Source organism: Molothrus ater, chromosome 25 (assembly GCF_012460135.2).
Source record: "Molothrus ater isolate BHLD 08-10-18 breed brown headed cowbird chromosome 25, BPBGC_Mater_1.1, whole genome shotgun sequence".
Lineage (NCBI taxonomy): Eukaryota > Metazoa > Chordata > Aves > Passeriformes > Icteridae > Molothrus > Molothrus ater.
Window position 1 is genome coordinate 6,868,923 of NC_050502.2, and position 138,704 is coordinate 7,007,626.

General features: G+C 50.2%; 7 protein-coding genes across 8 annotated transcripts in view; 4 read left to right on the top strand and 3 right to left on the bottom strand.

The window, feature by feature from the left end:
- The window catches only part of WNT2B (Wnt family member 2B), a 15,995-nt gene extending 1,337 nt beyond the window's left edge, over positions 1–14,658 (top strand). Inside the window, exons 2-5 of the mRNA XM_036398383.1 lie at positions 10,046–10,266; positions 11,776–12,053; positions 12,402–12,666; positions 13,617–14,658. Coding sequence (XP_036254276.1) covers positions 10,046–10,266; positions 11,776–12,053; positions 12,402–12,666; positions 13,617–13,846 — 994 coding nt within the window. The 3' untranslated portion in view covers positions 13,847–14,658. The remainder of the gene's footprint in view (positions 1–10,045; positions 10,267–11,775; positions 12,054–12,401; positions 12,667–13,616) is intronic.
- Positions 14,659–21,267: 6,609 nt separating this feature from the next.
- ST7L (suppression of tumorigenicity 7 like) lies at positions 21,268–40,463 on the bottom strand. Its single transcript, XM_036398185.2, has 14 exons — positions 39,805–40,463; positions 39,263–39,317; positions 38,622–38,737; positions 36,683–36,761; positions 36,074–36,228; positions 35,854–35,951; positions 35,331–35,445; positions 33,523–33,595; positions 32,711–32,813; positions 29,448–29,598; positions 29,216–29,308; positions 26,493–26,632; positions 22,071–22,140; positions 21,268–21,838 (listed from the first exon to the last, which is right to left on the bottom strand). Exons 1-13 carry the CDS (start codon positions 39,809–39,811, stop codon positions 22,087–22,089), a joined length of 1,239 nt encoding a protein of 412 aa, XP_036254078.1. The 5' UTR covers positions 39,812–40,463; the 3' UTR covers positions 21,268–21,838; positions 22,071–22,086.
- Positions 40,464–42,986: 2,523 nt separating this feature from the next.
- Positions 42,987–53,464, top strand: CAPZA1 (capping actin protein of muscle Z-line subunit alpha 1). The gene is made up of 10 exons (XM_036398186.2): positions 42,987–43,058; positions 46,367–46,430; positions 46,686–46,737; positions 47,559–47,622; positions 49,002–49,208; positions 49,596–49,675; positions 50,102–50,180; positions 50,651–50,722; positions 51,312–51,374; positions 51,965–53,464. Exons 1-10 carry the CDS (start codon positions 43,020–43,022, stop codon positions 52,103–52,105), a joined length of 861 nt encoding a protein of 286 aa, XP_036254079.1. The 5' UTR covers positions 42,987–43,019; the 3' UTR covers positions 52,106–53,464.
- A 1,027-nt stretch (positions 53,465–54,491) lies between these two features.
- On the top strand, positions 54,492–61,024 carry MOV10 (Mov10 RISC complex RNA helicase). The gene is made up of 22 exons (XM_036398503.2): positions 54,492–54,625; positions 55,336–55,429; positions 55,519–55,652; positions 55,734–55,972; positions 56,053–56,293; positions 56,479–56,601; positions 56,690–56,843; positions 56,932–57,086; positions 57,207–57,383; positions 57,473–57,620; positions 57,706–57,867; positions 57,962–58,065; positions 58,298–58,395; positions 58,487–58,606; positions 58,695–58,797; positions 58,999–59,122; positions 59,202–59,393; positions 59,537–59,611; positions 59,723–59,848; positions 60,027–60,115; positions 60,266–60,387; positions 60,544–61,024. Exons 1-21 carry the CDS (start codon positions 54,492–54,494, stop codon positions 60,378–60,380), a joined length of 2,907 nt encoding a protein of 968 aa, XP_036254396.1. The 3' UTR covers positions 60,381–60,387; positions 60,544–61,024.
- A 377-nt stretch (positions 61,025–61,401) lies between these two features.
- On the bottom strand, positions 61,402–69,540 carry RHOC (ras homolog family member C). Of its 2 annotated transcripts, none has more exons than XM_036398585.2 (6): positions 69,464–69,540; positions 67,945–68,169; positions 63,113–63,270; positions 62,745–62,865; positions 62,323–62,453; positions 61,402–62,183 (listed from the first exon to the last, which is right to left on the bottom strand). In XM_036398585.2, the coding sequence occupies exons 3-6, from the start codon at positions 63,266–63,268 to the stop codon at positions 62,010–62,012; spliced, it is 582 nt and encodes a 193-aa protein (XP_036254478.1). In that variant the 5' UTR covers positions 63,269–63,270; positions 67,945–68,169; positions 69,464–69,540; the 3' UTR covers positions 61,402–62,009. The 2 variants fall into 2 exon arrangements, with proteins under 2 accessions (XP_036254478.1, XP_036254477.1); XM_036398584.2 differs by having other exon boundaries at positions 67,905–68,169.
- A 1,589-nt stretch (positions 69,541–71,129) lies between these two features.
- On the bottom strand, positions 71,130–79,853 carry PPM1J (protein phosphatase, Mg2+/Mn2+ dependent 1J). Its single transcript, XM_036398576.1, has 10 exons — positions 79,594–79,853; positions 78,223–78,349; positions 77,447–77,770; positions 76,903–77,015; positions 75,234–75,318; positions 73,793–73,911; positions 73,555–73,618; positions 73,280–73,387; positions 72,982–73,133; positions 71,130–72,718 (listed from the first exon to the last, which is right to left on the bottom strand). The coding sequence occupies exons 1-10, from the start codon at positions 79,851–79,853 to the stop codon at positions 72,571–72,573; spliced, it is 1,500 nt and encodes a 499-aa protein (XP_036254469.1). The 3' UTR covers positions 71,130–72,570.
- A 5,652-nt stretch (positions 79,854–85,505) lies between these two features.
- On the top strand, positions 85,506–100,716 carry TAFA3 (TAFA chemokine like family member 3). The gene is made up of 6 exons (XM_036398492.2): positions 85,506–85,614; positions 89,732–89,816; positions 90,084–90,202; positions 96,837–96,986; positions 97,952–98,076; positions 99,416–100,716. Exons 3-6 carry the CDS (start codon positions 90,085–90,087, stop codon positions 99,425–99,427), a joined length of 405 nt encoding a protein of 134 aa, XP_036254385.1. The 5' UTR covers positions 85,506–85,614; positions 89,732–89,816; position 90,084; the 3' UTR covers positions 99,428–100,716.
- Positions 100,717–138,704: the final 37,988 nt, after the last annotated feature.

The following is a 138,704-nucleotide window of genomic DNA, read 5'->3' on the forward strand; positions in this document are numbered from 1 at the left end:
TAAGGGGCCGGGAGCACTTAATAGTCATGCAGATAGCACAAGTATTCCCGGTGTTTGAGAGCACGTCTGGGCGTGTGGCGGCCCTGGCCGGGCTGGCATCCCTGGGAGAGCGATTCCAGGGTGAGAGGGGCTGGTGGGAAAGCTGTGGGGCTAGGAGGGAGCGGGAGCTCAGGGGACAGGCTGCTCGGGCACCTGGTGGTAACCAAGCACAAAAGCAACTTCTTCAAGAGACCAGAAAATGCTCTGGGGGACAAATGGAAAGTGGAAAGAGCAAGGCTGTTCACAGCCATGCCTAGAGGAACTTTCCCGAAACCTGGTCAGCTGAGGGGAACTGGAATCACTGGGAGAGAAAATGAGTCACTGTTGGGGAGTCTCAGGTTGATACAAGCACTGACCTGGCTTCCAGAGCCAGCTCTGCCCCAACCCAGCAGGGCAGGTGAAGGCAGGATTGCTTCTGTGGGCAAGGTGAGGCTGCTAAAATGTGAAAAGCTGAGGAAGGAAGGAAGGGACAGTGGAGAAGTTGGATTATTTCCATTATCACAGAGGCTGGAGAAAGAGAGGTTCGTTAGAGCTGAGGAGTGGGTGCGTGGGATAACATGGCTGGGAAAAAAGGAGGAGCGGAGCAGCCGCAGCATCGTCTGCCCAGGGATGGGCAGTTCTGGTAACACACGTGGATGCTGCCTGAAGGGTGAAAATTCCCTCTTCAGGAGGAGCATTAAAGCCACCTATTTCCCGTGCTGCGCCCCGCTGCTCCCAGCGCGGCTCGCCGCGGGCTGCCCTCATTCCAGGCGCGTGTCCCTTCCCAGCAAGCGGGAGGAAAACCAGCCACGTTTAAAGCTCGGTAGCTGTGGCTTGTTTGGAGGAAGCTAGATTTAGCTCCCACAGCAGTTTGTGTTCTCAGCTTGCAGGCTGATCCCGGCTGGCAGCTCGAGGGGACAGGAGAGCCCAGGGAGCTGCGCTGGGAGCTGGGCAGCCCCAGGGCCCCAGTGCAGCCAGGCTCCACCACGCCTTTGGGCATTGTTACCAAGCAGTGCTGGTCCCAAGCACCTCAAATACATGACTTTTGAAACAAAAACGATTAGAAATGGAATATATAAAACTCTTAAAGGTTCACACTTTCAATTGAGCTTTCTCTTCTGGAAAGCAGAGCATTCCTAAGAAAAGCCTAAATTGAACCGAGCGCTGTTGTGCTGGACGTGTCAGTCCTGATAAAATAGCGTGTTTAGATGAAATTGTGTTTTACTGAAAATGGTTTCAGCCAGCTGTGGTTTGGGAAAAAAACTTATTCAGTGATTTGCATAGCTTTCCAAGCACATCTTTAGCACCGCTGATATTACAGTAAATGCATTTGGTGGTGCATCATCCTTCCTTATTTTAATTATTATTGCCAAATTCTTCTAGGGATTCACACACAATAAACTTGGGGAACTAGAGGAAATGTTTCTCATTTTCAGAGTCAACTTTTTAAGTAGTTTTATAGGAAAAATTGGGTCTCCTCTGATCACAGTACATGGAAAGGAAATATCAACCAAATGTTTCTTCTAAACAACTGCAAATTATTAATTTTCAGTGACGTCAGGCATGGCCCAACCGCTGCACATAAACGCCAGGAATTGGTGAACTTTGGCATCCAAAAGAGTGGCTCTGTGTGTGTGTGTGCACGTGCTCAGAGCACAGCAGAGGGGACAGGTTGGGGACAGTGTGGTTTTGGCCTGTGTGGTTGTGGCCGGGCTCTGTGACTAACGGTGACAGTGGGGTGGCTGTGGCTGTGGCGAGCAGCACCCTTGCACAAATGCTTCCAAACTCCAAAGTGTTACTTAGCAACAAAATACCAGCTGAAACACAGACAGAAATTAGGAAGGAATGCAACGGGAAAATCCCTAAATCCCGTTTACACTTGCATGCACTGGCAGGGAGAGCAGCATCGTCTGGGGGATGGCGCTGGCTGGGCTGTGCCCTGCGCCGCCAGAGCCCGCCAGGCCCCGAAAGCGGCCCCCGAAATTCCTTGGGAGAGATTTGGGAGATTAGACAAATGTTGCTTATAAACATAAACTGTGCAATAAACAAACTTGTTGTAAATAACTAAGTAGAGTTTACTCGTTATTGAGAGCCCGACGAGCCATTCTGGTGTGGAAAGCCATTCTAAAATTAAAGGTTTGGTTAAAGAAAAATGTACACAAAGCCCTGCATGCCCCCCTGCATCCCACCCTCACACACACCCACTCTCCTGCAACCCATACAGGACCCCCCCAGCTCCCCCAGCACACCAAATCCTTGTTAGCTAACTTGTTTATTGCTAACCACAGCCCTTGGAAACTACAAATATTTAATTTCATTTGGCATTGGAACAGATGGGAGGCATCAGGCTCCCAAAGAGATAAAACAAATCTGTGGAAGGAAGAGGATTGCAAGTTTGGGTGTGGGTTGGAGAGCGTGTGGGAACCTGGCAACCACATGGGACTACCCATGGTGCTGTCAGGATACGGGGGCTCCAAGAGAGCTGCTGCGTCCCGGGCTGTGATGCACATATGGGGATTTTGAGGGATGACCAGTCCGGAGCCAGGCAGCCCTCATGGTCCAGCTCCCTTCCTTGGCCAGGGAAGGAGGAGTGTGTTTATGGGCATGGAAAACACACCACGGGCAGATCATGAAGCAGGAGTGCCCGTTGCTCCCTCTGTGCCAGAGCAAGCCCTGGACGTGGCTCTGGCCAAGTGTTTGGCAAGGAGATCCCCCAGTGCAGATGGAGGAGACATTCCCACCAGGATGGGCTGCTGGCTGTGCTCCCACTGGTGCTCTCCTCCAGGATTTGCCTGCATTCCCACTGAGACACCAGTGCTCCAGCTGCAGGATGGGCACGAGGAGTGATGGAAAAATGGAGCCACACGTATGTGTGGATACAGGATACAGGAGAGAGAGGCTCATTCAAGCAGGCATCATACTAAGGTGTGTGGGAGGGGAAATAGCATCAACAGGAATGTTTGAAATCAAGCCAAGGGAAAGACAGCTGCATGGATGGAGGAGCTGCACAGCCCGCGTGTGACCCTCTGGGGGCTGCTGCTCCTCCCCTCCGTGCCAGCCTCAGCTGGGCAGACCCACAGCAGCCCGGGGGCTTTGCTCACACAGGGTCTGGCAGGCTCTGGGGGGGCTCCGAGGGCTGTAGCTGTGATCCCATCCTGTGCCCTGCGGGAGCCTCTGCCACCAGTGCCGAGCAGCTCATCACCCTTTCAGTCTCGGCACTGCTGCAGGCACGATACAGAACCACAGAATCACAGAATGGTTGGAAGGGACCCTCAAGCGTCCAATTCCAGCCCCTTTGCCACGGGCAGGGACAGGGACAAAGCTCCAGGAGCTGAACTTGCCACCTCCAAGGGGAGAGGACGTGCAGCCCTCGGGACACGGAGATCTGCGGTGCTGCCGGTTTGTTGTTGCAGAGCTCTCTGCATGGCAATAAAAGCAGGAGGTCAGTGACCAGGAAGTCTTTATCCTGAGGCGCTCCACAGCTCCGGCTGTCCAGACAGCCATGCTGTGAAAAATAAGTTTTAAAGTAATGTCAGGCTGATGGAGAATGAACCCCATGGCCTTTGCAGCAGCCCTGGTGTTCTTGGTTAGGGTGGATGGAACAGATGGGTTCTCTCAGTCACTCTGAACAGTTATAATAATCCTAACTGTGCTGCTCAGTCCATTTTTCATTAGGGTCACTTTCACCTATGGGAAATCGTTCTCAGAAAAAAATGCAGAAAGAAAAAAATCCTTCTGCTCTTCCAAACTCATTAGCTTTTGCTATTACCAAAAGTGATTTCAGCAGTGCCATGAGGAGATCTGTGCTGGGCCAGAGCCTATGGAATCCCAGCTTCTTCTTGGAGCAGCTCACACCTAACACACAGGATATGCCACGGAAAAGAGAATTGTACATCCAGCTTTATCACCTGAGGCTGTCTTACCTCCCCACCTTTTAGCAAAGGACTTTGAGATTTGGGGAGAAAAAAAATTGGTTCTTAAGGGTAAAGCATATTTTTAATGAGCAAATTATTTTGTATTCATGCGCCAGCAACAACGTCCCTGAGGAACAGCTTTAACCTAGTGCTGACCAAAGTTTTCAAACCTCACTTTTCAGGTTACTGTTATGCAAGATGCCAACAGCAAAATCTCCCACATCTGCCCAGGGGACAAGAGACTGCAGCACCCATTTGCTCCATCTCCCCAGGAGCACAGTGCTTCAGTCCTCCTCACAGAAACTACATCCCAAAGATTGCACGGGGTGCAGGAAAGCCACAGAGAGGGGACTCTGAGCAGGATCTGAAGGCAGACAACTTTAAAAGAGGGATGCACAAGAAAGAGAAAGATGGTGCAGAAAATAAAAAATGTCCCCCGAGTGGCACTGCTAGTGGCTCAGCATTATGATATTAAAAATTATTGAAGTGAGACTAAGGCTCTCAACATGCAGAGTAGTGGCTGTAAGTGAGGAAATTAGGACTATTAATCACTCAAAGGCATTAACACTTCCAGCAGGCCAGGATGGCCCTGTTCCCAGTGGGGCTTAATAAAATACTCAGGGTTTGTAATACTAAAATAATATCTCAGATGTTTATAGCACCTTGCAGCCCAAAGTGCTTGGCAGTCGGCTGTAAATTGTCTGCCACGGCAGGGGGAGCAGAGGAAGGAAGGTGCAGCATCCTTGGGAAGTATGCAAAGAACTCGAGGAGGTGAGATGCTGCCAGGCGTGATGGAATTTGCTCTTTAGCAGGCAAAGAGGGATGTTGGATTTGATCCTATCTGCACAAGCTGTCTCCAATAGCTGCCATGGGCTTTCCAGCCTCCCTCCAAAATACAGATTTCATGAGGATCCAGTGGGATGGGAAGACACCAGAAGCCAGGGTAGTTACAGAGCAATGGGGAACTGAATCACTCTTCCCAGAGGATGGACTCCAACAGCCTCTGATGCCACAAAGAAGCCAAACCATGTTCTCTTCTCAGCCTCAGACCTCTCAGCAGACCTCAGAGACTGTCCAGAACCCCTGGGAGCAGCTGGGGGTAAAGCCGTGACAGTGGTTTTAATTAAGCTTAGCTTCTATTAATCTAATTTAAAACTGCGCCTTTAATGGTATTGGTGCAACCCGCAATAGGAATTTATGACATTTCAAGCAGCTGTTTTAATTCAGAGCACTAAAATGTAGATTTGTCTGAGAATGGCAATTCCAAAGATTTCCCTATTAAAATCAAGTCTTGTTCAAATAGATTTTCCAATGCCTTATGAAATGGCGAAAAATCAAGTCTTAGCTAAAGCAGTGTCTAGTATAAATTTCATTGGAAACTGAATTAGGGCACTCACTTTGCAGGAATATCTTCGTATTACAGAAGAGCAACAGGACAGTTTCCGATTCCATGTAATTTTCTGAATTCCCATTAAATTGATTTCTTTATTTCAAAACCTCGTTTTCCAAGAGACACTTCCCAGCTGATCTCTTGGGAGGAGCTGTTCAGACTGTCAGCAGAGCAGAGGGCAGAGGTGCCACGAGGGCCACAGGAGCTGAGGGTTGGTGTGGGAAGCGCAGGAGCTGGACTCGGAGCCCAGCCGTGGAGGGGCTAGCGCAGCCTGCACGCCACCAGCTAAAGAGATGCGTCTGCCTCTGATTTGCATGTTTATCTTAGAAGCAATTTAGGTTTCTCCTTGTTTACAAGAGCCAAAGCCAGCAGACTCTGCACAAGAACAACAGCTTGGAGGCAGCGCGTGACGGGAGTCTCCTGTTCCACTCGTGGATCTGGGATGGGCTCTGCATGCAGCTGCACCTCTGCATGCAGCCCTGCAGCTCGCAGGGAGGGACAGGAGGCCTTCACCTCGCAGGCTGCAGAAGCACCTGCCCTTGGAAGATAAGGTCTCCATCCTCAGCTGTCTGTGCTGCCTTGTGAGCAGCAGGGAAGGGAGGGAGGGAGGGAGAGGCGGCGCAGTTCCCACAGCACGGCCCCGCACACCAGCTCAGGGGAAAAGGGGAAATGCAACTCGGAAAAGCTCAGAATTGCACACTGATGGGCAGGGGGTGACCCTGCAGCACCCCCAATTGCACACTGATGGGCAGGGGGTGACCCTGCAGCACCCCCAGTTGCACAGTGATGGGCAGGGGGTGACCCTGCAGCACTCCCAGTTGCACACTGATGGGCAGGGGGTGACCCTGCAGCACCCCCAGTTGCACAGTGATGGGCAGGAGGTGACCCTGCAGCACCCCCAATTGCACACCAATGGGCAGGGGGTGACCCTGCAGCACCCCCAATTGCACACCAATGGGCAGGGGGTGACCCTGCAGCACCCCCAATTGCACAGTGATGGGCAGGGGGTGACCCTGCAGCACCCCCAATTTCACACCAATGGGCAGGGGGTGACCCTGCAGCACCCCCAGTTGCACAGTGATGGGCAGGAGGTGACCCTGCAGCACTCCCAATTGCACACTGATGGGCAGGGGGTGACCCTGCAGCACCCCCAGTTGCACAGTGATGGGCAGGAGGTGACCCTGCAGCACCCCCAATTGCACACCAATGGGCAGGGGGTGACCCTGTATCACTCCCAATTGCACACTGATGGGCAGGAGGTGACCCTGCAGCACCCCCAGTTGCACACCAATGGGCAGGGGGTGACCCTGCAGCACCCCCAATTGCACAGTGATGGGCAGGAGGTGACCCTGCAGCACCCCCAATTGCACAGTGATGGGCAGGGGGTGACCCTGCAGCACCCCCAGTTGCACAGTGATGGGCAGGGGGTCACACTGCAGCACCCCCAGTTGCACAGTGATGGGCAGGGGGTGACCCTGCAGCACCCCCAATTGCACAGTGATGGGCAGGGGGTGACCCTGCAGCACCCCCAGTTGCACACCAATGGGCAGGGGGTGACCCTGCAGCACCACGCAGCCCGGGATGGTCAGAGGGATTGTGCCAGCCCCTCACCCAAGCTGGGCAAAGAGCTCTGCACTTGGCAAGGGACGATGCCAGGGCTTCACACACCCTCAGGAGGCAGCAGCGCATGGAATCCTGTTGGACAGGGTGGGGGATTGTTATCCCGACGTGCACTTAATTATCCACTCCCTTCTTCCCTGCCTCCCAGCTCCTCCTCACTGCAGGCTGTCCAGCTCCTGCCTCTCTCCTCCCAGCCCTGAAGTCCAGGCCTGAGTAGCCTCCAGCATCAGGAGAAGTTATCTCTCACAGACTTTTCTGAACTCAGGGCTTGGGTTTTGTGGGTTTTTCAGCTACAAAAAGGCAGATTACCCCAGAGTACAACACTGCAGCAGTGTGCCACTTCCAGCACAGCTTCATTTGATTGAAAAGGAAGTTCTGATAAGGCAGCTGGGGACTTCTCGGAACATCCATTGTCTTTCTCGCTGCAGTATTTTTAAAATGTCACAGATTTTGAGAAATAAAATTGGAAGGGATGCTTTCATCTATCCAAAACAAATGTTTGGGTTTTTTCCCTCCCAAAACTCTGCTTGGCAGAATTTTCTGCTGTTCCTCGTCTTGCTCCATTTCAGAGTAACTGAACTCTACTGGAGCATTTCTCACCAAGTGGAAGCTTTCGTCTTTGCCGAGACAACCGCAGCCTTTCCAGGTCATGGGAGGAATTTTCCCTTTAGTTGTGTGTTAGATTTTAGTACATAAACTCTGATGGAATCCTGTAGGTGCTGTGGTAAATGTGCTGCCACCGGCAAAGGGAGATGCAGCCACTGGCCCTTGTGGGATGCTCATGGTGAGCTGCTACAGCAGCAGTTGGTGCCCTGCGCTCTGCTCTCCCTCCACTTTCTCCTGCTGATAATGTTTGCTCTGATCTGGGTATTTGGCAGGAGAATTAAGGAGAAGTAATTAGCTTCCAGTGTGAAAAAGGGAGTGCCTGGTGTTTATCTTGTCTGGAGGGTTTCCCTTGATCTCGGTCTCCCAGGGGATGGTGTTAGAGCTTTATCCATCACTCTCAATTCTGGGAGGCAGCTCTGCTGCCAGCTGCTGTGTCCCAGCCCGCTCTCAGCTGGGACTGGAGTGCTCCAGCCCCACAAGGTCCCTGGTGAGGTGGCCTGTCACAGAACATTTTACCTTTCCTAGCATCACTTTTCTCCAGCAAAGAGGAGCTTTGGCTACTTCTGAACTTCCATCGTGCAACGTGCTGCCTCGCAGCATCTCATCACTGCCTTGCAGCACAGGCAGGGGTAAGCCAGCCACCCCCATCCTTGCTGGGCAGAATGAATTCAGGGCTGGGGAGCTGACCATGCCTCTGGGGAGGAATTCTGCAGTCCCACTCCATGTCACAGTGCCACCATCCCACCACAGTGGGATGCTCCCCTGCCCTGTCCCCATGGGAAGGAAGGGGCTGCTCTCAGCCTGGCACGAGCAAGGCACTGAAACATCCCCAGTCAGCAGTGCTCGAGGAGCTCCTGTTGGCTTTTCCTTCCCAAACAGCTTCTGCCACTCCCCCGTTCCTCTGCTTCAGGATGAAAGGCTGGTGAGCATGCTTGTGACAATAAAGCTCACTGCCCCTTGGAGTCTGGGTTTGCAAAGCCGTGGGGAGCTGGGTTTATTATCCTCAGCTCCAGCCTGGGATGACCTTGTGCTTCTGCCAGCATTTAAACAAAATATTTTAAAAGAGGGAGCAGATCCCATTGCTTGCAGGGCTTTCCTGAGCCTGGGAGCTCTCTCTGGGGTGGATAGAACTGAGAGAACATGTCCAGAGACAGACAATGAAATATTGTCCAAGCTTATTGCTTTTTATTATTATTGAAGGAAGGTTTATGCTTCCAGTCTGGGTGGGGGTTAGAAAAAATCTGAATATCACCCAAACCTCATCCCTTCCAGCCAGAATCGCAGCTCTGTGCTCTGCAGCAAAAATCATCCTCAAGCACAAGCAGCCAGAGGGGTGAGCGGGTGGTGCAGGCAGGAGCCGACTGGGATGGAAAATTCCACGTTGCTGCCATTGTCCGGGATGGGGAGAGAGCGGGGCAGAGCTCAGGTCCCTCCCCCGTGGCTGTGGAAAGCTGCCCATGGGCTCAGCCAGGCTCTGGCAGGCTGCTCTTTGTGTCTTGTCTGTCCGCTCCGAGTTCTGCTCTCTCCCCACGGCTGCGGGGAGGGGAGCAGGGTACAGGTGGGATGCAGGGAAGACAGGAGCCACAGCAGAGTTCTGCCAGTTGTGGAGATTCAGGACACGAGAGTAAATGTCCAGGAGATGCACAGAGAGAAAGCGACAGCTGGGGGATGACAGTGTGTGTGAGGAGGGCAGCACCAACTGCTGCAGCCCGCTCCTCTTCCTCCCTCACCTGCGCATCCACAGGTGTCTGTGCCATGGACATTGCTGACAAATGCAGGCAGGAGAAAGGGCAGAGGCTGCAGGAGCCACCCTGGGCTCAGCTGGGCTCCATCCTGCTGTGCTCAGCAGGGCTGGGTGACAGCACGGGGCGGGCATGTTGGGAAGAGGCTGGGAGGGAGGTTTTGCACATCAGCAAGTTTCTCTGCTGCTGCCCCAGGAGCTGACACAGGCCAGGCTTATGGGAGACATCCCATGACTCACAGCACCCAGAGCTGGCTGTCTGCTGGGGGAGATGGGCTCCACAGACTCCCTGCCCCTTCCTGCAGTGATGCACACACTGAGAAAAGCTCTGCTTGCTCCTGGCTCATGCACCTTGGGATTACTTTATTAAACAAAAAGACTCATTGGGGTCTGCAACTTTCTCCTGAGGGGTAGTGGAGGGGCAGCTCTGATCTCTGCTCTTGGTGACCAGGGACAGGAACCAAGGCAATGCCTGGAGCTGTGTCAGGGGAGGTTTGGGCTGGATATCAGGAAAAGGTTTTTCCAGAAGGTGGTGGGGCACTGAACAGGCTCCCCAGTGCAGTGGTCGTGGCCCTAAGGCTGCCAGAGCTCAAGAAGTGTTTAGCCAATGCTCCCAGTCCCAGGGTGGGATTTTGGGGGTGTCCTGTGCAAGGCCAGGAGTTGGACTGGATGATCCTTGTGGATCCCATCCCCTCAGTGAGGCTGTGACTCCCCTGTGCAGGCAGGGCAGTAACGCGGCACCGTTCTCTCCCGCAGGTACATCGGGGCACTGGGCGCGAGGGTGATCTGTGACAACATCCCCGGGCTGGTGAACAAGCAGCGGCAGCTCTGCCAGAGGTACCCTGACATCATGCAGTCGGTTGGGGAGGGAGCCAAGGAGTGGATCCGGGAGTGCCAGCACCAATTCCGGCACCACCGCTGGAACTGCAGCACCCTGGACCGCGACCACACCGTCTTCGGCCGGGTCATGCTGAGAAGTAGGTCCTGCCCTGTCCCCTTGCCACCACCCTGAGACTTCTCTTCCTGGGAGAGTCTCTCCTCCCACTGGGCTGCCATGCCCGGTGGCTTGGATTACTCCCTGAGGAGAGCTTTGCCTTTCCTTGTAAATTAATCAAGTAGTAATGGGAGCAGAGCAGTGCGTTTGGAATAGCTGCACCAGATGAGATGGAGCAGGGGGAGCACTGGGGGAGAAGGGGGAAGGAGGAGACACCTCCGGAGAACAGGCGCATATGTAAACAGTAATGGGATATATAAATATTTGGAGAGCGGGGTTGGCCAGGACTCAGCAATTCACGTGGGAACTGGCTGTTCCCTCGCATGGCAAGGGAGGCAAGGCACAGATGCAGCTCCAGTCCCTGCTTCAGGCTCGGAGGTGTAGGAGGACCATGGCTGCGGGGCAGGTGCCAGCCCCGCACAAAGGACTGGGCACGGCCCTGATGGGAGAGACCTTCCCCCTCCAGGTGAGAGACGGATACAACACAAGGAGGGACACACCCAGGAAAGGCACCCAAGGAACAAAGAGGAAAGGCACGATGGGGACGGGGGTGAGGTGGTTCCAGAGCAGGAGCAGCATCACGGGCTCCAGCTGCCCAGGGAGTGCTCTGGGAGCAAACAGGCCCTGGGAGCCAGCACAAGGCAGCAGCACTGCAGGACAGATGCTGCTGCATCCCACGACGTGCTGGGAGCATCCAGCCATGTGGCCTCCGAATCAAAAGCGGCTGGGAGAGTCTTTCCACTCACAGCTCGTATGGAGGACACGTGAGTGCCACAGAAGGAGCCGGTGAGTGGGGGGCTTGCTCCTCGCTGGCGGGGGGATGGAGCAGCTGCCCGTGGGGTGGACAAGCAGCAGAGCCACAAGCCAGATGCCTGACCAAACTGGAGGAAGGGGCCTGGAATGCTGAATGAAGCTTTCACCCCGCCATGCTGCAGCCTGCTGCTCAGCCTCTCTGTTCCCATCACAGCACCTTTTCTCCTGCTCGCATCCTCTCCTGGCAAAGGATGGGGAATGATGAAAGCTCCTCGCCACAGCCCCATCCTGCGAGGCCCAAAGAGAGCTCTGCTGCCTTTGAAGTTGCTTTCAAAGGCTCTCGAAATGAAGACTAACATGGTTTTGATTTGCAGCTTCTTTTACAGCATTATAAAACCAGCTGCGAACTTGAACCAGAGACACAGAATAGCAGCAGCAAGCTGTGCTGTGCAGGGGGAGCCGCGCCCGGCCCGAGGGAGGCAGGGAGGGAGGGCAGCCGCCCTGGCCCGAGGGTGCTGGCTGCTCTCACCACCCGTGGGCATCTACCCTGAGCACTGCAGTCAGCCTGAAGGGCTCCCGGGCAGCCGAGGCCGGACGCTGTGGTCAGCAGAGATGGTTGGGCTTGGCTTATCCACACGCAGGATGGTGTCGCTCCCCAAGGCCCGGTTCTTCATGGGCTGCAGGCACTTGGCACAGCCTGGCACGCTCACTCCCCGTCCCTGTCTCTCTCCCGTGGCAGGCAGCAGGGAGGCCGCCTTCGTCTACGCCATCTCCTCGGCCGGGGTGGTCTATGCCATCACGCGGGCGTGCAGCCAGGGGGACCTCAAGGTCTGCAGCTGTGACCCGCTCAAGAGGGGCCGCTCCAAGGACGAGCGCGGGGAGTTCGACTGGGGCGGCTGCAGCGACAACATCAACTACGGCATCCGCTTTGCCAAAGCCTTCGTGGATGCCAAGGAGAAAAAGGTGAAGGATGCCCGGGCGCTGATGAACCTGCACAACAACCGCTGCGGGAGGATGGTGAGTGCAGCCCTGGGAGCTCTGGGACCTTCCCGAGGGACTGGGCAGCCAGAACAGCTTGGCCAGAGAAATGGGACCTTGGGCATCTTTGGAGGGCAGCTCCTGCTGTGGATAAGGCTGGATGCTGCCCTGCCTTGCCCTAGGGAATGGCAGGACCTCGCTCACCTTTGCCTCCTGTGTCCTTGCTGCTGCTGGCATTGGTGACCTCCATACACAGCCCTGTCTCCCATTAGGAGCCCCATCCCACATAGCCAGGGGCTGGTAAGCTGCACCAGCAATGAGTAGACACTGCTGCAGTATCTGATGCCCAGGGTGACCACTGGTCCTTACCCATCTCTCTTCCCACAGGCTGTGAAGCGCTTCCTGAAGCTGGAGTGCAAATGCCACGGGGTCAGTGGCTCCTGCACACTAAGGACTTGTTGGCTGGCAATGTCAGATTTTCGAAAAACAGGGGATTACCTAAGGAAGAAATACAATGGGGCCATCCAGGTGACGATGAATCAGGATGGCACTGGCTTCACCGTGGCCAACAAGAACTTCAGGAAGCCCACAAAAACAGATCTGGTGTATTTTGAGAACTCACCTGATTACTGCGTGATGGACAAGTCAGCAGGTAAAACCTGGAGCTCCAGTCATTACCCAAAAGCATCTCTTCCTCCCCAACAGGCCAGCAGCTCCCAGCTAGCCCAGCCTGGGGGCTCAGCTCCTCCACTCAACCCCACTCTTTGGAGAGGGGGCTACCCAGACCCAAGACTCCCCACAGCACTCCACACCTGCACAGGCAGGACTGCATTGGTCCAAGATCCCCAGGCTTTACACCAAGGCCCCAAACCCCTCAGGCTTCTGATCATCACAGAAGTGGAGTGTATCCTCAGAGCCCATCTTCTGCAGAGCAAAGCTCCCTTGAACAGGCAACAAAGAGCCTGTTCCAGGCACAGGCTGCTCCTCTGAACGCAGCCCGAGGTTGGGATGAGAGCAGGGCAGAGGCATCAGGGCTGCTGGACTCCAGCAGAGATGATCAAGGGTTTCTCAGCCTGGAGCATTCCCAGTTTAGTTCACAGCAGCCATGGGAGTTCAGTGGGGAGCACATGGTCCTGCCATGCTCAGCCTAAGCAGAGAGGGCATTTTGAGCTTTGCCAGCTGCAAAACCTGGCTCGGTGGGCACACAGTGCTCCAGGGGTTCCCCAAGGCACAGAGGGGCTACAGATCCCCATCCCTGTCCCCTACTGCTCTTATGCTCTGGCAGCAGCAAACACAGGCTCTAGCAGTGGGCATGGGAAGGGGGCCATGCAGATTGCCATGGAAACCCAGAAGGTTTTGGGTTGAAAGGGATGTGAAAGATCGTCTCATTCCAACCGTCCATCATAGGGGACATGAGAGACACCAAAGCTGCATCCCTGGCCAGGCTTGTGGCATCCCACGTCCATAAAGCAGTCGCACCCAAGGTCCCCCCTGCAAATGGAGATGCCCAGGGTCCCCAGTAAGCCCTGGGGTGGGTGGGCGGGCAGGGAAGGGCTGGGACCCGGGGAGAAGGGCAGCCTGACACGCTCTGTTCCCCCGCAGGCTCCCTGGGCACGGCGGGCCGGGTGTGCAGCAAGGCGTCGCGCGGCACGGACGGCTGCGAGGTGATGTGCTGCGGCCGCGGCTACGACACCACGCGCGTCACCCGCGTCACCAAGTGCGAGTGCAAGTTCCACTGGTGCTGCGCTGTGCGCTGCAAGGAGTGCGAGGACACTGTGGACGTGCACACGTGTAAAGCCCCCAAACGGGCCGAGTGGCTGGACCAGACCTGATGAGACGGGAGCACTGAGGGCAGAAGCCACTGCCACCCCCCCTTGCAATTTTTTTTTAAACCCCTGTGCCCTGAGGGCCACGATGTTCTGGGAGCTGTAGTTCAACTGCATGGCTTTTATTTAATTAATTCTACAAAGCACTAAGGAAAGGACTGCAGTTTCCAGGAGGTACTGTGGGCCCTTCGATGTGCTCAGCAAAACTAATCCCTGACCTAGCAGGAGGCTGCGATCCTTGCTTAAACTGTGAACCTGCAAAGGTTCTCTTGGCAAAGGGATGGTGCGACCAACAGAGACTCAGAGGACTGACTGTCAGGACGTGATGGCTGAGGAATCCTGCACCTCCCCAGAGAATCTGTTACAGTAAAGCTTCACCAGCGAAAAACCCTAGTTCAGAATAATCCACTCTTGCAAAAGCATTCTTGCTTTTTCTTTTTTGCAAGGCCAGAGGAAGGGTGTTGTGAATCCGTAAGACAGTTCCATGATACCTGTGTTTCCCTCGAGCAGACCTGATACATCACTAACCCCACTGAGCAAGAGTCACCTCTGCACAAAGCTTGTCCCTGTGTCCCCAGCACAGGGAACAAGTGGAGCTGTAACCTGGAACTGAACTCTGAAGGACTGCACAGAGACAAAGGCCACCTCTAGACGCTGGTGGACACACGGGGCTTGAGAGAGCAAATGAAACCTGTGAACTTACTGGTAGGTTCTGAAGTCAACCATACAACAGCATCTCTGTACAACTCACGTGTATGTTGTGTATACTGCTTATTATTTTAAGTCAAAATTAATTATAAACCTGTACCAGAAAATTATGTCCTTTGCTTTTTGAATTCCTACTCACTCAGCTGAGCACGTCCCCAGAGCAGGAACCAGCCCACAGCGTTTCTCTTCCCCGCTGTCTGCAGCTCCTGCTGTCCCAAAGCTTCCTACAGAGTCAAGCATCCAAAGCCCCAGGGAATCCTTTCTCAGCAGGATCACACTTCAGGATGCCCCATCCCCAAAAGTGTTCAAGGCCAGGCTGGACAGGGCTTGGACCAACCTGGTCAAGTGGAAGGTGTCCCTGCCCATGGCAGGGGGTGGAACAAGAAAGGTTTTACAGTCCTGCACCACTCAAACCATTCCATGGTTCTATAGCACGGGGTCAAGCAGGAGATGCTAGATAAACTCACAACTCTTTCCCATTAAAAACCTCCAAACACTCAAAACATAAGCAGCTAAAATTGAAGCTGATGAGAGGAGGGAAAGGCAGCTACAGAGCTGCTGGTAGGTAAGTTACAGGGATCCACACATAACCTCTACAAATTTCCTCTTTTCTCCACCAATTTGAGCAAGCAGACATTACAAAAATGCTTTACTTAGTGTACAAAAATTTTATAGAGTCTGGTCAAAAGGTCCCAATCCACACAAACAAATGCAATGTGTAACAGTTGAACCTGGAAACTAAACTGACCCAGGTAAAAAAGAAAAATTATCCTAATCATTGCAATTCCTGAGGCTGAGTGCTCCTCAGTTCCCCCACCAGAGCCAGGCTGCACATTGCCCCAGGCACGCTGTGCCCCCTCCCTTAGCCAGAAAAATGGGGTTAACTTTCCTAATACTGCTCAGCATTGTGCTGATGGGCAAGGATGTTCCACACAGGGGAAGTTTTCATGGAAGTTCCAAACTTGTAACAATAAGAGAGGCCAAGTCAGCAGGGACATTCACCTGCTTTTTGCTGGGGTCTGCTTTATGGCAGCCAGAGGCCACGCCAGAGGTCTCTGAGGAGCTGGGGTTTTCTCGGGAAGCAGTGAGATGTGTGGGCAAGGGAGCTGAGCAGGCTACAAGAGCAAAGTCTGAAGGAAGGTCAAAGGAACAGGATGGGATTAAGGCAAAGAAGATTATTCTGGTCCTAAGCCACCCATCGGCTACTGCACCAAAAGCATCTCTGAACAGGGATCTTACTCAATGGCCCTAGGAAATAATAGTTTAAGTGGGGAGAGAAATCCACTTTAAAACCAGTTTTGATGGGGGAACTGCTCAAAGAATTAAAAGAGCCTGCCACGGGCTGGATTAAGCACCTTCCTCCATGCCAAACCCCTGAGAGTGCTCATGCAGAAAAAGGACCTTCAGCAGAGCTGCCGCAAAGCCACAGCCAAGCCAAAAGGTGACATTTTATTGGAGATCTTGAGAGAATTACAGGAATCCCACCTCCCCACTGCCTAAACTGTTTCTTACAGAATTAAACCAATTTCCTGACAGCACAAGAGGGTTGTGCAGCACCTTCCCTGCTCTTGCACTGGAGCTGGTGTTTACCCAGGAGACTTCTGGTCTTCCCCCAGGCCCTTCCGAGACCCTCCGAATTTCAGGGAGACAATTTTCCCATCCTGGCTGTACTGAGGAATGCTGGCAGGTGAGCAGGAGGTCTGAGGCAGGCCCAAGGCATCCCGAGCCAGTGCAGCATCCGTCAGCACAGGCTCATCAACCGGGAAGAGCCTCTCATTTATCTTCATTACTGCTCCACCTCCTCTCAATTTACGACAGACTTGAAAAAAACGCTGCCCCCTCAGCCATCAATCCAAGCCTCCCTCCCACAGCAGGACACACTCCCTGGGCTGGGAGGGACCCAGTGCCTGGGGACCCGGGGTCAGCCGTCAACAAACACTTCTTCTTTTGCAGAGGACCCTGGGGGGTGTCTGTAGGAGATCTGTGGGCCAGCTTGATGAATGACACCTTAATCAATGGCTGCTGCCTAAATATATCCTCCTCTTGAATGCAGAGGTTCATATTTTAAAACAAAGAGGGAAACTCCTGAGGATAGGTTGTCTTTGGTTTATTGGCTTCCCCTCTTCCTGGCTTCATCACGGAGATGCTGAAATTGGATGCCTCCAGTGCTCTGTAGAGTAACCACAGCTGAGACAGGAAACCTCCCTAGTTCTGCCAGGTCCACCTGTGCAGCTGCATTCCTCTGTCACAGCAGTAAATAAGAGGAGTAAAAATACTTGGATCAAGTGCAAGTGCTACAGCAGTACCTGGAGCAGTCCTGGGACAGCCCACCGAGCTCAAGTCCACCTGACAGAAGAAGTGACAGTTTCTTCTGCTAAGGACTACGCAAGGCTACACTCATTTATCAACAAGCAATTAGCAGAAAACCACAGAACTGGAACAGAAATACACCAGTCAGCCAGAGCAAACTCCCAGTGCTTGCACAAGGTCCCTCTGCGGGCTAAAGGAAATTCAGACTGGTCAGTGCCCTACTGCAGATGAGCCCCATGGAAGTCCCCCTGAGCACCCTCATCCTTGGCAAGCAGCTGCTTTCCATCTCTCATTTCTGAAGGTTACAGTCTCATCAGGGAACACTCAGTCCCTCTCACAAACCCCTCTGAAGTAATCTGCCTAAAATGTGAGGGAGCCTTTCATGCAAGTTCATCTTCAAATTATCTTCCAGTCAAAAGCATGGCTGCACTCAAGGACAAGGTGCAGAATTAATTCCTTATGAGCTTCTGAATATATTACCTTCTCTGAAGCAGCTGGACAGGATACACAGGAGGAGGCAGAAGGCATTGGAAACATGGAATCATGTGCAGGGCCAGGAATTGGACTTGACATCCAAATGTTCCTTCTGGGTCTCTTCCACTGTCCAGGAGATTCTGATTCTGATTTTCTCCACGTGGGTGAGAACAGGCCTTAGCCCAGGTGATACCACCATTTTTTGGGATGGAGGTAACAGCAAGATCTGTAAATTCTTGAGCTCAGCAATGCAGGTGAACACATTGCCAAGCTACATCCCAATCCCAACACGCCCTTGTCTCCCCACGGGCCTTTTCTGCTCTCCATTGGGTTCCTAAAGGCACAGAAGGCTTTGCTCAGGTAGGTACCTGTGACCAGTGTAATCCATGGGGGATTACAAACCTGCCATAACAGACCCAGCCCTCAGGGGCAGATTTATTGTGGCATTTGGACTAACATTCACACAGCCTGTCTGTGCAAGCTTTCACATCCCATACTCCCGAAGCCGAGTCACGGAGGGCTGCTCCAGCTAGCAGCAGGGGGGTCACTGCTCTGGAATCACAGCCAGTGAGTCAAGGCAGGAGAATGCAATAGTCACATACTGTGTCACCCTGTTTTATAACTGATGAAAGCCCACAGCCAAATTAGCAAAGAAATCAAGAGGCTGTTAAGAGAAGGGTCCAGCCGATGAGGCCGCACTGCGATTGCACAACCCAAAGCATCCAGAGAAAAAGGAAAATGCTGCTGGCCAGAAAGAACCAATAGGGGAAGATCCCAGCGGAGGAACACGCTCATCGTGGTGGATGCACCCTGAGTGATGCCGTCAGCAAGGGTGTGTTATCTCGCTCTCCCCGATGACCAGACTCACTGAAGATCCCACCAAAGAGCACAACAGAGCAGTCGAGGCTGGCAATGAGGAGAATTCCAAGCACATGAGCAGCATCCCTGATCACGGCCTTGTCCCTCCAGTAAGGGCTGGGGCGTGCAGAGCACACCCTGCCAAGGAGGCTCCAGACAGGGAGGAGGCAGCCAGGAGACAGAGCTGGAAACGAAGCTGCCTTTACTCTTTATCCACCTTTACTGTAAGATGGGTGAATTCAGAGCACAGGACACTGAACACAGAAGCCCACTGTGATTGCTACTGTCATCCTGACTGATCTGTAGATATTTTTCCCCAAAGCAGGTGACAACAGCTCATCATCACCTCTGCAGCCATCCTAATGAAATGCAGACAAGAGGAGTCTGTCCCTCTTAACAGCAAAACAGGGCAAGCTGGGCACTGCTCAGAATCTGGTAGAGTAGGAATGCTGGACAAGAGGTTCAGGCTGGCTATCAGGAAAAGGTTCTTTCCCCAGAGGGTGGTCAGGCACTGAACAGGCTCCCCAGGGAATGGTCACGGCCCCTTGGCTGCCAGAGCACCAGGAGCCTTTGGACAGTGCTCCTCAGGCACAGGGGGGATCACAGGGGTGTCCTGAGCACGGCCAGCAGCTGGACTTGAACTCTGCAGGTGCCTTCAGCTATTCCATGATTCCATGAACCCCACAGTGCCCTGTGCCAAGAGCACAGCCCAGCTCACACGTGCTCCTGGCCTGCACAGCTGGGCCCATTCTGACACCTCAGCACAGCCTCACTGGCTCCCAAACACACACCCAAACATTAGTGCTTGGGAGGTGCTGCTCCCCTCACTGTCTCCCCTCTGAGCAGGGGGAAGGGCAACAGTAATTTATGTCTGGCCGAGCCCCATACATACATCTCCTTCCCCTAAGGGAGTCTGCTCTCATATTTAACCTCTTCATTCTGCTGGCACTGGAGGTGGATGATGCAGCTTGTGGAGAGGTGCAGGCACTTCCCTCTCCCCCTCCTCCTGGAATCTTCCTCTCACTTGTGGTCCTTGGGATTCACCCAACGTTTCTCAGGAAAAAGAAAAAAAAAAGAGGACCTCTAGACAAGTATGCATTTAATAAGCAGTGAGACAAATAAGCTCCAGTTATCCCAGCAGAATTACAACACCAGAGAACAATTTTCTGCATTCCTCTGAAGGCCTGAAGGAACCCAATTGCATGCTCTCAGGCTAAATAGGTACCAGACACCAAGCGCTCCATAAGCAAACAGAGCCCCCAAAGTGCAAAAATGAAATAAGTAAAAAGCTTCACATTACATATAAACCAGCCGTTTGCACCTTGTTATTAATGGTCTCAACTATGACCTTTACACCCTGCCTTGCTCAGAGTCATGGATCTATGAGGCTTGGCACCCTCACAACAATTCCAGGATGAGGAGCAGGGAATAAACTTGCCTAGCCAGTGCTGGAGAGATGCAGGAAGGGAACTGGCCTGTGACAAATCTGGATGGAGAACCACTCCAGGGCCATCTCCATATGAATTTGTCCCCATAACCTCAGGGACCAAGGTGTCTGACAGCATGAAAAGTCCTTCTGCCACAGACATACATGCATAAAAGCTACTAACAGGCATCTATTCCAATTTTCAAAAATGAAGGGCTCCCAGTATGGTAAATACCTGTCAGAGATTACTCCCCAGAATTCTGATGTGATTTATAGCCCACATGAACTAGGGCTGCAATGAACAGACCTTGTTACCCTGAAATATTTATTAGTCTGAACTGCCTCACCTCTGCCACATAAAGCCTTGTGGAAAAGCTATTGCCATCCCAATGGCTGTAAAGTCACCACAGCCCTTGTTTCAAAGAAGTTACATCAATATTCATCTTGTCCTGAGTAATAATTGTAATTTTGAATGCATATATACATACAGATGTATATGTGTATATACACACACAATTGATATGGTATTGCTAAGGTATGGGTCACGTGTCTGCTCCTAAGTGGCAAAGGAACACTTCCCAAAAACATGGACAATCCTGCATAGACAGCACTCCTTCCTAGGATTGCTGGCACTTCTAGAGACAGGAAGATTTTCATTACACAGCCTGCTGCCAGCTCTCCTTTCAGAACAAGCCCATCCCCTTTCTGTTACTGTTATGTCAAGGGAGGACAGTGAGAGAAAGCAGCTCTTGGGATGATACATGGGAGGCAGAGCTTCATTTATAACCCCACACAACTGCTGGAAAAGGTTCAACTTTAAAAAGCATTAGGCTGGTTACCTTATGGGCCTCTGCAGACCACGAAGTGAAATCACATGAACACAACAGGCCTATTAATCACCACAGTGATTCCAAGGTGAGAAACAGCCCCAGTGACCAACTGGAAAAAAAGTTGAGAAAATTACATTCTAGTAGTTAGGTAAGTCTAAAAAGACTGGTAGTATCTTTCTGTAGGGCTTCCCTTTTGATTCCTTGATGAATTCAAGTTAACCTGGATTTAAGTCCAGTCAACAGAAATATACAGTGGAGAGCAAACAATGGCATTTCTACCCAAGCAAGTATGTTTCCCTTCAGAGTTATAAATAAACTACATTTACATGAGATGCAGAGGTGACTTTCTGCTTCACAGAACTTGGTTTACAAAGTAAAGAAGGATTTGAAAACAAGCAAAAAGAAAAGTAATTAATTCTTCTTTTGCTCTAATGGGAGAGTAGAAATGGAAGTCACACCAATTACCTCAAACCACGTGGCTGCCACAGCCATCTTTTCACCTCTGCAGTAAGCAAACCCTCAGGGCTGCTCTGTATGTGAAGCAAATCCTTTGAAGAGTTTTCCACATCTCCATTCTCTTCAAGTCTTCATAACAACACTGAAACTACTTTGGACTAACACTTGAAGGTTCAGCTCTCCCAACAGACTCCCCTGCAGATACCACAACACTTTGGGCAGTTTCAGAAGCCATCCTGTCTTTCAAAATGCCTTGTCTTAAAGAATAAAAGATGCACAATTAAATCTAAAGAAGTAGTGTGAAACAGAGGAGTTTACCATCTCCTTGAGTAATGCAAGCTCATAAGATAGAGAAGAAACAAATCTTTGTTTGCACATTGTAATCTATATTTAACAGACACTTAAGAAGTCAACAAATTCAATGCTTTAAGTAGCAACCTTTTAATAAAGAAAGCAGAACCATACTTTGCTGTTAACAAATATTTTGAAAAAGGCTTATGAAATTAAATCTAAGCCAAGTATCTGGTGCATCTGCAGCTGAGAAGGAAGCATCAGTACTCCCAACACCTGCTCAGTTTGTGTATTCTCCTTTCTTACAGAGGAAGTATGAGCTTCCAGTTGTCCAAGTGATTTAGAGAGCAATAAACTATTGTTCAACAAGAACTATTTTCTTAGATGATTACAGATTAAGGCCAAAGGAGAAATTCATATGTTAAGCACCATCAGCATGGAAGCCAGTCAAGGATATCAGTTTGAAGAGCCCAGATTTCTTCCTTGGCTCCCACAACTGGGAGGGAGGCTCATAAGAATAAAATCAAACTATCATGGAAAATACACGCCAGTCACACCAGTCAGCTGATGCCAGGGGCTGGACAGCAGCAGGTCCTCAATGTGTTCCAGAGTGAAGATGAAGGGTGAAAGAAGAGTCCCAAAGCACTGGAAGAAACAGAACACAACCATAAATCAGTTCAGTTTCCAAACCAACTTCCTTCTGCAGACTCAAGGTATGAGCAAAAACCACCCTGTGTCTTGCCCTCAGGGCAACAGAATTCCAACCCCTTCACTGCTGATGCCATGAAACAGGCTTGTTGTAAACATTAGGGATGAATGAAGACACACAGAAGGAGAAGCAGCCTCTGGAAGGCCCAGCTCCAGGCCATGCACTCACCCCTGGCGCAGTCCCTTCAGCTGGAGGCCAGAACACTGGGAGCACTCACTGGCCACAGCACGCGCAGCACCTGGGCAGAAGCACAAGGGTTAGCACGGCATTCCTCCACACCAGCACTCTGCCAGCTGCTCAGCACTGTGCCTTCAGGGCTCAGCAGACCAGGGAGCAGCGGACAGTGGATTTTCAGAGAATCACAGGAAGGCACCTTAAAGATCACCCAATTTTTTCAATATTCAGGCATAGATTATTTAGAGGTCACTGACCCAAATGGAACAGCCCATGCGCCAAGACCAGTCTGTGCTTCCAGACGGGATCCATATTCTAGATGCCATCTAAACAGTTCCAGAAGTAAGATTAGGCTAAAACAAATCGTGCAAACTCCCCTGCACCTTCTCAAACCATCCCCCAGATATTCTGCTGGCACTCAGGTTATCCTTGTGCAAATGCTCATTTCATGAGTTAGCAACAACAGGACTCATTTACTTTGAAAGTTTTACTTTGGCCCTCCTGGCTTCTATCATAACCTCAAATATTACATTAAAAAGGCTTTTAAAACATAACATTCACAGCAGTGTAGGTGCTTTTCCTTGCAGTGGGCTTCTTCCCTGCCTGTTAGCATGTGGCACCTTCACATTAAGTGCATGAGTTAAGATGTAGATTAGCAAGGCAAGAAACCTTTGCCCTTGGCATCGACACTCAGCTCTGACAGGAAACTTCAGGCTCTTTTTTCCCTACCAAGTGTAGAACCACTCATTACACATTGGCAGGGAAGTGCACATCTCCAAACTATACACATTTTCTCTTAGATAAGCAAAAGACTCAAGTGTTTATAAATATGAAAAGTTCAGCAGCTGGCTAAAAAGTTAATTCTCCAGTCTCACTTAATGAGCTTTGGGGAAAGTGGTAGGGGGATTTGTTCTTAAAGTAAAGCAGAGTGTCACATAAAGCAGGACTTGCCAGACACGGCTCTGCTTTGCCCTATTTTCTGTCCCTAGACGGCTGCCACAGACCAAATGGCAAGGAATCCTCCAACAGGGAGCTAGGGAACAGCCAGAATGAAGAATGTTTTCTCCTAATCTTGCAATCATAAAAATTAGCCAATTTTTAATTTAAATCCCATGACTTCTTTCTTTGTTGTGAAAGTATCAAGCGATCCATATAAAACCACTTTGGAACAGGGACTGTCTTAGGATTTTGTCCAATTCCCTGAAAAATAAAGTTGTTTTCAGTAGGATACAGCAGGAACATTGCTGCACTATTTTTTCAGTACTTTAATAATAATTTACACTGGTCTATTCCAGTAACATAAAGTTCTGATGTAAAAAATGGGATTGACCTGCTTGGAATTGTCCAGAGCAGCTGTGGCTGCCCCATGCTTGGAAGCGCCCAAGGGCCAGGCTGGATGGAGCTTGGAGCACCCTGGGCTAGTGGAAGGTGTCCCTGGCCCTGGGCAGGAGGTGGAACTGGATGGGCTTTAAGGTCCCCTCCCACCAAACCATTCTGTGACTCTATGCAGGCATGTTCATTGTTTTCAGGAGCTTTTGAGATCTGTTTACAGTGCCTGCTATCACTCTGTGTCACTGGTGTTCTTGGTGTCTTTGTATTACAGAAGGAACTGTGCAACCTCACTTTTGCAAGATGATATACGTCCACCCAGTCCTCCATCTATGTAATTTTTAAAAAATAAAAATTCATACTGAATACAAAAACAATCAGACCCTTTTGTCTGCAATTTCGACAGAAGTTGTTTTATCTAGCAGCATTTTTCAGCTTGTTCAGACAGTTCAGATTATTGTCATTTGCATACCTTCCTACCTTCTGTCACTTACTGCAGCTACTTCAGAAACAGCTGTCTGATGATCAAGAACAGTGATTCTCCAAGAGATCAGAAATCTGAGTGAAACCAATAGTGAGGCCCAGGGAGCACCTGCTGGTACTGCAGCCCCTGTGGATCTTCCGCCATGGCCTGGCCTCACCAGCACCAACTCACACAGTTATCACAGAATGACAGAATACTTTGGGTTGAAAGGGACCTTAAAGATCACCTAATTTCAACACCTTGTCAAGGGCAGGGACACCTTCCACCATCTGAGGTTGCTCCAAGCCCCATCCAAACTGGCCTTGGATTTGGCAGCCACAGCTGCTCTGAGCACCCTCACGGGCTCTCAGTGCATCAGCAAATGCTCCAGGTTCTGCCAGCAGCAGCCCCCAGCACCTGCAGAGCCCCGGGGCTGCAGGACAGCAGAAATCCCCGTGGCGCCGGCTCGCAGGGCCGGGGCGGCCGCGCTCCCGCTGCCAGCGCTCCGGCCGCGGCTGGATCGCGCTGTGTACATTGGAACCACTAAACGCTTCCTTGTGATTTTTGGCCACTTGGAATATTTTTAGCAATTTGCCAAGGTTTACCCTGTGATTTATTATGGAGGAAACAAACTCAAGCACTAACAAATGAAAATATGTAAACTCAGACTTTTCAAGTCCATAGAAAGGTATTCAACTTCTTAAATCCCTTCTGAGGCATTCAGCTGGCTGTGGATTCAACTGCTGGAAAAAGAGTTTGATTAAGAAGTAACTGAAATGTAATCTAAGGAGTCACTGCTTGGAGATTTACAGTGAAAAATTCCATATACACACAATACTTTCCAATTGCCATTCCTAAAACAGTGTTCTAGGTTTCTTGGAAATTCAAGAGTTGGAAATACATTTTGCATTGCTTTTATCTACAGCCAAAGCACTCCAGATATACCAGCTAGAACTTTATTATCTCAAATTACTATATTTAATAAGTTAAAGAACAGTAAGATGAAAAATACTTGAAGTAATGAAATACACAGGAAAAATAATTTTAAAAGTCGAAGTACTGGAATTACTTGAAGATATAATGCTCAATATAACAAATAATAATTGCTTTATTAGAGTACACTTGAGTGGAAAGGTTGGTATCATTAAATAGAAGATAATCTTCCATTTTTGGTATGAAAATTCAAGTAAATGCTACTACTACAGACCTCCAGAAGACAAGAAAGTATGTATAAAGTGTTAGCAGCCATCAAAGCATTATCTGTAGTAAAGCTATTGAAGATATCTACTAACGGAAATAGAATCACAGAATGGTTTGGGTTGGAAGGGACCTTTAAAGTCATCTAGTTGTAGGACCCCTGTTTGTGAGCAATAAAAACAGAAATGTTATTTTGATGTTGAGTACCATTGTTTCTTACAAGTTCAAGAAACCCAGCAGAGAGAACTTCACCAAGCAATTCTTTGTTAGCATAACATTTGACCTTGTATCTCTCTGGAAATCATACAGCTTTGCTAATGCAGCCCTTACAGAATTAATCAAACAAATAGTTAGCCCCTAGTTACTATGAACCCAGCCAATTATGAGCAGCACTGAAATTTGTCACTGGCATGTCCAACTATGTTTTCCAGCATAAAGATCAACACCACTGTGTGGAAATGAGGCCCCACTCTCCCACCTGCATGGCTTGGACACTAGACTGGGCTCACCAGTAAAGCCAACATTTCTTACAACAAAGTATTCTCAAAAAAGAAAGGCTTTCCTCCTGGGTCTCCATTACGTGTTGCATTAAACCAGCCAGGATGCAAATGTCTTTTGCCCTCTATTTTGACTAGCAAAGCCAGAATAAATGATTCCCTTAAGAGTTCAGAGCTCTTGATTTGCTACTCTGCTCTACTGCACAAGATCCACAGTTCAGTAAAGGCCAAACTTACTGCCTGGAGTAGTTTGAGAAGCTGGAGCTGGAAGCTGCCTATGCACTTTGTTTCTCAGCTTCCAGAATCCAGGGAAAGATGACGAGGTTACAGACAGCAGATGCTAACAAATAAGTAAGGCAAAGAAACCCTAAAAATAGATATACAACCACTGGCTGAGCTCCTGAAAGGTTAAGTGACAGCTAAACTCAGTTCTGAATTTGGTTTGAAGTCATCAGCTCCTTTACCTGTTCTCATCCATTCCACTTACATCATGCTGTGGGTTTTCAATGCTCACAGAGACCTATTTCCTGCAGTTGAGTCTCTCTTTTACTCATTTTGCTCATAATCTCCAGTCAACAAATTTATTTTTGAGGCTCTCCCACTGCAGTTGTGCACTTCCACGAGGATAAAATCCATACTCACCACAGTGCTCGGTGGAAAAATTTCTCTGGCGCTGAAATGCTGCTCTCTAACCATGACAGAGCAAGTCAAAGCCATGGTATGTAACAGTAATAGTTGATCTCTTGTCAAAGTAGACATTTTGCCCAAATTTCAACATGTGTTTGTCACTACCAAGATTCTTATAAAAGCAGATAAAATAAATTATGCTCCACAAGCATGAGATTGACTAGAGGCTACTTGGCCCTGGACCTCAAAATTCCCAAAAACCCACAAGATACCTTAGCAAGCCCCGTGACACACAGTACTTACAGCTTTTGCAAAAATGACCATCAGCTCAGGAAACTGGTGGGTAAGGAGGGCCAGCATGGCAGAAAAGGAACACAGGCCTGCTGTGAAATGGATGAAAAAGGGAAGTTCCTTCTGGGGGTAAACGGAGACTTCGTGAAATGCTGAAAGGAAGAAATGAAGAATGTTGACGTTTGATAATCAAGAACTGCTTTCTGAATTATTTATGGCCTTGTAACTAATTTCTGAACTTTCAGAAGGAAAGACTCCTGCTGCACATCTAGAAGTTCCAGCACTTTAACTTCTTAAAAATTTTTCCACTACATCACATGCTTGTTTTCATTATGAAGAGTCTTCACATATTTGTTCTCATTATTAATATCCTCTTCCCAGGCTTCTTTTTCACTTGCGTGGGCTTTATTTTTGAAGTATTTAATCAGGCTCAGTTTTTGGTACCTACTTTTCTAACAGGACAGAGGAAACACCTGTAAAGTTCACAAGCTGTCAAAATTACCTGAACCAACTAAACAGTTCAGGTGTTTTCAACTCTCTAGAGCTCTAATCCTGTTACCTAAAAGAACAACACATCTCCACACCCCATAAGAAGCTGAGCAAGTACAAAACAACCAGCATGCTGCATACACATATATTTCCTAGTACTTCTTGAAGACTTCTGGTTGTAGACTACAGTAAATCTGTTCAGAGCAGCTGACAGAGCAGACCTCAAAGAAAACAGTGCCAGGACAGGGTTATAAATTCTGTACATAGCAGTTCCTTGCAATTTCCAATCTCTGGTAACAAAATCCAAAGCAGGTGATTAGCCAGGCTAAGGGTGGCATGTGGAGCTTTCAGCACTCACAACACTACTACTGGTCACTGGCCGAGGACCTGCTGGCTGAATTTGCAATTACTGCCTCTGGATAGCCCCAGCTCTGATTTCTATCTAATGATTTCAGAAAATTTTAAAAGAAGAAAAAATAGTTTCTATAGACATAAGTAATCATAAAAGGACTGCCCTTCTTGACAAGCTGTTTTTAAAATCTAACACAAACCCAAAATTATAAATGAGCCTTTTTTTGTAAAATGAGAAAATACAATTGTATTCTTTCTTAAACTGAAGTCTGTGGAGGAAAAAGACACTTTACCCTCCCAGTTACTGCTTCTGAATTCTAACACATTAAAGCACCATTAGAAGAGTAAACCCAGCAAAAGTGTCTTGTACTCTTGCAATTCATTAATGGCAAAGTACTCAGGGTTTGTTTTGGTTTTAATCATATGATTTTGGAGCACAATTACACAGACTATTTGGAGATCCATGTCTAACATCCATCAGAGATGTTAATGGTACCCAGAGATTTATATTATATAGAAACTCACCTCATTTCTAAAACATGGAGCAATAAAATTTAGTAAAGTGCTTAAAAAATAGCAATTAATTCTTTTTGCAGTAGCTTTTCCTACACTGGGAAATTAAAACCAAATTCAAGATAGGTAAAGACAACTAAAGCTAATTCTATACGTTCACAGACATTTGAGAAGTGTTACTTATCAGACCAATCCAGGTTTTTTGAATCAACGGTTTGGTCAACATTATTTTAAATAGATAATTTTTTTAAAAATTAGGTGTCAAGATTTCTCGAAGAAGTACGGCAATAAAAGTGTTAAGATGATTTTATTTATAGGTAGTTCTATATTTAAAACAAAACAGGAATGCGTGAGTGATCCTGTTGAAATATCTGCATGTGTTGGTGTTTAATTATGCTGGGAAGTCTACAATTTAGGGTTAGTTGCTAACCAAGGAATTCCTTGTGCAATATCCTGCATAAGTGAGAAATGAGTAATTTAAAGCAGTCTGGGGGCAAATTTAAATTACACATTTTAAATATAACTTCAGGCTTTTAAATAGAAACAGGTCTGTGCAGTTTTCCTTCCACAGCTGTGGTCTCTGTAGGGCTGCTGGTGCTTTTGCAGTAGCCCTTTCCAGTCCCAGGGGAACTGTGTTTCTTCAAGATATAGAAGTTCAACCCCAAAGGAATTCAATTAAGATGTATAATTAGCAGCCTCAATTCTAATCTAAATTAATGTTATTTTCCTAAATATCATGAGTACAGGCAGTAATGATATAGTCTATTTGTAGAAAAAAACCATGTAGGCCTATCACTGCATAAAGTAACGTTGAAGCAAAGAGCAGCTGGAAAAGACTTACTTTTCAGTATCAAATGTTAGTATAAACCCATAGAAATACATGTAGAAAAAGTTCCAGGAGGCAGCCAGCAGATCAATACAGACCACTGAATTAATGACAGAAAGCAACACATCTTCTATGAACCTACAGGTTACCCAAAGATTCTCTGCAAGGTCACAGGCAGCTTTTACTGGATACCCAATGCCGGACTGGAACCATGGATTGACTCCTCGCTACAACCAAATCCATGAATTCTTTTAAAAGCAATTTTTAACAAATGGTCAACTTTGTTGTTCTCAAGGTTGGCCAGACTCAGTCTGAATGTACCACACACAGATTTAATCTCTGAAGGACTTAGGTTATTACTGCATCAAGCTGACATTTACCACACACACAAGTCAAGTGCTTCAGGATCTGCTGGGAGGGACATCAACAAATAGCTGAATCCCCTTCGCAGGAAGCTCAAACTAAAAAAATCACAGTAAGGTAAATACAAAATACCACAAACTGAACATGTCCTTAGCCTGTGTTTTATTACCATTACTGCTTAGAAACCACTTACTTGGCAACAGTTCTCTGTCTGCTGTTTCTGTGCAGCTCGGGTAGGGATAGAAAAGATGTCCTTTCTCTAATGGGTATGGGATCATCCTAAATGCTGCAAAAAGGGTGAGTGATATTAGATCTGAATCTAACCAGGCAACCAGCTTCTCACAAAGAGAACCAACCATGTCTGAGGGGGGTAAAGGCAGAGAGACTAGTCTACTGTACAGAAAAGAATAAAAGGAGATACTTACTGCCTTCCCATGTGCAGTGCAGTAGATTGAGAGCCCCTTCTATCCTCTTCCAGTGCTGGAGGTGAAAAAAAGCATATGCTACTGCCTCACTATCCCCCCGCTTCAGAATGTGCTCTGGAGGCAGCACTAGGCTCTTCATTTCTAGTAAATACTGAAAGGAAAAATGGAAAGTACACCTGGTTACACAGAATGTTCCAAAACCTTTGATTGTGAAACATAATTGATCATTTTAGGCGTAACTGAGTGCACAAGGGGCCAGGGCCAGCTTCTGTCACACAGCAGCCAGGCTGCACTAAGTGAGAAATGAAAAGCAGCAAAACACACTCCCTGTGTATATGACTCTTAAATTAGGCTTTCACACACACCAAAAAAAAAAAAATCAAGAAAAACATACAGCTTCAGTAAGACAAATAAAAATACATTCTTGTGGAACAGACATTAAGTAAAATGCTGCAGGTGCAACACCAATGAGGGACAAATTTAGGCTGATAAAAAACCCCAAACCAGCAGTATTTTTGCTCATTACTTCATCTCTGAAAGTTTCAATGTAGGTGGTTGAGGACTTGTTAGCTCTGAAGTATGAGCAGCAAACCTGAAAGTGTCAGCGTGCTAACCAAAAGAAGAATAATAAACCAAACCCAGGAAAATCTTTCATGTGGTCTTACTGGGCTACCACAAAGTATCTTTGATTTCAGATTTTTTCAATTTCAGCCCTCTTCCTCCATCAGCAGAAAATATGATGCTCAGAGGGGTCAAAGAACACAAGGATTAATCATTTCCTATTTCTTTGCAACACAGAACATGCAATTTTTTTAATGTACCATGTTTTCTCATGGCACATTAAAAAAGTCAGGTATTCATTTGAACTTAGCTTTTAAAAACAGATGACTACTTTTTACAAGAATGAAATGACAGTTTCTGCTCTAGTATTTACCTGTGAGCTGTCCTCTCCTACCATGTAGTGTCTCATTCAATAACAGCCAAAGTTAATCCACATCTTTGATCAACGTAGCTGGCAATTCCTTGGAGTGTCCCCCAAAGTGTAAGAATGCAGCTAACTCACCGATTTATTTCAGCAGATGCCACAAACTATGAGATTATTTACTAATCCAGTTTGAGGGCTTAACTTTTCCCATTCAGACTCTTCAAGGAATGTAGGAGGGGTTGTGCCCCAGCCAAATAAAGCACATTTGCTGCCTGGCTAGGTTCTTCTCTCAGTGCCTTGGGCCTGCACTCCGGAGGGTAATATTCTTGCTAATCCTCTCTAATCCTCTTCATTTTATTTTTTTTTAACACAGTAAAGGATCACTCACACAGCACTGCTGTGGGAAAATGGTCTCAAATATCTGACCCCTGACCCAATCCTCATGCTCTCCACAGTGCCCACTTTTCCATTATGCTAACTGGGAATATAAACCCAGCAGTGGTGGTGAAGCTCCTCTGGAAGTATTGCCACAACACACCAATGCTCAACTCCAGGCTTTGGCTCTCCCGGAGCCCACGTTACCACATAAACAGAAAAATTCCAGTCTGGCAGGTTTTCACATCCATGTTTATGCATAAATCAGGGAAGGTGTCAGTACTGAAGGTGTCTCAGTACTGAACTGAAGGTTTTGAAGTCTTTATACACAATAAAAATCTCTAAGATATTCAGAAGATGACTGCAAAAGACTGTTTCATAAAGTACCACAATGCAGTTACAGATTTCTAATTTGTAATGGCTTAAGAGGACCACTTTTCTAGCTGGTTCTAACTTTCCAAACAAACCCCAATCTTGTAAAAGCAGGACAAAGAGAAACAAATTTATTTTCCTTATGCAAAATGTTCTGAACAAAGACAATCACTTTCATCCAATGTGCGAACAGAGGGATTTCCTGCTTTACACACTCCTTTTTAGTCTGTGGGATAGAATAGAGTAGAAATTCAAAGATCAGATTTTCTTCTCCCTCTGTGATCCACTAGGCAAGCTGCTTCGCTTCTCTGCCCTTATTCACTTGTTTGCTCTGACCATAAACATTTCAGAGTTCTAAACAGCCTGCACCAGTAAAATTCTGCTCTGTCATCTCACCAATTGGTGCCTCAAGGCAATGTTGTAATAAAAAACCCATGAAGAATGGATAGATGTACAATTAGAAGAGAAAATCAAGTTACTGAAACCTGGAATCAGTTTCTGCATGTGTCTGCAGAACTACAGACCATATTTTAACAACAGCCTGTTTGAAACCATCTCTGACTTCTTTAAAAGGTATATGAGGTTCCAGAAGCAACTGGAGGATACCCAAAACAAAAGAACTTTTAGATAATGATAATGCATTATAATCTTCTGCCCCTAAAGGCAGGGGCTAAAGAAAAATCTGTCTGAGACTGTCTGAAATGAACTTGCTACGCTCTTGATCAGTCATGCAAAGAAGCAGCAATTTCTCCCAGCAATTAGCTTCCTCAGTGCACATTCTATTGGATTGGACAGGCAGACAGAACGGAGCGGCTGGATCATTCCAGCCTCCCCAGCAGCAGCCACTGGGGCTCCAGCATCATTTGCAGAGGATTAGACCCTGCACTGAGCCAGCCTCCTGCTTCGAGGTTCATACTGCAAGCATCCCCAGTACAGTAAAAACCAATGCAAGACTTTATTTTCACCCAATGTTCTGTGCAATCTGCGTTTTGATGCCAGACATTAAATTACAGCCTGTGGTGATACAGACTCCTAATCTTGTTTACACGTGGATGAAGAAAATAAGTGACTGCAGATCTTTCAATAACCATGGAGCCATGGTTGGAAGCCCAGCAGAATAAAGGGGTTTGGAATACTAGAGTGATTATTGTTTGGAGAACTTAATTTGGCTTTAGGGACTTGGAAGCAGGGTCCTGGAATGAGATATCTTTAAGGTCCCTTCCAACACAAACCATTCTGTGATTATTTTATGACTTTAAGTATCTACATTTATATTTATTAATGTCCACCCTTATTGAGAGTAAAGGGCCTTTGGTAATACATTATTGGAATTTCCAATGAGTTAGGAAATTTGAAGTTTAAATTTTTGTGCAAAAAACCCTGTTTGAACATCAGCTATTATTTTAAAAAAATCTGGCCACAAAATATTTATTATATAAATACTAATGTTTTTAACAACTCCATAGCGGGAGTTATAACCAAATTCAAGAAAATATGGGGCTAGAAAGGCTCCAATAACAAAACTACATTATAATACGGTATTTTTCAGAATACATTACAAGTGGTCCAGTAGGAAATAAAATACTCTTACCTTTGGAACATGAGGGTTAAATTCCACAGCTCTGTGAATTGCTTCCACAGCATTAATTTCTGCTGTACTAAGTCCTCTCCTGGAGGCAGTTTCTGGGGAGAACCTGAAGGGAAAAAACCCACCTTGAACAAAAGTAATAAATAACAAATGCTAACCAGGCGTTTATTTGCACTGCAAGCTTAGAGTTCATTAAAAATTGGCTGATTTATCAAGAAAGATAAACAAACCCCTCTAGGAGAAAAATGTTCATGTTAAGTCAGGTATCTTGACTGCTACCCATGACATATGACACATGAAAATTCACGTTGATCCTGACTTGCAGCTCCCTGTTACAGCATCACCTGCTGGGAGGTGGGGCTGGGATCAGACCATGGTGAAATGCCAGCATCAACTACCACAATTATCCAAAACACAAATCCCAAGCAAAACACTGGAAACAGAATTTACACAAAAATGGCCAATACACGGGCTTGTGAAAAACATCCTCCCCTGTACCAACTTCATGGATGCTTAAAGTAGTTTTAAATTGTATTTCATTACACACACAAATATATGTATATATATATAAATACACTCAACTTGCTCTTAGAAATGTAATTGCTACATAATTAGGCATAACCAGGGATGCAAAAAAAGACTAAAAATTTTAAATAATCCTAAAGACTAAATAATTTAAATAATCAAAGCAAAGATTTCTTTACAGATTAGAAGTAATTTTAAAACATCAAGGATTTAGACCTTTTTCCTTCATATTTTACATCAAACCCAAGATATAGGAACAAACCATTGTTTTCACACATGTCCTTGCTTACCTTTCTGAAACAGCTCTGGCTTTTAGCAGAGCTGCTGTGTAACATATTGCTGCTGATTTGGGAAGACTGATATCTGTGATAAAATAAAATAAGCAAGCTGTAAGATTCTAAGGCAATACAAACATTTTAAACCCACATCCTTTGAGTTAAAGATTTTTCCTTGGGTATGGGAGACAATGAATTTGACATCTGGAACATTTCAGCTGTGATTAGAAACTTTGAATTTCTTTTTTCTGACAGTCACCAGTCAGTCTCAGATTGAAAACTCAAAGTTGTATTTAGGTGATAGTCACCTTTTGTTTCTAAATGTACCAACACACTGAAACAGAATCCAAAGAGAAATGTGCATTTAAATACACTCAAGAACAGAATGCACTTCCTGCATTAACCCACAAAGATCTAAAGTCAGCTTCTGATCTTTACTTGATTTTGCAACTGTACATTAACACAGTTTTGTACAATACTGAGAGACTGACCAGAAGCTGACTGCAAAAAATTGCATTACAGACAGGTAGATGAATTTTAACAAAAACGCCATTTCCGTTCTCCTGCAGTTCCATGGGGGAAAATTCTGTTAGTTGTAGTTTTGTAGCATATCTGAAGCCAAGTTTGAGCTGACAATTACAGATTAGAAGGTTAGCACTCCACAGTGCAAGTTTACTTTAAAAGCAGACAAAGTCTGGGGTCTAATTCCCAAGTACCATGTTGTGTATAGTCAGAACGTTCTTGCTTTTTTTGTAAATCCCATCCTGGGCCTGTCCATCACTTACTACAAGTCTGGCTGTTGTGTCAAGCCAAACACAGGGGTGCTGCAGGGAGTTTGAAGCTTGTACTCATTTTTCCAGATGCTCAGAAAAAAATCAGCAATGCTTTCTTAAGAAAGTGTCACAATTCCTGGTGTTAACAGAAAGAAGCACTGGGCAAAGGGCAAATGGTTTTCATAAGCTAAAAAGAATCCACCCAGAAGAGGATCAAGGAATGGGAGCAGGGTGCTAGGCTGGCCATGTACAAGTGGCACAGGATTTGGGCAAAAATATGATACTTTTGATTCCCTGAGGTGATAAAGAATTGACATAAGAGAGAACTCAACAACTTCTGACAATAACTGTCATAAAATACTGCTACGTCCCCTCCATTCCAAAGGTGATTTAAGGCCCTGCTTGACAGCAGCCTTTTGTACACTCATGAAGTGAGCACTATCCAGGTGGCAAAACTGAGGGTAATAAAAAATAAGCATATACTTTATCAACCTCTATTTAGACTTACACAATATCCGAAATCAAGACAGAAAGTGAAAGCAAGCAACACCATTTGATGCACACCAGTGATCTCTGGCAGCAGCATGTTTGCACACTGCTAATCCCTGACAAGCAACCTCAGTATTACAGAAGCACAAGGCCAAGCCTGGAAGATGACAAAAAGGAAAATGACCTTTTCCAGCTTATTTACATCAATTACTTACAGGGCTATGTGCTGGCTGAAAAAGGCTGATGAATTTAGGCATATCCAGGGATGTAGAAGAGATTAATTAAAATAATCCTTGAATTGAAGCAAGGATTTCTTTACAGATTAGCAGTAACTTAAAAACACAGAAAGTAATTCATATGCAATTTAGTTTGCCTAAATTTGACCTCAGCAGTCAAAAGGAGAACTTGACCTGCACTCCACAAGCACCCATTTGTTACTGAAGGGAGTCTGCTCACCTTGCTGAGGTCATGGTCACTCTTGCCTGTGGACAGACAGCCCCTGCCCATCTCACTTATTCTCTTATTCAAAAACACCCACATTTTCCAACAGGCATCACTTACCATCATACTTGGCTAAAACTGCCTGGACATCTGCATAAGCCTGTAACTCTAGAAGGGCCTCCAGGAGGTTTTCATGGATATTCAGCATACTGAGAAGTGGAAACTCTTTCATCAACTGCAAATCAGTAAAGAGAAATAAACTACATGTAGAATTGCAGTTGAATAATTGAAATACTTAATAGAAATCAGTACAATAATCTAGGGCTTTTTAATGTCCTTTTGTCTCAGAGCGTTAGAGGCTGGCACGGAAGCAGCGTGAAAAGAACTGCATTATTTCATAAAATCACAGAATGCTTTGGGTCGGAAGCAATCAAAGCTCATCTCATTCCAGCCCCATAGCTGAAGGACAGGGACATCTCCTACAAGACCAGGATACAGAATGCCCCATTCAATCATGTGTGAACTCATGGGAAAATAATTCAATGAGATTAATTATGATGCCTAGAAATGAACTTAAACCCATCAATTAGAACAATGTGATTGAAAACAATTGTTAACTCAGGTTTTTTTTACTTTTACTTACATCTCTCATCATTTTTACTGCTTCTCGTATTCTCCCAAGTTTCCTGGCACACATAGCTAGTCTCCTTTTCACATACACCAATACATTGGTGTCTCTTCCTGATTACAAAGACAAAAAGTATTAGTCTATCAGTTTCAAACCTTACCTCTCCTAATTATAACTTTATTTTTACATTTCTGCTCACACAAACCCAGGAGTTCATGTGATTCAAAGTCCTTACTCAGCTGTGCTTCATGCTGGGGGCTCTGGGAATGGCAGTTCTGAGATTTTTTGTAAATCATTTCTCCTGCTTTCAGAGCCTGCTTGAAATATTTCTCAGCATCCACAATAGTTGTTGCTTCTTCCTCAGCCAGGAGGACATATGCAGTAGCACAACTGAAATAAGAGAAATAACAAGACAACATAGCAAAGCATATCACAGTTATGGGTGAAATTCTTTGGTTTATGCTACAGAGTATTTTTAATTCCTTTACAGGAGTGGCATCTGTGAATTCCAAATACAGTTCTACCATGATACCACCCCTGAAATACATGATCTTATATCCAACTAGGACTGCTCCATAGCTGAATATGATTTCTCATTTGTTATTGCCACTAACACAGCGATTTAAGAAAAAAAAGCTGCACAAAAGATGTTTTTAGTAGAAGAGTTCAATATTCCAGGGCAATTTACAGCCCCATGTGCAATTCCCAGTCTGAAGAGTCCCCGTTAAGCATTCAGAACTTTGCTGTAAGTGAATTATTAGATGAAGAAACTGATAGTGTGCTCGGTATCCTTCCACTTAACCCTTCACAACAGGAAATACAGCAACTGAATGTGCAAACTTACTCATTGTTCAACTCCAGAGCTTGATACGCTGCTTTAATCCGGGCCTGCGGGTTCCTCTCTCGCCACGCTTTCTGCATAACTGCGGAAAACACATGGAAAAGCTGTTAGGGACACAGACACCTGTGAAAGACCTGGGAGCCAGCAGAGGCAACACTGGCTGCTTGGAGCCAGCCCTAATTAACATTCCCTTCCAGTCTGAAAATTCCTGTTTGCTGTATGATTGTTATAAGGAAGAACAAACATGTGTTTGAATTTCAGCCTGTTCCTACCATAAGCATCAAATTCTTGCAACAGCTCATTACAGCCCAAATTTAGTTTGAGAAAGCAACACCACCAGGAAGATTCCTCCCTGACCATTTCAGAACTCCTACACGGAGCACAGACACACCTTACATAACCAGGCAGATGTACAATTTCTAAATTGCTACAGATTTTTGGAAATGTTTCCCAAGACTTGTTGAAAGCTTGGCAGGAGCAATTGTTAAACACAGGTTCTTGCATAGACCTGCAAGGAACTTTAATTTAAGCTTTCAAACAGAACTTCAAAGGAAACAGTGATGGAGTAAGTGGTGTCTTGCACAGGTAGAGTTTTATACTTAAATTAAGCAGCTGTGGCTGCCCCTGGATCCCTGGAAGTGTCCAAGGCCAGACTGGACAATGGGGCTTAGAGCACCTGGGCTAGTGGAAGGTGTCCCTGCCAAGGCAGGGGGTGGAGCTGGATGAGCTTTAAGGTCTCTTCCAGCCCAAAATATTCTGGGATTCTGTTTCATGATTATTTTCCAACAACTGTCAGATCATGAAGGGTTAACAATTTATTTTTAAATTTACAAAGCACATTTGAGTGGCATCACAAGGCAAAGCCAATTCAAGATATACATTTATCAGTTTATTTGGTTTGGGAACAAGTAAAAAGGGTGAAATCTATTCAGAAGTGTCCTTTGAACTACAACTTGAATTCAAGATTATTTCAATGCAATGACTCTAAACCCCTCCTACCATGGTTCCATTTGGTAAAACTGGAAAACACAAACTGAAAACCAGCTTCAAGGAAAACAACACATTCAGAGCTACCACTTTCTATGCAGGATTATTAACTTTCACACTAAAAACCAGTCCTGAAAGAACTCCAAAACCTTACATTCATTGAGTTCTATATCTGGCCTATCTCAGGGACGATAAGAAAACTGAAGAATCTATACATGTTTCTTTTGGAACAAAACCTCCTGCTGTCCAGCAAGAATAACGTGGAAAAATATTTGAGTTTTCTTTCGGAAACAAAATATTAGTCTTGGCTCAGCAAGCGAGACAATTCACTCCCTTTTGTGAAATAAAAACACATCTTTCATATCAAACATGTCACAGCCAGCTGACAAGGAACACCTCTGGAATGTGACAAACTGACAATAATTCACACCCACTCTGACAATAACCAGGTAAAGAACACTTTCTGCACTGAACATGTGGAACACAAGGAAAAAAATCTGGAGACTGCACTATTCATTACTAAGGTTTAAATGAGACCACATTTTGGCTGTTGAGAATATAATCCAGGTTTGCAATATTGTGTTAATTATTTGAAATGCGTGCGATCTTAAAAAATATCAGGACTGTGACAGCACTAAAGCTGTAGAGAATGCACAACGTAAAACAACATCTTCCCACTAAGTTTCACTAAACACTAAATTTCAAGGGGCTTGGAGCAGCCTGGTCTAGTGGAAGGTGTCCTTGCCCATGGCAGGGGGTGGAACTGGATGGGCCTTAAGACCCCTCCCAACCCAAACCACTCTATGATCCTCTACATCTATTAAACCTCTTGAGTAGCTGAGAAAGGCTGTAGTTTCAGGAAATATTTGACAACAACTTGCGCTACTTTCAAGTTCACTAAAAGCACACCCTTGACCCTGTCCAAGACTTCCACACCTTACACACACATCAGTACCTGTGTCTGAAGGCCGGAGGGCATCCGTGTCACATGTGAAAAAGGTCTGATGATCTTGAGCAGACAAATTCATGTCATAGTAAGTTAGAGGCTCCTTCCCAGTCACCCACATGTACCTAAAAGAACACATTGCAGTAAGAGGCATTCACAGCAATTAGCAATGCTGATATCAAGGTGATATCTGATGTGCCTAGTACAGAAAATCTATAATAAAAGACTAAAGCTTCCAACACAAAGTTTCAAGTACTACTGTTCAATAACCTGTAAAGTTCTAAACAACTTGGGAACTGGCTTCCTAGAAAGCAGCTTCTCCCATGAAGTAACACTAGGAAACTTTCAATATAGTTTAATAAAAGACAATTTAGATTGATAATCACTGTCTCAACCTCTGAATAAAGGGTTTTTTCCCTACTTTACGCTCAAAAAGCCCTGATGTTGCAGTAATATTTTTGTTCTTAACATTGAAACTGCCAAAGCTTGGCTTGGTGCCTTTAAAATACAGAATTGGTATCAATCACCCCTATAATCTTGCAGGTCTCCAGCTGTCTCCTGACATTACCAGTGCAAGCTCTGTGAAGAAGTCATGTGCATGCCTCTGATTAAATTTAAAAATATGCAGTGGAAAGCAAGAAAATTAATACCTGCTATACTCTGCCCCTCTGAAAAGATTGAGAGGATTTCGCCACACTTTGCACTCTGAGGAATAACAAAATAAAGTATTTTTTAAATTAAAAGCACAGGAAATACTACCTTGACATTAAAATGCAGTAATGCAAATCAGTTGTGTTTTCAAAACCTGCTTTAATTTTATTATTATGCAATCATCATCTTCATAAACTTCTGCTATTCCATAAATATTTTTGCTCCCCAACATTGCTGGGGTACAAAAGCACAGAGCAAGAAGATTAAGCAATGCATGTACACTCATGCAATATTTATCTTTAGAACAGTAAATAACTAATGTTACTGAAACAGTTTTAGCTAAATGTATAACATTTTCTAAATCATATCTTTAACAATGAATGGTTTAGAGTGAAAAACCATTATTATTTAGTTTATTTTTAGCACTACTAACAAAACACTTTGTAAGATGTAGGTTTTGTCCATTTTGTACAAGCACTTGAAAGGCATTAAAAGCCAACTCAAAGCTTAAGGAAAGCTCCTGGGACACATCAGGAATCACCTGGCATGTTCTGCCTGCTGCTCTCACTCTCCCCGGCCGAGAAAGCTGCTGGGGCTGGGGGGCTGCTCTCTGCACCCCCAATGAGAGGCCTCAAGTGGCTCACAGAAACCTGCTCGATGAAAGATGTGCCATATTTTCGGAAGTGCCACCACTCAAACACCTGTCACAGGAGAAAAAAGCACCACAAAGTTCCTTAGGTGACGCCTTCCCAGCAGAGATGAGGGACGAAGAGCGATCGCACCGAGTCCATCCCCTTGCCAATGACCCGGGGTGGAACTTATCTGCACACAGAGGAACACCAATGATCTAGTTTGGCCTGCCTTGTCGTGCAGGATCACTCACATAAACATGAAAGAGATTGGAAAAAACCAGCAATATTTTAGTCAAACGTTCTGTTCCTCCCTCCCAAAGTCATTAGGATAACTCCAAAACCCTTTCAGAAGTACCTGTATAGGGAAACTGTGAACAGAGGCAAAAAACCATTATACCCTCTTTTCTGGTGAGGATATTTCAAGCTGCAGCCCTACCTGCAGTACCAAATTTGTAGTATTCAACAGTAGTGTATTTTTTTCATTTCACAAAAATAATCTCAAAGAATAAAGGATAAAATGGCCCATTAAACTGAGATGTTCTGCTAACCAGAAAGAGAGAGGCTAACAAAGAAACAAGGCTAAGTTAACAGCAATGACAGTCACTTAGCAGAAATTCTGGGCCAAAAATATTACCATCTCTTTTTGAGGCTATTAAAATACCAGCATACCACAAGCCCTCAAGGACTACAGCAAACTGTCAGCCCTGGACCAGCCTGGATCCTGTGCCTGTCTGCTCTCTCTGGTGAGCAGTGACAGGCCCCAGGGAGCAGCTGGAGCTGTGCAGGGCAGGTAAATCATTCCAGTATTCCACACAAGTCACCTTCTCAGACTCATACAGTCCCAACACACAACGCACACAGCAAAAGAGCTGCAACAGTACATCAGAGAAGTTCCTTCCCAGCACAAAGGCACCCTCTAGAGTCTGATATTCACTCCCTTTACCCCTCATAAAGTCATCTGAGAGGTGGTAAAGTTGTTTAAAAACAAAGAAGTGGCTACTTACAAATATCAGTCCAGATATAAAAGATGAAGTTACTGTCAGGGCAAAGTAGAATTTTGGAGTCAAAGTGCTTAAGAACACGGTCACTGTTAAGAGAAACAAAACCAAAGACTTAATAAGTAGAATTGAAAAAGATAAATAGCTTGTCTATTAAAGAACGCCAAATATCATGCAAATACATAATACACTATAGCCCTAGCAGCTTTATAATGCTACACTTTTAGGGGAACCCTCACCATGTATTATTTTGTTTGTATCTACCTGTGATAGCCAATTTTTATATCCCACCAAAAAAAAAAAAAAACTGTACATTTCTAGATAGAGCATCTTACAGTTTCACCCATACAGTGGCTGGTGAACCACAAGAAGCCAATTTAATATATTATTTCATTTTAAGACAAAATCATCCTGTTCTAATACCAGTTTATATTCAGTGCTAACAAACATTTTGCACAGACCTCTCCCTCCTGCTATCGAGAGCACAGTGCAGAGAATGCAATTATCCAGTGGTGCTCTGACCATGGTTTGGACTCAAACTGCCCATCAGCCTTGTCACCTGCCACCAGCGCAGGCTGGACAGGGACAGGGCAGGGCTCCAGCCTGACAGAGCCCCGGTGGGAGCACGCAGCAGCACCGGGGCAGTGCCTTGGCTGCTTTCAGCTGCCCCAGGACTGCCCAGTCCTCGGCCGTGTCCCTAATCCTGGGGTTAGGTGCAAGCTCAGTGCGCCACCGAGGGAAGGTGGGATGCACGACCTGCCTGTAGGCACGGCTGGGACAGACCCACAGAACCAGAATATCAATTAGTTTGGAAACGACCTTATCGAGTCCAACCTGTGACCAATTTCCACCTTGCCAACAAGACCAGAGCACTGAGTGCCAGGTCCAGTTCTTCCCTGGGTACCACGATGGGTGGGGACTCCACCACCTCCCTGGGCAGCCGATTCCAAAGCCTGACCAATCTTTTCATGAAGAAATTCCCCCTGATGTCCAACCTGAACTTCCCCTGGCACAGCTGGAGGTCCTGTCCTGCTCCCTGGAGCACAGCCCGACCTGGCGCTGTGCAGAGCCACAAGGTCCCCCCTGAGCCTCCTTTTCTCCAGGCTGAGCCCCTTCCCAGCTCCCTCAGCCGCTCCTGCGGCTCCAGACCCGTTTCCTTCTCTGGGCAGACTCCAGCCCCGCAACGTTCCTTCTGAACGGGTCCCAGACGCGGGCACGGCAGGTGCGGAGCCGCCCGCCGATGCGCGGCACAGCGGGACAGTCCCTGCCCGGTGCCGCTGGACCGCCGACATAGCCCGGACACAGCTGGGGGCCCCACGGGCAGGGTCTGCCTCCCCCCGGCGCGCCGTTCCCCCCTGCCGCCCTCACCGGCCGCCAGGCCGTCCCGGAGCCGCACCGGCACCCGCAGCACCGCGTACAGGAGCCCGAGCCCGGCGGCCGCGGCCAGGAGCCCGCGGGCCCAGGGCGTCGCAGCCCGCCGCCGCAGCTGCTCCCAGCGCCGGAACGCCGAAGCCGCCCCGGGGCACGGCGGCCCCCGGCCGCTCGCACCGCCACCGCTGCCCTCCGCCATCACCGCCGGCGGGGCACGCCGGGACAGGGGCGGGACAGCACCGGGGCGGGGCTCCGCCAGCGCGGGCAGCCCGCTCACCGACCCCGTCGCTGCTGCTCCAGGGCGAAGCGCGGACCGATCGTCCCCCACACCACAGCTGGGAGTCCCGGAGGCTCCGGGGGTGCGGCAGGTCCGCTACCGCCGTGCTCCCAGGAGCGAGAAACCTGCCCGTTCCTGTGATGGTGCCAGCACGGCGTCTGCCCGCAGCTAATATGGCGGCGGCCGCGCTTCCGGGCTACGGCTCCCGGCCGTCTCAGCCCGCGGGGCTCGCGTGGGCAGCCTGTTCGTCCAGTCCATCACCGCTGCTTCTCCCGAGCATATCCCACAGGATGACCGGGAGCCCCAAGGGCTCCGGGAGGCGGCGGTTCTGTCAGCCGGTACCGCGAGAACCCACCCGTTTCTACGATGGCGGCCACTTGGCGTCTGCCCGCAGTTAAGATGGCGCTGCCAGCGCGTTCGGTCCGCCGCCCAGCGCTCCCGGCAGGCACTGCGCGGGGCCGGGCACACAGCTGCCAAGATGGCGGACCTGGAGGAGCCGGTGTCGGACGAGGAGAAGGTAAAGGAAGGGGGTGGCCGCCTCTCCGCCGTGGGCCTGCGCCGCTGCCCCCGGGAGGGCACTGGGTGGGGAGCGGCGGGCAAGCTCGCCTGGTGCCGGTGTGCCGGCCTGCGGGTGCTCTGGGGTGGGCGGGCTCCCGAGACCACCGGGCCGCCCCCGCCCGGCTGAAGGACCGGCTGTTCCTTACCAGCACTTTGCCTTCCGAATTCCTCATTGCTTTCCGAATTCCTCATTGCCTTCCCATTTCCTCATTGCCTTTCGATTTCCTTATTGCATCGGTGCAGCTGATGGGTCTCGGCCAGTCGTTTTGCATGAAAATGGACATAGTCTCAACCTAAACCTGGGGAGGTGTCGGTTGGACATCAGGAGGAGCTTCTTAACAGAAAGGACAATTAGATATTGGAAGGGGTTGCTCAGGGAGGTGGTGGAGTCCCTATCCCTGATCAAGGAAGGACCGGACGTGGCACCCAGTGCTCTGATCTTGCTGACAACGTGGGAGACAGTCACAGGTGGATTGCTTGGTGATCTTGAAGGTCTTTCCCAACCAAAATAATTTTGTGAAAATTTATTTTCTGCGTTGCTTTTCCCAAATCAGCCAAGTAACCAGCGTGTCTGTAAGGTGCTTTGCAATCTCTTCACTTCCTAAACACTCTCTGAGTGTGCTGTTGCACTTTCTGCTCACCCCAGCTGCTGACAGGAACTGCGATGTAGATCCTGAGAATTACGCTGGATGGAAAGGACTAAGTCAGAGCAAACAGAGCCATAATTATTTTAGGAAAGGGGGAAATGAGAAGTTTGTTCTTCTTGTGTAGGAATGCGGAGAAAGTTACATACTGCAAGTTCTCTGCTTGGTAATACGCTGTTGTCTGCACGCGGTAGTTTAAAAATGCACTGTTACTCTTGCTTACATCATAGAAGTGTTACACTTATTGCTTCCTTCATTTCTTAACATTCTGTAGGAGTTGTTCCGGCTCATGGATCTTCAAGGATCCTACAAGTCGGGCTGTTGCTTTCATTTTTCCTTTAAACTGCAATTTCAGCTTCATTTCAGTGACATCATTTGTGAAACAAGCAGGGCTTTAGAGGTGCAGTTCATCTGTTTGTCAGTATTTTAGGTGATGTTCTTTGAAATAAGTATTCCAGAGCAGAATTGATACAGGCCTTTAGAACATTCAATTTCAACTAACTCCAGGCCTCACACAGGCAGAGAAGGATAACCTCCAGGGAGGATCTGAAAGAGAAGCATGCAGCAAGGATTTTCTGTAGCATGTGACTATTCAGATGAGACGAGAACTTTATATATGTTAATTTTTTAAGTTTGAGCTTAGCGGTACTTTAAAGTAAAGGAAAAACCCAAAAACGTCAGTTGAGCAACAAAATTAATTCCTTCCATCCTCCAAGTTTCACTCCTTTATTCTCTTTGGGCGTATTTTAGGTAAGAGATCAATTTCTCAGACAGGCTGGGAGAGCTGGGGGTGTCAAGTCCAGAGAAAAGAACGCTCCAGGGAGACTTGAGATCCCCTTCCAGCACCTAAAGGGGCTCCAAGAGAGCTGGGGAGGGACTTGGGACAAGGCCTGGGGTGACTGGGGGGACAGGACAGGGGGGAATGGCTTGCCACTGCCAGAGGGCAGGGATGGATGGGAGATTGGGAATTAGGAATTGTTCCCTGGCAGGGTGGGCAGCCCTGGATCCCTGGCAGTGCCCAAGGCCAGGCTGGACATTGGGGCTGGAGCAGCCTGGGACAGTGGGAGGTGTCCCTGCCATGGCAGGGGGGACACTGGAGGAGCTTTAAGGTCCTTTCCAACCCAACCACTCTGTGATTCTGTGATTTTCTTGTAAGTTCCTCTGAAATCTCCCATTTTGCTCAAGTTCATTCTGCTGCTGTTTTGCCAGTTCAAACTAACGGCTGAGCAGCTTCCCTTCCCCTCAGACACTTTCCCCATTTTAGAAGCAGGAAGTTGATGCTGCAGAGCTGAAATGACACCTGAAATGGCCCCGGGGGCCAGGAAATGGGGCAGATTGCAGAAAGTCCTATTTTGGTGTTTCTGCAGAGGAGCATCCTGACACCGCCCTCCAATCAACGGGCTCCGAAAACCAACAACCATTCAAGTGCTTGACATTTCAAACTAATCACTCCCCAGCCTGTTTCCTGCACTCCTGATTTCAATAGTTTGACTGAAATGTTTTCTATTTTATTGATCAATTATGCAAGATGCTGTCTTTTTAATGTTTTCTTTGTATTGCTTAATTTCTTCAGGCACCAGTAATATATATCTATTTTTCAAAATCATTGCTAATTTGGAAGACAGTCTGTTTTTATCTGAAGCTCAGTCCAGTTAAGGCACAGTTGTTACTTGGTCCTGTTGGAATAAGGCAATTACCTTTTGTTTGGAAAGGTATTTATTTCTTTTCGTGGCTTGCTTAAAATAATTATGTGACAAACAATACAAACAATTTCTAATTAAAACAGGGAAGACTGTTGAGAGAAGTGAGTTATTTCCAGCTCTGGTGATAACTCAGGTGAAGCAGTTACATATATATACACAATTCTTTGTTTTGCTGCTCAGAATGAAAAGTAGAAAGTAATCAGAGTTCTAATGAACAATTCTTTAGTCACTTTCAATAAATGTCTTGTTAGACCAGAGAGGCTCATTGGTCAGCTTTGTTAGCTGGAAATGTTAGCTGTCAGAGGAAATGGGTCGTTTTTATTATTCTAAGGGAGAGTGGCATTTTGTGGCATTTCCTTTTTCATTTCTTCCAAGATCTTTCTATTCCCTTTGGTCCTGCAAAAGCTATAAAAGATTTTATAATGAAAACCATAAACTCTTACCAATTCCAACAGAACCAATACTTGAACCAGCTAAATTCTAACTGTGCAAGACATGTATATTGGATTTCGGAACACATTGCAGTTTTATTACACTTTTAGAAGAGACAGAGTTTTTCTTTTCCAGATTCAGAGTTTCTGGACATTGAAATTTGGCTTTCTCAGTTATTAATGCCTTCCTTCATCATCACATGCCTTCATAGAAACCCAGAATGGTTTGGGTTGAAAGGGACCTTGAAGATCATCCAGTTCCACCCCTTGCCATGGGCAAGGGCACTTTCCACTAGGTTGTTCCAAGCCCTGTCCAGCCTTGCTTTGATCAGTCTTACAAGACTATTTCTACCTTGGCAATGCAATAGATTTCTCCTAAATCTGCCACCTTCTGTCACTTCAGAGGTGGTTTTGTTGGTGAATTGCTTCAATATGTGCGAACTCAGTAAGTTATATTTTGTCTTTAATTACTTTTCTACTTCACTGTAGGTGCGTATAGCTGCAAAATTCATCACTCATGCTCCCCCTGGAGAGTTCAATGAAGTATTCAATGGTAAGCAATTAAGGAAAAAAATGATCTGTGGTGTTTTCTTCATGTTTTATTTATTATAAGAATCTAAGGCTGTGTCACACCATACTGCTTTTAAGGTTAAGTGGCCTGGGAAAGCATGCAGTTCTTCTGGACTATTTCTGCCTAATGAAATTATTTCATCTTTTAATGTTTGCATGTATACAGTTGAAAATAAAGTGCATAAAGAGAAACATTTGATAAAAATGCAGTAACACACCTGGACCCTTTCTTCTCCAGATGTCCGGTTATTGCTTAACAATGACAATCTTCTCAGGGAAGGAGCAGCACAGTAAGTACTGAGATTTCAAACACAAGTCACATTACCATCAGAGATCCTTCTGTTTTCTTATACCCATCATTCTGTGACAAAGAAAACCATTTGCTGCATTCAGCGCAATCTTATGTAATTCCTTAGCCCACCTAACAAAATACATAATGAAAGGTGTGGATGATTCTTTTTAAAAGCCCTAAATGGGAATTTGTGATGTATAAAACTGACAGGAAGGCATTCTGCCAAAAAGTTTGACTCTGCAGCAGCAGCAATGTCTGATCATGTTGAATCATCTGATTTATAAAGTTAGTGAAGCCTGAAATACTGATTAATCCATAGCCTCAGTTTAGAAAAAGAGCTGTCCTCAGTAAAAACTTCTCAAAATTTGTTGTTTATTTCCACAGCTTCATCAGAAGGTGCTTAAAGATTACACATACACAAGCTTTTTGATGCTAAGATGTATTTCAAGCTAGGTGACATGTCAGTCAGCAAGTCTTTGCATAAGAAAATTGTTGTAAATGTTCGTCTACTCATTTATTTACCTTGCTGCTGTCTAAATTGTAGCTTGGGTGTTCCTGTTTAGCCTTGGCTTGCTCACATTTCCCCGGGCTATCTCCTGTTCTACTTTTGAACTCTGTATTTTCCTGGCCATCACTAAACAAACATGCTTTTAGACCTGGGGTTTATAGCTATCTACAGCGAAAGGTATTGGAAAATCTTTTAACAGTGCTTGTGTGTATTGTTTGCCCAATTAAGTTGTTGTTTGCTGCAATATAATCCTTGAGTCAGAATAAATGTGCGCATGCAGCTGAAGTTCATGTTCCTTTGGTGCTCCACAGTGCATTTGCACAGTACAACATGGATCAGTTCACCCCGGTGAAGATAGAAGGGTACGAGGATCAGGTAAGAGGAAACTTTGTACACTCCAGTGGTATTACTGCACTGTGAAAAAGCAATAAAAATGGTTTTCCATCAGGATGTTGGCTCACAAGCCAACATCACCATCAGCTGACTCACTCATTCTGCTCACAAGGTACCACTCCTCCTCCTTCCCCCACATATCACTATGACAAACTTTCTTTGATAAGAACAAAGCATAACCAGGACATTCTCTTTAAGTTCTGTGGTGTACTACTTAGCAAATCCAATTCATTGTTCCTTAAAGCTCCATGCTGAAGTCACTGGAATTTTACTTAAGAGTATGAGTGATTAAAGATTACTGTGTATTTAAAGCTCACTTAAAAATCCTTATGTTGATACTTGCTTACAGTTCCTACTGACAATTGATAATAGATTCTTAATAGTTTGTTTGGTTTATTTTCTGCAATTTTAATCCATTCCCAGCTACCCTAAAAAACAAACTTATCTTTATTTATACCAAATCATTGATTTGGTGTAGTGATTATACCTAATACTATCCAGTCTATGCTAGCAAAACAAGTTATTTCAGGGGTTTTTTTAATTCTTTTTTTTTTTTAGAACAAACAGCAAGTCGTAGAGAAGCCAGAAAGCTTCCTGACCATCTGCTCTGTTCTCTGAGCCAAGCTCTGACCCAGCTTTTCTAGTGTCCCAGATATGTTTATGGGAGTATGGGAGGCATATATTAAGGGGGCTGTTCATAGAAATAGCTTTGATGAGAAAGTTACAGTACAACCTGCAAAAAAACCAAACAAACAAAAAAAAAAAAAAAAAACCAAAAACCCACCCCAATAAAGTCAATATTTGGGAAGCCAGAGAAGTAAGGTGAAAAAGGAAAAAAGAGAATGTGCAATGCTGCTTTGTGGTCTGCTTTAGTTGGTGTATTTTAGAAGTAGTCACATCTATGTATCCTTCTTGCCCAGAAGTAGAGCTATTGCAAAACATGGAGCATGGCAATAAATGGTAGATTTCAGAGTAAAAGTCTCTGTTTCCTTTAGAACCGAAGAAGGAATACAGCTAAAATAACTTTAAAGGAAAAGCAACCGGCTTCTATTGTAAGGATACCCAATTTTAGGCCAAATATATACATTATATAAAATATAAATATAAAATATATACATTATTATAGTTCAGTCTTTTCTGGGACAGAAATCTAAGTGCAGTACTGTGGAGAGCAGAGAGTTACCTTCAGCCTCACAACAACTACTAATTTAAATTATTAATATCGAAAACTCTTGATTTTCTTTGTGACTTTATAGCTCAATGACAGAACCTATTGTAACACTGATATGCAAGGAGGGCAAAATGCAAAATGACACATCTATATCAGCCTAAATGTATCATCATTTCAACTTCTATTCCAGGTCTTAATCACAGAACATGGTGATCTGGGCAATGGCAGATTCTTAGACCCAAGAAACAAGCTTTCTTTTAAGTTTGATCACTTAAGGAAAGAAGCAAGTGATCCCCAGCCCGAGGACACAGAATCGGCTTTAAAACAATGGAGAGATGCCTGTGACAGTGCATTGAGAGCCTACGTCAAAGATCATTACCCCAATGGCTTCTGCACTGTTGAGTATCCATCTTGTTTCCCTGAAAGTGTATTGCTCTGAGTCCCTCAGTCCCAGAGCAGACTGTGCTGGGCAGAGCTGTTGGAATTCTCCATTCTCTAGCATTTTGGCTAACTTTGGAATGACATTTCCAAAGAGGGTGCAACTATCTTGGCATGCACACAGAGGTAACGATGAATTAGACCTTTTTCATAGGCATGACTGCCAAGCACCTTCACACCTACCCATAGTAAGATGCCTGCCAGGGGAGGTGTTGGACAGTGTAACTCATGGTGCATGTTCCCAGTGAGGTACCACCACAGCAGCCTGCACCCTGCTGCCAAGAACACAGATTAAAAATGGCTTTCCTTAGCTCTTGGGCCTTTTTAACTCTTTTTCTAAATACAGGTTTATGGTAAATCTATAGATGGACAGCAGACAATTATTGCCTGTATTGAGAGCCACCAGTTTCAGCCCAAAAACTTCTGGTAAGACTATTTCAACATAGTGTGTTTTCTTCCTTTGCCTGGTTCCTCAAACCAACCCATCCTCTAGCTCTGACACAGTCTGAAGGACAGGGAGTTTTGGGCTTCCCAAGAAGTTCTTTTCCTTCTGTAGTGTGTTTTCCTTGCAGCCCCCTTGGGGGGGAAAACTCTTCCTGTGACCTCTCCAGAGGAAAAGGCCTTATCAGAGCTGGATAGATACTCCTTTACATCTCTGGAGCTTCTTTGTACTGAAGCTGCATTGTATTCAGCTTCAGGGCTGCAGAAATTTAACTCTATGCCATCTAAAGCACTAAATCCCCTGTGGTATTGGTGATAAGACAACATCAGAAACAACTTGGTCATTAATTTCATTCTTTTTGCTGTTAGAGCTTTTTGGAAATAGTTTTTTCATGCTTTGATTGCTTCTAGGAACGGGCGTTGGAGATCAGAATGGAAGTTTACTATCACACCACCAACAGCTCAAGTGGCTGCAGTGCTCAAAATCCAGGTGAGTTATTTTTCCTGGCAGTAACAGGAGGAGCTGCACTGTGCTTGTTTTACACAAATGCATTTGGCTCAGAGTGAGATGTCCTTCTCAAGTTATTAAACTAAACTAAACAATTCAAGAAAGTAATTCTTAAATCTAGCATTCTAGTAATAGTCTCAGATCTGGCCTGTGGTTTATTATGTAGCATTACCCTATAGACCTCCACTTTGCTTCACTTTATAGGGCTAAAACCTCTACCTTGAATCTTTTATAATTGCTCTTATCTCGGCTCTAGGCATTTACTGATTAACATAATCTTGAACAGTCTTGACAAAAATGAAACCTTTTAGAAAATCCATCCTGCTTTTAGTCTCATGTAAGCAAAGAAGATGGGCATGATGCTCTGTTGTGCCATTTTAGTAGCATTTGGGGGCTCAGGAATTCTGGAGGGAGTGGTCATAATAAAACCTGTATTCTGTCTTTTTGTCCAGGTCCATTACTATGAAGATGGCAATGTCCAGCTGGTTAGTCACAAAGACATTCAGGACTCTGTACAGGTGTCAGTAAGTATGCTAAAAGATCTTTATGATAAGCAACTGTTTTCATTCCTTTAACAGCTCACAAAGCATGCTGCTATGACTGCATTCTCTTGACTTCAAAGTAATTTTAGGGTGAGCAGTCAGTGTGGTGTTTAGAGTCACGTAGGAATCCCATATTCCCAACTGCTTAAAATTCAGTCTTGTTAGAAAGTCTCTATTGGAAAGCTTCTCTTGGTAGTTAGGGTTAAAAAGGACAGAATATGCTTTTCTATCTCTGTCCAAGGGAAAGAAACAGTAAGAGACATATGCTAAGGCAAATTAAGAAATCCTCTAGTTTGGTAGAGGGAGCAACAGCTGCAAAGTGACTCATTTTACCATGAAGGTTCACTTCCTTTTTGCTCACTAGGGTGCAGCTCTGTTCCAGTTCGGAGCAAGGTCTCTACCCAGAGTGTAGTAAGTGAAAGGAGCCCAGCTACAACCAGAAGGCACAAGCTGATGATGTTACCTACTTTATCTATACTCAGCCTATCATTTGAGAAGAAATCTATTGTGTAGCTTATGTAAGTTATGTAAGTTGCTCTTAAACATGCAAACTTTTTTTTTTCCTTTGCAGAGTGATGTTCAAACTGCTAAGGAATTTATTAAGATCATAGAAAATGCAGAAAACGAGTACCAGGTAAGATCAGTGGTAGTTAAACAAAACATAGAATCATATCAGTCTCCATTTGCAGTTAATAGAAACATGGAAAACTGACCTCTCGTTCTGTTCCTAGCTGAATCTGGTATTGTCTGTAAGAATTACTTAGAAAAGGGTAGCAGTATTTGTTTAAAAAATGTAGTTATAAATCTGTAAAGTTACAAAGCTGTGTTGTAATTAACTATCAGCTTTGCTGTACGGTTTTTTTAAAGGATTATAAATGATACCTGGAACAAACATGGGAGGGGAGTGGGTGAGTCAATGTATTTTCCTCTGTGACAGTTAAAAATTCTGAGGAGGAAACTTGTGCAACAACTTTTGCATTGTCCCAGCCTCTGTGCAAGGAGACTGGAAAGAGATAAGTCAGTGAAAGACCTAAGGGGATGCTGCTACATTACAGGGAAGGTGAATAAAAAGCCTTTGACTTGCACAACACTGATGACTGCTTTATTAATTTAGTTAATAGTGGGCCTTACACCTTACAGAAAGGAGTTTGTGGCTTTAACACTAAGTTGAGCTTTCTCATAGTGTTTTATGTGTGCCCTAACCAAATGTGCTTGCCCTTGCAGACAGCAATCAGTGAAAACTACCAGACGATGTCAGACACCACTTTCAAAGCCTTACGCCGGCAGCTGCCCGTCACCCGCACCAAGATTGACTGGAACAAAATCCTCAGCTACAAGATTGGCAAAGAAATGCAGAATGCTTAATGCAGAAACGAGGAGGTGTATGAAACAGTCGTGTGCAAAAAAAACAAATATGGTCCTATGCCAAGTAGATGGTTTTTAAACCGGAGCAGCATTTTTTAGGGCTTTCAAAGTTAACAGGTTTTCTAGCCTGAGAGGGAACCGTGGAACAAATAGTTGTCTTTGTGTTTTGTGTTTCCTGCCACATAAACTTCCTGTTGTAGCTGCATTTAATAGGTCATTTAAATTCAGCCATTCATGGCTCAGAAGTATAGCTGTTTTCAGTCACTGGCTGGAAAACTTCCTAGCTGGAAAAGCCCTATTATTACCCCAGGAGAGGGTGCAGAGCGTTCCCTTCACCTGTATCCAGCACTCCAGGTATGCAGTAAGTTTGTCAAACCTGCCAAGAGCTCACGGCGCTGCAAGACACAGTAAGTGCAAGACAGTGAGTCCTCGTGTATCCTTATTCCTAACCTCCACAAAGCAGATGCCTGCAGGCTTAGATTTTGCTGTAGAAAATGAGTTTACAGGATCCTTTACAGAATTCCTTACTGACCCAGCTCTTCTGGGGACATAACTTTTTTTTAATCTGAAGATTTGAGCCATGTTCCCTAAAAGTGAACATTTTTCTTCTCCCTTCCCTCGTGTACGTACGGTTACCAGACATGTGCATTTTTACAGAACTACAAGATGAGTCACTGCTGATCCGCAAGGGCTGGATGGTGATTAAAAATGCAAATGTCTACAAAATAATAGGTATGTTGTGCTTTAATGCTTTGTGGCAGGTTCATAGATTTGTATCGCAGGTGTATGGATGGATAGTGTACAAAATAAATAAACTTGCACCAAAGTGAAAGAAAAAATCCGTTTGTCTCAGTTGTGGACAGTTTATTGTCATGCTCAGAGGGGATTTTGGAATTAATCTCTTCTACATGCTTGCTCTGCATTACTATTTTCCCCCCTCTAACATCAAACCTAGCAGTCATAACAGTTTCTCTGAAGGGGAGGATGAAGAGATAGACATTTGCCTTTCTCAGATCTTGGAACATAGATTCACTACAAAGTGAACCTCCTTTGGTGAACTCCCTTTGTTTTGTTTGCACTTGGTTATCACTGGGCGCCTTGCAAGTTCTGGTTTTTAAACTGGCTCATGTCTTCTTGTTTTTAAATACACAAAGGAAAAAGGGTTGGGAAGAGAGGGGTGGGGTTGCCTGTGCATTACACTTCAGGTGTTGCACAGTAACACCGCAAAATAAGTGTTTATCCTTTGTGAGTTTTAACTAATTAAAATATATTTGTATTTGCTGCTGAGACTGACAATTCATCCCTCAGGCATCCTCTGTATCAACTAGTCTAGTGCAAATACACCAGTCTTTGTTTAAAGCCATTGTGTCTGTTCTTTCGTGGTCTCCTTTTAATTCCTGAAGTCTAGGAAATGGCATCACCATCCCGGAAAGTGTTCAAAAATGTGAATGTGGCACTTGAGGACCTGCTTTAGTGGTGATCACAGTGGTGGTGCTGGGTTGATGGTTGGACTTTAATGATCTCAAAGGTCTCTTCCAATCTTAACAGTTCCATGACTAAGGCAGGGATGGTATCAGTCCAAATGCCCTGGTATACAGACATGGGAACTGGAGGGCTGAGCTTCCCAACTAAAATAGAAACAATCACAGAGCTTTATTGCAGCTCCTCACCCTGGGAAAAAGGCAGCAAGGAGGTCATTCCACTCACTCTCAGTGTCTTACTTTAACCTACGTCAGGCACTCCTGGTTGTATGCTGCACATCCAGTTTGTATCCTGGTTGTATCCTAACAGCCGGGCTTTTCAGAGGGTTCGCACAGCGCTCTCTCTGCAGGAGCTGCTCACGGGCAGTTGAAGAGGCTCCTGCCTGTGCAGCACCCACGGAAGATGAGAGGTTGTGTGAGTCTCAGGTGCTGTGGGCTGCGGCCCTGGACCATCCAGGAAATCGCTGCAGCAATTCCAAGAATGTGAAGCCGAAGCAGGGCGCAAGATAAGGCTCTCCACACAACACAGCTTTTATCTGCCTCAAGGCTAGTCTTCTGCTCCTTGGGCACACTGGGAGCAGTTCACCGCCAGTGCTCCAGCCTTAGGAGCGTTTCTATCTCTGTCCTTCTCCAAATCTTTAGCTAATCATCCTGCGGACTGCCTGGTTCCGTGCCTGCCTCCGGGCCCTTCTCCCCCCGGCTGCGGCCCCGGGCTGTGCCCTGCCAGCCCCGATCCGCCCCAGCCGGGCGGGCCCGCGGCCCCACGGCCTCTTTCGCTTTCGTTTCTCCCTGCGCGACAAGCCCTGGCTCAGCCCAGCCCAGCCCAGCCCAGCCCGGTTTAACCTGGCACTCCTGGACGCGGCACCATTTCGGCACGACACGGCTCGGCTCGGCTCGGCTCGACCATGCCGCGGTTCAGCGTGGCGGAGGCCAGTCTCTGGGGGTGTCAATTCGTGCAGTTCCTGCAGGACACGGGCCGGGAGCAGGCGAGCCTGCGGGAAACGCTGCGGACCATCTACAACCAGGAGTTCCGCGGCAGGTGAGAGCCCTCGGCCAGACCCGGGCGACATCACCTGGGACAGACCCGGGCCAGCATCCCCAGTGCCTGGCCAGCGTCACTGGTCCCCAGCATCATCACTGGGGTCCCCAAGCTCACCTGTCTCACCAAAGCCCTGCTGGGATGATCCCCAGCTCCATGGGCCCCCAGCAACTGCCTGGGGATGGCCTTGGACACCCACTGCCTACCATACTCCCCCACCTCACCCTGCTGACACCAATCACACTGGTCCTTGTGCAATGCCACCGCTGTTAATCATTGGCAAAGCTGGGGCTCGGTGCACCGGTGGGACTGGGAGGAGGTACCTGGGGAATCATCGCTGCTGGCAGCACGGTGGCTGTGCCTTAGCAAAGCCACCACCTGTGCCAGCTCAGCTCCTGAGCACTGGCAAGGGCAGGGGCTGCGTGGCTGTCAGGGCCGGGCAGTGATGCAGTGGGATGGCTGGAATGGCTGTGGCGTAGCTGGGACAGCAACGGCACAGCTGGAGCAGCCAGCAGGGATGTAAGGTTTGCACAGGCCAGTGGGAAGCCCCAGTCCTTCTTCCTCTCCTGGAGCAGAGGGGACCTGCTGAGAACCCCCTCACTGCAGCCTCAGTGTCCTGCTTCATCTTCCCCTTGCCTCACCCCAGCTGCCTGTGCCCCTGGCAGCCAAGCCACACTCTCCCACACAAACCCTCTCCCTTGTGTCCGCAGGACTGAGGCAAAGACGCCCAATTTTTCCTGCATGTTGTTTGCGCTGAGGACAACCCACCAGGTTCAGGTGCGCGGAGAGGTGGTGAAATTCAAGGTGAGTTCATGCTGGGGCAGTGCCCACCAGGACTGGCCCCTCAGGAGCCCCCTGCAGAGTCCCACGCTGATTCTGGCTGCTCCTTGCAGGTGAAGAGACACGTGGTGGTGGCGGACCAGTACTGGCGACCCAGGAGGAATGCACAGACATCCGTGTCCACGTCTGCCTCAGGACAGCAGCTCAGCTCCACTCCACAAATGCCCCAGCGCTATGCCAAGCAGTGGTATGACCAGCAGCACCCACCTTGGCATGTGCCTTGGATCTCCCACCCCGGCTGGGAAAGCCTGACCCTCCCTCCCCACAGGGCTGAGCTCATTCGTGGGAAGCACGGGGTTGAGATCACCTCAGACAATGACCAGGGCAACGGGAATATTCGCTTCCCAGTGGTGCCGGGTGAGCCCCGGACAGTCACTGTCCTGGTGCAGAACCGTGGGACAGAGGTGGTGACACTGCAGCGGTTCCAGGCACAGCAGCAGGCACGGGAGCTCTCCTTCACCGATGAGCAAGGGGCAGTGCAGGGCCAGTCCCTGCTGCTACACCCAGGTAGGGTCTGTCCCATCCCCTGCCCCATGCCCTGCCCTGCACAGAGGATGCAGGACCCAGTCTCACCCTTCACCCCGCAGGTGGGATGTACCCCATCCAGGTGCGGTGCCTCACCACCTGCAATGGGCACTTCAGCGCTGTGGTGTCCTTCGAGTTCACCAAGGAGCCAGACAAGTCCTTCAGCATCTCACGCTACGTTGCTGCCATTGCTGAGAGCCAGCTGGCCAAGGACCTGGGGCCTTCAGCACCTTTCCAGCCCTACGAGGCCAGCCTCCAGCGCCATGTCACAGTCATCACCGAGGATGGCATCCCCCCTGACAGGTATGTGATGAGCTCACCTGCTGCCATCCTGAGCAGAGGGGCCAGCCTGTTCTCCAGCCAGGACAAGGTTCAGCTCCTTGACTGCCTGGCACCACAGGACAGTGCTTCAACCCTGCTCCATGGCTGATGACAGTGGGGTTGGGGACACCACGTAGTCCCTGAAGCACTACTGTCCCTCCACCCAGCTCCCTGAAAAACGAACTGGAGAGGGAAATCCCCCTGGGCACCTACCAGTACCCAAAGAGCCTCAAGGACACAATCCTGCTTGGACCCAACACCAGTGCCAGCTCCAGCTGGGCTGCCATGCGGTGAGTGCCAAGGGCTGCGAGCAATGCTGAGCTGTTCCTTGAGTGCCAAGGTGTCCCTGGGACACAATGACATTGCTGCTGCCCTCAGCTCGCTGCTGGAAGCACCTCTGCAGGCTGACAACTACTACCAGAAATTCCAGCTGCTGCTGCACCTGGAGGAGATTCAGATGGAGGTGGACATCCGTCGCTACGACATGCAGGACGTGACCATGGTGCAGGAGAGGGCACTGCTGGTTCTCGATGTGCGTGGGGGGCTGAGGGACGGGAGGGGTGCTGGCGTAACACTGGCACTCCCAGAGTGCCTGGCATCACACTGGCCCTTTGGCACAGGTGCCTGGCGTGGCCGAGAACCGCCCATCCCTGCTGAGAGGGGACCACCTGTTTGCCCACCTGAGCAGCGAGCGGGACCACTCCCCGCTCGTCCGCTACAAGGGCTACGTGCACAGCGTGGAGCTGGACAGGGTCAGGCTGGGCTTCTCCTCCAAGTGAGTGGTGTCTGGTCCCAGCAGCCTTTCTCAGAGATGCCAAAGGCCAGGAGTGGGTTGGAAAGGGCCAGGAGGGCATGGGAGAGTGCCCCATGCCCTGCTCACACCATTCCTTCCCAGGCTGCAGAAGAAGTTTGTGAAGAACCTGAAGTTCGATGTGACCTTCACCTTCAGCCGGCTGCCACTGCAGGTCCAGCACCGGGCTGCAGTGCTGGCCATGCGCCGGGGCTTGTCCAGCCTCCTCTTTCCCTCCGCCTCCTGCCACAAATCCCTCTTCTCAGGGCCCTTCCAGCCGCGGTGAGTCCCAGTTCTGCAGGGTGGGAGGCTCGGAGGGGTGAGGGAATGGAGGCGATGGGGCTTGGGCAGCGCAGCCTCTGCTCCCACAGGTGGTTTAACCGCAAGCTGGAGACCAACGAGGAGCAGTGCAAAGCTGTGACCCACATCGTGACGGGGGTGTCCCGGCCAGCCCCATACCTCATCTTTGGCCCCCCTGGCACTGGCAAGACGGTCACTATGGTGGAGGCCATCAAGCAGGTGGGTGGCCGGTGCCCAAATCTAGCCCTGAGCATTGCTGCCCATTCTCATCCATGGGGCTCAGTGCTGTCACCTCCTCTTCCAGGTGTGGACATGCTTCAAGGATGCCCATATCTTGGCCTGTGCCCCCTCCAACAGTGCTGCAGACCTGCTGTGCCAGTGCATCATCAAGGACATCGCCCCTCAGAACGTCTACAGGATCATCGCCAGCTCCAGGAGCTATAGGGAGGTGCCCACTGATATCAGGGTAGGTCCCTGCCCCTCCACCCTGAAATCCTGACAGCACATCTGGGCTGGCATCCCCCAGGATAATGGGACCTCACCCAATGCATGTGCTCCAGCCCTGCTGCAACTGGGATGATGAGCAGAGCAGCTACGTGTACCCAAGCAAGGAGAGACTGAGGCACTACCGGATTATCATCACCACACTGGTGACAGCAGGAAGGTCAGAGGAGCTGGGATTGTCCCCAGCATCCGTGGCAGCTGGACCCAGGGCTGCCTTGCATCCAGGCTGTGAAGGCAGACCCTCTGGCACTCAGCAGGGAGGGCTTGGAGGAGGGCCGGCAGCAGGGGAGGAAATCCCTCCTCTGTGGGAGGGTGAGGGTGAAGGGTGGGAGAGGAAGGATGGCCAGGTGGGGCAGGATGCTAAGAACAGCCTCTTTGCATCTCTCCTCCAGGCTGGTGTCAGCCAATTTCCCCCCTGGGTTTTTCTCCCACGTGTTCATCGACGAGTGTGGCCACGCGGTAGAGCCGGAGAGCGTCGTCGCCATCGCGGGTGAGCAGTGCCCGCCTGCTGCCTCAAGGGCCGGCTTGTCTGCATGGCCTGGGGTCCCTCCCGTTCCCCGCTGAGCTCTCCCTGTTCCCAGGACTCCTGGCTCCCATGGATGAGGAGACCAACCCCAATGGGGGGCAGCTGGTGCTGGCAGGAGACCCCAAGCAGCTGGGCCCCGTCCTGACCTCACCGCTGGCAATCCAGTATGGTCTGGGTGAGTAGGGAGAGGAGTGGGAGTGCTGTGGGCATCCCACAGGGGCTGAGTGTCCTTGTGGGGAGCCACAGGATATCACTGGGCACAGGCACCTCGCTGCTGGAGAGGCTGATGCTACACAACCCCTTGTACCAGAAGTCGAGTGGAGGATACGACCCACAGTTCATCACCAAACTGCTCTGGAACTACAGGTGGGAACAGGGATAGTGCAGGAAGGGGTCAAGCCAGGCAGGGATTGGTGAGCATGGCACTCCAGGATCTGTCCCCCAGAGCTTCAGAGTGCCCCAGCTGGTGTGGGAGATGGGAGTGCACCTGCTGTCCCGGGTGCACGGTGCCTGAGACGGCTCTGGACCCACATGGCACCCACCCTGGCATGGTCCTGCCTCTCCTAGGTCCCACGAGGCCATTCTCAGGATCCCCAACGAGCTCTTCTATGACAACGAGCTGAAGGTGTGCAGGAGCGACGGGCTTGACATCCGGAATCTGTTTTGTACCTGGGAGGAGCTTCCCAAAAAAGTGAGAGGCACAGGAGGGACTGACCTAGGGGGTTCCCCGAGGCACAGGCAGAGCAGAGCCAAATGTTCTCCATCCCCAGGGCTTCCCCATCATCTTCCATGGGGTTTGTGGGGAAGACCAGAGAGAGGCCAAGAGTCCCTCATTCTTCAACACGGCTGAAATTGAGGTCCTGGTCCACTACCTCAAGAAGCTGCTGCAGAGCCGGGGCAGGGGAAGCTGCCCCAGTGTGTCCCCCAAGGAGATCGGCATCATCTCTCCCTACAGGAAGCAGGTGAGGGACACAGCTCTGCAGGCAGGGCAGAGGCAGAGCAGAGACCTCCCAAGGGACAGGGAGCACTGGGATGGATGGGCAGCCCCAGGGCTGGCACAACATGGCCCTGTGGAGGCTGGATTTTGCCACATGCCTCCACTCAGGTAGAGAAGATCCGGAAAGCCATCACCTCCCTGGATCCCGATCTGCAGAAGCTGCCGGACATCAGCCAGTTGAAGGTAGGTCCTGGGCATGGAGGAGAGAGGAGCACACCATGCCACAGGAGGAGGGAGCCCTGGCAGCCCCAGCCCAGGGGTGCTCCTGGCCCTCACCTGTTGTCCCTGCCCCAGGTGGGCTCTGTGGAAGAGTTCCAGGGCCAGGAGCGGCAGGTGATCCTCATCTCCACCGTGCGCAGCAGCAGCACGTACCTCCAGTTCGACCAGACCTTCAGGCTGGGCTTCCTCAAGAACCCCAAGGTACCGCCAGCCCCGAGCAGACCCCCCTCCCTTGGCATCCCCCTCTTCCCTGTGGTTCTCACAGGCACGTAGAGCTGCTCTGGGTGCTCATGCCACCAGAGCTGCCTGCACCCAGCTGGGGCTGCAGGACGATGAGAGGTGTTGCAGCAGGTAAAGCCCTCTTGCTTGTCCTCTTCAGAGGCTTAACGTGGCCATCACCAGGGCCAAGGCTCTGTTGATCGTAGTGGGTAATCCTACTGTGCTCAGCAAGGACCACCACTGGCTCAGGTGAGCTGCTCCTGGCCCCTGCCACTGGCAGTGCTCACCAGCACCTGCCCTTTCCTGCTGCCAGCACGTGGTGCCTGGCCGTGCCCATGCCACGGAACGGCCGGGCCGGTGCCACCTCGTGCCCACGCTCCCCTCCCTCTGCACCTGCAGGTTCCTCAGGTACTGCAAGGAACAGGGTGGCTACACCGGATACCCTTACGAGGATGAGGGCACAGCTGAGGACAGACTCGCCAACGACCTCCAGGCACTGCAGCTCAGTGTTTAGCACCCAGGTGAGCAGAGCTGGCAGCATGGCCAGGGCAACAGCTGGGGCACTAGGAGGCTTCTCCTGCCCCAAATGCAGCAGGACTTAAACCAGGTTTTTGCTTAGGCTTGCCTGTCTCCATCTCAAAGTCAGGAGCCAGCTCTACCATGAGGTTTCTCTGCAGGAAATGCACCTGGGAAGGGAGGAGAAGCCCCATGAAGGTACATCCCACTCAGCCTGTCCCAAGCCTGCAGCAGCTCCTGCTTTTTCTGTCTCAGTCCCAGGGTGCTCCATGCATCTCTCTGGAGATGGGGCTGAACTCACAGGACCAGAAGGTGTTGCCAGCCTTTGCTGCCAGCCACGAAGCCCACACCAGCACCAGACTGGGACAACTCTCCATTTTAATAATTTTTTTTACATGGCTGTGGCAAAACTATTCTCTGTGACTGGTCTCACCATTCAGTGAAAGGCTTAAGCCTGGAGGCTCTGGCCTCCAAAGAGCATCACTGGGTGCACAGGGGAGCTCACTGCTGCTGTGATGGGTGACTGGGGAAGGCAGGAACCTGGTCTGGGACAGGTTGGCTCAGCTCTCCACTGGGCAGCTGCCTGGCCTGAGAGCTGGCATGGCTGTGCAGACACTCTATTTCCCTCGAATAAATGTTTAAAGAAAAGCAGTGTACTGTTGAGTCCTAGGTGGGCCTTGCTTACACAGACAGGGCTTCAGAGCAGCATCAGGCTCAGGACAGCAGCCCTGTCCTGACCTGCTTCAGAGGAAGGATGGCTCCAGCAGTGATGGCAGTGCCTATCACCCAGGGACTGGGTGCAGCTGGGAAGCTCCTGCCTGGCCCTTCCCATGTAAACTGCTTCCTGGCTCTTTTGCAAGTACAGGGTAGTGAGCCCTGATCCTCCAGCAGCAGCTAAAGCAACAGGGGCTGGGGGCCAGGCAAGTCCCCACCCTGCAGCACACAGCCCTGAGCCCAGGCAGGAGCCTGGAGCACTGAGAGGCACAAAGGAGAGCCAGAAGAACGCCACACAAGTGAAGTTACAATTACTAAAATACCAGTTTGCATTTATTCTCCCAATTATGCAGTTGGTGTAGTGCTGCCAAGCCCATGGCCGAGGCAGACTCGGAGGCGGCAGTGCCGGCAGAGCTGGGCACAGGTCCCAGGAGAGCTGCTGGCAGCAGCTGAGCCCAGCTCTGCTCAGACAGGGCTGAAACTGCCCGGGCAGGTCTGTAACACTGCTGTGTGCTGCCTGCACGCCCAGGGAGAGCAGGCACAGCACACCAAGGGCCTGGCACACCGCACACGTGAGCTGTGACCGGCACCTCCTGCTTCTGTGGCACCTGCCCAGAGCTGGGCAAAGAGAGGGAATACCCCAGCAATGCCCGTGGGAAAGGCAAAAGCAGGGAGCTCAGTACAAAACGGGGCAACACGGGGAGCAACAGGAGCACCAGCCCACGGAGAGCAGCAGGTGCTGAAGGCACTGGCCCCTCATGGCCCTGGAATGTCACAGGGACACCCTGTGAGCGTGGGTGGCAGTCTGGTGCAAAGGGTTCGGGGCAGGTGGTGGCACCACGAGGCGCTGCTGGGGCTGTGTGCCAGCAGTGCCCCTGGGCAGGGCAGGCAGTGCTGCTGCCAGCAGGGCTGCTCACAGCAGCGGGCAGCCTCTGCGCTTCTTGTTCTTGCGCACCTGCAGCCCAGCTCGGGTGGCCATCTCAAACACCTCCCGCACCCCCTCCTTCGTCTTGGCCGAGCACTCGAGGTAGCCAAAGGCGTTGATCCTGTTGGCCATGTCCCTCCCCTCCTCTGGCTTCACCGGCTCCTAGGAAGCAGTAAAAACAGGGTTTGGAAACATTGCCAGAACACAACAGCAACTGCCCTTGGGGCATGCAGCCCTTCCAGCCAGGATCTGGTGTGGGCAGAAGTGTCTTGCTGGCTGGGGGACCCGGGGCTGTCCCCACCTGCTTCATCTTGGCCAGCTCCCGCCGCGTGTGCTCGTCATTGCGCAGGTCCTTCTTGTTCCCCACCAAGATGATGGGCACGTTGGGGCAGAAGTGCTTCACCTCCGGCGTCCACTTCTCAGGGATGTTCTCTACAACAGGCACACGTGGAATCCTATGAGCTGAGGAGCTGCTGCCCCACAGCCTCCTCACAGAAACCAGTCCCAAGGTTTTCCCGTTGGAGCAGGGAGAGCTCGCCCCACAGAACCCCCCTCTCCCACCACCTCTGCCCAGTCTGCAGGCTGCCAGCGTTTCCCTGCAGGCACACAAGGCTGGGGGATGAAGGGAAGGCTCTGGCATCCTCGAGGGGCAGCTTGGGGGCTTCCCAGACCCCAGGGGGTTCAGTAGCAGCACCGAGTCCTGTGGGACCCCCAGGTCCCTACCGAGGCTATCGGGGCTGTCGATGGAGAAGCACATGAGGATGACATCTGTGTCCGGGTACGAGAGGGGCCGCAGCCTGTCATAGTCCTCCTGCCCCGCCGTGTCCCACAGGGCCAGCTCAACCTACAGGGGACAAGGACATGGCTCAGTGGCTCTGCAGGCCACGAGTGACAGATTTTTCTTCCTCAGGTAGAGCTGTGCTCTTCCTCAAACTGGGCCAGGCTCAGGGCGACCCAGAAATGCCGGAGCCATGGGCTCCTCTGTGCGCTGCAGGTGCATCCGAGCACACAGAGCAATCCCAGCAGCACTGGGCAGTGGCACTGCAGCAGGGGACACGGAGCAAGGGGACAGGAATGACAACGGCCCTTACCTGCTTGCCATCCACCTCTATGTCAGCAATGTAGTTCTCAAACACCGTGGGCACGTAGACCTCGGGGAACTGGTCTTTGCTGAACACGATCAGCAGACACGTCTTCCCGCAGGCACCATCTCCCACGATCACCAGCTTCTTCCTGATGGCTGCCATCGCTGTGGGGACACGAGCAGGTGAGCAGGACAGAGCAGCACAGGCACTTCATGCTCCTGGCCCCCCAAACTCCTGCGCCCAACAGCCTGGGCGATACCAGACACAAGCACCTGGGCACATCCCTCTGTGAGTAGCCAGTGACCGACAGGACAGAAGGTCCCAACGCTCTGCCAGACACCCCTCCAGCTCCCACACGCTTCACTCATGGGCACCACAGGAACTGGCCTGACTGGAACCATTTACACCCAGCACTGCTGCTGTGGCTGGGAGAGCCACCCCAGCCGTGGTCAGGGCTGGTGGCTGCACACAGGGGGAACCTTGTGGGAGGTGACAAACCACTCTGCCTTCCCCAGATATCCAACCCTCCCTGGGTTTGCTGTGCTACCACCCAGGTAACCAGGATTTTAGACAATCTCAGAGTTCCACGCGCATGCTGGGTTTATTTTAAATTATAAATTCTTCAGGGCAGAAACTGTGCTTTGGATTTCCCCCCAGCATGCTCACCAGACCCTAAATAATCTGATCAGCAGCTGGAACACACCAAGCCAAGCTCCTGGAGGTCTGGGCAAGCAGGACCTGTGTGCCTGGCACCCAGCACTGGGCTGGCCCCGTCCCAGCCTGTCTGAAAAAGGAGCCTTTGCCATGGAACCAAGAGAGCCGAACTGGCACTGGCAGGGGGAGAGGCTGCCAGTCATCACTCAGCAAACAGAGCTGAAACCCCACACAAAGCAAGCAACTTTCTGCCCCACGGGAAAAGGACGCAGTTCTGCAAGGAAAACTATGCCTTTGCATCCCTCACTTTCAAAAGGGGATTACAGCTGAGCCTGGGAACCGGCCAGGACAATGCCACAAAATGCCTGGCACAGCATCTGAACGAGGCATGAGAAAATCAGCCATAGTGGGGTCACATCCCTCCCCAACCTTGTGACCAAAATCTCTTTTCCATCCCCAGATTCTCAGTCCAAAGAGCCTGTCCTACTCCTCACATGCCTTCAGCACATCACCAGCTCCCTGTCCCTGCAGAGATCCTAGGAATGACACAGGCTGACATGTCAGGGTTTAATCCCTGAAAATTCACACTGCTCTGGGGGAAATTACAGGTGACCAAGAAACCTCTCCTGAAGGCAGGGATGTTCCATGCTTTCCCCCTCAGCCCTGTCCCTCTCCAAATCCTCTGCCCAGGCAGCAGGGTGGGAAGGAGCCATTCATGCTGGGAGCACACAGCTCCCAGGAAAGGACCCCGTGGGAAGGACACACGCACCCCAATGCTGAGGCATTGGGCTGCAAGCCCTGGGAGTGGATCATGCTGGATCACTCCAGGATCACCTTGGGAAGGCCAGAACATCACAAGCCTGGCCTTTAACCAGGGCTCTCATGCTGAGCCTCACCAAAGGCCAGGAATCTGTCCCTGGCCCAGTGATCCCACCCTCACCCTGTGCCAACAGAAGAGGGAGGAAAAGGGTAAAGCAGGAGTCTGGCTGCATCACAATTAGCTGCAAGTAAAGGATTAGGAAATGAGCCTGAATGGCTGACTGGCATTCCAAAGGCAGGCTGCAGACCTGCTTGTCTCATCCATGTGCCTGGCAGGTCACCCCTGTCACACAAAGCCCAGGGAAACACCCCAGTTTCACAACTCACACTGCCCAATGGTTTGGGCAAAAGAGAATTTTTACCCATCCCAGACCAGACCCTGCTGTAGCCAAGATGAGCTTTAAGGATCTTTGTAGGTTCCAAGCATTCTGGCTCACAAGCTGAGGCAGGAATGGTTCATGGCTGCTGAGTGCTCTGGAGCTGTTAATAAAAATAGAAAGCTGGCACTTGTAAGGTGAGAAGAGTGAGAATCAAGAGCTGCATCCGGGAGAGGGGACATTCCTCAGCTGGGATCCTCGGTGTCAAGCACACATCCCAGTGGAGCAGCATGTCTACAGGAAGGTGAGCACATATGTGCAACACTGAAGTCAGAGAAAAAAAGAAAAAGGAGCTCCAAAGGGTCCCTATAAGGAACCAGGGGCACTTTTAGGGAGGCAAGTGCTGAGAATGGGGGGGAACAGCTCCTGTCCCTATTCCTCATGCCCTGCTGCTCCTGCCTGCCCAGCCTGGCCAGGCAAACCCACAGTCCCACAGAATCATAAAGGCTCCAAGATGTACAAGTCCAACCCTTGTTGCAAGCCATCCTTGTCTGACCAAAGGCTCGTCCTCTCTCCAGCAGCATGTCCACAGCACAGAAAACGGAGAGCTCAGGGAGAAAAAAGCCTGTTTACTTGGACACAAAGCTTCTTTGCCCACAGCAAAACATGATATGCTGCTTTGTGACTCCCTATCTCCAAGAGGAAAGGCAGTTTGGGCCGTGCCGGTATCTAACCCCAGCACAGGCAGCTGACAGCATCTGCAGCGTGAGCAGCAGGAGATGCCCAAGGACACAAACAGCCAGATGGACACCAGGATCTGCCCGTGCCCGGTCTGCAGGCACTGGGTTGGAACCGAAGCCAGCCCGAGTGGCCCTGCTCCTGCTCCTGCCCCAGTGCTGCCCTGAGAGGGGCACAGCAGCTGCCCCAGGCTGAGCACAGTTCCCCACCCAGGGCTCCTTCCCACGGCTCCAGTCCTGACCCGGCGCGGTGCCCAGTGGTGACTCAGAGGGCAGAGGCTGTCCCCACCCAAAATCTCAGCACAATTCATTCCATTACTCAGGAGAGCCATCCAGAAATAGCCCATTACTAATCCAGAGCTGGTGTGCAGAGGCGAGCAGGGCAAGGAGGCTGAAGAGCTGTGAGCCTGAGGGGTCGGCTGGGTGCCCCAGTCCTGCCCTGGACGCAGCAGCTGGCACAGCACCAGTACCAGATGCCAGCAGCTCTCTCTTCCAGGAGAGATGAGCTTCTTTGCCAGGGGATGCTCTTGGTGCTCAGCAGGATGAGGCTAAACCCTGGGATGAGGATTCTGTTTGCACTGTTGCCAGATTATGAGCAGATAAAAAGAGTGGAAAACATGAAGACAATTCCATGAAGACAAACAGGACAATCCCAAGTACAAATGCAGAAGAGTTAAGTGGGAGCAGCCCTGAGAGGAAGGACTTGGTGGTGCTGGTGGATGAGAAGCTCAACATGACACAGCAACGCCCCCGTGTGCAGGGCTGATGCCCCAGCGTGGGCAGCAAGGGAGGGGGGAGCCAAGCACCCCAAAATACAGCCAGCACTGCCCAGCCACGCTGGCAACCCACACTGGCAGCTCCTGGGTGTGAGCAGCACCCGCAGGGCCCCGCTGGAGATGCCTCCTGCTCATCCATGGAGAAAACAAAAGGGAGCAGCAGCTGTGTGCCAGCATTTCCCACTGCCAAGCCCCACAGGGCTCCCGTGCCCATCCCTGCACCTGCTGTGCAGCCGGGCTGGGCCCCCACAGGGAGCTCTGTGGGTTTAATCTGTGCCACCACTGCCAGCACCAGCCAAATCCTGAGCAGGCGTCTCCTTCAGCTCACCAAAAAGCTGCAACGCGACCCCAGATTGCTCTGTTCTACTTTCCAAGCAACTATTCTAAGGCCATCACCATAAAATCAGCCAGGCTGCGGGGCAGCCCTTGTGTTGCTGGTCTCTCACAGCTTTGTGCCTCAAAACGTGCAGTTCCTGCTGAGCAGGATATAGGGAATTCCTCTGGCAGCAGATGTGTCCATCATCCAGTGTCTGCTAAGGGGACTCGGGAATAGCAGAGAAAGATGTGAATGCTTTGAAGGACTCCAACCAGGGACAGAAATCTTTCAATGAACCTCCTTGGCCAGACTCGACTTCCTAGAGGTAACAGAGGGGTTTTGTTCTAAAGCAGAAATTCCCAAGCACTGCTGAGGGCCCCACCCTGGTCAGACCGGTCACACCAGGGATCACAGCCCTGGCCAGAGGCACAGCGCTGAATTCTGGGCAGGGCTGGGGGGAGAGAGCTGTGCTGGGAGCAGCCCCTTGGCAGGGACACCCCCACAGGATACCCCCAGTGCTGTGGGGAAGTTCCACTGCAGAAATGCTTTTAGCAGTTTGGACTCACTGGTACAATGATAAAAGAAGTAAACTTCCAAATTAAAGCCCCACAGGAATGCCCACTGTGGGGAATTTCATTTGCTGAGACACCTAAGCCATGGCCAAGGTAGTACGGGACAAGTGTCTCAGCCACTGCTGCAAGCACCAGAGGGACTCTTACTACAGAATCATGGAATCATTAAGGTTGAAAGGCAGAAAAAATTCCCAAAAAGGGCTGGAAGCAAACAGTCATGCTAAGGGGAAGTGCAATGGGCAGGGCAGAGCGTGGGCTCCTGGATATAGACCTGCTATAGATATAGACCTGCTATATCCAAACAAGTGATTGTCAAAATAGAGCTCAGCCCAGTGCTCAAGTTTAGACCTCACCCATTTTTTTGGACATATTCTTTGGGCACAGCCAAGCAGGCCGGGCTTAACACACACTCCAGTGGCAAAGGGCAACTGTCCAGACCCAGACCCAGAGCAGAGTGACCAGGCTGGCTCATTTTCATTGCTAAATCCCACAAAAAACATCCACAAGCAAAACAGAGAAAGGAACTTGGAACAGCAGAATTTGAAAGCCTAAACAAAGCTCAAACCACAAGTGTTTGAGCACTGAGGGAGAAGCTGCCTGCCCTTACCTCCTTTTCCAAAGGACATCATGCCATGTTCTTATTTTACCTCCTGCAGTAGTGACAGCCTTCCCAGCCTCACGGTAGCCAAGTGTCTTGCTGAAAGCTCCAAATGACACGCCACAATCTCAGCAGATGCCTGTGCTTGGGCAACGCCTGCCTGCCCCAGCGCCGATCAACATTTGCTAATACAACTCCTTCTTTTCATGTCAATGCACCTCTCCCGTGCAAACGGCAAGGTGGGAGCTGAGCCTGGGTAAACACTCCTGAGAACCTGTTGGAAGACAGTGACTTGGCTTATTTTCCACTTACACGTTTCCCCAGAGAAGCTGTAGCTGTCAGGAATCTGGATGCAAGGGAAAATCCACAAAATCTCATGCAGTCTCTACCTGAGCTGAGGAGGAGGAGGAGCTGGACATAAACTGAAACTGCTTGGACACCAAAAGCACTTAGCAAAATAGAAACAAAATGCAACTGGTCCCCATGACACACAGCCAGCCAATCCTGCAGCTCCAGTCTCCAGTTTCCCCTGGAACCCTTTCCCAGGGATGTCAGCCTGGGGGGCTCAGCCCGGCCCCTGCTGCCAGCCCCCAGGTGGATGCAGCCCCAGGATCACACAGGGATCTCACTCCTGTTCTCCTGGGGGCTGCTGAGAGGCTGGGCTGGGTTTAGGTCCCAGTCCCCCATGCAGATGCAGCCCAGGGATGTCACTCCCGTTCTCTGGGGCTGCTGAGAGGCTGGGCTGGGTTTAGGGAGGCTGGCGGCCACTGAGAGACTTGGCTGCCAGACTGCTAGCACTGGAAAAGGCCACGCAGTCATGCTTTTGGAATGCTCCCCTGCTCCTAAGACATTACACAATTATTTCCCCTCCCCACAAACCCCCCTAATATAAATGTTTAAGAATGAGCTCAGCAGTAAGGAAAGGGAACTTTTTTCCCTCTTTCTGAAGAAAACACAGAGTGGCCAGTCCATGGGCAAGGCTGTACATGGGGACACTGCTGGAGCGGGGGTTGTGGGGAGGGATGTGGGATGGGGCAGCAGCCCCCAGGCTCTCACCCCAGGTCAGACCCTGCCTGGGAGACAACTGCAAGTAGGGACCCACAGCCCAAGGCCACCTCAGGGAATGACAACCTGCCCTGACTGAGGCACAGCTGACCCATCCCCACACCCAGGGACCCCCACCCCACCCTAGGCACACCCACCGCACCCTGTCCCGCTGCACCCCACCCAGCAGCCCTGCCGGGCCACCCACCCCTGCACCGACCCCACCTCCGAGCCCACACCTTACCAGAATCGGCAACCCCAGATCCCACTGGCAACCCCAGATCTCAATCCCTCCAAACCCCACGAGTACACCCTGATCCCAGCTCCCCCAAGCCCCACCGGTAACCACAAAGCCCTGTTTCTCCAGACTCCGCCAGTAACTCAGACCCCATCACAACCTGTAATGCAGACCTCAGCTCCGCCAGACCCCCGCTCCGGCCCCGCTCCTTACCAGCGCCCCCCACCCCACCAGTGTCCCCCTCCCCAGCCGCCCCCTCCCCGCTCGGCTCCCCCAGACCCCGCACCTCTCTCCGCCGCTGCCCAGTCCCGCTCCGGCTCCGGCTCCGTCCCCGCGCGGCTCCGGGCACCGCCCCGGCCGGGGCCGCCCGCCGAGGGCGGAGCGGGGCCGTGCCGAGCCGAGCGGGGCCGTGCCGTGATGGGCTGTGCCGTGATGGGCTGTGCCGTGATGGGCTGTGCCGAGCCGAGCGGGGCCGTGCCGTGATGGGCCGTGCCGTGATGGGCTGTGCCGTGATGGGCTCTGCCGAGCGGGGCCGTGCCGTGATGGGCTGTGCTGTGATGGGCTGTGCCGTGATGGGCTGTGCCGTGATGGGCTGTGCCGAGCCGAGCGGGGCCGTGCCGTGATGGGCTGTGCCGTGATGGGCTCTGCCGAGCGGGGCCGTGCCGTGATGGGCTCTGCCGTGATGGGCTCTGCCGTGATGGGCTCTGCCGAGCGGGGCCGTGCCGTGATGGGCTCTGCCGTGATGGGCTCTGCCGAGCGGGGCCGTGCCGAGCCGAGCCGAGCCCTTTCTAGCGCTGCCCCTGCCCGGCTCCGGGACCCGGAGCCCCCCGGTGTTTCCCCCGGCACCCGCGGGCGGTCCCCCCGCCCCGAGGGCGTTTTACCGCTTCAGGTTCCCGAGGCCAAGTGGGGAGAGGGCGATCCCAGCTGCCGGAGGGGCTGAGCTGCTGCCCTCAACCCCCCGTGCCAGGGAAGGCCGGCAGCAAAGCCCGCTGCCCACTGACACAGGCGGCCGAGGGACGCGCCTTGTCCCCAGGGTCCCCTCCCAGGGCACTGGCAGAGCGGGGCTGTGCCCGGCTGTGCCCGCATGAGGGTGACCCCGGTGCCCCTGGTGTGCCCCGGCTCCCCGTGCCCACCGTGGGACCCCAGGCGGCTGCTCCCGCCGGCGTCCAGCTGCAGGGCACAGCTCCCGTCCCTCCGCCGGGGAAAGGCAGCCCCAGGAGCCTGGCCCAGACCCAGGCTCATAAACCGCTGCTATTTTAAGGGCTTGCAGACTATTTTTCTTTATTTATCAAGCCCCAGGCCAGGAGCTGGTTCCAAAGGAAATGTTTCTTTAGTAAAAAAGGGAACCACAGAGGAAGCTTTAAATGCAGCAGCCACTGCCTCCTTGTCTTATCCAACAGCCGGGCAGTGACCTGGAAAAGCAGAGCCAGTTCTCAGCCACCAGCATGAAAAGGAATGTGCCAGGAACAGGGCTGGGCAAGCAAGTGTGAAGAGAGCATCAGGAGTACCAGGGGTACCAGGTGGCCCTCGGAGGGACGTGGGGATGTTTCCAGCCCTCGAGGCAGAAGCAGCTGCTGCTTGAACTGCCGGGGAGGGACAGGCACATTCCTCAGCCTGCCCCGCTGCCTCCCCCGCAGCCAGGAAAACCATTGGCCTTTTCCCATTCCGTGTGTGGTGCTCCTGTTCCCACAGGACTGGCCATTCTGCTGCCTCCCAGCCAGACCCAGGGTCCAGGTCCCCCTGAGCACCGTGCTGACACTGGCAGCACACCAGTGCCTCCCACTGCCTGCTGGACGGGCGCTGCATGGGCTCTGAGCAGTGCCAGGGGCAGATGGACAGCAGCACACATGGCTCTGCCTGTTTGCCTGCCTACATACATTAATCAGAGCTAATTGGCTTTTCGGTAAGCCGTCTTTGCAGGAGCTCTGCGAAGAAAGACTTTGAAGTAGGACTGCGAGTGGCAAAATCTTTATTTAAACACACAGTGCTACAGAAGGACAGGCTCCCGGCCCCAGCACCACTCCCTGCAGCAGGGGTGCCAACAGGTTCAAATCTCGTGTGTAGCTTTCACTTTCCATTGTGTGCACCCAGTTTATTTACATCTCGCTGGTTACAGGACACAAACAACATTCACTAGAGGTGACACTTGACAAGAGCTGGCTGCACCCAGTGACAGGATGGTGCCATGGAGCCTTTCCCAAGCAAGGGACCATGGCCCAGCTCTCCCCATCCCCACACTGCCAGGATGGGACAATCCCTCACAGTTCAGGACTCTGCAGAGGTCTGGGAAATGGATGCTCCAGGTTAGAGACGTGTGTGATGCAAAAATCCGGTGCAGAGATCAAGTGCTCAGCTCCCCTCTGCACCAGTTCTGAGACCATGAAGGAAAACATGGGAGCTGTCTTTCCCTGCCCTGGTCACACCAAGCTGCTTTTACTGTGGGTTCCCAGCCCTGGGCTAAGCAGATCCAGTGCAGTTAAGCTGTTAAGCTCACCTGAATAGGGCTGCTCTGTGTGAGGCTGCTAACCCAGAACCACTCCAAAATATAGACATACATTCATAGGCTCCCCACACCAAGAAAGGATTCAGACATTTTCCAGCTCAGCTCTCCAGTTAATAAATAATTGGCTCCAGAAGCACTGCAGTGAGCCAAGGCATGAGAGGACAGGGGTAGAACCTGTGGCACAGCCAGTGCTGGTGCAATTGCTTATCCCTGCTCAGGGCTCTGGGTGCACAGCAGGGCTTGGTCACTGCTCCACTCCCCCAGCCTGGAGACTGAGGCAAAGTCCATGACAAAATGAAGGTGTGAGGGGCTGAAAATTGGAAGCACAAGGCTGGGATGGCCACTGTGGGGCCACAACTGGACTTGTGCCAGGCTTAGCACTGCCCAGCTGCCTGTGGGGCTTTACTCCCAGTCACATCCCATCTGAGCCCCAGCTCCCTCCTGCAACAGCAGCTTCAGTGTCACTGGCCAGAGCGTCCCAGGGCAGGAGACAGGGGGTGACTGCAGCAGGTATGAGTGCCCCAGCAGCCCCATGGCTGTCACACAGGGCTGCAGCCAGCACAGCCATGGCAAGAGGCAAAGGACATGCTGAGGAGCCAAGGAGCCTTCAGGTTTTTCACAGCATTGAGAAAGTAGCAGCATGAAGACATCCCTCAACCCCAGTGTTCACACTCTATCCAAGGCCTCTCCATCTCCACCTGGGACTGGGATGCAAGCACGTGGAGGGGAAAGCTCTGGACAGGAGCACAGACTGAAGCTCCAGGTTTCTTGCTCTTCTTGCAGCTGGCTCAAAAACAAGTGCTTAGAGGAGATGTGGCCCTGAGGCAGCCTCAGTGTCCCACTGCTCGGTGTCTCCAACCCCTGGTGAGCTGCCCCAGGCTCATTCAGTATCACGTGTAGTTGCCGGGGCCACCCAGGGGGATCACAAAAACAGAGATGTCATCACCAGAGCCCAGCTTGTCATTGGCCAGGCGCCAGCCACGCTCCTTCAGCACCCCCCGTGAGCGCACCACCAGCTCCTGGGCCACCATGGTGTACCTGGAGGCACAGCAGAGCACGGCTCAGCAGTGACCCCAGAGCCCTGATGCAGCATCCTGGCAAGGAGGGAGCAGCTGGAGCAGCTAGAGCTGCAGGAAGGGGTCCCATGGAGAGATGCAGGCTCAGATATGCACATCCAGGGGAGCAATGCACTCTGTGGAGCCCGGAGGGATGTGTGGCCACAGCACTGCTCCGAGGAGCCAGGCCAAGGGGAGGTGGTGGAGTGCACGGCATGCCCGGCCCCCTGCCCACCTGCAGCTCACCTGCACGGGTCGTTGGGCTCATAGTTGGTCAGCACCTCCATCACCACACCAGCCACCTCCTTGTCGTTGGTGACATCCCAGAGCCCATCGGTGCCCAGCACCAGGACATCGTCAGGGCAGTGCTCGTACTGCGTCAGGTCATAAACCCTGACCTGGCAGGCAACAGGGCAAGACACAAGGGTGAGAGGCAGAGGGGCAGAGGAGGCTCCTGCTGCCCTGATCATGGATCTGGGCCTGCTGAGTGGCTCTGGCCATTGCAGGGGCCCCTGGGTGGGAAGCTGCTGGCAGCCAGGCTTACCTCTGGGAAGCAGGACAGGAAAGGCTTGATGTGGATGTTGGAGTTGAACACCTTGAGGTCATGGTCTCCCAGGCCTCTCGTGACCCCGATCGTGGCCATCATCCGAGCCTGGAGAAGAGTGGAATCAAAAGAGAACTTTAGGCAGCTTTATTTCCAGTTACATTCCCAGCGGAGAATTGGGGATGACAGCACTACCAAAAATGGGCTGAAATCCCCCAAAACAGTGAGAGCGGGCATGAAACAAGCCCTGCCAAACTTCTGCCACAGTACTTTACCTTTTTGCCTTCCCCAAAGATAAGTGGAAACTTCAGGTCATCCTCTTCTATCTTTTTGTAAGCCCTGGTTAAAATAAGCCAGAGACAAGGTGTCAGCAGGTGAAGCTTCCAGCACCTCCTCTGACCACCTGGGACCTGGGTGCCCAGTGTAACAGAGCCCCCTGCCCATGGGAGGGGATGCCAGAGACAAGCAGCCACCAGAGCAGGACCCCAGTGCCACTGGTGGGTTGGGGGTTACCAGCCATTCATGTTCTGGTCCCTGTAGAGCATCTTCTTCCCCAGCTCCTTGGGCTGGATCCTGCGGGGGAACTCCAGGTGGGTGAACTCCTTCCCCAGCAGCTCGGGCCTTAGCAGTGCCTGCAGGAAGGAGCGTTGGCTCAGCCACAGGTTGGGAGAGCAGAGCTGTGGATCCAGCCCTGCCCAGAGCAGGATCCACCATCCGCTGGGACTTTGGCTACAACATCCCGTGGTGGGATAACCTCGGCTGCTCTGGAGCCACTTGAATGGGTGCTGGTAAAGCAGCTTCAAACCATCCACCTGTGCTAAGCCAGAGGGGAAACTGGAGCTGAGGACAGCCATGCCAGCACTCAGCAAGAAGGTGAAGCTTTTGCATAGAGAGTTTTGGGAAAGAAAGGTCTCCAAAGGGGATCAAACAATCAAACCCCAGCAAATTCCAGGAGAAGCTGGAATTTGCTCAGAAGGAGTCATAGCTGCAAACCTCCCAGGATCCCGGGGTCCGTGCAGGGCATGGCACTCACCCCAGGAAAAGAGTGATGGGTCTTTTCTGAAACAGAGTCCCAGCTATGACCGTGACAAGGGACAAGCAGCAGCACAGAGCCCTACCCAGGGCAGCCCCAAGCCCTCATGGAGCACAGTGCGGAGGGGACCAGGAACAGGGAGTGCTGGAAAATGCTGGAGGGGAAGAAAAGCAGGAAGAGAAGAGGAGATCCCTTGGGAAGATGGGATGGCAGGGGATGGGGGCAGAGGCATGGAGACCCCCAGCCCACTCTGGGGGAGCCCTGACCACAGCCTCGGCATCACGCGGCAGAGCAGCCTGTGCCTGTCCCCAGGCTGTGCCCTGCCCCTCGCAGCCAGCTGGGGAGGATTCTGATCACAGCAGTTCCCTCCTCTCGGTCATTCAAAAACAGATTCCAGAAAAAAGGCCTCAGTGTTTTTCCAAGTACATTGCAAGCCAGGAAATTTCATCCAGCAAGACCTTCTCCAACACAAACTCCTCCTCCCCTGTGTTGCCCTCAGAGAGGTCTTTAAAACCTTAAAGAGTCTCCCTGGGTGGCACCAGGGGGTTCATCCAGGAGAGGGACAGGGAGCTTTCAGGGCCAAAGACAGAAACCCTTTGGCACACATCAGCTGTGACTATCCAGGGAGCAGCCAGGGAAGAAAGTAGGACTGAGCAGGAGCACTGCAGCTCCTCTGACACAGCAAACCAGGGCTCTGCCAGCCACAAGATGCCCCCATGCCAGCTCCCTGCATCCCAGGGCCTCTTCCCATCCCAGGAGGCAGTCTGGGATGGACAAGTGCCAGCAGCAGGTCCCAGCCATGGGGCTGCCCTCGGGTGCAGACCCCCACCATGGCAGCAGTCCAGCAGGCAGCACAGGGGACTGGGAAGAGGCCAGGAGGTGTTTCAGCAGGAATGAGGTTAGAAGAAAGGTCTTTCTTACTAAAAACTGCAGCCTCTGCCTCTCTGTCTCTGGAGTAAACTCCCTGGACATTGGAATGATTTCCCCATTACGGATGATAATGGCCCTGCAATGAAACATGGAAGGATGAGATTAGAGAGAAGGAGACTTGGTGGAGGAGCTGAGTCTGGCTCTCCAGGGCTGATTCCCAGGAGTGGTGCAACCCCTTCCCCTCTGCTGCCCCCCCTTTCCCAGCCTGAGGTGGGGGCTGCTTCCTGGATTCACTGCTGCCCCTGGGCAGGGCATGGCATCTCTCCCTCCTGGGAAGGAGAGGGGCAGGGAGGAAGGGGAAATGGGAGAGAAACACGGGGCAGAGGGGAATGAACAGACCAAATAAAAGGACAGAATATGGTCAGAAAAGGAGCAGCACAAAGGCTCCCTTCAGAGGGGAGCTGCACACAGCAGGGGCAGAAATTGCCTGCAGCAGGAGACAGGTACACGTGCTCATCCCACACCAGCACTGCCATTTGCTGCTGGGTCTGCTCTTACAGTTTAATGTCTCAAGAAAACATAAAGGTCTGATTATGAGATGTTTCTGGATGTCATGGTAGGCCCAAGGATCTCCAACACTGGTGGCTGCGAGTCTCCTGCAATGATGTAGGGCCAGGCTGGGCTCAGCTCTGGCAGTGTCTGATGCCTGGGAAGGCAGCTCAGGCTGTTCCCCAGAGGCACAGTCACAACCTCAGGACCCTGTGCATGCTGACATCCTGCATGGCTGGTGCCTGGCTGCTGCTGCCATGGAGGGGGACCTGCACCCAGAACGAGGGATCTCCTCCTTCTCTGTCCCAGAGCTGGAAGCACATCCAGCCTCAGAAAATTGACCAGAGCCTGAATTTGCTGGTCTGACATTGCTGAGGACAAGATAACCTGCAGTAAATACCCAGAGCAACTGTAGCTGCCCCGTTCTTGGAAACGTTCAAGGCCAGGTCAGACAGGGCTTGGGACAACCTGGTCTAGTGGAAGGTGTCTGAAATGGCAGGGGGTGGAACAAGATAAGCTTTAAGGTCCTTTCCTACCCAAACCGTTCTTTGATCCAGGGCAGTTCAAACCAGCTTCACCTGCAGTGCCACCTTTAGTGTCAGGTGGACCTTCTGCCATTGCTTGGGGCTGTGGGCACACTCAGGTGCAGTCAGAGTAGCCCAGCCTGGAAATACACATGGCAATTAAAATTGAAGTGCTTGGGCTACAAGTTACCACTGCACACAGATTTGTGTCCTTCTCCTGAAACAGGTCACTGGTATGAAGAGTACTCTAAAATGACTTCTTGCACATTTTGGAAAGATTCACTGAGTGCAATTTTCACTCTCCAACCTGCAGCCCAGGCCAGTGCCAGCAGCAGGGGCCAGGATCTCCAGAGCCATCTGGGTAGCAGAGAAGATGTTGTTAGGAAAGAAGGGAGCACATCCCAGATTTTGGGAGGCAATTCTACAGCCTTATCTGTGTACCTGGCAAACACAGAGATCACAGCAGAGCACATTGTCCCCAGGGCATGGAGCAGGCAGAGGATGACTGCCCAGTTCTGCCACCTCCACCCTCCCCTAGACAGGGGTGGAGCTGGGTGTTCCTCACCAGCATCGCTCTGGCACCACCCCACTCTCCTGGGGTGTCCCCAGTCCCTGAGCAGAGCTGAGGGCTGCCCTGTGGGCTGTACCTGCTGTCACCAGCGTTGGCCACGTAGAACTTGCCCATGAGGTAGATGGCAGCCAGGGCACAGCAGCCCCCTGGCAGGTGCTGGGACGCCCGCTCCCGCCTGATCTGCTCGTCCTGGGGAGACAGAGAGGGTAGGGGGCAGCCCCAGAGAGCACCTGATACCACAGCTCCAGCTGGGAAGCAGTGACCAGCCAGGGCACCTTTCCCCACACTGCCATGGAGTGGCTGTAGGGCTTGTGGGGCTTGTGGGGCAGCCAGGGATGTGGCTTCACTGGGGCAGGGAAGAGCAAGACTGGAGGGGAGCAGCTGGGCCTCCTGGGACAAAGTGTAGGGGAGCCTTCTGCACCACACAGGCCCGGAGCCCAAAGCCTCTGCATTCTGAAAGCTCAAAATGCAGAGCACCACAGAGACCACCATGCTTGGAGCCCTCCCTGCAGTCCCCAGAGCTGCCTTTTACCAGTGGGGTCAAGCTGATGCAGACACAGACAGCAAAGAGGGGCTCTCAGGGGATGCTCTAGATGATCCCACAGGCAGAGGACCCTCACCATGTGCTTGAAGGCATTCTCAATGGCACCAATCACCAGGCTCTCATGGGACACTGCTTTCTCCAGGTGAAACCGTGGCACAGCATCGTTCGGGACCTCCCCACGATCCTCTTCATTGGACATCTGGTTTGGGTCTGCAGAACCCGTCTGTGTGTCGTGTGGGAGGCAGATGGGAGGTGGGGAGGGGTCCTGCAGGATCTCCACGAGCTCCCGGAGCTGCTCACAGATGTGCAGGTGGAGCCTCTCGGATGCCATGACAGCAGCACCGCTGCCTGCATGGCCATCAAACAACGCCCAGTAGTGGAAATAAAAACCTTTCCTGCCCTGCAGGGAGAAGAGGGAAAGCTAAATGAGCCTGCAAGGAAGCAGATGGCACGGGGAATTCAGAGCAGCTGGCTACCAGCTGAGGACAGTGACATGAGTCTCCAGGTCTCAGTGCAGGCAGGAGCAGTGTGGGCAGCTGACCAAGGGTGCCTGGACACAGCTGAGCCCTGGCTGGAGCCCAGCCCTGCGTCAGACACCTCGCGCCCTTGGAGGCACCACAGTGCCAGCACAGCAGCCACCTCTGCTGCCCACCAGGGCACGTGGGGCACGGCTCTGCCTGGGCCAGCCCTGGTGTAGCCACATGGGGATGGACGATGGTGGGAGCAGGCAGAGAGAAGGGCCATGAACCAAGGGAATCCCCAGTGTGCACACATTGCCAAGTGTCCCATCTCACGCCCTGCTGCTGGGCATCGTCCCTGTCATGTCCCTGCTTGTGAACCACCAGCTCTCACCCCATCCAGCTCCCCGCTGCCTTCCCTGGACGACAGGCAGCCCCTCGGGCTGGGCCTCTGCTCCACAAACACCACCTCACAGCATGCCTGGTCCTCATTGTGCTGGCTCTTCCCTGCATTTATCACCCTGCCAGGAGGAAAAAAGGTGTAAAGACCCTTTCTTTCACATCATGTTCCAGAAAATGCCATCCCCCAGCACCTCTTCCCCCCACCCCCACCCCTCCACTCATGCCCCCATGCCCCCAGAGATGCCAGGGATGCCCTGCACAGGTGCTCCTGTCCTGTCCCAGGTGTCTCAGACCAGTTGTGTGGGTTGACCTGGGGCCAGGAGCAGCACTGAGTCCCACCCACAGCTGGGTCCAGGGGGGAGCAGCTGTCCACACACCTACCAGGGAAGGTGACCAGAAATAAACTGGGTTTGCTGAAAGTCCCTAGCACTGCCCCAGGCAGAATAATTGCCCCAAAGCCTGTACCAGCCTCAGATATACACCCCTGGGACACATAGAGAGAATCAGAGCCTCGCCCATGTCCCATCACCTCTTGAGGGAGCAGGGGGCTCAGGGAAGGAGGGGAGAAGGTGATGGTGATGAAACCGACAGAACTTTTGCAAAAAGATTCACAGTGACTTTTCCCAGCCGGTGCTGACACAGCAGATTTCAGGTCTAGATTGCAGAACCTGCTCACAGGAAGAAGCTGTAAACACAGCAGGGTGATTTTTCTTCGGGCAGACTTCCCAAGTGGTTTGCAGAAAGAACTCTTGGGACACCGAAAAAAGGGACTTTTTCACTCTGGGTGCTCCTACCCCACTATCTCCGAGGGAAAATCAATATCCCATAAAGCTCTCTAGGATATTGGGAAGATCAGCTTGAGGAAAGGATTGTGGGAGTGGGCTGACAGCAATAAGCAGCGAAAGCCTTCAAAGTCTGACCTTCCCCCCCCGGTTAGGACTGAAACTCGCAGCTAGTGAAAGAAGAAGACAGTCAGGTCCTTGAAGGGGAAGTCTCAAGTAGTCTCACTCCCAAGAAATCCCCAGCTCCCTGCTCCCCATGAGTCCTGCCAGAGGCGCCGCAGCTTCCTCGCCCTCGGTACCCATCGGTGACAGCGGGTATCGTGCAGAAAGCGAAGAAAACAAAACGGGCAGAAGAACCTAAACCCCTCGGGGATCGGTAAGAGCACAGCCCCGGGCTGACGCTCTCCCATCACGGGCACCCACAGCGCCCGCTCCTCGCTGCTGCTGCTGCTGCTGCTGCTGGAAGAGGGACAGCCGCAGCTCCCCGCCCGCCGCGACCCACTTTCGTGCCCGAGCTTCCGTGCCGAGCGGTGCCACCCCGCCCTCCCCAGGCTGCACACGCCGCTCCCGGCCCCGCTCACTCTGCGTATCCCGTGCTCCAGGGCAGCCGGCGGCGCCCGTCGCGGGGGCTCTGCACCGCCCGCCCGGTGTGGTCGTCGGCGCGGCGCAGCTCCTCGGGAGTCAGCTGCAGGAAGGCCGGCCGGCAGAACGCGGCTGGCGGCGGCGATTCCCGGGCGGCCCCGGCCCCGCCGCCCCGGGGTTCTGCGGGGGGCTGCGCGCCCGGCCCCGCGCCCAGCCCCGCCGCCAGCTGCGCCACGGCAGCGCGCACCCGCAGCAGCATCCCGAGCCGGGCCGAGCGGAGCCCAACCGAGCCGAGCCGAGCCGAGCCGAGCCGAGCCGAGCCGAGCCCGCCGCCCCGCCCCGCCTCCCCCCGCCGCGGTACGGGGGGGGAAGCAGGCGCGGCAGCTCAGCCGCAGCGGGTACGCGCATCTCCCGCAGCCGGCGGGGAACGAGCCCTCCCGGGTCATGAACTCCCCGCCGTTATCCCGCAGCCGGCGGGGAACGAGCCCTCCCGGGTCATGAACTCCCCGCCGTTACCCCGCAGCCCGGTGGAAGTGGAGGTGGAGCTCTCCCGGAGACGGACCCGGCACCCAGCCGGGAGCCCCGGGGACACGAGCCATCCCGGCGCAGGAAATGCCCTGGGAAAGTCTTTTCCCGGCTGGAGGTGGGGCTGCGCGGGGACAGGCTGGCCCTGTCCACGCGTTTTGCCCACAGGTGAGTTTCCTGACTGGATCGTCCCAAGATTCCAGCAGAGCCACCTACTCCGGGACAGCGTCCCCGTCCAGCGCCAGGCGCTCTGTCACCCCTGTCGCGCTCATCAGCCCACGCGCGGCCATCCCCGGGCTATTAATGACCCGCAGCCTGCGGAGCAGCGGGGACGCACCGTGAGAGGGCTGAAAGCTGAACCTCTCCCTCCCTTTCACCCAGGATGCTGCGCTCCAGCGTGAGCAGGATGCGGATTTAGCTGCTGCAGAACAACACATCCTCCCTGGCTGGGAGGGGAAGAGTCGCCAGCTTAAACACCATCGCTTGCACAGCCTGACCTTAGCACCACTCTGCCTCCTGTGACAGCAAAAAAAAAAAAAAAAAAAAGATGAAAAAAAAGAATACTTGCCTACTGTAAAGGAAAATTGAGGCTGTTTCTTAAAATTCCTGTGCCCCAGTGCCTCAGTTTTACAGAGGAACCTCTGATTCCTGTCAACACGGGGCTTTTGCATTGTAAGTTACAAACAGAAGCAGCACTGAGAAGCCCTCCAGGCTTTAGCTATCTTCAGCCAGAAATCTTCAAACTGTACCAGATTATTAGGATCACAGTACAGAAGTGACTCAGTGGTACCTGTATTGCCACCTTCTCATCCCAAGATTTAAGGTCTTCAGTACACTTTAAAGCTCTTTCAGTACCCTTCAGGACCTGGTCTAGTGAGCAGCATCCCTGCCCACGGTGGGGTTTGGAACCAGGTTATCTTTAAGGTCCCTTCTGGGGGGGGTTAAGGACCCTTCTGGATCTTTAAGGTCCCTTCCAAACCAACCCTTCCAGCCCGAGGCCAACACCCCTCCAGTTCCTCTCCAGCATTCATGGCTCCTCTCCTCAGCTCCTGATGCCTTCCCCTCACAGCATCCCTGCCCAGCTGCTGGTCATGCGTGAGGTGCTCTTAGATATTGAGTGCAATATCACCGCGTTATTAAGGCTGAAAATCACTGGATTCTCCAGGGAATGTGTCTCCCTGCTGTGGGACTGCCAATCTGCCCCATACTGCTGAGTCACCAGGATGCTTTCCTTGGAAAGAATGAATTGGCAGTTTCCAGACTGACTTCTGTGACCCTGCTCGGTATTTGTTGTTTCCGTTATGTGGAGCACAGCATGGAAAGAATGGTCTGACAAATAAACACGTTCCTGCAGGAATGCTCCCTGAAACAATGCAGTGTTAAAGACTGTTTTCCAAGAAAGAGGGCTCCATTTCCCCCTATTCATCCTGCCAGACAGATCCATGTAAAGTTTTCTCCTTATCTGCAGGCTGAGATTCCTCTTCACAAGGCTGCCTGGCACAAGGCCTGGGGATGCAGATGTTGTAGACTGAGTCAGACTAATGCCAATAAACAGCCACTTCAGGTGCCAGCAGCTCTGCCCTTCACTCTTCCCATCCCTCTGGGGGTCCTGCCTGGGGTGTTCATGCTTTCCCTGTCTCCCCATCTCACCCAAAGCTACCCCTGAGCAGGGGGGTGTCAGGTCCTCACCTTCCCTGGACACAGCTTCAGGTGGAGCACTCCAGCATGCTGCCATGAAAAACAGTGATTTAAAAATCAGTAACACAGGAATTGGTCTTAAATTATGCTATTTTAGTTAATTTCTCATGCAAGCTTAGCATCAAAAAAGCCTTTCTAAGTTTCATCTTTCATCTATGTTGCTGAGCCCCAGAGGAGGTAGGATGGAGCCAAGGATATTTCTTTGTGAAAGAATGACATGTTGGTTGCATTTAAGCCAGAACAGAAGTAAATTAAACATCTAGATCATAAAAGTACCAGAGGATGTTTTAAAACAGGCTCTTTGCAGCACTGCATTAGTTGACTGTAGAGCCTGACTGTGTAATGAGTAATATATTAATTTATAATTAGCATAGTACAGTGAAGCTCAGCAAATAGCTCTGTGCACTCTGGATAATTCATCAACAGAAGAAGTGGTTCTTAATGGTTTCCAAGGTTTGTATGTCCCCTGTAATTGGGAAGTTCAGCATTTATTGTTATTTCTTTGAAGGGATAATTTGATTGTAACCACACATCTTTATTCCCTGTCTGTTTCTGCGGGAGTGCAGAGAAGCCCTTGGAGCGTTGCTGCTCGGGTATCTCTGTGACCTCTCTGCAGGTGAGTACATCATTGTTTTGCAGTGCAGATGACCTGGATTTGGTGCAGATTCTCAGAGGGTTTTACCCTTTCCCTCCTGCAGAGTGGAGGGGGGAAGGGGGCACATTAACCTCCTTGGGTCACTTGGCTTTTCCCCCTCTGCAGCTTCAAAATCTTCCATACAATTTTCATATCTCTCAAGGGATCTTCATTCACAATTCTGCTCTCAAAGTCTTCAGGAGCCTCCTGGTCTCATTTAATATTACCTGACAGTAGGAATACAGAAGAAGAATAAGAAATGTATAACAGTAACACTTGCTGGAATTTACGGAGCCTTTGGGGAACTTACTTTTAAATTTGGAAGCTCAGACCCACATTCCAGAGGATGCAGGGAGCAGGACCTCCCCCTGATTTTGCAGCAGTGCCCAGAGATCCTCTCCCTGGACTGCTGTTTTGACAGGCTGGGAATCTGCACTGAAATCCCCTGTTGTCAGCAAAACCTTTTGAAAAGGGAACAAAATCCTCAGATGCTGGTACTCGGTGCTGAGACAGCCTGGAGGCACTGGGGCCTCATCAGATGAAGTAAATAAATAAACTTAAACTGAATTAAGATCATAATTCAGTGATCCACTGAAAACAGGGTGTGATAAATCTTCCCCAAGAATAAAATGTCAGGAATTCTGCTTTTTCCAGCTTTAATAAAATAATTTGTACCCTTCTGCCTATTAGTAGCTGCAGATAAGGTGATTGCACTGAGCATTTGAAGTCTTCTGACATGCGCATCTCCCTTTGCATGACCATTTGCCCCTAACCCTTCTTGTAGCCCAAGCCCCAATCCATGTGTTTTCGTCCTGAAAAAGAAAAAAAAGCTGGTTGCTCACCTGGAAGGTACAGAAGGATTCCAGGTATGTGACAATTTTCTTACAGGGGAGCAGGATTTATCACTAAGGATACATCAGGAAATGTTGCTAGGGTTTTCTTGGGCAGTTCCTTTCCTTTCCAGACTTCGCTTGTTATGGATACTGGAAACTTGGGTGCCCTCATCCAGTAAAGTACTGGGCTCCTTGAGGAGTCACAGCCAGGGAAGAGAGCAGGCTGAAGGCTGCTGCTGGACACTCAGGAAGAAGTCAGGATGATGATGAGAAGGAATTTCTGTGTTCACTTCCAGCTGAATTTAAATTAAACCAGTTTTACTGAAGTCTTAATTCCTCCCCTGCATTTTAATGCTGTGATCTGGAAAGCAACAAGTTTATATTTATGTATCATACATCAATAAAGAGCTAGAGTTTTGTATGCTTCCTTATTAAATAATCTGGCCTAATTTAATTGGAATTTGGCTGGTGTGGAAAATAGCTCTGATTTAATTTGCTCTTGATTGTTCCACTAAAACTTTGTGATCTGAAAGTAGTGTGTTTGTATTTACTTATCGCAGCACTAGAGACCTGCATTGGCAGGCTCTCGATCAAATTACCTGATGAATATAAACAGCAGATTTAATTTCGTTTCATATTGATTTTTGTCATTATTATTAAAACCCTCTGATCTGAAGAATGAGATGCTTGTATTTCCTTAATATCTTATTACTGGGGTTTGGGTTAATCTTGTAGAGCTTTTCCTTTTTCTTTTGAGTAACCAAGTCTAACTAATTGGAATTTTAATATATGGCAATTTTGACTCTATAAAGGGGGAAAAGGAGCTCAGTATCCTAGGGCAAAACAGCAAAGTAACCTAATCTTGTCAGGGGCTGGGGTACTCTTCCCTGGATACCTGTGTGCCCTTTGGGGGTTGTGGGTGCCCCAGGAGCTAGTGGGTCATCTCAGGACCTCTGCCTTGCCATCTGTCTGGTGCCCACGTGGCACTGGGCAGGGACCCTTTCCAAGGGCTGGTTTCTGGGGAAGGGAGAGGGCATGCACAAAGGCTTTGGGATCCCATGGAAAGCAAATGGCTGGGAGACTTGCAAACTGCCCACATGTGAGTTGTCTGAAGAGCTGCTGCTCACCTGTAACTCAGCTTGGCCTTGGAAATGATTCCAGGCTTCCAGCTGAGCAGGAGGGTGGAAAGTCCAGGTGTAAGCAGTGAGCTGTCTTCAGAAACCAAAGGCTTTCATCGATGTGAAAATAGCTTTGAGCAAAGCAACAAAAACGAGTGCATGGAACTTCAGCCTCTCATCTCAGGTGTGCTGAGGTTGCAGGTCTAACTCTTGGCAACAACTGAAAATTCAACCTTTGCCCTTGCTGTTTGTTGGTGTTTTAAAGCCTGTTGCTGCCTGTTGCATGAGGAGCCATGCAAGCTCTGCCCTGGGGGCACCAGGAGAGGGATTCTGGACAAGCCTGGAGCTGCCTTGGGAAAGAACTGGCCCAGGCTGTTGTGGTCCCTGGTGTTGGACTCCCCTGTGTCAGGGAGAGTCTCCTGCAGAGCCTGACCCAGGCTGGTGATGCTATTTCAGTTCCAGGAAAGCTGAGTTTTGGTGGTTTGACACCAAAGACAGGCTCGCATTTTGAGGAGAAGAGGGCTGCAGGAGTGGGTCCATCTGTCTGTCTGTCCATCCCCACACCATCCAGCACCCCTCTGTGCTCACGGATCCATCACACCTTTTTTGTCAGGGAAAATTAGTTTTTGGGTAAATTAGCTCTGACCAGGCTCATCCTTTGAGGAGGAGAATGCCAGGGCCAGTTATCAGGCAGGCTGGCTGGCTGTCCGTCCATCTGTCCATCCCTGCACCTTTCCATATCCCTCGGAGCTCACGGGGCCATCACCCCTTCTTTGTTTTTTGGGGGGCGGGAGGGGATGGAAAGGGGTTGTGTGTGTAAAGAATTTTTCCCGTTAATTCTCTCTGCCTGTTCCTCCTCCCCGACAGCCTTGACGGGCACCGGGGCTGACCGGGGCGGGGCAGCGGCGAGCGGCTCGGTGCGCAGCCGGTGCCGGTGCCAGCCCGGGATCGCGGGCCGGTCCCCGGGCGGCAGCAGCAGCAGCAGCAGCAGCAGCAGGCGGCGCTGCGCCCCTTCCCGCCGGCACCGGCTCCGCCGGGCTCCGCTCGGCTCCGCGCCCGCCGCCCCCGCCCAGCCCCGCGCCGCCGCCGCCGCCCGGCGATGCCCGCGGCCCCCGGCGGCTGCGGCCCGCGGAGGCGGCGCTGACCCGGCGGAGCGGAGCGGCCCCGGCCATGGGCGGCGTCGGCCCCCGCCCGCCCCGAGGCCACCGGCAGGTACGTGCGGAAAGTTTGGCGGGGGGGAACGAGAGGGCGGCCCCGGGGCCGCTCCCGCCGCGGTGCCGAGCGCCGGCCCGGCGCCGCTCCGAGGGGACGCTGAGTCCCGCCGGGGAGCCGGGTCGGGAGCCGCCGGGATCGGGGTGCCGCTGGCACCGGGATGCCGGTCCAGGGCTCTGCCGTGGGGTCCGGCGCTCCCGGCTCCGCCCGGCCGCCGTGCGTCGCTTCTCGGTCCCCGCGTGTCCCGGTCCCCCGCCGCCCGCCGGGGCTCCCCGGTGCCGGTGCGGGGCTCGGGAGGGCCCCTGCAGTGAGTTTAACGGGGCCGGCTCTGCCCTGCGCCCCGTTACGGTGACTCCGGCAGCAGCGGCGGCCGCGGTCCCTGCGGGCTGTGGGGGGATTCGGAGCCGGTGGGGCCCGGTCCGGCCCCAGCTCGGGGAGTGGGCTCGTCGCGGATGCTGTTTTGCCAGCGCTGCGAAGCTACCCGCCTCTCTGGGAGGCAAAGCGCTGCTGGAGAGATCCCAGATTCTGCAGCCAAGGATGCTCCGTTGCTCTGGAAGGGCAGTGGCACTGAGAGCCAGCTGCCTCGTGGGGCGGCTCGAGGGGCACAGGATGGGTCAGATGTCCCCATCACCACGAGCAGAGGCTCAGGGGCTCACAGGAGGGCATGAGCTGTACCAGTCCCATTCTGGAGTCATGAGTTTGTCCATGCTGTGTGTGCCAAGGCAGGGAAGCAGCAGTCTCCTGCTCGTCAGCCATCCCTTTTGCTGCAGAGGGCTTGGGGGGCTGCTCATTAGCCTCATTAGCACCAAATGCTGTGGGGCACTGGGCTGTGCTCCAGCAAGCTGTGGACCCTGGCTGGAGGGGCACAGTTCCACATGTGGCGTTAACGGAGGAGGAGGAAAAGGTCCATAGCTCCTGTGACAGGCAGAGTGGTCGTTGTCTGGGAGGGCAGCAGGGAGCTGCTCCTGTAGTGCGTCTGTGCTGAAGAACCTCGATGAAGCTCCCATGTGGATGATGGCCCATGCCCACATGTGCCTACAGGGAGGGACGCGGACCCTCACAGAGAAACCATCATCTCTTGACACTCTGGTTGCAACTGAGATTGATAGTCTGAGTGATTGGGGAATTTGGCAGTTCTTTCAGGTCCCAGCTCAGACCCAAAAGGCAAAAGCAGCTAAAAAATGTTTGTGAAAAAATCCACAAAATTCTGAACAGCACATAACAGAATGGAGAATACCAAGATCTTCAATCAAAATTAAGTGTTGTGACATGCCAGAACACCACTCTTCATTTCACTGACATTCCAGGCTGAAAAATCTCAAGTCAGACCAAACATTTGTAGTCGTAATCTCACGACACTGGAGGTTGATAACTGTCAAAACAGCAATTTCTGTGGAGCTGTGTTTTCTAATGGGAGTTTGGGCACGAGTGGGAGCTCTGAGTGCCTCTGCCAGCATGGAGCACTGGGATGCACTGTGTCCTCCTGCTCCCCTGGACCACATGTGCTCTCCTGGCCACCAGCATGGCTCCTACTCAGCTCAGTGGTTTCCCTTTGGAGTGTGGCATGGACAGTGTGGATTGAATTATTGATAACACTGTAATTTATTTATGCTTCCTTGGCTATAGCAAACAGCTCAGCCTTTCTGAGCTAAATATACCTTGCATTGGGAGCGTGTTGATGTCCTCTGTGGGATGGAGTGGCTTGGTTTTTGGTCCAGCTGAGAGGTTTAGGAAATGTCTCCTAGAAACTCACATGGCCTGGAGGGTCCCATGGGGATGGGCTCCTCCAGAAGGACTCTGGTGTGTGCTGTGGGGCTCAGGCCTGGGAGCTGGGCTGTGCTCCCTGCATGGAGCAGGAGCTGGAAACCAGGGTCTCCTGATGGGGACCTGGCTGCTCTGCTGGAAGGTGCATGGGAGGTTTGTTGGCACTGGGCACTCACTGTTGTAAAAATCGCAGTAGCATTGTGTCGGATGTTCTCACACCTGGGCTGTGCCCCATCATGGGCCAAGTCAGCTGGGACACAGCTCCTGCTGTGTGCAGCATGGCTGGGCAGGGGTGGCCCCGGGTGTGGGGCAGGTGCCCCACTCCCTGCTGGATGCAGTGCTGTGGCACTGGCTGCCTCTGGATTCAGGTGAAGGGCTGAGCAGCTCTGAGAGAGCTGTTTGCTTTGTCATTGAGCAAATAGTGCATGCTTTAAGCTGACATCCGTATTTACACAGTGGGCTGTCACCTCTCCAAAGGGACTCCAGCAGTACCAGCTGTTGTATGATCCCCCTCTGAGAAGCCTCATGCAGAGCATATTGTGCCAGAACATGAGAGATCACCTAAATATGAGTTTACAGGAGAGAGTCTTACAGTCCCACCACATCACCTCGAGGAGCAATGGTTTTCTTGCACATTGAGCCACACTGGATTCTTCCTGGCAATGGAGGGGCTGGAGCAGGGGCAGCCCCTCATCACCCAGCGGGCAGGGATGGAGTCAGGACGGCAAGTGGGATGCTGCCAGACACTTCAGTCTGTTCCTGCCCAAGCTGACCATCCCACAGCATTAATTATAAGTATTTCCTTACCTCTAAATTCTTTTTTAGCATAAAATATGTGGTTTTGTCAATATACCTCTGGTTTCTTCCTGCACAAATGTCAACACTTTTGATGACGTTTTCTGATTTTTGTTTTCCAGATGGGAGAATCAAAGTGCAAAATATCACTTTAAATCACCAATTCGGAATGAAGCCTTTTTCATTTTGAAATGCCAGTTTAAAACAGGAAAATTCATTTTAAAATGCTTCCAAACAAGAAATGTCCTTTTTACCACTTCAAATCACTTCATTTTGATTAAAAATGTCAGCATACTGTGTCCTGGCTCTTCATTAGAGGAGTCTGTGGTTTCACTGTCTCATGGTCCAGAGCAGATAGAACTTTCAAACATGGTTGAAAATTGAAGATTTCTTCTCTGAGAGGTGTGGGTTTGTCCAGTGCACTGCCCGTGGAGGGGACTGTGGGTGCAAGGTTGGCACCGGGCAGGGGCACCCCTGGCACCTGCTGCTGGTCCTGGCAGCACTCCCCAGCCTCAGTGTCATCGCCACTTGTCTTTGTGGTATCTTGTTAGTAAGTTACGATCCAGCACTAAAATTTTATGGGGGACACAGTTGTTTGCTGGGCCTGCTGAGACCCCAGCAGGTGATAATGGAGGCTGGGAGGTCACCATGCCACCTGGCAGCTGCCAAGCAGTGACATGGCTGTTGGTGCTGCTGCCTGCAGAGTGCCAGAGCTGTTCCCATCTGAACACGTTTAAAGAACCCAGCAGTAAAATACAAAACCTTTTGGGATTTACATTTTTCTCTAGGGGCTTCAGATGATGTAAAACTTGGCTTCTTCCCAGCATGTGCTGCATGGAGTGGGAGTGGTGCCAGTGTGGTGCCAAGAGAGATTCTCAGTGTGTCCAGGGGTAGCTGATGCAGTTTTGAGTGTGTGGTTGCATGAATTTGGTGTCTGTGCTGGAAGGAAGAGCAGCCCCAGAGGAAGGTGATGCCTGGGAGAGCAGACTGCAGGTCCTGGCACTGCCATGGGCTCTGTGTATCCGACTGGCAGTCTGCAGCAACTCCTGCTTCCTGTGGGTGCTGGCCTCGGGACATCCAGCGGGATCAGCCCATCCTCCTGTTTGTCAGCAAGTGGTTTACAAGTGCCAAGCCTTGGGCATCACTGCAAGGGACCTCAGTGACACAAGGACAGTAACAGCACATAACCACGCACAGAAAAGGCAGAACCTGAAATGACTCGCTGCTGATCTGCTCTGGCTCTTCCCACACACACTGCCTGTGCATTTAGTGTTTGTCATCTGCTTTAATGACCTACTATAAAGGACCTGATTTTGTGCTCTCAGCAGTAAAAATCCGGAGCAGCGCTGCAGGTCCTGCTGTTCAAAGGGGTGAGCAGGGTTATGGACTGAGCTCCTGGAGAGGTTTCAGTGGTGCGATGGACACATTCTCATGCACCTGAGAGTGTGTCCTGAAGTGGGGCTGGTGAAATTCCCAGGTGTCCCCAGCCACTCCCAGGGACACAGTGGCCCATGCTGATGGCAGGTATCGCTGCCCATGTCCTTCTTTCTCCTTTCAGGTGCGCTGATGTCTGCTCCTTGCAAAGACCTGACCCACCTGAGGTTGGCAGATGCACAGATGTGACCGTGAATCACCAGTAAAAGGTAACCATCACTCACCTGTACTACTGCTGGTGGGATCTCTTTCTGTCCTGCTGAGATGGCCTATGCTGCTGATGAAGTCTGAGGTCATCTGAGGGTGGTGGGTGAATCCCTGCATCTCCCAGGGCCATGTCCCCACAGCCAGACACCCCAGTCCTCACAACGTTCAGGAGTCATACCACTGCGTGCAGGAGCATTGGTGAGTGGATCTGCACCTCCTAGCCCTCCTCAGTCCCTCTTCCTCCACATATCTCTTCTTGTTTTCGGTAGAATGAGTGAGAGAGATATACAGAGCCTGAGCAAATGGGTTTTCGTGCTCAGTCTCTGCCTTACCACGCTGTGGGGACGTCTGACGCTGGCCTCCACGCATCAGCACAGAAGCCATTCAGGTAGGGGAGCAAGACCCTTGCTGCATGTGTCACATGCTTGTGCAGTCATCTGGGTCCCCACGATAATGGCAGTACTTCGGGGTCTTCATGGGGTGCCTGAGGTGGGGGTTACATGGGGACGAGCTGCTTGGTGGAGTTCTGTCTCACATTTCTTGATGGGGGAGTAGGAGTTCCAGGCTGTGGTGCACACCTGCAGCAGGCAGGCATCTCTGGGGACCAAATGCTGACAGCCTCAAGGAGCTCAGTGTCCATCCCTTTTCCTGGGGTCTGGCCACAAGGATGAGCATGCCAAATGTGTGGGGCAGCATCCAGCAAACAGACACCAAGAGGCACAACACAGTGCCACTGTGACAGCTGTTGGTGTTTGGAGTGTCCACTGTGCAGGAAACTCCTGGGACTGCTCCTTCAAGATGGGTGGGAGCATGCAGCCATGGCAGCTGCTGCCTGGAGTTAGAAGTTGTAAATACTCATTATGGGGCATTTAAAACTAGTGGCTTGGTGAGCTGGGGTGGTCTAAGGAGTTAAAGAAGGAATTTCTTCATGTCTGTAGCAAAATCTGAGACACATATGATGATCCATATGTAGATCTGATCCATCTATGTGAACCCATTGTTGCAGTAATTCCTGCTCTGTGGGCAGTGGATGTAAATCTTTCCACCCAAGTTGCTATGAGTATCACAAACCCCACTTGTTATGTGGTGGACACTCTCCACCCCACTCTCCACTTATTAGAAATAAAAATTTGTATCGCCCTGGTTGCAAAGATCATCTAGGAAGATGGAACAAGTGTAAAGTAATGTAGAACTGAAAGTCTTGGTGGAAAACATCGTTGTGGCTCTGAGATGTTTATTTGTTATTCCCAGCTGTGAATTTGAGATTTCCTCTCTGAGCATTGGAGTGCTGCTCTGTGGCATGGATGTGATTTTTTTGGAGGGGTTATGTGAACCCATGGTTGAAGTTTGTGTCTGGAGAAGAGAAGCATCTGAGAAGTTGTGCTCAGCCCTTTGTGCCCATCCTCCCTTGTACAGGAGCCTGATGGTCCAGGGCTGGGGGCTTCTTGGAGCACAGTGGGAGGATGTAGGGGAGGTGGGTGCTGGTGGTGCTGGTGTTACTGGTGTTACTGGTGTTACTGGCGGAGCTGTGCACCTGGCAGCACAGGCAAACACTCGGATCCCAGGACAACCGCTGTCTGCTTCATATGCCTCTGCTTGGAAAGGGCATTTAGGGGTTAATTTGAAACCATTCACACTCTTGATTGACCCCACACCTCACCCTGTCCTATTTCTGTCATTTTTGCCTGACAGTTAAAGCAGTTCTAATCCTGTAATCCCCACCCGCATTGCTTAAAACCAAAACACATCTTCCAGAGTGCCTCCCTCACCCCATCAGGCAGCAGCTACCTGCCCTTCCCTCCTCCTAACCTTGGATACCCCATCCTTGGAAGTGTCCAAGGTCAGGCTGGACAGGGCTCTGAGCAACCTGGTCTAGTGGAAGGTGGCTCTGGTAGTGGCAGGCAGTAGAGCAAGATGAGCTTTAAGCTTCTTTCCAACCTAAACTATTCTGTGATTCTAACCGGGGGAAAACTCTTCACTTTTTTTCTGGGATGACTTTTTTGGCACTGAATCAGGTCTACCAGGGATATGGGCACTGCTGGCAGCTTAAATGCTCACTCGACCTGCCCTATCCCAGTGCCAGAAAGCCCTTCTCCTCCATGGTATTAATTTGTAGGGAGCTGCTTCTTTGAATTGTGTTTATTCACAGGTAAAACCACCTAAAAATTATCAGCAGCAGAGGAAGGTCTTTAATTGTGACCTCAAACTTAAAAATTTCTTGAAGAGAGTCCACATGCAAACCCTCTGTTTGCTGTCCAGGGACACGTCTGACTGTGGCAAGCAGGTCTGATAATAGAATTATAAAATATCTCAAGTTGGAAGAGATCCACAAGGATCATTAAGTCCAACTCTTGTTGCACACAAATCATACCACGTGCCTGAGATCCTTTGTGCCCACCCAGCACATGGAGATGCTGCTTTGTCCAAGCAAAGTGCTGCTTCCTGCAGAATGTGGTTGGATTTAAGGAGCCACATGAATCAAGCACAGTCGTTAGGGAACAGAATAGGAGACTCCTTGGTGAAGAATATTCACCAGCAGTTTAATCCCCTGTGTAACATGGTGAGGTCTTCATGATGAACAAGGCTGGAATGTCTGGATCCAACTCCCACAAAGGCGGCCCCAGCACCTTCTAAAGCTGATAATCAAAGGGCTGTCTTTGCCTTTATGCTCATCACTCAACCTGAAGCAGAAGTAAAAAAGCATTTAAGTCAGCTGGGATTTTTTTCTTTTGGAAAATGAGGTTCTCTTGGCATTGCCTGACACTTACATGCATCCAATTTCTCTTCATTTTGTAGCTCTCCACCAGCAAGCAGTATTTTACACTGAACATGTGGGGTTGTGCCCACGCTCCCTGAGATACTCAAAATGTGTCATTTCGGGTTATGCCATAAAAACCCCACGTTTTGCTGCTCATTTAAAGGTCAATCAGAGTAGGACAGCATTTTCATTTTATTTTTGCATGCAGGATTCAAAAGCTGTTTGCTCTTACAATTCTTCATGGTTCCATGAGATAAGCTGTGTCTTTTAAAAACGGGTTCCAGTGGGGAAATACCAGTTAAATGGGAGGGAGAAGCATGCCAGAAGCTCTGGAACTTATCCCAGGCTCTCGGGAGGTTTCCTGCTGTCGGTGTTAAACACACCATCCATCTGATACGCATTTTGTTCCAAGTTTCCTGCTGCTCAGCAAAAGGAGAAGCAGCTGCAGGGAGCTCTGGAGCCCGCTGCTCGCGCTGCACGTGGGCTCAGCCTCTCTGCTCTCACTTCCCAGGCACGGGACATGAAAACCCCGAGTGGCGGGGGTGGGAAAACAAGCGAATCTGGTGTGTAGGAGCTGAGGTGCATTTTGGCAGCTGGGATGGCCCCTACCTGGCGCCCCATGGGCTCAAATGCATGGCCTGGGCAAGGGATGCAGTGTCTTGCTGCCAGGACTGGGGCTGGCGCCTGGAGGGGGCAAATTTCCAGTGGCATCGTGTCCTAGGGCAGGGCAGGGTGCCAGATGGTCAAAAGAAAATGCAATGTGGAATGGTTTGAACTGGAAGGAGACAGGTTTTGGTTAGATGTTCAGAAGAAATTCTTCCCTGTGAGGGTAGTGAGGCCCTGGCTCAGACTGCCCGTGAACACAGTCCGGGAAGTGTTCAAGGCTGGGCTGGATGGGGCTTGGAGTAACCTGGCCTAGTGGAAGGTGTCTCTGCCCATGGCAGGGCGTGGGATAAGATGATTGTTAAGGTTCTTTCCAGCCCTAGCCAGGCTCTATTCTATAGTTCTAAGAGCTTCAGGCAAATGGGAGTGTTCTGTGTCCTGAGAGCTGGATGAGTCCCGGGGCTGCGTGCTGCTTCTTCGGCTCTGCCATCAGTAGGGCCCTTGCTGTGAGGCTGTGTGTGCCCCAAGGGGGCTGTGGGGCTGTGCCAGGGCAATGGGGTACCTGCCCCACACAGGTAGCTCTTCCTGGGCAAGGACTCTGAGCACTGCAATGCCCCACACTCAGGTGGCTGCCATAAGGCAGAGGGAGTCAAATTTCTCTTTATCTCTGAGCTGCACCTTTCTGAGCAAATTGAAAGGGCTTTGACACGTTAGCAAACTGCTATTGCATGGTTGTAATGACCAATTTCTCAGTTCTGCCTGGCTTTCCCTCGGCTGAACCTTTTAAAATTAGCTGGAAATGAGCAGCCGGAGAGCAGGACTGCAAGGGAGCAGAGGGCTCCTGGGCAGCCCTCCCGGGAAGAGCTCTGCTAATGAAGCTTTTGTGAAAATGAGTCAAAACCGTAACTACGTGTGAACACTGAGACTTGAGGGTGTAAAATTCCCTGGTGAGGTGCACGGGGTGGAAGAGTGACTCCTTGTGGTCCTGAACCGCAGTGTGAGAGGAATGTGGGCTCATAGGCAGCCCAAGCCAAGGATCTCTACTTCCTCCTCAGATTATTTGAAAAATACCATGCAGCATAAAGAAAGGGCAAAACGGTCATGTTTGTTCTGCAAAGAGTTGCTTTCCTTTTCACTTTCACCGAAGTCTACCATTTCTGTATACAAAAAGAATAGAATTCATTATTAAAGCTGAATTACTATGGCATTTCAAAGAGAAGATAAAATTTGTGGCCAGAGATATTATTACAAAATATTCCATATAATAATGGTGTAATTTTTATGGAAGAAATGAAAGTAAGGGTTCATTAAAAGAAAATGACCATGAAATAGCAATAAATGGAGTAAATTAAAGTCATGGTGATTGTGCAGCCCGTTCTGCCCGTGTGCGGTGGTGCCGGGCACAGGGCAGCTCCTCACCTCCTCTGGGGATGCTCTTTGTCTCCCACCCGGCTCTCAGGAGGGCAGGGAGTGCTTTGACTGGAAGCGGGTAGAGCCATGCCCAGCTGCCACAAGCCAGGCGTTCACACCCCGCAGAGCATTTCCGAGCAGGGATGTGAAAAAATGTCTGCAAGGCAAAGGGATTTCCCCCGCGGTGGGGGAGAGATCCCATTCCCCTCAGCTTTCCTTGGAGAGGCGGAGTGGCTGCGTTCCAAAAGCTGGGCAGCGTTTGTTGGTGAGGGTGGGCACCTGCCGAGGGGCACTCGCCATGCACAGGTCAGCTGCCCTGGACCCCCGGCTTTGTGTCACTGGCGGGGATGGCATTGCCAGCAGGATGCTCCAGGGTGAGCTGGGAGCTGTGACAGCATGGGCAGGATGAGGCAAATGCAGGGTGGGCTGGAGCAGCTGCTGGAGCCTCATGAGCTGGGAGAGGGCTTGAGTGGGGGCTTGTGCTGACAGGGTCCTGCAGCAGCAGCACACATCGTTCCACACAGCCCTGCATGTCCTGCTTGCACACACCGTTCCACGCAGCCCTGCATGTCCTGCTTGCACACACCGTTCCACGCAGCCCTGCATGCCCTGCTTGCACACATCGTTCCACACAGCCCTGCATGCCCTGCTTGCACACACCGTTCCACACAGCCCTGCATGCCCTGCTTGCACACACCGTTCCATGCAGCCCTGCATGTCCTGCTTGCACACACCATTCCACACAGCCCTGCTTGCACACACCGTTCCATGCAGCCCTGCATGCCCTGCTTGCACACACCGTTCCACACAGCCCTGCATGCCCTGCTTGCACACACCATTCCACACAGCCCTGCATGCCCTGCTTGCACACACCATTCCACACAGCCCTGCATGTCCTGCTTGCACACACCGTTCCACACAGCCCTGCATGCCCTGCTTGCACACATCGTTCCACGCAGCCCTGCATGTCCTGCTTGCGCACACCATTCCACACAGCCCTGCATGCCCTGCTTGCACACACCGTTCCACACAGCCCTGCATGTCCTGCTTGCACACACCGTTCCACACAGCCCTGCATGTCCTGCTTGCACACACCGTTCCACACAGCCCTGCATGCCCTGCTTGCACACACCGTTCCACACAGCCCTGCATGTCCTGCTTGCACACATCGTTCCACGCAGCCCTGCATGTCCTGCTTGCACCTCTCTCCAAGTCTTTCGTCTGGTGGCAGCTCCTGGGGGCTCTGCGCTCCAGAGTGTGGGAGGCGTCCTGAGCCAATGGCATGGAGCAACCAGGAATGCCCTGATGCCTGCTTACCTGCATACATTTTGGGATGCCACACTGCAGGAATGCAGCTTCCCTGTCCTCTACCCAGCTTGGCTCCTGTTTGCTAGGGAATAAAAGACTGTCCCCAGTGACCCACAGGACCCAAGACATGCCCATGTGTGGCTCTGCACTGCTGCTCCAGTGCTCATTAAGCAGGACCTGCAGGCATCTCTGGGGTCGTGGGAATGAAGTCTCTCAGCCCTTTTTGGCTGATTTGTATTGTGCTTGTGTGGGCCATTACCCAGCCAAAGCACTGATTTGAGATGCTGACCAGCTCTAAACTCTGATCCCAGAGGTGATCAGCCAACACGGCAGTTTTCTATTTTCCTTAATATTTTAATGGCACTGGGAGGAGGAGCAGCAGAGCAGCTTGAATTGCTGATGAGCACCATGACATTTCTCTGCCGCTGCAGGGTGGAAACCTGATCCTCCTCCAGGGAGAGGGTGGGTGATGGCAAGGTGGAGGCACTGACTGTAGCTGTGGTCGGAAGGGATGCTGTTCTGCTTGAAGCCAAAAGCAGCACAATGCACCATCCTCTCTTGTAGGAAAGTGCATCTCATTATCAGCTGCAATTAGCTAATGTGCTCATTAGTTTCAATAAAGCTCTTGGCTTGGCTGTGGCAAGAGGGGATGCATTTTGGAGGGTATGATGGATGTGAGGGCCATTAGGAGCAAGAGCTGAGATATAAGAGGTGTGGGGCAGGAACCACCACTTTTCCTTACACGAGGGCTGGGAAGATGCTGTGCCCAGACACCAGCTGTACATCACCAGCAGCCCCAGGGGTGATTCCAAAGCCGGGACACCACTGCACATACTGGGCTCTCCTGTGCCTTGGTCACAGCTCGCAGCAGCAGCGCTGCCCCAGGCAGTGGGCAGGGGATGGCCTGAGCTCTCTGAGTCTCACGGGGCTGTTTCTCCTGCAGTGCACGTGGAGCCCGGCACGTGCGAGGTCATCGCGGCTCACCGGTGCTGCAACAAGAACAAGATCGAGGAGCGCTCCCAGACGGTGAAGTGCTCCTGCTTCCCAGGGCAGGTGGCAGGGACAACACGGGCAGCTCCCTCCTGCGTGGACGGTGAGTACCCATGGTGCAACCCCTTCCTTTTCAATCCCTGACCTCATCTTCATGGGTTAAACATGTGTGGGGTCTTCATGTCCCTGGCATTAGCAGAGGAGACCTGCCCTGGGATCCTGCAGCAGAGCAATGGGGAAGGGGCACGTTTTGGGGACGCTCCTTCATTGGACACTCACTGAGTTGTGTGGCTGTGATACTCCACTCTGTGCAGCCCTGGGCTATGTGCTGTGGGGGAGTTACTGGGGTTCCAGCTTCACTGTGCTGGGGTCAGGTCTGCAGCACTGATCCCTGCACTTCTCCTCACCCTGCTGCCACAGCTGGAAGCAGGGATATGATTCCAGCCATGCAACACCTTTGCCTGTGAGGAGCACCAAGCATACAACCTGTATGTTTTATTGAATGCCATTATGTGCCATGACCAAGGAGCCATCAGGAGCACAACCAGCCCCTGCCAGCATGGTATTGATTTGCTTGACAACCAGTGGCCTGTGACTGCAGTTCTGTGCAACACCAAGTAATGCCAGAATAAATTGTTAGGGAAGGCTCTTGTTGTCCCCAGCTGCTCAGGACATATTGTTCCCAAATATAAGAGAGCCCACTCTGGTTGACCAGACTGGAGCCATGAATCACCAGAGCCTAATAGAGCAGAGTGGTAGGAGACAATCCCTTTGCTCTGTAAGTGGAGCCTGAAACAGGTTCTTGAACAGCACTGCTCTCCCTGGGAGTGAGGACACTGGGCTTTTTTTCCCTTGGGTAGTGAGAGAAAACAGGGTGTTCTGGAGGCAGGTGGAGCAGCTGGGCCAGGTGAGGCCAGGCAGGTGAGGAGCAGCTCCTTGTCCAGGGCTCCCCAATGTGAGCTGTGCTGGAGAGAGGGGCTGTGTCTCCTGGTGTCACCCAAAGGTGGGCAGAGCTGGTCCTCCATGCCCTGTGCTGCAGCCTGGCTGCTGATCCCCTCCTCTCCCCAGCCTCCATCGTGCTGCAGAAGTGGTGGTGCCAGATGGAGCCGTGTCTGGACGGGGAGGAATGCAAAGTGCTGCCTGACCTGTCGGGATGGAGCTGCAGCAGTGGCAACAAAGTGAAGACGACCAAGGTACGTCCCCGCCAGGTGATGGGGGGAACCCAGGTGTGCCTTCCCCAGCCTGGGGCAAGCAAGCAACACTCAGGAGAGCACCCACAGCTCCGTGGGGAAGGAGAGAGCTCCAGCTCCTTCAGGGCACACACTGATAGGGACTCACCAGAGCAGAGCAGAGGGTCTGGGCTGTGCACTTGCCACTGGTGCTGGAGGGGCTGGCAGGCATGCCACAACCCTGAGTGCATCGCAGAGCTTTTCCAATTGATCATTCTTGCTGGAAGGCTTGGTGTTGGATGGCCCAGCCGCTGAGCAGACATCCTAGGTGTGTCTGTGTAACATCCCAGGGCTCCCAGGGTGTCCAGGTTGCTCCCCAGCACTACCCACTGCTCCGAGGCCACAGGTTGCCCTTCCCAACCCAGTGGTGCAGCCATGAATCTGTCCCTGTTCCCTGTCTGAGGCAATCATTTGTGACAGAGCACTACACGATTATTATTTTCATGGCTTGCTGAATACCCCAAAGAACAAGGTGTAATTAAAATTTTATCAAACTCATTAGTAATTACATATATGCCATGGTTAATCAGTTGCATAATTTTGTAATCATTGTTCATACTGTTGAGTGTAATTATTCCTTATGCTTTCGTTTTCCTCGCCCCACATCCCCCACCACAAAATTATCGTATTAAGCAATGTCAGGATTTTTTTCATTGCTGCTATTATTTTTGTGCACAGAAAGCACTTTCATGCTGAAGTGTTTTTATGGACATCCAAAAAGGTTCCTCCAGCCCTGAGCATCCATCACTGACCAGTACCTACAGCATTACATTGAGCTGGTTGTCTTTTTCCCCTCTTAGTGTTGTTTGGTTGGTTTCCCCCAGCAACTGACTTAGCACAAAGCCTCTGCTCTGGCTTTGCTGTCTTGAATTCTCACTGGGACCATTCCCATCTGGAATGGGAGTAGGACTTGGGAGCTTCTGCTCTCCTGCCTCATCCAGCAGACACCTCCATGGCCAACCTCCTTTTGGGTGCTGTGCCCCTCCTTAGGGAGGCAGCAGTTTGGGAACACAGACCTGTGTTTTTTAAAGGACTTCTGGTAACTTTGGATGACTTTAGTGACTTTGGAATGGTGCCAAAGGGCTGGATTTGCATCTCAGTCCCCTGTGCAGGCACACCTCCATGGGAGCTGCAGCCAGAGCACAAAAGTCACAAACCATCCTTAAGGTGACATTTGGAGTGGCCACTCCATTAAATGAAAGTAAAGAGCCAATCTTATTTGCACCTCTTGAGGCTGTTTGCTGATAATTCATGGATGGGGAATCAGCTGGATGCATTGGATAATTTCTCCTCTCCTCCACAGGTCACTCGATAGCCCCCGTGCAGGGTGGCACAGGCTGAGCAGCCTTGCCGTGGATCCTGGTGCTCCCGTGGGCAGCAGGATGTGGCCCTGCAGAGGGGGATGCTGCAGGGCTGCCAGGCTGCACCCGTCAGCAGGACTGTGACAGCTGCTGGATCAGAGCATCCTCTGCGCCCCGGCTTCCCTGGAGGCTGCAGGCAGGGATCCCAGCGCAGCTGCCAGCATCCCATCACTCCACGGTTTCCTCTTTTTCTGTGGACACGTTCACCAACCAAGAAATGGGCTCGTTTTCTAATCCTCCTAAATAAAATACTCCCACTATGTAAGAGCTGTTGACAATGCAGAGACAGACAGGCACAGGCCCCCAAAATGGGCTTTAATCGGAATAGCTGAAATCATTGCTGTGAGTCACCTTTCCCCCCAAGATGCTGAATCCAGGTTGCATTGGAATTGGGAAATCAGTGCTTATGTGAAACCCTTCCCCATGTGGCTCCTAGCCCCAGGGTTCCTGGGAGCAGCTGCTGAGCTCCATCCTGATCCTGAGTCACTGCAGGCTGCTCTGCCCTCGGAGCCTGGCCTTTCCCTGCCCCACCGCTATGACCACAGGCAGCAGATGTGGCAGCGTGGTCAGAGGGTGTCTGACACCCTGTTGGCTCCCAGGGATGGTGAGATGTCTCCATGGTGCATGCTGCTGGTTTCTCCTTCCTCAGTAATTGCATTATTCAGGTTGCAAATTTAGTATTTTCCACCATGCAAATCCCAGGCACTGAGTTTCTGCTTGTGTTTGCAATTGAATTTCAGACTTGTGTGAGGCGACCTCTCTGTCTGCGGCTCTGGGGTGTCTGGGGCATCAGAAAGGGCCTCTGACCAAGCTAGATTTTGTTGTAGTAATCCAAAATAAAGGAAAAATGTACCACCTTCCGGCCCTGAGCTCATGACCTTCTCCAGGACACACCATTTCCTGTGGTGTGGCAACTCAAGGTGGGGGACAACCTGAGCTCTGTGCCCCCAGTGTCAGAGGTGCTGGGGACCGTGGGGCTGTGGGACCAGCACCTCTAGCCCTGCTCTGTGACTGCTCTGGGACCCTGCAGGGGATGTGCTGGTGCAGGAGGGGCTGGAGATGGTGCGAGGACCAGGGCAGTGAGGGGGTCCCTGCTGTGTTTGCTGCCACCTGCCTCCTGCCCTGGCTCCCACCACAGGACTCATTATTGAGATGTTTTTGTAATGGGGTATGTAATACCCTCTCCAGATGTGATGTAAATACCGGACTGTGAAATAATAAATTCATTTTAATCTCTGCAAAAGATCTTTTCACTTATCAGCAAAGGGAGGCTCTGGGAGTGCTTCTCATGCTGCTGAATCCGAAGTGAAGCGGCTGGGGACTCTGCCCTGGCCATTCCAGTCCCAACCAGCTTGTTCAATGATGGCTTTGGAGGAGAGCTGAAAGCCTGTTGTGGCCAGCAAAGGCTGAGTAGCTCATAGTGATCCTAAAGAAAAGCACATTAATTTCTACAGGATGCTTTGCTTAGAGCTTCTCTTATCCTGCTGCTTCCCTTTTGTGTGGCAGCTCCCACTGCTGCAGCGCTGTGCCCCCAAAGATGCTCCCCCTGCCAAAGGCCAGACTGAGATTTTAAAGGTCCCCACCTGGAGTCCTGTGCCCTCTGAGAACCTAGGCTGTCGGATGCAGAGTGGGAATCTGTTATTTCCAGTAGGAAACACCAGGCTGTAGATGGGAACTTCCCTGCTTGGCTGAGCATTTTCATAGCTGGCTCATAACGTGAAGGATCCACTCTGTGGAAGTGTTGAGCTTGACACCTACATTGATATAAAAACATTTTATTGTCTGCATAATAGGCACCCTTGAAGCTTATTTTTCACTTACTGCAGCCCACAGTTTAGTGAGGAAATAGCCCCTTGGTGTCTCTGCTGAGTGCTGACCTCGCTGCTATCACACCATCCGAGTACACAAATACTGCAAATTGCTGCTCCTCTCCTGGCAGGTAAATGTGTTTCCAAGGAGAACTCTGCAGCCTGCAGGACTGCTGCTGTTACCTCTGACTCCTGAGCAGCCAGGGAAAGATGCTGCTGCCACAGCTTCTGGCCCTCTACCCTTCTTCCACTCACTGTATTTTCAGTGCTTTCCTTTGGCCAAGCAGACAAACAGTCCTAGCAGGAGCAATAAACCAAGGAGGAGGGTGATGGTGATGGGAACATCTCTGGGCTGAGACAAGGACTTTGATGCCCTGTCTCTTCACTGCCTCAGTGGGACAACGCCACCTGCACAGTCCCCAGCAGACACCCTGATCCCTTCTCTCTCTGTGTGACCACACTGCTGGTCCCTGAAGGACAAATCTGTAGGGGGATAGAATATAAGAAAATAAAGATAGTATAGAAAGTAATCTTACCCCTAAGGAGTTGCAGCTGGGCCCATTATCAAAGATTAGGAGCAGGTCTGACTTTAACAGTCCACAGGTATAACCAGGGAGAAGAAGAGTGCTATAAAAGAGTGGATGGCTGGTTAAGATGGGAACTGGAGTCAGTCCCCTTTGTGTGTCTGCTTTGTGAAGAAGAGAGAGTCAGTGCTTGGAGGAGCTGCCCACAAGGAAACGCCAAGAAGGTATGAAACTTTTGTGGTAAGGAAACAACCGTATGGAACCCCTGCAATAAGATAACAACACAAATCAACCCCTGCAGCTGCATCAGCAGCTTGGACATCCCAAGCTCTCATGCCAGGGTCCCAGATCCACCCTGCCCAAGTCCCCGTCTTTGTGGGGAAGTCTTGTGCCAAATTCCGTCGTGGCATGTCTGTGCAATATCTGACTGGGAGCTTGCACAGACAAGATTTGAAGTTGCCCAAGGGGTGATTAGTCAGATGAAACTGTCACAGTTAACGTACTTTCAACATCATCTCGCTGGGTATTATAATTACACCCCATTCAATTAGTCTTCAGGGAAAAAAAGTCTTTTGTATTAAGATTTGGTGGAGAATTATTAAAGAGTGAATTAAAAGACAAGGATTCCATTTTACCTACAAATACTAAAAGCATAATGCATAAAATACCCCCAAATTACAAGCTGACTAAATGTAGAGCTGTGCTAGGAGGTGAAATGAAAGGTAAAATGAAACCCTTTGAGCAGTACAAGGTGCAGTATTATCAAAGAAATAAGATGGAAACATAATTAACCACCCAGCATTATGCTGAAAGATGGCAAATTGAAATGGGAGACAAAATTAGGTGAAATTGCAGAGTAGGCTCATTTATTTCTGCTTTATAAATCAGTGCTACCTGTCAGCAGTGATGCCAGGCTATTCCAGAACAGGAGCTTTCCAAGGGAGGATGTTCACAGGGACCTCACCTTGTCCACGTTGGGGCTGCTGTGCTCTCCTGGATGGTGAACTCTGTGTCACTGTGGGAGCAGGTGATGCCTCCAAGGGTCACATCTTTGGTGCCCTTTCCTTCACCCAGCCATGGTGCATTCAGGCCACACCTGGTCTGTCCTCTTCCCCAAAGGCTGTTTCCCTTTCCCTGATGCTTTGCTGCTCTAACTAGTGCCACCCTTGTGACTTTTGCAAGTGCTGCTCCTATGGCATCCCACAGGGAACCTGCCATCAGTGGCCTCTTGCACTGGTGAGTGCAAGTCCAATTTAGGGCTGGAGGAACGTTTTCTTTAACTGTGCTAAATTTCCTCCTCTCGGCCTTAATTGGCTCCCATTCCCTATAACCCCTGCCCCCTCCACTCTCCTGCCATGGCTCTGCTTGCTCCTCTCTGCCCATTTGCTTTATTGCTGCTTTTCAATGAATTCAAACAAGAAAAGAATTGTCTTTTCCAGAAGTAGAGAGATTTTTGTTAGAATCACCTCAGCTATGCAGAAACATCCCTGTGCTGTGCTCAGGAATGGAGAAACCTGGAACTGGTTTATCAGATGAGAAGCAGAACCTGTCTCATCCAGCTTACAGGGTTCACAGAGGTGGCAGGTGCCCGTGGCTGTTCTGGCACTAGTGTATTTGGACGTGAGCACACGGGTCAGGTTTTTTTCTACTTCGCCAATACCTTTCACTAAGAACACTATTTTTTTGCCCCCTCTGGCTTGTTTGTAAGTAGATATATCCCTGTTTTGGGGATGTGAACCAAGTGGCTTCAGCACCCAGGCATGCTGCCCCATCCCTCCCGCCCTCAGGACAGAAGCCAACAGCAGCCACAGCCCCACCACCAGGACATGGGGACATGTGGCCATAGGGACATGGGGCCGTGGGCACCTTCCCCACTGCCTTGCATGCCATGGGACTCCATTAGAATCACTAAAATAAAAATACAACAGCATAGTCTTTTCTCTGGTTAATACACTGTGATGGGGCTGTTGGAAGCATTAGATGGCTCTTCCAAAAATGCATCCTCATGTTTTATTCAACTGTGCATTTGTGAAGATGTTCTTAAGGGAATGAATAAAATATTCATTTAGATGCTCCTGTGCAATAAAGGCAGTCAGGGCAGAAACCATGCTGCTGGGTCAGGGCAGAGCTGGCCCTGGTGCAGGCAGCCCCAGGAGGATCCCTGGGGATCACAGAATCACAGAATATCCTGAGCTGGAAGGGACCCACAAGGATCATTGTGTCCAGCTGCTGGCCCTGCACAGGACATCCCCTGGAACCCCACCATGAGGGGCTGCACAGACATGGGTTCATCCTGGGCAGACTCTGCTTACTACCTGGATCAGGGATTAGGTAGAGGCTCATTTTTATAAAGGGATTTCTAGCCTTGTTTTCCTGCTGGGGCAGCTGCAGTGGCCACAGCAGAAAAAGAGCCATTGGCTGGGCCAGAGCAGAGAGGGAGGATGCAATTTAATTTGTGCATTTCCCAGTTTGTTAATCTCCTGATTTACTGCTGGTATTTGATTTCCGTAGCATTGCTTCATAATAAAGGGATTAGCCTGGACCCTAGGTCTGCTCTAATGCTCATCTACTAGGGATTAGAGAGAAATTTTGCAGTTAGTTCATGGGTCAAATAGGTAGAAATGAAAATATGTTTATGGTTTTGTTGACATTTGCAGGAGCACTCAGTCTGTGATCTAGCACTGGCTCTCCTGACCCATTCAGCATCCCCTGCTTCCTGATCCTCTTGCTTCCCATTTTACAGGGCTCCCAATACCCTGGTCCCTGCCTCACAGGGATCCCAATCCCCTCCTCCCCATGACAGGACAGTTTCAATCCCCTCTTCTCTGACTCATGGGCATCTCAGTCCCCTGTTCCCAGTCTCACAGGGGTCCCAGTCCTCTGCTGTTTGGCCCAGAGCCCCAGAGTCAGGAGCCTCAGCATCTCTCCCTCGTCAGGGTGATGGATGCTGTGGTGGCAACAGCAGTACCTGCAGCTGCCAGTGCTGGGCATGGTCAGGAAGTGCCTTGGGCAGTGTGTAAAATCCCTGTGAATTGTGGTTTGGTTTTTTTCCTGCGCACGTCTGTGGCACCAGAGGTTAATATATTACCAGGCTGACCTGGATATGAGCAAGTCAGACATCCTAATAAATGCGTGCTAACTGAAAACACAGACAAATTAGCACATGCTCCATTTCCTTCTAATGGTGTGCTTTTCTCTGCTCTCAGCTTCCCCATGTGTGCCAGGAGCCAGCTGCCCCTGGAGTCCTGTGGAGCAGGACTGGCCACCTCCCTTGTGTCACCTTCTCTGCAATGCTCCCAGCCCAGCCTGGTCCTCTGAGCCATCAGGAGTGAGATCTTACAGGCAGAGAGAAGCAAAATTGATTTATTGGTAACATGATATAGTGAACGGAGCCAGGATTAAGTAATGATCCAATTAAACACTCCTGGATGTATTCATATTAGTGAGCTCTACGTCAATCAATTATTTAAATACAATAATACTTAAATACACTGTGAATCCCGTGTTTATTACAGGGGCTGAGACCATGTTCATTAACAGCAATAATAAATATTTTGGATACTCAGTTCTGTAAAGGCTTTTTTCTCTATGAGTTGTGAAAACTGTGCAGGAACTGCTGTGGCCACTTACTCCGGTGTGAGCTGTTTCTGCACCTTCACCTCTCCTGCTAGCACCTATTTCCATTTGAGACCTCATCTGGAAAGCTGATGCCTGGAGCAAAGAATCCAGGACTCTTAAATGCAGCAAGGCTATTAATTAATATTTTAACTGCTTTGCTGGAATAAATTCAACTTTAATGAAATAAAATTAAACCAGTGGCCTGGTGGAAAATGAGCGCAAGGATGGAGCTTATGTCATATTGTAGTGTCCCAGTGGTGAGCTTTTAAAGGGAAGCTGCATTTCAGGCAGAGCTCTGGCTGTCAGATGGTTTTCCCTGTATCACTTCCAAATGCAGTACAGCTGCCTTGGAGCCAGGAGCTGGAGATGTGCCACCAGATGTTGGGAATTAAAGGGAACAAGCAAATCTGTGTCTTAAAAAAGAAGCCTCTGTTATTTGGGATGGAGCCATGGGACTTGACATCAGGTTCCCTCTTCTATTAATCAGTATTTGTGTTGGGTTTAATTAGCTTTGATTGCAGTTTACAGATGTAAATGTGTCTCTCATGGCATCTCCCTCACCCCCTGGGAATATGAAATGAGTGTTTAGTGTAGCAGCATTGGAGCGATGCACAGGAAGGAAAACAAACAGAAGAGCTTCATGTGCAGCCTCAGAGTTTCTGGTGATCTCCACCTCAGTCTGTGATAATAAATAGAAAAGAGAGAAGACCCCCAAAAAGAGAAGGGCAAGGAGAAAGGAGCCCCATCTGGATGCTCCTAGAAAGCAGTGTCTGATGCTCTGAGGAAAGGTCCCTGTGCCAGTGTGGAGTCTGCAGGAGTTATGCACCAAGTTGTGCTCCACAGGAGGAGCCACAGCAGTGAGGAGGAGCTGTGCTATGCACAGCCCAGCTGCGACCCTGAGGACACCTTGCATTAAGCTGCGAGGTCTCTTATGTCTGTCAGATGAAGAAAGAATTCCTCGCCAGGAGGTTATTGTGTTTGATTCACCCCCCACAGCAATATGAGCTTCCTTATTAGTGTTTGCCATTTTATTGTTTAATTAAGGTCACCCAGTGGGCCTGTAAATGACATCTTAATTGATAGCCTGCAATATCTGCCAACACCAGCCAGGCTTACTGTGGGTACCTCGGGAGGAGAGGTACATGAGGCACACCTGGAGCTCTCCCTCTGCAGGAAGAGGTTAGTGCTGATTCCAGAGTGCTGCTGGGTGTGACAGGAGCATCCCTGCTGGTTCCAGAGTGTGACAGGAGCATCCCTGCTGGTTGAAGAGTGTGACAGGAGCATTGGTGCTGATTCCAGAGTGCTCCTGGGTGTGACAGGAGCATCCCTGCTGGTTCCAGAGCGCTGCTGGGTGTGACAGGAGCATCCCTGCTGGTTCCAGTGTGACAGGAGCATTGGTGCTGGTTTCAGAGCGCTGCTGGGTGTGACAAGAGCATTGGTGCTGGTTCCAGAGCGCTGCTGGGTGTGACAGGAGCATCCCTGCTGGTTCCAGAGTGTGACAGGAGCATTGGTGCTGGTTCCAGAGCGCTGCTGGGTGTGACAGGAGCATCCCTGCTGGTTCCAGAGTGTGACAGGAGCATCCCTGCTGGTTCCAGAGCGCTGCTGGGTGTGACAGGAGCATCCCTGCTGGTTCCAGAGTGTGACAGGAGCATCCCTGCTGGTTTCAGAGTGCTGCTGGGTGTGACAGGAGCATCCCTGCTGGTTCCAGAGCGCTGCTGGGTGTGACAAGAGCATTGGTGCTGGTTCCAGAGCGCTGCTGGGTGTGACAGGAGCATCCCTGCTGGTTCCAGAGTGTGACAGGAGCATTGGTGCTGGTTCCAGAGCGCTGCTGGGTGTGACAGGAGCATCCCTGCTGGTTCCAGAGTGTGACAGGAGCATCCCTGCTGGTTCCAGAGTGCTCCTGGGTGTGACAGGAGCATCCCTGCTGATTCCAGAGTGCTCCTGGGTGTGACAGGAGCATCCCTGCTGGTTCCAGAGTGTGACAGGAGCATCCCTGCTGGTTTCAGAGTGCTGCTGGGTGTGACAGGAGCATCCCTGCTGGTTCCAGAGCGCTGCTGGGTGTGACAAGAGCATTGGTGCTGGTTCCAGAGCGCTGCTGGGTGTGACAGGAGCATCCCTGCTGGTTCCAGAGTGTGACAGGAGCATTGGTGCTGGTTCCAGAGCGCTGCTGGGTGTGACAGGAGCATCCCTGCTGGTTCCAGAGTGTGACAGGAGCATCCCTGCTGGTTCCAGAGCGCTGCTGGGTGTGACAGGAGCATCCCTGCTGGTTCCAGAGTGTGACAGGAGCATCCCTGCTGGTTCCAGAGCGCTGCTGGGTGTGACAGGAGCATCCCTGCTGGTTCCAGAGCGCTGCTGGGTGTGACAAGAGCATTGGTGCTGATTCCAGAGTGCTGCTGGGTGTGACAGGAGCATCCCTGCTGGTTCCAGAGTGTGACAGGAGCATCCCTGCTGATTCCAGAGTGCTCCTGGGTGTGACAGGAGCATCCCTGCTGGTTCCAGAGTGTGACAGGAGCATCCCTGCTGGTTCCAGAGTGCTGCTGGGTGTGACAGGAGCATTGCTGCTGGTTTCAGAGCGCTGCTGGGTGCGACAGGAGCATCCCTGCTGGTTCCAGTGTGACAGGAGCATTGCTGCTGGTTTCAGAGCGCTGCTGGGTGTGACAGGAGCATCCCTGCTGGTTCCAGTGTGACAGGAGCATTGGTGCTGGTTCCAGAGTGTGACAGGAGCATTGCTGCTGGTTCCAGAGCGCTGCTGGGTGCGACAGGAGCATCCCTGCTGGTTCCAGTGTGACAGGAGCATTGCTGCTGGTTTCAGAGCGCTGCTGGGCATGACAGGAGCATCGTGGCTGTGCCTGGGAGCTGCGTGTCCCCAAGGAAGGTGCTGTTTGATACTGGCATCCCAGATTTACACTGTGACATTTACTCCCAAACCATGAGACAGAGCAGAGGCCACCTCACCAGCCCGTAAATCGGGATGTGTATGATCTAAAACCTGCTTGTGACTCAGCAATGTACTCAGATCCATCTCTTGTGATTTACAACTCAGCTTGGTGACTTATTTCGAGTCAGTCAAGTTCAGAGGCAACCTATATCTCAGACTCATCACACATTCATCAGTGACACAGGACTTGGATAACTTGAGGATAACTTCAGAATTAATTGTGTTACTTATGATGTTGCTGACATGACTAATCAATTGCCACATGGTGAATAAATCAGCAAGACACCTGAGAAATACATCATCCTTTTTTTTTTTAGTTAGAAACTTCACATGCCTTATAAATCAGATATTGTAATAGTTTGTTTTACATCAAACCCATACTTGGAAAATGGCCTTTTGGGGAGAATATACATTTATGGAATATCGGTCCTGAACTGGTTAAAAGAGTTAAAGAAAATGCGAGGGCAGTGGGTTGAACATTTTATTTTACAACCATTACCTGTGTGCAAGCAATGAACTAAGAACTTGCCACAGTCATGGCTCAGTGGTTTGGACCAGTGCAGGGCGTGGTGCTGTGTCAGGAGCAGAGGTGTGAGCCATCCCCTCTATCCCCACAGTCTCCACCATCCCCATCCAGGGTGAGCTCCTGCTTTACCCCTGGGCTCTCCCTGAACTGGGAAGATGTGCGTGGAGCTGACCTTCAGATCAGACCGGGTTGGCTGAGGCTTGGAGCAACCTGGTCTAGTGGAAAGTGTCCCTGCCCAGGACAGGGGATGGAACCAGATGAGTTTTTAGGCCCCTGTGATGCTTCCCTGGTTGCACACAAAACATCCTTTCTCTGGAGCTCAGCAGTGCTGCTGTCATCCTGTCAGCCTCCTGCTCGCCAAGAGTAGCAGATCTGCTCTTAATGATAATAATCAATACATTCAATGAAGAATCAGATTTTATTTAATGTGCAATTCACTTAGAGTCTGACACCTCTAGATTTATTAAAGCAATTCTTGTACATTGACTCGGTACTGATTGATTCCTTGAAATGCATTTTAGTGGGGATTTAAAATCCCAACAAGATAGACATTTTCTATATCCTGCATTTAAACTGCTACAAATGCAACATGTTCTTATCAGTAGGTGTCCCTTTAGAATACAGAATCACCTCACTTTTGTTCTATATATAAAATACATGGAAGAGATTATTCAGAACATATTTAAAGGATGGGTTTTTTAATGAATCTGTAGGCAACTTACCATAAATTACGGATGGAAATATAAAATCTAATCAAACAAAGCCATATGTGCAAGAGTTCTACTCCTGGGGGGAAAAAAATTGGAGATTATTTGAATATGTAGATTTTTAAAGTATTTCCTTAAGAAACTCAGCCTGCACAAAGTGCTGCTGCTAATAGAATGGGAAAAATTGCCAGTAAATATTTATATTAGCAGCTTTAGATAGAAAACCAAAACTCCAGGCGGAAGATCTAAGGTTTCCTATCAGATGCAGCTCTGAGACTCACTGGTTTCTCGCTTCTCTCCCCAGTGGAGTGGGATTTTTTTGGGTGACTCTGCCTGGCTTTTTGTGGAGGGATCCCCTGGAACCCGGGATCAGCACTTTTTCAGAAGCATTTTTCAAAGACCTTTAGACCCACAAGAACTTGTCACCCTAACTCCAGGCCATAAACTCAATTTCCCTGTGTGAAGGGCTTGGTGTGGTCATTGCCCCTTTTTTCCAAAGCCCCAGCTGAGAAACACTAGGAAGCTGCTGCTGCTGCTGCTGCTGCCCAAGCCCGGTTCAAGCCCTTGGGGGATGCTCTGGAAGTGGTGGGATGCAGAAAGACTTGACTGCCTCAATCTTCCTGCTGATCCAGGAGCTGGCATGCAGCCCATGCCTGCACAGCCATTGGACAGAGTCGTGGAACAGGCAGAGATGGAAGAGCATGTGCAATTTTGCTAGTTTTAGAACCATAGAATGGTTTGGCTTGGAAAGGACCTTAAAGATCTTCATAGCAGATGATTAAAACAGTTTTTAACCTAATGGTAAAGAAACCAATATTAGTGTCAATAGGCCAAAAGACATCCCTAGCTTTACCCTTTCTTGTATCCTCTCTTTCTTGCCTCATCTGCAGCTGGAATTGATTAATGTGATGCAAATATTGACAGCAAACTTCAGCTCCTGAGTTTGCCGGGTGCTGGTCATTGGCTGCTGAGTCCCATTTTCTGCTGGCAGCCGAGGCAGAGTGGCTGTCCCTGGTCACAGTGAACAGCTTGGCTTTCTGAGGGGGGAATGAAGCTCTGATGAGAACTTAAAAAGCCCAGCAGCCTGACTCTGTGGTGATGTGCTACTCAGTTTCTATGGGAACAGGCTGAGCTGGTTGATTGGAAGCCCACATGTAGGCGAGGCAAGAGAAGGAGTGAGTGGGGCTGCGGATGCAGAGATTAATTGGTGTGACTCAGGCTGGGCTTTTATATAATTTGCAGCATCCCAAAAGGTGCCTGGGCACTGGAGTTGGAATGCAGTGAGAAGGTGTTCACAGGAGAACAATCTCATTGCTTGTTGAAATGATTGTAGCACCTACTCAAAAAAAGAAAAAAAAAAAAAGGAAGTGGGTGGTTTCTTTTTGTCCACTGGTTTCTAAATCACCTTTAACTTAGAATTGTGGAATCGTTAAGGTTGGAAAAGTCCTCTAGGGTCATTGAGTCCAGCATTAACCCAGCTCTGCCAGGTACACCACTAAACCGTGTCCCTAAACATCACATCTACATGGTTTTTGAATGGTGATTCCACCACTTCCCTGGTCAGCCTGTTCCAAGGCTTGACCACCCCTCCAGCAAAGAAATTTTCCCTGAGAGCCAATTTAAACCTTACTCATAAAGGTCACTGCTCAGGCCTGAGGAGCACCTGCTGCTGGTGGGAGAGGCTGTTCCTTCCCTTGCCCTTGCTCGGCTTGATCTCACCAATATTCACAGGTTAAAAATTGAATTTTTTTCCATTTGAGAGATTATTGCCAGCTATGGAAAGGAACAAAAGAAGCCATAGGATTGCCAAGCTTCAATCCTGACAGTGTATCACACACCACAAACCACCAATCTCTCCTAAAAATGATCCCTGAGTTAAACACCTCTCTTCTGTCAGCCTGGAGCTTGGACATGCCTCAGCCCCATGTTGGGCAGATGCTGGCACATACCCTTTAGGAAGGCAAAGCTGCTGCCAGACTCCATGTCCATGACTCTCCCACCCCCTTTGGTATGTTTGGACGCATTTTTCAGGATGGTGCATAAGCTGGGAGAGCAGTGGAATAATTGTAGAGCAAGTATAATATGTTCCACTTCAACCATTTAGAAATAACAAGTAGAGCTACATGCTTGCTTGAAAAAAAACCACATTTGTAAACCAAAATTAGATGCAAAGCTGAAAGATAAAGTCTGTTGTAAGCACTTGTAAGAAAGAGTTTAAGAAAAGGATTAAAAGGGATTAGTTGAGCCTCTGAGACAGAGAAGCTCCATCAGTAAATCTGATTATCAGCTCTGCATAGCACTCAGTGATTTAATACACCAAAAGGCTGATGCTGGAAATAAGGCGGATTTGGAGAGACAGGCTCCCATCCCTGCCATGGTGATGGAGGCTGGAGGCCACATGTGGCCAGCACTGAATGGGGTGACAGTCCCAAAATTCTCTCCACGGGATGGGGACTGCCTGGATCAGGGCATGGTGCTCCCCTCCTGCCCACTGAAGGACATGTTATGCCACCAGGTCCTGGGCAAGAGCCTGAACCAGCATAATCATCAAATCATGGAATGGCTTGCAATAGAAGGGCTTTCTTTTAAAGCTCACCCAGCTCTACCCCCCTGCCATGGGCAGAGACACTTCCCACAGCCCAGGTTTCTCCAAGCCCTGTCCAGCCTGGCCTTGGACACTTCCAGAGACGAGGAGTTAGCTGGCAGATAGATGAGGTTTTCATCCTCTTCCTAATGAATGATGCTCAATGCAAATCAGGAGCTGTTACTCATGTGTCAGTGGCTGTTGAATTATTCATCGGTGAGAAAATCACCAGGGACCAGGCAAAGGAAAGTGCAATAAGCAGTTAACTGCTTTCATTGGTGCTGCCTGCCTCCTGTTAATCGACTTCCATATAATCAGTAATTTTTCCAAGGAATGCCTTTGGCTCTGGGAGGGAGCACAGTGCAAAAGCCATGCTATGCACAGGGTACCTTCTGCTGGTGTTCTCTAGAGAGTGCAAGAAGATTTTTGTCGCTGTCTTTCTTTGGCTCCTTGGTTTGTTCCTCCTCAGAGCTGGAGGAGGCCCAGTGAGGCCAGCCCTGTCCTACCATCAGCACTGCTCCCTGCAAGTCTTCGTGGAAACTCATCAAACCTTAGATGGAGGAGAAGTAGAGTGGATTTCTTCCCCACTGTTCTTGGAAGGGTTTTACAGCCTAGACCCAGCCTGCTACATGCTCAGAAACTGTTTTGTTATTTCCAGCCTAAATTTATTCCTCAGCTCATACCTCCTTATGCCCCTGTTAACAGCATTCTCTGCCAGCCCCTCTCGGTGGGGACAGCCTGACAGAGACGTTCAGATGCACAATGGGGACATTTCCAACCCAGACAGACCTCTCCGGGTCCCTCTCTGCCCCCTCCTTGCAGCAGCAGTGCCTGGCCTCGGGAGCATCCCCATCCCCCGGGGTCCCTCCTGCCCAGCCAGTCCTGGGACCCCTCACTCCTGCGAGGTGAAATGGACCCTTGGGCTCAGGCTGATCCACACAGGCTCATCCCATCGGGGCTTCCAGTCACTGCATGTGTTATTATTTTCCTTTCCACAAAGATGAAGTCTTCTAATGAGCTGGTTAAACATTGAAAACAGTCTTTCATTAAATTTACACACAAAAAAATTGGTTGCAATTACAACAATTAGCTTGCCATGGAAATTGGATGTATGGAGAGGATAAAAATCTTCCTGCAAGAAAAGGACCAAAAATTCACATTTATACTTATTTAAATAATCTCCTTTAATTTGTCACTTTGACTTCAGTCCTGTATTTTAATGTGTGCTTTACACGCCAAGGGTTTAGCTCACTTGTTGAATGATGCCACATATGCACATACTTGCTGGACAAAAAATAATTGGTGTTTCAGGAATTGTCTTCAGTCCCCAGAGCAGCCCATCTGTGTTTGAAGCCTCTTGCACTCACACACTGGCCTCAGTGCAGCAAAACTTTACTTAGAAGTTACATTTCATTCAGAACAACTGTAGCCTGAACAAAATTACTCTTACAAAATGCAAATGAGCTGCAGTTCCTTTTCATTTTCCATCTTAAACAGCATTTATTCTGTCACTGGTGGATTTATGGCGTTTGGCTGTAGGTTTTAATTGCTGTTTGCATGCACAGCAGTGCCACAGCCAAGCTCTAAATGTGTATTTCCATTTTACATCCAAATCCAAGCCACTGCACAAAAATTATCAGTGTGTGTGTTTTCATATCATCTCCATCGTAATTTGCCCTTAGAGCTGCTGAGGAGAAGGGATGAAGTATATTTTTTTATTTTGAACTCTTTGTAAAACACCCAATGAAGCAGAAAGGAAACCAATCCCACAGCAGAGACCACACAGGATGAAGGGTCTCGATGTGACTTTGGGACTGGAAAGAAATGTAATAAAATTTGTGTTATTCCAGCTTTGGGATGAGGTGAAGAGCTGGAGTGGTGCAGGGATGTGTCCCTGGTTTGGCTGGTGCCACCAAGCCTTGGGGACAGTGTGGTGGCACTGGGAACCCTGTCACCCCTTCAGTGTGTCGCCCACCCCCAGGTAGAGGTGTCTTTCATTTTCAGGTCACACACCACCCAGGTACCTTTCTTCCCTTTGTTTTTCTTTCTTCCCCCCCCTCCTTTCTTATTCCCTGGTTGATCAATTATTTAAGTGAGTGCAGAGCTCCCTGAAGTGAGTTGTTTTAAATTAAGTACATTTCTCTTTGAATCAACTGGAGTCTCTGAGAAATTTTTAGCTCTGCAAATGAGTTCATTAGAATTTTGGAAGTGTACCTGAATCTCTTCTCTGTGCTTTTTCTTTATTTTTATTATTTCAAATCTCATTCCACTTTGTTCCATGTTCAATCTTTTCCCTACAGCAGTGCCCTATGCACTGACTGATCAGAATAATTTCAAAAGGAGCAAATTAAAGGGCCCAACATGAAATTTCCTTAGAGAATTGATGTGGATTAACTGTCTGTATCTTATTGTGCTGCCTTGTTTGGAAAGCTTCTAGCAACCATCCATTATAGTTATAAGGCTGAGTGATGACTACAGCTATACTGGAAAAAAAAAAAAAAGGAAAGAAAAGTGTTTTCTATGAATAATAGCATCAGGGTATTTAAAACACTTGGCTGCACACTTTTCAGGCAGCAGGTGCTGAAAAATGCATTTCTCCCTTAATAACCTTTAAATCCCTTGTATGATGTAGGTTTTCTCTAATCCTCTAAATATGTTCGGAGGAGACAACAAAAATATGTACATGACAGATTGTGGCTCCCAGGGTGGAAACCACCTCTTCATCTCCCCATAGACACAGAAAAAGCTCTTGTTCCAGCCGCGGTACAGGACCAGCTCTGGACCTCACAGACACAGGTGCACTGTGTGTGGGCAGAGGCTGTGGGAGCGCCTGCGCTTGTCCTGTGCCAGGAGCTGCCCCAGGCAGGCTGGCAGGGCTGCCCAGGGCTCTGGGGTGGGAGCAGGGCTGAGTGCAAGGGCACGGGAGCAGGGGGAGCCAGCCCAGGGGCACTGGGGGACACAGCAGAGCCCAGCTAGGCTTACAGCTCTGTGCACCCCCAGATCAAGAGAGCTGTTTCGCAGCAAAGGCATTAATTTCCAGCCCCAGCTCCACACCATGCACATTCATTTTTTCCCTCTTTTCCACCTAGGGAGAGTCTGCTCCATTGCACGCTGCCCAGGGGAAGAGATGAGGGGTGACTGCAGAGCTGGGTTCGCCCTGCCCTCAGCCTCCTCCTGAGCACACCTGTGAGCCACCCCAAAAGGTAATGGGTATGGACAGGCTCAGTAAAATTATGTAGCTGGGAAATCACCGTGCAAGTCCTGGGATGATGACAGTGAGTTTTCTCTGTCCCTCAAGCAGATGAGGGCAGCACTGGACTTGTACAGGTTTTCAAAAAGGCTGTCAAAAACTGGAAGCTTTCACACAGTCTGTGCCCAGCAGTGCCAGCTGAACTCCATGCAGCAAAGTGCCAGTTCCTACCTTGCAGTGGCTCTTGGCAAGAGATTTTGGTTTTGTTCATACCCCACCAGCTCTGCCATCCCTGCTCTGCCACGGGAGTGAGCCCCTCACAAGGGTGGTACAGGTCTGTTATCACATGAATTAGCTCTTCAAAGGACAATTTTCACTTGCTTAAAACTTCTGTTGAAACAAGATATGTAATTTCCATCTGAATCTGATCCTTTATAATGCAAATGTACAGAACTTCAAACACCAGCTGGCTGCCACTCCACAGGGCTGAACACCCCAACCTTGTTCTGGAAGTGACATGTTTACATGTTTACATAAGGGCAAAAACTTTGGTCCATCAGGATACTTTTAACCACCAGTGCATTATGACCATTCCTATTTCCCTGCTGTGCTGGTTGGAGCAGGGATGCTGCCCCCTTTCCCTGGAGGAAATGCTTATTCTAGACCTCTTCTGAAGAATGTCACTTTCTAAGCCTTCAGCTGCCTCACCCTCCCAGGCTCTTCACCTTTGCTGTTCTGTGTTGCCAGGGGAGGCAGCTGCATTGCCAAGCCATAAAGGATGTGTAACAACCGAGGCAACAATACACATTCCTAAGCCTAAATCAGCAATGAAATAAATTGGTACAAAAGCCCTTTCCTGGGATTTTCTGAGGAGCCTCCAGGCAAGCCTCGGGCAGCCTGCTCAGAACAGCAAGGGAAGAGCAGTTACAGAATCACAAAGTGGATTGGGTTGGAAGGGACCTTAAAGCTCATCTTGTTCCATCCCTGCCATGGGCAGGGACACCTTCCGCTAGACCAGGTTGCTCCAAACTCCATCCAGCCTGGCCTTGAGCACTTCCACGGATGGGGCATAAATGCTGCAAATGCAAATGTGCTCTAAACACATTGGAGAATTCAGGAGAAAATTAACAAAAAGGGGGAAAAATCAGGAAAATAATCCTCAGTAATGTAGTGAGAACAAGAGCTGGTGTGGCAGGAGACTCTAAGGGAACTCTCTCTGAATGGAGCACACACCAACCTGCAGGATCAGGTCCCAAAGCCCTGCCAGGTCGGGGAGGTGTGAGCCCTGTGCCACTAATAGTGCTGAGCTACAGCCCATGAGCCAAGGAGGAGACTGTTTGTTCCACTGCCTGCTTTTGTGTCACATTTCAAGGGAAATTTTTTCCAGGAATTTACTCCTGTTTTTTACAGGACGCCAGAAGCCACACAGTCTGTCTGAAGCTGTTTTTCCTTTTCCCTCACTCAAGGAAAACCAAGGGTTAGGAAAAGCCTAGCCAGGCACATTTACACTGAACGCCCCCCTGCAGATCCCAAACAAAAGCTGCAAAAATGCCATGAATAAATTTCTTCCTGTTTGGCTTTGGTTCCAGTGTTAAATGAACCATTCAGTGCCCTGGTGGCCCAGCAGGGAGGGGGCTCTGGGTCTGCTGAGCAAAGGGAGCTCAGTCTGCCTCTGCTGTGCTGTTATTTCATTTTCACCATGACTAGCCTAAAGACCCAATAATCACAGATAAGCCTGAGTGAGCTCTTGTTAAAGCCACCAGGCAAATAACCAGCCCAGCCCAGGGACCCCACAGAGCCTGGGAATTGCTTCTGACACTCCACTGCCTCCAGCCACCAAGGACAAGCAGCTTTTGATCCACCAACACTCAAAACCACACTGTCCAATTGGAAATTTCCAACAGGCTCATTTATTTTAAACAGAATAATTTGCAGTTTGCTCAGAGTTTTTAAGCCAAGCTCTTTCCCTGCTTATTTTCTGAATTTTCTGTTTAGATGAAAGACCTGCCTCCTCTGCTCAACAGCAGCTCTGGGCTTACTGCTGCAGCTTTCTTGACAGGAAGAATATCCAAAAATCAGAAAAAATATCCTAAATGCCTCCAAGTGGAGTCACACCTCTACCCCTGGTTCTGGTGGATGTGTGACAGCCCCACGAGACCAGAGGAGAATGAAGCTATTGGAATTAAAAGGGAACTGTTTGGGCTGTCTCATCTCTGTCTCATAATGCTACCAAAACAAGAAGGGGATGAGCAAGAGCCTTTTCTCGGTGATCATTTGGTTCATTTTGAGGCCCCAGCAGGTTCTGTGTGTTGGGAAGGTTCACCCATTGCCACGGTAGGCATGAGCCCTGGTTCTCAGACACTGAGGGATGATCCCACCCCACAGGAGCCTCCTGCACCCCTGGGGCCTTTCTCCCTGGAACAGGGCATTCTTATTTTGGAAGTAGCCGTAGGCTCACGGTACAGGATCAGTCCTTTGGGGAAGGGACCAAAAGGAAGTTTAAAAAGGAAGAAGGAAGCATGCTGGAATCACTACAAGGAGCCAGAATTGTCTGGAAAATCCCACCTGGCTGAAGGTGGGATAACCCTAACCCTAACCCTGTGCTGCCTAAGATCTGCCTGTGCAGCCCTGCCTGGGAACAGGGTGTCTCACCCTCCACTTCTGGTGGGAGCAGCTCAGGACAGGGTGCAACCATCCCATGGAGCCAGCTGTGCCTCTGCTTATTTCCAGGTGTGAGACTGGCAAATCGTTTTGATTTGCTCCTTCCTTGAAGGTGAGTTTAATACCATTCATACATTTTCATTTATAAATTTGTCAGTAATAAGAGAGTTGGTACATGGGAGAAAGTAACTGCATAATTGCAGCTTACACGCTTGTCTTACTGAAAAACTGCTGGCTCAGGCACCGGCCGTGCCGGGCATCATGCATGAAATTGCAAATAGAATTTAATTTGCCCTTGTATCCTATAGGATCAGCTTAAAATGATTAATGCAGGAGAAAATGTTGTCAAGATTTTATTCATTACAATCTCCAAGGACTGCAATGCAAAGCCATCATGTATAACATGACAATGTGTAATATGCATCATTCTGAACTTCTTTCCTGTGGCAAACAATCACATTTCTGCTCCTTAATTCCAGTGCTGAGGTAAGCAGGATTCATCCCATGCATGTTGTTGTGATCTCCTAGACAGGTGGAAATGTAATTTGTTTAAATTTAGGACATAGAGAGCTGATGTCTGAAGCAGCTCTGGAGCAGGAGGTAGTGCAGGCTCTGGAGGCTGTTGGACCTGCAGGAGGGTGATGTGGCCTGTTGCATCACAGCTGGGAACAGATCAAGCTCTGAGACAGGGAGAGTCCAAACATTTTGAGTTTAGGTGTCTCAGTCCTCTCTGAGCTCAGCTGTCTCTCACCCTTCCCCTTCCCTCCACTGGTGCAGAAGCAGGAGCTGGCCAAGCCTGGTGTCATCATCAGCATGAAAACATTGCTGAAGGGCAGGAAGGTGAAACAGGAAAAACAGTGGAAAACCTCACAGCTAAATTGAAAAGGATAGCCAAGACAGAACTGAGAGACTGCAGAAATGGCTCAGTCTTAAAAATAGGCCTCTGAAGAGACAGATGTTCTTCCCCTGAAACTTCACTTTCCACTGCTGATGAGTACCCAGTAAGAAAAATCCCTTCTGCTCTGTAGCCACTGACTAATTGGCTTAACACAGAGAGACAAATTATTGGATTGTTCTCTTTTTAGTGGTGGGTTTTTGAGGAGGTTATGGCTTAGAAATTGTTCTCATCAGAATTCTAATTGAGGAATGAAATATGGGTTGTGATTATGTTATTGAAATGGATTGTCTGGTAATTATATTAATACAACAGAATTACCATAGATCCCATGTAAACTGCAGCTGGGAACATTCCTGCCTCAGAGGAGAAGTCCCTCCTGTCTCTGAGTAAATCACTGCTTTGTTAGAATGAGAAATGGCTCTCCCTGTCCCCTGAGTCAGAGACAAACATCCTTTTCCCTTGGCCTGAAATCCATTTTACCTTCTGATTTCTTGTTGGCTGATCCACACTGGCTCTTGAAACAAAAGCAACAGGAGCCCTGCCCTTTCCCCCTGCCTGTGTCATTCCAGGGCTGATCTCAGGTCCCTCCTGAGCCAGGGATGTGCACTGGGCTCCTTGAAGCTGCCAGTTAGGGAATACTCCTGCAGCAGCTGTGCTGCTGTTATTACAGAAGCTGTTTGGCTAATTAGGTATTCAGAGCACGGCACGGACACCTCAGGCTCAGATCTCCAGCCCACACTTTGCTGCCTGTGCTGTGGCAGGGACAGAGCAGGGTTGAGACTGGCAGAGGAGCACCGCTGCTCACACAGACCTCCCCCCTCCCCAGAGCAGGCAGTTCATCCTAAAACCACATTTTTAGTGGAAGAACAGGGTGTGCACCAGGGAGCTGAAATTACGCAATTAGACGGTTGCAGTGAAAGTCAGTATAAGTGTAAGATCATCAGGATGCTGGGCACCCACTGATGGCTCCACACAGCTCTGAGTGTGAGGCCCTGGCCCAGGGTGCCCAGAACAGCTGTGGCTGCCCCTGGATCCCCAGAAGTTTCCAAGGCCAGGTTGGAGGACAGAGCTTGGAGCAACCTGGGATAGTAGAAGGTGTCCCTGCCCGTAATAGGGGAGCTGGAAGGAGATGAGCCTTAAGGTTGTTTCCAACCCAAACTATTCTGGGATTCTATGATGATTTGGCAAAGTGGGTGTCCTTGTCCAGCCTGCACCTGCCAGTGTGAGCACATTTAAAAGACATCTCAGTCTGACAGGTTCCACTTTTGCATTAATTTAGAAAAGTGCTGCAAGTAGTAATTGTGCCTAACCCCCTTTGCAAACCTTATGCCAGATTTTTGTAATTAATTATTAGCAAAGAGAAACACGTTGGGCTTGAAGAAGCCAGCAGAGCCTCCTGGCGGGAGCACGTGGACTAATACCTTATTGGTTTAGCTGCCAGTTAAAATGAGACAAATCAATGTAAATTTCATTGTATTACAACAATATTGATTCCCTATTAAACAGCAGACAAGGCAGGTTATGGCTTTAGGAAAGCTATTAGTTTTTTTCTTGAGAATAAACAGGAAACTAGTGTTTAATACTGGAGAGTCAAAGAAGGAGGAAGGTGTAGGGGAGGTTAAGGGGAGTGAAGGGGCACAGTCAAGCCAAGAAATGGCATGAATGTCTTAGGAGAAACCAGTGCAGTAATGGACACCCGCTGGAAGGGCATGAGGATGCTCCAGTCCCTTCCAGCCCCACAGAGAGGGATCAATGCTCACATCCCAGCAAGGTGCCAGCCACCCTGCCGCTCACCTCAGCCTCCAGTCAGTTATCCAGGCAGAGCACCTGGGTCAGCACAGCAGAAAATCCCTAAGAAATTACATCATGGAGAAAACCTCCCACAGCCTGGAAGCCAGGCAGATGCCTTCATTCATAATATGCCTTCTCCAAAGGGTTAAACCAACAGCAGCCGCAGGCCTGGGATTAAGATTAATTTTTAATTGAATCAATACTGATAACACAACTGAAGCTGGGAGCTTATTGACTCCTGGAGTCACTTTTAATGGTTCTTTACCCAGCAAACTCCACATGATCTCTCACCCATGTGAGTGCCTGGCACAGACAGCAAATTCCCTGATACCACAGAAACTTGTCTGCACCACAGGACAATAAAATGAGGAATTAGAAGCAGTAATTTCCACCCTTAATTACCAATGACAAACTAAAAATCAACTCAAACTCCTGTAAAGGAATATGCAAAGGAAAAACATTTTGATTCCCTCAATCAAATACTTAAGTCTATTTACTGTATACAGTAAATGCAGTATATGCCAACAAAATAACCTTTTGGATACTATCTACTGAGTGACACAGTGGCAGGATGAAGGCTGGGATGTTGACATAGTCCCACCAGGATCAGCCCCAGGATGGGGTTATTGTCAGTGTGGAAAATGGGAGGTGAACTGACACAGCAGAACTAAGAGCAACTCCACTCAGAAAGGTAAAATTAGTTTTAACCTGGTGACATTCTCTTGGCAAGTAAGTTCAGAGTTCGGTTAAGAACATGACTTGGACATGCCCCAGGTCTGCAGCCCCATGGCTGGCTCAAATCCACATGAATTATAAGAGGAAGGAGGGAGATTCCTGTGGGGTGAAGAGGGCAGAGCACCCCGTAGAGCTTTAGCTCAATCTACTCTGCAAGGAAGTGGATGAAGATTTCCCATAACAGGGATCACAGCCAAAAATTCTGTGTTACACTGAGCTGCAGTCCAGCACTATGCCAGAACAGTCTGCAGAAGCCCAAAGGACCTCAGATTGAAATAATCCAATTTAGGGAAACCAAAAGTATGAATCACAAAACACCAGCTACAGCATCCAGGTAGGAATGAATGAGAGCAGTTGGCTGGGTGATAAAACCAGCCTGGCAGGAGCTGGAATAGGATGCTGATAAAGCTGTCATCTTTATCAATTTACAAAAATGTAGTTATAAAAGCTGGGCTTCAAGGCAAACATGGGCACTCTGTGGGAGGCAGTTTGAGCCGAGCCTTCTCTGTGCACAGCCAGAGCTCTGAGGGATCAGAGGATGGTGCTGCTCCCCTCTGTCCCTTGGTCCCTGCTCAGATTCCTGCTGGTCAGCTCAGGTCTCTCTGCTGGTGATGCTTTTGAAGCACCAGGGAACTGGGCTGATTAAGCCTCTTCCTGGGGTGACAACAGAAGATCAGGTAGAAGTTCAGAGCCACCAGCTTCAGGAAGCAGCACTGAACTTCCTCCTTTCCATCAGATGCTCTAGACCTGGCCTTTGGCAAACCATATCTTGGGTACAGCATTTCTCATTCTATTTCCATCTCCTGCTGTAATTTGTTACCAAATTCTTACCCCTCCCTCAACCTCAATCAGTTGTTTTGCATACAGTGCATGGTCCTGCACACAGGTTCTGTAAATGAACATGGTGACACTCCAGTGTAGATGAAAGTGAAAAATTGATATCGCATTCCTGGCTTCATTTCACTGTGGCACAATTCATTGGTGCCATCTATCTTAGTCCTTTTTTAAATGGCAGTTCTTCTTGAGGTGATTGACAAGTGAATAGATTTTCTGCCACAAAGTTTTGAGGTCAATCAATCACTTATGTGTATTAATTACAAAGATCTTGAAGCTGCAGTAGGCAATTTTTTTACTTCAATGAGCTACACACACAGAGTTGCTTAAACTTATTTTTAAACAGCTTATTTTTCACTGTTGGTCAAAACTCTGGGCTGACAGATTCAAAAAAAAAGGGACTTGCAGCTCCTGAAAGCAAACTTTATTATTTCAGCAGACAGCACTGCTGGGCTATATCAGTGATGGCACAGCAGGAGTCTGAGGGCACAGAAAGCCACATCTTCCTCTGGGTAAGGAAAAAACCCAGTTGCTTAGGCAATTAAAGGTTTTATAACTCTTTCTGCAAGAGAAGGAATATATGGAATCCTGGAATGATTTGGAAGGGAAGGGTCTTTAAAACTCATCTCATTCCAACCACTGCCACTAGATCAGGTTGCTCCAAGCCCCCTCCAAGCTGGCCCTGAACACTTCCAGGAATACTGTGGAAGAAATGAAACCTTATCCAATCCCTGCCCAAATTCTGCTGTTTCTTACAGAGAATTAGTAGCATCCTGGCTGACAGGATGCTGCCCAAACTCCATGGGAAATAGCAATGTAATAATGTTGCCTCATGTTGTATGGATTTGTAGTGCTGCTCTGCACAGTTAAACAGATAATGTTTCTCACCCAGAGACACCTGCAGCTTTACAGCCAGAGCAAAGATTCTTTATACACATAATATTTTCCTATACAGAGTTGCTGACACGTGAAATAGGAAATGCAGGAGATAAGGTAGACTGTGTATGTATATTTATACATACATAAATTCTAGTTTGTCTATCAGTTTAACTTTATAAAGGGTTTGAGCTTCTGAGCACATAAAGGGATAACTTAAGCAGGTGTATGTTCCATGAATGTTGAAATTTTCCTGGATTTCATATAGCAAAATTCTGTCAGAATTTCAGGCTACTTCAAATGCAGGTGGTTGGAGGAAAGGAAGTTTTTTTGTAAGAACAGGCTTTAAAAGAAACTGGTTTTATATCCTCTATTATATTAATTGAATCTAACTACAATCTGATGGTGAGAAAACATCTAACAACCTCTGTGTGTTATAACAAGCACTAGAAAAGAAAGGAGCTGGTTATTTTGGGAGGTTCTGCACTGGCTTAGCTAATTGCAGCTCCTGCAAATTCTGAATTGTGTGAAATTTTTACACACGTTTTGGGGAACATTCAGAATGCTCGATTTTCTCCAGAATGAGGTATTCGCATTTTTGTAAAATCCCACAGCTGCAGCAGGGAAAGCATTGTAATACCTACCTTGGAAATGAGCACAGTGTAATTAACACCCGCATCGAGCCTCAGATACAATGGAGGCTCCCAGATAAACAGCTCAGAGAAGAAAGGGAAAAGCTCTGGTAGCAGTTCCAGGGTGATGTGCAGCCCCCCAGCACTGGGGTGAAGGGGTGTCTCTGCAGCACCTGGCTCAGGACACCCTGTCCACAATACGGGGACACAGACACGCCCGGCTGGGGACGGCCGTGTTCGGCCAAAGGCTGGATTTGATATCTTGGAGATCCTCCAGCCTTACTGACAATGATTCTGTGATTCTCCCCTGGGAAATGGAGAGTGGGTCTGGCCTTGCTGGCCCTGAGCCAGCCCCAGATGAGCACTGGAGAGCTTTTCCTCCAAGCTCACCAGGAAGTGTCTCAGCTCTTCTGAGCAAACACTGGCAGCATTTCCTCAGCTCCTGCTTCAGTGCTCAGAGAGAGAAGTGTCCATTCCCCAGGAGCTGTGAGCTGCTGGATGCCATAGCCCTACCTCTGAGCACCATTTTAACCCACATGCAAAGGGAAATCTTGAGGCTTGAGCCCTATGTTGCTGGACACATGAAGGCTTTAGTGCATGAGAGGGACTTGTAAATGATGCAATTGTAATAATTTGTATGTAAAACAGCTTGTCCTTCACCTACCAATTTAATGCAGCCAATTGCAATTTCCAGTCTCTTTCTAGGGGAATAGATCGAAGGAAAACCCGAGGCTGCAGCCCATCTGTGCTTATAAGTTTCTATTTATTGCAAAATAATTTCCCATTGCTGTTTTCTAAACTGCTTTGACAGAAACAAAGCAGTGCATTGGAGTGCTGGCTTCCCTTGGCAGTAGCCGTGTGGAATTGCAGGTTTGACCTCATTTCATCCTCTGAGTATTTAGAGATTGCTTTCATGCCCAGGAACCATAGGAGTAGAATATAGATTCCTTCCAGAGTGCATTGAACTTGGAAGCAGTAAGTGACCTCTGAAGCTGAATTCTATAACCACAAAAATAAAAAATTTCTTTCTTTAGGAGTGAAAGAAACAGGTTTAAGATCAACATCAAGACAACAGCTGCTCAACTAAAAATATCCAATAAAGTGGAAATAGAAAAGCTGTTTCCAAATTATATCTTTTTGAAAAAAATCATTATTTCTGTGATTCCCTCATGCTTTCCATATCTATGTTACTATCTAACAGCAGGGACTGCAGAAGTTAAATTATGTGAGTCTGTCCTGGTGTCCCCTTGCAAACACACAGGCACAGGGAAGCTACACCAGGACTGTTACTAGATTCTATTCCAGGAAAAATGGGCAAATTTCCACTTACATAAGGTGATGCCCAAAGGGCATTTTCACAGAATGGGAGGGAAAGAACAGAGCAACTTCCAGCTGTTGGTCTGCTGGAACAGGTTTTTAGAGGCCCAAGTAGAGACTGCTTCCCCTTAAGGGTGTTGTCACACCTTTCCATGAGGAACAGGAAGCTGTCACAGCAACAGAAGTGCAACAAACACTTTGCCACTTCTGTGGCACTCTCTGCCATCTCCAACCCACTCAGTGGGTTTCAAAGGGCTTCTCAAACACTTTACATCAGGCCATAAATGTGTATCCATTAGTTACCCACCCACAGCATCCAGGGGAGTGGAAGCAATTCCTGAGGCTAACAGGGAAAAAATAAATCTCACCATTTGGAAGGTGATAGCATAGATGTAACAACTGCACATGTCTAGATAAAAATAGATGAATACTGCAGAGGCCAAATTGTCTTTTTGACAGATGATATGAAGATAGGGTCATAAAAACGTTCTCTCCATAACTGCACCCCCCTTGATTTATATTAGGAATAGTGCCAGGAGTCATTATGGATTTAAACACAGCATTTTGCTGCCATGTGCTGTGATGTTTCCAGCCAGATTAGGAGACAGCACATGGATATGGCTCATTATGCTGTCATTTCCCAGGATAGGCGTGAGGAATTTGCACACCTTGGCACCAGCATCATGAGCCTGTGAGAGTGATGGCCTCAGGGACTATCACAGGTCAGGGGCCACTCTCCTCCTTTGGCTGCAGCAGCACCAGGAAGGGACACTGGGAATCCTGAAAAGCTGCATTTTGTTTTGTAGCCATGATCTTACATCCCAGCCTGCAGGAATGGATGGGAACCCCCGTTCCACCTTGTTTTGCAAACACAAACCTTTGGTGCTGCAATGGCTCTTTGCTGCAGGGCAGTCTGGAGTAGTGAGTTAATTAATTTAGGGTGGTGATGTGATATCCAGCATGCACAAGGGGCTCATGCCAAGCTCTCCACAACCCCATTTAGCACCTGACATCCCCATGGCACATCCCAGCATGGTAACCAGTAACTACCACCTACATCCTCAATGCAGCAAACCAGACCCTTCCTGGTTCCGTCTGAGCCATCAGCACATTAAGCAGAAATTGCCTGGAAATACCTAAATGAACATGAAATAAAGCTGAATGAAATCCAGCTGCAAAGCTCTGAGAGCTGACCAGCCTCCCAAAGTTCGGAACAGTTGCTGCTGTATGGGACAGGACCGGGAGTGTCACACCCACTTAGCACCTGACTGAGACACGGGACTCCCATTAAAGGTGATTAACACCTGGTGGTGCTCATGCTCCTCTGCTCCTGGTCAGACCAGTCACTGCTGCAGCTTCAGAGGCGTTTGGCGCAGCAGCAGCTCCCATGGGTCTTAATGAAGGGCTCCCTAATAAAGGCTTTAATTGCCTGGTAAGAGGAAGGGCAATCCCCTGAGGTGGAACATCTCTAAGATTAAAGGCTGCTCTCAGTCTTTCTCCCACTGCCTCTCCTTGTGACTTCAGATTTAACTCTCTTCACACTTTATTTCTTAATTTCTCTTCCCCTTTGGCAGTCATGCAAAATAAATGGGAAGGAGAGAAAGCCCAATATCAAAGAGAAAGAGAAAAATTATTATCTTTAAAAACTTAAATTTCTTTTTTTTTTTTCTTCCTAAATAATACAGGCAAGAAACTTCAGAATAACCCAGCAAGAAAAAATCAGTCTTTAGGTGCCTTGGGAGTTTGGAAAGCAGAGTGGCTGAAAGAAGTTGTTCCCTGTGAGGGTGAGGAGGCACAGGGTGCACAGGGAAGCTGTGGCAGCCCCTGGATCCCTGGCAGTGCCCAAGGCCAGGCTGGACGGGGCTTGGAGCAGCCTGGGACAGTGGAAGGTCCCTGCCATGGCGAGGGGGGAAGGAGGTGAGTTTAATGTACCTCACAGCCCAAACCATTCCAGGATCCTAGGGCAGCTTCCCAGATCCCATCCGGTGGACAGTGAGCCTGGCCCTGCCTGTGCTGGGGTCCCCTCGTCCCAGTCACTCTGCTTTGGTGATGGAGTGTGCAAAAGCACTCCCTGTACAGAGAGGGAATGGTGCTTTAGCTGCCTTTCTCCGTGAGGAACTTTATTCAGTTGTCCCCAGACATGCTAATTTGTTCTGAGTGGAAATAAGTGTTTCTGGACTTCCTTTGTCATTTTCAGTCTCTCTTTAACTCCCATCTGTTTCCTTCATGGTTTGTGAACTAAAAAAGAAAGAGGAAAGAAATGGAAAGGAGTTGATTTGAATTTTCCTTATCAAATGCTGTTACCGAAGTGGGGCCCTAGGGATCCCATGGAAAGGTTGCACATGCCTCTGCTGAAATCTAAACAGCTGTGGGAAATGCCCTTTTGCTGTACATGTTGCATGGAAGTCATTAATAAACTGCAGTTTCACTAGGTATTGCCAGATGCTGACTCTGAGAGCAGCAGGAGGTCAGCAGCCCTGAGGCAGCAGCGCCAGGGGGGGAACGAGCCACATTGAACCTCTGTCTGCAGCAGAGGGCTCCTGAGGAGACAGAGACCCCATCCCTGACAAGCACAGCCTTGGAGCTGTTCCGACCGCTGCCCTGCCCTGTGTGAGCGCTTGGCACAAGCATGGTGCCGGGAAAGGTTGGGAAAGCTTTTTTTCCTTCTCTCTGTGCCCTCCTCCTCCTTCTCCAGTGCACAGCATGGTTCCAGGAACAGCTGCTGCCCCAGACCCCACCCCAATGCATGAGGAATCACCTTGGGAAAAAACCTCCAGGATGGTCAAGACTAAGCTGTGCCCAATCCCCGCCTGCCAACCAGTCCAGAGCACTGGTGCCATGTCCAGTCATTCATTCCTTGGACACCTCCTGTGGTGGGGGCTCCACCACCTCCCTGGGCAACACATTCCAATGCTTAACAGCTCTTTCAGTCAAGAAATTATTCCCAATATCCAACTTGATCCTCCCCAGGCACAGCTTGAGGCCATTTCCCCTCATCCTGTCCCTGTTCCCTGGAGCAGAGCCCAAACCCCCCTGGCTGCCCTCTCGTGTCAGGGAGTTGTGGAGAGCCAGAAGATTCCCCTGAGCCTCCTTTTCTCCAAGCTAAAGAGCCCCAGCCCCCTTGGTTGCTCATCATAAAACCTCCCCTCCATTCTACCCTGTTCTCTTTTCCTTCTCTGGACACACTCAACACCTGAGTGGGAAGGGCAGGGGTCTGGTGGTGGTGTGAGGGTGATCCTGTCACTCCTGGCTGCTGCTGAAACCTGGAGCAGGATCCTCTCCACTTGCAAGCTGCCACAACAGCTCCTTCAGTGCAACAGTAGCATAGTGATGATTATTTTCAAGACCTTGTTACAGAGAGATTAATTCTTGTTTCTGGTTTCTGTCTCAAACTGGGCATTTCAACTGCACGACCAGGAAGCAGGCAGTGATTAGTAGTCTCAGGTATTTGATTTGAAGTAAGCATAAACTCATCAAAGCTAATTTTAAGGTGTGGGAATGCTTTCCCAGCACACAATCAGATACTCCAGAGCCAGCCAGCAGGAGGTCCTAGGAGAAACGTTACCCAGTGGAGGGAGAGTGCTGGGGTTTGTGCCCAGCTCACCCCATCCAGTGCCACCAGGACACACGTGGCGGTGTCACCACCAGGCTGGCACCACCAGGCTCGGTGGTGCTGCTGGATGCTCCGCCCTGGCCCTGTGCCCCTGCCAGAGTGAGCTGTTCCTGGAAGGGAAAACATCCCAGGGATGGTGGCTGAGGCATGGTGGGTACCAGAGACCAGCAAAAGCTGCTGCCACGTCCTGCCTCTGCTCGAAGGCTCTCCCCAAGGCAGTGAGACTCTGGGAAATGCTGACTCCTACACATGGGATCCAGTGAAAGGCAGCCCCATGCTTGGAAAGCCAATTACATGCTTTTGCCCAGGATCCTCTGTTAATGCCCAGGAATAACTGAATCTGCTCAGGTTCTGAAGCTCAAGGTCACCTCTGATGGCTCCATCACCAGCATTGCCCACAAGAGGACACATTTAAGGGGCACAGGGATGGGTGCTCCACTCCCCAGCCCATCCTGGGGATTATCCAGGGTCACCTCAGCTGCAGGTGGGGCCTGCAAGTAGGAGCAGGCATGGGCAGGATGGGCACAACATCTCAGCTCTGCAGAATGAGGCTGTTTTTCCTCCTCTGCAGAGGATAAAGTCAGTTACAAAGGAGCCAAGACAATTCAGCTGGAAGTGAGCAGGTTGTTATACCTGGCAGTTGATTTTCATAGCTTTTTTTATATGGTGCATTAACAGAGTAACAAACCCTGTTACAGTTTCATAAACATGATTTCGGACTGAACACCCTGTTTCAGGGCTGGCTCGTGTTCGAAGAGCAGGACAGCCAGCTGAGCGCTGACTCAAGAAGCTGGGAAGTGGTTTGAAAGTAAAAAGAGAACCATAAATGAAGCAAGAAGCTCTTGCGTAGGTTTGGGCTTTCTCACAGCTCGATGTTCTAGTTCAATGCGCCAGCTGAACACCTTGATTTTGGGACACAGGGGAGGATGGCTGCTCCCGATGTGATCACCTGCTCACCATGACCTTCTGTGTGCTTTTATTGGAAAATGAATTTACCCGCCGTATAATTAGAGAAAGAAAATAGTTTTGACCTCAGCTTCATACTTCTCAGCTTAATGTGTATGATTGCTTTGCCAGCCATTTATTACTGTCAGCATTTCCAGTCAGGGCAGTGGGGAGCAGCGATGGGAGGGCAGGAGGATGGGAGGCTGGGCATGTACAATAATAAAAAGCTGTTTACAATTGCATTTTAATCATAGATACACACCTGGGGTGCAGAAAATCCCACTGGCCTCAGTCACCAAAGGTTCACAGGGGTGCTGGAGGGGAAAAACATTGCTGCATCCCCTGCCTTGCCCTTGGTCTGCCTGCTGCAAGCTTCTCTCCTTCCAGAGGTGCTCCAAGGCAGGTACATCCAAGACTAATGAATTATTGATCAGAAGATAATAGGAGTAGCTTTATTTCTAATGTCTGAATTGTTTATTGATCCGCTTCACACGCAGAGAGTGGGAGGACTGAACATTTACCATGTGTTATTGCCACTGCACCCTTGTCTAATTAACACCCCCCTTGTCTAATTAACACCCCTCTGGGGTGTGTGCTGGAGAGGAGCCTGTGCCCAGGACTAGGACTGGGAGCCTGTAAATCCATCTGGGTTTAAGTAACATTAACAATGAAGGAAAACCCAGCAGCTTTAGGTAGTCATGGACAGGAGAGGAAAAGGGGAACTCCCTGTAATGGACAGGCAAAGCCTGGTAGTTCCCTGACACCACAGCATCTGGCATTCACTGTGAATCCCAACAGGATGAAATGAGAACCAGCCACTGCTTGGAACTCCATGCTATTTGCAAAGTACAAAGGAGTTCTCACTCTTGGATATATGGAAATCAGACAGGTAAAAGAAACAAGGGCTTAATGCTGCCTGATAGTATAAAGTGTTATGTGGAAATGGATTTTTTTTTTCCCAGTTCTTAACTGGCCTTTGTCCTTTAACCTTGTGAGACAGAACAGGTATCTAAACTGGCATTAGAATTTGTATTTCAAAGTAATATGTGCAAAAATACTCAATACAATAATAGTTTTTAGCTTTCCAATTTCAGCAATTTCAGGGTGAAGGAGACATGGCGATAATCCAGCATGTGCCAAACCTGTTGGAGGGCCAAAGCAGGAAAGAAGTTCTTCTGTTCTCATTAGATTAATGTGCCGTGGCATTTTAAATTAGAAAATATTAATGTCGAAATAATAGGAATGTGCTTGGGTAATTCTTCATTCCCTTCAGTAAGGAATGAGAGGGCTAAGGGAGAGCTGCTGCCAGAGGAGTTTCCACTGCCCCATGTTAATCCTCCCCTGAGTAGGCAGGTGCCTGGGCAAGCTGTGCAGAGGCAGAGACACATTCTTGCCTCAGGCGCGCTCTAGATGGGACTTCTGAAAATGAGGAGCCTTCCTGACAGCCCCACGGAGCCCTCCCTGCTCCAGGCAGAGGGTCTGTTCCTGCCCTGGGACCCCCAATATGCCCCCAGCTAAGCCATGGCATCACTGACAAAGTTTACCTTTTTCCTCTTTTATTTATAACTCTCATTTCTCTTTCTGTTGACTCTCTGATGGCACCACTCCAATTTAATTAAGTAAATAAATAAATTGATTAATTTCGATGCCATGGACTCTCCTGAGTCCTGACACATCTCCTGGCTGCAGGCTGGGCAGGGGACAATAATCTCCCCCTGGTGCCACCCAGTGCCAGGCTGTGTTCCCCTGTGTCAGCACAGATCCATGGACACTCACGTGCTCTCATGGTATCACCAGGACAGGGTAATGGAAAGAGGAGTTCAGGACATCCCTCATCCAGTGGCCATCCAATATTCCAGGCTCCAGAAGCTGGGCTGTGAGGACAGGAGCAAACAAAGTCAGTTTGATTTTGTGGACACAAAAAAACCTGAGCAGTTTTTTCCATTTTGCTTTGATCCAGAGCTTTTTTTAAAAATACAATTCAGAGGACAATATGGAATAACTGTGTTAGTATCTAATTATCTTTGCTGTTGACTCACTGCTCCCAGACAGTTTGACATGGTACTGGTTTTTTCTTTGAAGTGTTATTTCCAAGTAGCCATGAAATAGCACAGGATTACAGATGGAAACTTGTCTTACTTGGGATGTTTCTGAGAGGAATTGGGACAAACAGGTAGATGGAGATGCAGCTAATTAAACTGAGATTTGTGCAAAGACGAGAAAAAAAAGGTGCCTTATCTGGTGGGAAGGGCAGAGTAGAGGAACTGAGGACACCTGGTTTCTAATCTCCAGCCTTCCCTGATGTGTTGTGTAGCCTGGGGCAAGTCACTTAATTACCTTTTGTGTGACATATATTCATTCTCAGTAAGGACTAGGCATAATAGGACAAGGGCTGGAACCTTTCTCTACCCTGCTTTGCTTATGTCTTGAGCCAGGACAGGAGTCACTGGATGTGTTCAGTTTGGCTTTCCAAGCCTCATCTATGCAAACCTATCATGAGAAGACGTGTGATGATGGTGGAGAAGCCGTTGGCAGAAGCACTGCAGCACCTTTCCTTTCCTCCTGAGTTTCCTGCAGCAGCTGTACCTCTCCAGCACCAAGCCATAACCCGGACCTGTCTCTGTCACTGCTCTTTCTTCTCCATCCTCCTCCTCCGTCCCTCCCCACGCTCCTCTTGTCCTCACACCCACCCCCAGGTCCTCCTCAGCCATGGCTGTGCCTTTCCACGTCCCCTGGCACAGTATCCAGGCTATTGTGGTCCTGAGCAAATCTACGAGGGCAGAAAGGCCATTCTGCAGCCCCTGGTAGGTCAGCCCCTGCCCGCTCCTTCCCCCTGACTGGGATCCACTAAGTACAGCCAAGGAGTTGGGGACTAATAAAAGGAGCAATGAAGTCTTGGAATGACCAAGTCCCAGTGGAGTGGGTGCTGGCACCTTTTCAAACTGATTTAAAACAGGAACTCCCTTTTATCCTCCTCCCTTATCTCATTCCCCACCTCACTGATTCCTCATCAAACAGTTTAAATTAATTTGACCCTGCTGTTCTCTGCCCTGTTATCTTTTCCCCCCTCATTTATGAATTTTAAATCAACTTGTTAACTACCTATTTAGTTGCATAGTTTCCCTGTAATAATCCTTGCCCCTGGACGATTGAGAATTAATTCTGGAGACAGCACACTCAGACTTCCAACAGTGGCTGCAGTGTCAGGAAAGTGACTTTATACAGACCAGTAGCTGTTGGAATTCGGCTACTGGTGCTTTGTGTACAGCTGGTGCCCAGTGCTCTCCAAGCCAGACCCTGCCACACCATTCTGGTCTGGGCAGGACTAGGGCATCTGTGTCTTGGTGCTGTGCAGGGACACAGGGGCACAGGACAACTTCATTGCCAGGCAGGCAGCCCTGTTTTCTCCTCAGCCCTTCCCCATCATCTCTATCCAACCTCCCAGCCCAGAGCTCTGGAGCCATTTGTGATGCTGACAGGTACCATTTCCAAGATGGAAACTGAAGAAAAAAATCTATAATCATTTCCTAAGGGTTATAATAGTGGATTATGGATTAATAGGAGAGGGTAGAGAAAACATAGGAAGCACTGGAGGCCATAAATCCTGTAAATTAAGTAACTCTTTGTGTCAAATGATGGTGGCTGTGTGCTCAGGTCCTTGTGTGGCAGCAGATGGATTTTCTGCCTTGAGGAAGCTTTAATTCTCACCAGTATCAGGGCCAGGCACTTGCCCTCAGCTTCCCAGGAAAGGTTGAGGGACAGCAATGCTGAATCCTGTGGGTTTCCTCCAGGCTTCACAGCTGAAGGTCATTTCAGTGAAATGCTCAGAGTTCCATCTTTAGGAAGTTTAATTCCCCTCCCATGCTTTGCTTTCATTCCTTCTTTCTTGTTTCTCTGAAGTCATAGAGAGCAGCACTTCTTTATTCAACCCTACTGTGCATTCATCCTACTTGTTCTACTTGCACAGAGACATTGTGAGAGTGCTGGTACTTATTTTTCCCACTTTTTCTTGCTTTGGTTAGTTTGGTTTTTTAAAGTTCAAGGCTAAAGAAAGCTGTCGCAGAATAGAATTATAGAATCATAGAATCATCAGTGTTGGAAGAGAACTTTATGATCTTCCAGTCCAACCATCAACCCATCACTGTCACTCTAAGCCCTAAGCCACTAAATCACATCACCCAGTGCCAGATCCAGACACCTGTTAAACACTTCCAGAGATGATGACTCCATGCCCTCCTCGGGCAATCTATTCCAGTGCCCAACCACTTTTACCCATGAAAAAAAATTTAATGTCTAATCTGAATCTCCCCTGTCTTAGTTTAAGGCCTCTTCCTCTGGACCTCTTACTCTACTCTTAGGGTAGAAGAGACCAGCTCCCATGTCACTACAACCTTCTGTGGAGAGTGATAAGGTGCCCCCCAATCCTCCTCTTCTCTAGACAAGGTCCGTTACCTCTACCAACGAACTAGCCAGAGGACCAGCACAGCACGGTGTGTCAGCAGCAAGTGTTTTAGTTTAGCTGTAGGACATGCCTTCTCTTTCCAGCCTGAGAAGAGAAGGCTCCAGGGAGAGCTGAGAGCCCCTTCCAGTGCCTAAAGGGGCACAAAGAGAGCTGGAGAGGGACTTTGGACAAAAGCGTGGAGTGGCAGGACAAGGGGGAATATCCTGGCACTGTCGGAGGGCAGCTGGGTGGGATGCTGGGGCAGAGCTGGGGGGACAGGGCCAGGCTGGGAATGACCCTGGCAATTTTCATCCCTGGGATTTCTCATCCGTGGGAATTCTCATCCCGGGAGTTCTGCAAGGCCACAGGGCGCCCTCTGGCGGCCCCGCCGCGCAAGGCCGCAGGGTTCGCCCTTGGCCCCAGCCCCGTAGCCGCGGGCGCCCCTTGAGCACCCACACAGCACGGAGCACATTTCTGCCCACCCGTGTGTGGGGATCCCCACACAGCACGGAGCACCTTTCTGCCCACCTGTGTAGGGATCCCCCACACAGCACGGAGCACATTTCTGCCCACCTGTGTAGGGATCCCCCACACAGCACGGAGCACCTTTCTGCCCACCCGTGTGTGGGGATCCCCACACAGCACGGAGCACCTTTCTGCCCACCCGTGTGTGGGGATCCCCACACAGCACGGAGCACATTTCTGCCCACCTGTGTAGGGATCCCCCACACAGCACGGAGCACCTTTCTGCCCACCCGTGTGGGGATCCCCACACAGCACGGAGCACCTTTCTGCCCACCCGTGTGGGGATCCCCCAAACTGGTGCATGGATGCTCTCTTTGACAGCAGTGTGGCCATGGCAGCAGAAAGCTCTTTTTGGGGAACTGTATGCCCCTGTTTCCCCTCTGGCCTCTAGCATAGGGGAGTTGCTTCTCTGCCCACCAGGCCAAAGTCCTCCCTGCTGGGGCAAGCAGGTCAGAGACCCCCTCTATGATTAGCACTCATCAGGGTGCCGAGGTCTGGGATGACAGGCAGGAGATGCTCTGGTGGCTAGAAGCTTAAGAGTCTACATGGACACAGCACTGTGGGCAGCGTGTGGAATGGTGAGGAGGGATGATGGCCACAATGGGCTCCATGCCAGCTCCATATGCCCATGGCAGTGGCAGGAACACCAACAGGATGATGGTTGGGGTGCACAGGAGGCTTGCCCAGAACTGGTGCAATTCTCCCTTGAATACACATGCTTCCAAAAAACCTGGGATGCTCAGGGTGTGCCTGGGCCCATCATGGGGCCAGTGCAGCCTCTTCCTGTCATGCAGTCCAGCTCACAGGACAGACAGGACCAGTCTGCCCACTGTGTACCTCCAAACAGCTTCTCCTCCTTTAACTCATTGGCCTAGACCACCTCAAGCACTCCATGGGGACACAGTAGCAACATCCCAGCCTTGCCTGGACATCACCACAGAGCCCAGACTGCAGGGCTGTTCCCTAAGGCTGCACCTGAGCAGCACAGGGACGCCAAAATCTCTGCCTGAAGCAGGGCAAAGGTCCTGGGTCCGCCCAGAGCAAAGTGCAGCAGAGTTTGTCCTTGGCAGTGTTTGCAGTGAACACAGCCTGTGCCCCACAGAGCCACCCTGGGCATGTGCTGTGCCCCATCTCCAATGGCATTGGGGCACCCCTCACCCCCTCTGGAACAGCTCCATGACAGTGGGGTATCCTTCACCACCCCCTCCCAGACCGGCTCTATGACAGTTGGGCATTGCTTAACCCCTCACCCTAACACAGCAAAGGGCTCTCATTAACAGAATATAATGTGCACTGAAAATAACTGATGATCATCCTGCAGCCATCGATGCCCTGTCTCCTGTAATTCAGCTTTCCTCCTGTTAAGGGGCTGTTTTTTTTCCCCAGAGCCCAGCCTAGGCAGCAAAGGCTGAGCCATGGCCCTCTCCATCTGCCCATTCCTGTACACCTATCCCTGTTCCATGTCATGCCAGGCCACGGACAGGACTCTCCAACATCAGAGCTAAATCAGGTTGCTCATTGCACAAGGGTGTTCAGTCTGTGCCAGGGCACAAACCTGGACACACCTCTGTCCCAGAAGCAGCCCGAGGTGGAAGAGAGAGGAAGCCTTCCCTGTGGGCCAGGAGCTACTCCTACAGGTTCCTCCCGCTCCTCAGCTGCTGGCAGGGTGGTTTGAGTGATGCTGGATGAAGTATCTCTGCAGCCATGGCTCATCTCAAAGCCTTTGTGGGAGTCAGGATGGGCACTGCACGGCTGTGGTCGTCCCCATACACCCACCTGCAGCAGGAAGGTGGCAGCTAGCAGCAGCAATGTGGTTGGCACTGATCACCCTGCCATTTCTTGGAAGTGTTCAAAGCCAGGCTGATGGGGCTTGTAGCAACCTGGTCTAGTGAAAAGTGGCCCTGCCCATGTCATGGAGTGGAATGAGATGAGCTTTAAGGTCTCTTCCAACCCAAACCATTCCATGATTCTCTAATTCTCTCTGCCCCTATCCCAGCCAGGGCAGACAGCCACAGCCAGAGGCAGTGCTGGCCATGGGACTGACAGGCCTTTGCCAGCAGCTGCCCACCCTGCTGGGCCCCACCAGCACCTTGGCAGCGGCTGGGAACAGCAGCATTTGTTTGCAGAGCAGCAGCCCAGAGTGCTTGGACAGAGATGCACACTCAGCATAACACAAATCTCCCAAAAAAACTGAATAAAGTCCCTGGGCAGAGCAGGAGCAGGCAGGGACCCAGATCTCCTCCTCATGCTTGTCACATGAATGAGCTCTGCAGCCAGGCTCCCCTCTCCCCAGGAAGGGGATTGTGATACGTTGTGGGGAGGATTAGGCTGTTTCTGTTTCAGGAGGCTGGGAGTGTCTGTTGGTGAAGGGCTGTAGGGCTGCCAGGCCTCTTGCAGAACCACAGGCACCATGACCCCACAGAGTGGGGAAAATGGGCTCAAGGCAGCCTCCCAGCCCAGAACCGCTGTGTTCAGAGGGCTCACAGAGGGAAGAAGGGAAAGGAGGGAGGACAGCTGAGGTCTGCCTGCCTCATCCCACTCCCACCATCAAGAGGCCTGGCTGCCAGCAGCAGCCAGCAGCAGGTCCAAGCCAGCAGCTGGAGCACAGCCTGCTCCTCTAGGAGCCCCCAAACCCCCCCAGCTGCTGCTGAGCAATCCTGGCTGGCAACTTTAGATGTTTGGGAAAACAAACTCCAGGGGAATTAGCTCCCAAGTATTTCCTCAATTCTGCTTGCTATGAAGAGAATTTTATTTTGCTGTCCCTGGAGGAAGGAAGGCAACGTGGCCAGGTGCATAAAGGAAACCTGTGGAAGAATGGTGGGAATCTGGCCAGCAATATTCCAACTCCTCCCAACTCCTGGCATGGAGAGCAGGGAAGCACACATGTCCCCATGGATGTACTGTGGTCCTTTGCAAAGGAACCACATCCAGCAGATCTCCATCTCCTCCAGTTAGGCAGCACAATGGGTTCAGCCTGCAGAGCAGCCCTGGAGCACAAGAGCTGGTTTGGGCATCCACTGTCCACTCAGCCATCACCATGGGTAAAGCCAGGGCTCCCATTTGCTTTTTGGATCCCTGTGCCTAATTTTAGCTCCTCTTTTACAGGTACATAACACTGAGAGAGGCTCTGGGAGCCCAGGTCATGTACTTCCCAGCACTGTAGATAACTTTGCTTGCAGAAATAACATGACTAAATATAGCTCTGCTGCTCCTGAGAGCTGAACCAAGAGCAGGCACAGGGACAGCCCCTGCCTGGTGGGGGAGGCTGGCCCAGGGCAGAAGCTGTGCCCTGAAGGGGTGCCACACCTGCCATAGCAAGGACTGTGCTCCACCCCCAATCAGGGCACTTAGTTTATAGCCTAATACAGAGCAAGATTCTCCTTCCAGTCCAACCGACATCTTCCTCTCTTACCTGCATTTCCACAGCATTGGATCAGAGGAACAAGTCCCACAGGAGATCCTGGAACAAGGACAGGGCTGACACCCAGCTCCAGAGGGGGCATGGAGGTCACCAGTAGAGAACAACCAGGATTTACTACTGAAGTGTTCCCAGCCAGCCACATCCCAGCAGCAGGAAATTATTTAAACACTTTTTTCCTTAGAAGCAAGGTTGGCTTCCTGCCCTAGCTAAGTGAGCCTCTTCCAGGGGCCCTGGCTACAGGAACACCCATGTCAGCTGTGGACACAGCCCAGACAGGAGCCCCAATGACCACAAGAGGTAGGGACCCGCAGAAAAGAGCTGAGCACATTCTGCATTTCACAGAACAGATGCTCTTCCTAACAGGCATCACACCAATGTTCGGTATGGCAGAAGAGCCCAGGCCTTTCTGCAGCTCTGTCTGAATCCCACCAGAGACCACCCCACACACAGAGGGGACCTTGTCTGCAGCTACAAAAACTTGGATAACAGGGCAAGTTTCCCAGGGGTTGGTTATTGTGATGTGAGCCCATCTCTCTGGGGGTCCACCAGACACCCCATCTATAAAAATACAATTACCTGGCTTTACAATATCACAGCTCAGTAATTGTACAACATCCTCTTTTGCAAAATACTCCCCTAGCTTAATA

Bases quoted from the DNA above. Each gene is read 5' to 3' on its own strand.
- ST7L (XM_036398185.2), bottom strand. The intron at 36,229-36,682 runs GTAAGTTTGCAC...CTCTTATTTCAG, and splicing joins GCTCTGGAGTTGAACAATGA to TTGTGCTACTGCATATGTCC. The intron at 29,599-32,710 runs GTAAGAGTATTT...TTTTCCTTTCAG, and splicing joins TTAACCCTCATGTTCCAAAG to TATTTACTAGAAATGAAGAG.
- CAPZA1 (XM_036398186.2), top strand. From the start codon at position 43,020: ATGGCGGACCTGGAGGAGCCGGTGTCGGACGAGGAGAAG. The intron at 46,431-46,685 runs GTAAGCAATTAA...TTTCTTCTCCAG, and splicing joins GTTCAATGAAGTATTCAATG to ATGTCCGGTTATTGCTTAAC. The intron at 46,738-47,558 runs GTAAGTACTGAG...GGTGCTCCACAG, and splicing joins CTCAGGGAAGGAGCAGCACA to TGCATTTGCACAGTACAACA.
- MOV10 (XM_036398503.2), top strand. From the start codon at position 54,492: ATGCCGCGGTTCAGCGTGGCGGAGGCCAGTCTCTGGGGGTGTCAATTC. The intron at 54,626-55,335 runs GTGAGAGCCCTC...TTGTGTCCGCAG, and splicing joins AACCAGGAGTTCCGCGGCAG to GACTGAGGCAAAGACGCCCA. The intron at 59,612-59,722 runs GTAGGTCCTGGG...TCCCTGCCCCAG, and splicing joins CGGACATCAGCCAGTTGAAG to GTGGGCTCTGTGGAAGAGTT.
- RHOC (XM_036398584.2), bottom strand. From the start codon at position 67,926: ATGATGTCCTTTGGAAAAGGAG. The intron at 62,866-63,112 runs GTAAGGGCCGTT...TGTCCCCTGTAG, and splicing joins TAGAGGTGGATGGCAAGCAG to GTTGAGCTGGCCCTGTGGGA. The intron at 62,184-62,322 runs GTGGGGACAGCC...ACTGCTTCCTAG, and splicing joins AGCTGGCCAAGATGAAGCAG to GAGCCGGTGAAGCCAGAGGA.
- PPM1J (XM_036398576.1), bottom strand. From the start codon at position 79,853: ATGCTGCTGCGGGTGCGCGCTGCCGTGGCGCAGCTGGCGGCGGGGCTG. The intron at 78,350-79,593 runs GTGAGCGGGGCC...TCCTCCTGGCAG, and splicing joins TGGAGCACGGGATACGCAGA to GGTGATAAATGCAGGGAAGA. The intron at 75,319-76,902 runs GTACAGCCCACA...GTTTCATTGCAG, and splicing joins GCCAACGCTGGTGACAGCAG to GGCCATTATCATCCGTAATG.
- TAFA3 (XM_036398492.2), top strand. From the start codon at position 90,085: ATGAGTGAGAGAGATATACAGAGCCTGAGCAAATGGGTTTTCGTGCTC. The intron at 90,203-96,836 runs GTAGGGGAGCAA...TTTCTCCTGCAG, and splicing joins TCAGCACAGAAGCCATTCAG to TGCACGTGGAGCCCGGCACG. The intron at 96,987-97,951 runs GTGAGTACCCAT...TCCTCTCCCCAG, and splicing joins AGCTCCCTCCTGCGTGGACG to CCTCCATCGTGCTGCAGAAG.